Source organism: Oncorhynchus mykiss, chromosome 3 (genome assembly GCF_013265735.2).
Source record: "Oncorhynchus mykiss isolate Arlee chromosome 3, USDA_OmykA_1.1, whole genome shotgun sequence".
Lineage (NCBI taxonomy): Eukaryota > Metazoa > Chordata > Actinopteri > Salmoniformes > Salmonidae > Oncorhynchus > Oncorhynchus mykiss.
In genome coordinates, this window is record NC_048567.1 from 24,391,933 (window position 1) to 24,536,111 (window position 144,179).

At 42.6% G+C, this 144,179-nt stretch overlaps 2 protein-coding genes across 3 annotated transcripts; both read right to left on the bottom strand.

The window, feature by feature from the left end:
• Positions 1 to 8,771: 8,771 nt before the first annotated feature.
• Positions 8,772 to 107,053, bottom strand: LOC110515020. 2 transcript variants are annotated; one of them, XM_036972935.1, is made up of 3 exons: positions 107,020 to 107,053; positions 17,321 to 17,359; positions 8,772 to 10,500 (listed from the first exon to the last, which is right to left on the bottom strand). In XM_036972935.1, exon 3 carries the CDS (start codon positions 10,423 to 10,425, stop codon positions 9,259 to 9,261), a length of 1,167 nt encoding a protein of 388 aa, XP_036828830.1. In that variant the 5' UTR covers positions 10,426 to 10,500; positions 17,321 to 17,359; positions 107,020 to 107,053; the 3' UTR covers positions 8,772 to 9,258. The 2 variants fall into 2 exon arrangements, with proteins under 2 accessions (XP_036828830.1, XP_021449763.2); XM_021594088.2 differs by lacking the exon at positions 107,020 to 107,053 and adding an exon at positions 17,665 to 17,765.
• LOC118944659 lies at positions 91,304 to 92,488 on the bottom strand. The gene has a single exon (XM_036964700.1). The coding sequence runs from the start codon at positions 92,486 to 92,488 to the stop codon at positions 91,304 to 91,306; it is 1,185 nt and encodes a 394-aa protein (XP_036820595.1).
• Positions 107,054 to 144,179: the final 37,126 nt, after the last annotated feature.

Consider the following 144,179-nt stretch of genomic DNA (forward strand, 5'->3'; position numbering starts at 1 on the left):
GGACTGGTTTTGACCTTTTGCCTGTCCACGACCATTCTCTTTCCTACTTATTTTTGGATTATTTAACATCTTCAACTGCAACCATCTGCCTCCTGTGTCTGCATCTGGGTCTTGCCTGTCATATTAGTAATAGTTTCTACTGCTGATTGCCCCTTTACTGATTGACAGTCAGTGAAAAGAAAAACATTGCATTTCATAATTTAATCAATAAAGTGCAGTAGTCAGGCAGCAAGTATAATCACTGGCCTGGAATGTTACTATACCACTATTTACAGACACGTTTTAGAGATGCTTGTATACAAGAGCTACATTTTTATATCTGATATTGTCAAGGTCAAAGCTAAAAATCTGTATAATATTGAATGAGATGCAACATTTGCATGTAAAACAAATGTCAATCTAAAGCCAAATGGGGATAATACATTTATCATGACATAAAATGACTGAAATAGGCAGAGGTGAGAACAGCCCTTCACTGGGTCTGTTTATGCCTCATTTGGTTTCAGAACCGACCAAGCCCAAGCAATATACATAAAAAAACCTCCTTTCATCCCTTGTCTGCAAACTCTAATAGGCTAAATTATTACGTCCTTGATCAGTCCACAATCCGTAAAAGATGGACGATCATACAGACACTGTGCCACTTTCAAATACATGACGTCCAATTAACCAAGCCTTAATAAATAAACACCAATTAGATGTGTTTTATTTGAATATCTTGGATTATATTTTTACCAACAGTCTGTGTTGTATTTCCCAATGTTTAAAAAAAAAAAATGTATAGCAAATTTTGAAACTACATTTTACTTTTACATTTGTATTACTCCAACAGCAATTAATAACTATTGCAGTTGGGTAGGTCGAATAATATAATAATTCAGTGTTTTCATTCATGCCCATGTTTGATGGAGACGCACTGTATCCGTACATTTACCCATGCATTTAGCTAAGTCCCATGAGAAACATTGGACACATTTAGCTGTATTTACCCCTGTCTTGTTGTTAGAGAAACCCATTCGTCTTACAACAGCACATCGTTTCTTTACCTGGTAGTGGCTCGTCCTTTACGCCCGATCAGCCCCAACAGCTGCAGTTAAGATTTTTTTTTCTCACATTTTCTCAAATACTCCCAAGGCTCTTCGCTGTGTTGTTGAGGATAGATCCTAAAAGAGAGGAGGAATCACGGCCACTCATTTAACATCTGCAGTTTGGCATGTAGAGACAAAGAGAGAGAGGGGGAGAGAGAGAGCGAGAGAGAGAGAGATACAACCCATATTTATGTTCATTTATTTTCCTTTTTATACTTTAATTATTTGCACATCGTTACAACACTGTATATAGCCATAATATGACATCTGATATGACTATTTCTTTGGAATTTTTGTGAGTGTAATGTTTATTGTTCATTTTTTATTGTTTAGTATACAATTTGGGGATGTGCATGACTGTTACATATAAAAAAAAAAAACACTAAATCTCTTGACCTCATAATCAAAATAATATTGTGCCTCTAATATTGTATAGGCTTTTATGACAGTTAAATTACATTGATAATATTGGTCCATTTTTACAGTTTTGTTTTACAATGAATTGAAAAACCTACCTAGTGTCTAAAACAATTAATTGTATCAGTTTTAAAATCTCTGTCTCTATCTCTCTCTCCCCAAGTGCCAGCCATAGACTCATGAGCTACTCCCCATCCCCTTATGATCAGAAACCATTATTTATAAATCCTCATAATCTGATTATAGATCTGGAGAATGCACAATTACACATTGTTTATTCACTGAAATGTTATGAAATCGATTACACAACACAATAGGAGTTAACGGCATTTATTTGCAGTTTAATAAAACAAATATCCTATTTGTCTGTGTATTTGAAGCATGCAGCAGCCAGTCTCGAAGGATGACTTCTGACTGATGCATAAAGTTGTGGGAGCTGCACATGTAGTCCAACTGCACATGAAACAAGTGAATCCGACACGTCATGAAGTTATGCAGGTAAGACAATATCTTATGTCTCAAACAGTTGACCTACTTTTCTTAATAGATTTCAGTTTTGGTTCACCGACTCAGGGGAGGGGGTTGTGGGGGGAAACCTGGTTATCTGGCGGGCATGAGGACTACCACAGAGGTGAAGCCTATATCTGTGTGTGCTGTCTAGATGTCTCCTCTTTAACAGTGCAGTGGCCTAAAAACAAAAGCAGACATTTTAAGTAAGCCTACTCTCATAGTAACATATTTAACCAAATAATGTATTTTTCATTTAGGCCCACCATGAGGCTTATCAAAACAGCCCGTAGGCCTATACATTGATTTACTAATACAGTGAGGTAAACACCAGGCCCTCTGGTGGAAATATACACTCTTAGAAAAAAGGGTTCCAAAAGGGTTCTTCGGTTGTCCCCATAGAAGAACCCTTTTTGGTTCCATGTAGAACCCTCTGTAGAAACGGTTTTACCTGGAAACAATAAATGGTTCTTCAAATGGTTCTCCTACTGCATGGGGACAGCCGAAGAACCCTTTAAGATTATAGATAGCACCATTTTTCTTCAAAAAGTGCAGGCACAGCATCTTCACAGTATTACATTCACTTATATGACATCATGTGTGGGTGCCTACAGTTGCACAGTATTACCAAATGTTTACTTATCAGTATTCCACGTCTATTCTGACACCTAGAGGTATGAAATAATACTACAGCAGGGGTCTCCAACCCTGTTCCTGGAGAACTACCCTCCTGTAGGTTTTCGCTCCAACCCCAGTTGTAACTTATCAGCTTATCAACCTGCTAATTATTAGAATCAGGTGTGCTAGAGTTGGAGTGAAAACCTGCAGGAAGGTAGCTCTCCAGGAACAGAGATGGAGAGCCATGTACTACAGCCACTACCTGATTGGCTTTATTCAACACATGTTCCCAATCCCAAAAGGACCCCTAGACCCTACACCCTATGCACTTGTGGAGATCTGATCATATTAGACATCTGCAATCAAATATGGTAATAGCTCTACCTTATCCTCTGATAGGCTATGTGGATGTTCCACCATATTGCTTATCAGCCTTATACGAATCAAATCATCTCAGATCTCAGCAAGTGCATAGGGGTCCATTTTGGAAAAATGAAAGGAGCAAAGCCCAGGTAAAAAGTTAGATGAAAACCCGCCTCAGTCTTCTGAAAACCTAACCCTGGGATAGAGTTCTATTTTTCTGCGAGACAATTACACACATTTTAATGCCAAAGGCACGCCAGAATGGCTTCCAAGAGGTGTTTCTGAGTGGTCTAGTCTGTCTCAGAACTTGAGCAATTTTGACAAAAACACTGGATATATGTTGTGCAAAGTTGGTGTTTCCTCCAAGTATTAACTAAGGGGGTGGAGACTTACCCTGTCACGACTTCTGCCGAAGTCGTTGCCTCTCCTTGTTCGGGCGGTGCTCGGCGTTCGATGTCCGATGTTCGATTTTCCATTGGTTTTGTCTTGTCTTCCCACACACCTGTTTTCAATCCCATTCATTACCTGTTGTGTATTTAACCCTCTGTTTCCCCTCATGTCTTTGTCAGAGATTGTTTATTGTCAGTGTAGTGTTTTTGTTGTATAGGTGCGCGACGGGTCTTCGTACCCATATTTGTTTATGTTCTTTTCCTGTTTAGTGTTATGGAGCATGTTTTTATGAAATTTTTAAGACTCCATTTTACACTCCGTTTGACTCTCCTGCGCCTTACTTCCCTGCCATCTATACACATATGCCTGACACCCAGTTATGATATTTCTGTTTATTTTGTATTTGTTTTGAAACATTTCTATAACTTTTTTCACTTTGAAAATGTGGAGTAGGTTGTGTAGATGTGTAGGGGGAATAATCAGATGTGCAGAATACTGGAAATCTGAATAGTGGGGTTAATAGCACAGAAGAGATCAAATCAAGCTGCAGTGCTTTAGAGAACAAGAACAAATGAAGTAGAGAACGTAACTTTGTGAACCGTTTCTTAGGCAAGAAACGGTTTCACGTCATAGTCTCCAAAAACACCAGAAAAAGTCGCTAGATTTGTCTCTAGTCGATTTTTTGAAAATGTGTCACCAGAGGGGTCTGAATACTCGCTAAATATAGCGACAAATTCGCTAAGTTGGAAACACTGCCCCCCCAACACTGCCCCCTGTCCGGTTAAGTTTAGGGTTCATTTTAAAATCACATTTTAAGACTATAAATGTTTTTAATGCTGTGTTAACATTTTTCTCTGTCAAAATAAAAAGTGTAATTTAGACAGAGAAATGTAGAAAATGTGTAACTAATTGTCAAATTGATGGAAATTCAGGTCAATTGATGGTTAAAGTAATTCATCCATCTTAAAATGCATTGTTAAATGATTTAACAATTTAAAGTATTTGTTGATGTGTATTGTGAGGATTCTGTGTTATGCACTATAGCCCGTTACCATATATGTGATTTAATATTATCTGCTGTTGGCTTGTGTGGATGTATGTGTTATGCAACATAGCTGACTTGAGACATTGTTAACAGTTTCAGGGCCATGGGCCTTTCTCATGATGGAAAAAATACAGAATAACATGAAGGCAGGAACTGTGCAATGAGTTGTGGGGGCACATTCAGAACGTAGTGTTGCGAGAACAAACACCCTTTCTGTGTTTGTTCATAAAAGTGGAGGTGTGTCTGGCCTCTGGCTGATGATGCGTTCTCTGGGAGAGGGTGGGGCTTTACAGGAGTGCTGGTCATCCTGAGCTGTCTGATTGTGGGAGCCATATTCCTGATACACCATGGGCCACCCGAGAAGGCTAAAGAGGGTAACCTGACCCATAGTTTAGACGATGAGGATTTTATATTAACCAAGCATGTGGGATCACTTAATCTGGATAAACAGGAAAGAAATTGAGATATTTGTGTTTGGTTTTAACACCTGTGTATAGGAGGGTGTCAGTGTACCTGTGTAATGGGGGAGGGCTACTGAAACTGGGTATGACGGTAGGGAAAATATGTGGTTGGCATACATGCGATATACTGCCAAGACATTATAAAGGAAGGACTGTGTTATTTGTGGCCATACTAGGCCTGTATTGGCTACTCATCCATTTGCCTTGGGAAAGGGGGAAGGATGGAGGTGTATACTGGAACGTTTTTACCATGTTAAACCCAACTCCAACCTTTGTAAGACTTTGTAAGTTCCCGGAAGTCCCTCCTCAAAAGGCTCCATGGGGTGTTACGGCGTACGGAGGTAACTACAGTTGCATCACTGGTACAGGTAGGGGTTTTGACTATGGGCGGTTGCCTGCAGCAGATTGTAATAGTAACATAACCATTAATGCCACCTGGCCAGTGAAAGGCTTGAATCAAACTAAGGGTGTTGCTGATGTATGGTGGATATGTGGCCCAAAGAGGCATTTAACACCTGTCCTTAGAGGTGACTGGCAGGGTACGTGTGCTTTAGCCAGTCTGATAATACCACTAACCATTATTGAAGTTACAGCTAATCAGCTCCTGGGATCTACTAGAAAAGCACCTAATGATGTTCACCCATACTCCAGATATAAGCGTGAGACACCTTGGTCTGAGGAAACAGATAATATACATTTCAACCTACTAGGTGTGCCAGTAGGTGTTCCTCAAGAATTCCAGGCCCTAAACAGGAATGATGGTTTATGGTATCTACTACCAATTCTTGGCCCCGCTATTGTGGATGCCAAACAGACCTCATGGATAAATTATATATACTATAATCAACAACATTTTGTTAACTATACCTGCTCTGCCCTCACTGGTATGGCCGAGCAATTGACAGGCAGAATAGATTGACTTTAGATATGATCCTGGCCAGTCAGGGAGGAGTTTGCAAAATGTTTGGTGAACAATGATGTACATTTATATCTAATAATACCAGTGCTGATGGGAGTATATCAAAAGCATTGGTTGGGTTGGACGAGCTTTCGGCAGAAATGAAGGGCGTGGCTGGGGTGGAGGAGTCTGGCTGGATGTCTTGGATGGGGGTGTGGCTTGGTGAGTATACATCGCTGGTGGTTACTGGATTTCTGACCCTAATTCTTGTATTTTTATTTTTGATGTGTTGTGCTGCTTGCATCATACTTTGTTTGAAGAAGTATGTTACAGATGTGGTACAGGCTTCAGGTATGATGCTCTTGCTTGATGCTCCTGAAGGAGATGCAGATACGGAATCTAACTTCCGGAGACAGATGGGGCTGACTGAGGATGACCCCTGGTTTGCTGTGGGTGAGGTCGTTGAATGATAACTTCTTAAATACAAAACGTGTACAATATAACTTGTCCTCTCTTATGTGAAGGTTTAGAGTCCCTGGGTGGCAAGGAGCCCACCTGGTACAGGATAGGAGTAGCTGAGAGGACCAGATGGTTTATAACAATGCTTTGCTTTGCTTTACTCTGTTTTCCATGACCAAAAGTTTTATCCCATATCTAACATGTCAATAAACAATGAAGTTTTATCCTATTTTTGGTAAGAGACACCCTTGGGGGTGTCAAAAGGGGGAGTCGAAAAGCATATATAATTTGTTGATTTTTTCTGTTTTTCTGTACAAAAATAAAAAAAATAAAGTAAAAACCTTTTTATTATTTTCATGAAATGCTATTAACATATTACTATGTTGGGACAGCTGAAATAAAGAATAATGAGTGACAAGGATAGTGGGTGTCAAAAGGGGGAATCAAAAACTTTTAAAAAGTTTATATATATGTTAATCAACAAAGGGACGTGCATCACTTCATGTATTCACAAAAGAAAGATTTAAAGTTCCTGGGTTCATCAGCAACCTAGTATATCGGATGGTGTGGTTACACCCCTCGGGGGTGTAAAAAGGGGGATTGTGAGGATTCTGTGTTATGCACTATAGCCCGTTACCATATATGTGATTGAATATTATCTGCTGTTGGCTTATGTGGATGTATATGTTATGCAACATAGCTGACTTGAGACATTGTTAACAGTTTCAGAGCCATGGTTCTTTCCCATGATGGAAAAATACAGAATAACATGAAGACAGGAACTGTGCAATTAGTTGTGGGAGCACATTCAGAACGTAGTGTTGCGAGAACAAACGGTCTTTTGTTAGATAACAGGAGCCAGGTGCGTGATAACTGTATCGAGCATGGGTGCATAGATATTCTACACAACTACAACGACTGACCGCTGAAGCGTCTAGGGGGCTGGGACCAGCTCGGGCGCCAACAATCAACGATAGGCTGAGTGAGTTTAAACCACGCCCAGTCTCTACTCTGACAGGCCGGCTCGGAAGCAGGAACTACTTCTGTCAGAGTATGTTATAATAATTTTGTCAGGAACAAGGCAGTTCTCTGTTTGCCCTGCGAGGTGTGACAGAGAGCCCGTATATATACGAAAATTGCATTTCCCACTTATTGCTTAGCTAATAAAAAATACATAGCATACAATCGGTGACTCAGAGTCATACTTATCCTGATACCAGATTCGAGTGACGCAACCCTAACAGTACCTGTTTTTGCCAGTAGCCCTGGGCATCAGAGTCCAGAGCCTTTTATTGCAGAGTTGTGCCAATGAGGTTGTCAGCTTTTAATTGGCTAACACTTATCACCTGGTTTGTGCAGGTTGAGTTGGAATGCTATTGGAAACTTTAAACATTTGTAACAAGCTAGGTAACAAGCACAGACCCGTGTAATTACAAACTATAATTACCACCGGTATTACATGTTGTTTTTACAGTGTAACTATTAATTATTACAATGAATTACAATACTTGTTCCATGCAGTATGTAATTACACTGTAATAGGGGCCCCTTAGAATGAAGTGTTACTAAAACATATATTTAATTAATAACTATTTTGGATGCATTCCAAATAACTGAAAAAAGTATAATACTATTATAATATTTGCTGAAGATAAAAACTGTTTCATATTGCATGAGCTGATGATTTTTTAGGGAGGAATGTGTTACATCTGCGCCTGCCATGCCCTCTACTGCTCATCCTGTGTCTCCCTAACCTGCCGCCACTCTCCCAGTGCTCTCTCCCTCTTTCTCTCTGTGTGAGTGTGTGACTGTGTGGGCGGAGACAGGTGTGCGGCAGGCAGAGCAGATCCCCACCAGCTGCAACCTGTTCCATAATCAAGACCTCTACAAATACTTAGCCCTGCCACTTCCATCCTGACAGATTGTAACCTCTGCTCAGTCAGACTGCGGTTTTAGCCGTTTGTTCCTGCATAGATCCTGTTTTCGTGTTGTGCCTGTCTTCCCTTGCCTGACGCTGTTTTCCTCTCTGCTACAATTCTGTCCTCTCTGACTCTGGTCCCTGTCTCCAGTCCCATGTCTCGTCAGTCCTGCTACCCTGTCCTGGACCCCCCACTCTACCGCTTTCTTGGATTCCTCTTCGGACCTGCTTATCCAGCCCCAACTCCCCTCGCTCTAGCCTCAGCCTCAGCACCTGGCTCCCTGCAACCCGTCCAAGCTTCCCTTCCTAACCCATCTTCCCTGTGTTTTGTAATACATACCTAGGTTACCTTATTCCAGTCTCCTCGTCTGAGTCTGCTCTTGGTATAACCTGCTCCGCTCCGCATAACAGAATGTAAGCAATAAACTGTCACATAGTATCAGTATTAATGTTGATGACTGCATGTACCAGCTGCGTAGTAATAGAACACAAAAGTCCTATTTTACAACAGTGTAATAATGTCCTTTATATTGTGATTTATGAATGAAGACAATAAAAATGACAAATGATAGCTGTAAAAAGGAATGTATGACTATAGACAGAGATGTAATGTTTTAAGGCTCTTTTAATAGTCTTTGCTTTAGATCTGCACAGTGTGGTGGATCTATAAACTGCAATTTCAAAATAAGCTTGATTAGGTCCTCAGTACACATTATTACACTGGTTGGTGTGCTAATTTATAGTATGGTCATAATGAAATACTGGAATGCAGGTAAAATAAGGTATTTTACTATTCTCTTTGGTAGAAGGAAGTATCACATTCTCATACTTTGTCACTGTTCAGTAGATACCCACAGCCTGACATAAAATGACTCATATCCATTCTTATACAGATACAAATCCTGATAGTTTAAACTATCACAAACTACACAAACCTACAAAACAAATAAACAAGAGAGTACATTTCCCACAATCACCAGCTAAACCATCAGCTATGTTTTAGATATCAATACAAACACCTAAACTTAATGATTTTATTTGTAGTTTTAATCATTATAACTACTCTCATTATAACTGCCCTGTGAAACAAAAGCCTAAACAGCATGAATGTATAGGTGCACGTTTTGGTGTTTTCCATAGTAGAAACAATCCTTTTGGAAGTTGTTGGACTCCACCACTTCCTTATAGTAGCTGACAGCATGCACCTGGTAGTTGGGGAGACTTCTGCTGAGGACCTGAGCCACATCCATCATGTTCCTTTTCAGCTTCTGCCCCTCAATCTCTTGCTGGATCTGAACCTCGTTGATAGGCTTAGGCTGAACACTAAAAGAGATCATCACTTTGATGTTGTTCTTGGTCATCACTTCAAAGTAATTAGCTCCTCCCTCACTGCCATGGTACTTCTTTCCAACTAGCCAGTTGAAACAGAAAAGGCGCTCCTTGTCATTGAAGACCCTGACAGACCAGCTCACCCAGTAATATTTCTCTTTAAGGGTTTTCAATATCGATTTAGTGAAGTCAAGTTCAACACTGCCAGGTTTCTCCTTAAGCTGGTCGTCCATATCCTTTTTGGCTCTTTTGTGTAAATTTACAGTGTAATCATCCAACACTGCTTTCACGCGGTTCTCAACATCTTCCCAACGCTCCAGCCATTTCTTCACTATCTCATCCACCATAAACCCTTTCTTGAGGCTGGCGTAACCAATGACAGCAATGATGCCCGCCACAAAGAGCTTCTTAAGCCTGGCACAGAACGTTTCTACTGCCTTTCTACTCCATTGTTCTGTGGAAACCAGCATGGGCTTACCTGAGATATTGTCCCCAGTAAGATCATTGTAGAGGGCGTCCAGGTTCAAGTCTGCGTCCGTGTTCTCATAATGGCTGAGGAACTTCTCCATCTTCTTCTCTTTTGACTCTGGTTTGGCGTTGACAATGTCCTGGTACTTCTCATGCTGGCTGAGAATTTTAGCCTCACGGTCAAAGTTCTGCTTATTCATGGTGATATTCTCTAGCTCCACAGCGATTTGGTTGTTCTCAGCCTGGATGCCTTCCAGTTTCTGGTTGACCATGCTGAACTGTTTAGTCAGATAGCGGGCGTCCTCTCCTTCTGGGTTGCTGAAGATCACATTGGATACTAAGAATACAGCCTCCAGGATGGGATGGAGCTGGCCCACAGTGGCTGCCAGGATCGCAGAGGCCTGTCCCATGATCTCCACCGCCTTCTCAATCTTGTCCTTGTTCTGCATGAGCAATTCTGCCATACTGGTAATTTTGAGGGCTCTGTCACAGACTAACGTCCAACTAGGTCTTCAAAGAATCTTGAAATATGTTAATGTCTGAAAGAGAAAGAAGAACAAACTTTAAAACCAAACACCTGTAGACACCTGGCCCTCCATGGAATGAGTTTGACACCCCTGGTGTAGAAAATTGTACTGTCTAAACCGCTGTGAAATATATTTTCCATAACCCAAAATATTATATATTCAGCTGTTTGAAGCAGGTGTTCAAAACTGGAAGTAAAAGATGCAAAAAAGAAACTTCAGAACGTGAAGCATAGAAATAGCACACAAATAACAGATATACCGCTTCTTAGACTTGCTTTCAATGGGAAAGATCTTTAACTCACATTTCAATGTGAATTTGGTCACCTTAAAAAGTTACATATTGTAGCTTTAAGAATACATTAAATCATTGGAATTTGTAGAAGTGTTTTGTAAATTTTATAAAAATGTAGATTTTATTTGTAGATATTATTTATTTGATTTTTTAGACAGCTTAACATTTCACAGGACTAGACATAACGTTGGCTGCGACTTAATGCCCAATCTTCAACAATTTCAACAAACATGAATGACATCATACTTTCTCATACCTACAGTGCTTTCAGAAAGTATTCATCGCCCTGAACTCAAAATGGATTAAGTATTTTATTTTCTCACCCATCTCCACACAATACCCCATAATGACAAAGTTAATGACAGCTGAGCCTTTCTGGGTAAGTCTAAGAGCTTTGCCCATGTGGATTGTACATGTGGATTGCAACTCCAGTGTATATTTGGCCTTACGTTTTAGGTTATTGACCTGCTAAAAGGTGAACTTGTATCCCAGTGTCTGTTGGAAAGCAGACTGAACTGGGTTTTCCTCTAGGATTTAGCATGTGTACTTATCTGTAACCCATTTCTTTTAACCCTAGTCCTTGCCGATGACAACCATACCTATAAAGTGATAGAGCCACCACCATGCTTAAAAATATGAGTGGTACTTCATGATGTATTGTGTTGGATCTGCCCCAAATATGACACTTTGTATTCAGGATCAAAAAGTTAATTGCTTTGTCAATTATTTTTCAGTATTACAAAATGCATGTTTTGGAATAGTTATATTCTGTACAGGTTTCCTTCTTTTCACTCTGTCAACTAGGTTAGTGTTGTGGAGTAACTACAATGTTGTTGATCCATCCTCAGTTTCTCTTATCACAGCCATTAAACTCTGTAACTGTTGTAAAGTCACCATTGGCCTCATGGTGAAATCCCTGAGTGGTTTGCTTTCATCTCTGGCATCTGAGTAAGGAAGAACGCCTGTATCTTTGTAGTGACTGGGTGTATTGATACACCATCCATAGTGTAATTAATAACCTCATCATGCTAAAAGGGATATTCATTGTTATAGTTTTTCGACACCACACAACACTCCACAAAGCAAGCCCTGCAGGGTCAAATCGGTCTTATGTTGCAAAATGTGATATTGTTTTTTTTACATTGGATAAAAGTACAGACTCAGAACTACAAAATGGTACTTCATACACTACAGTTGAGAAACAATGGGAAAGTCATTTTGCTTTGAAAGATGAAACTTGTAAACTCACTTTTGAGAAAATGGCCTTTGAAGTTTTGGTACTACTAATGGTGAGCCCATCTTTGTCTACACCCATTCAGCAACGTTCACACCCTCTTAAGCTTTAGCCCCACCCATCTCTTTAAGGGTTGATCCGAATGTACTAACAACAGCAGTCAAGCACCCAGGCTAACTTGCTATCTACTTCCAGACATCTAAGTGAGAGAGAACAGCTCACTAAACATTACTCTCCCTAGCGGAGCTGGTTAGGTTGTTATGTTATCCAGAGCGTTGATGACTGCAAATGTGCTTTCAGATTGTCCAGTCATAAATTCAGAGCGTTTCGCTTTCAGAGCGCACAGCGGACACTCGGACCGATGGGTTTACTGGTTTGCTGACACCAGCTATATTCAACTTGTGTTGACCTTTTGTAAATTCATCAGTTATTCTGCGCTCTCTGGCACACTCAGATGAGAGTGCTCTGAAATCGGAGTAGATGGCCAGACTGAATTCACGACCGCACCCGAAATGGTTACTTGCATAATGGAGTCCTTTGTTAAGACATGTAGCTAGCTAAGAAAATAGCTCTGAGGTACAAATAATAAGGTCATACACGTAACGTTAGCTAGCGAGCCAGCCAGCTAACATTAATTAGCTAGATAGGTAAACAATGAACCATAATCACAACTCATGACGTTACTAACCTGCATGAATCTGTAGATAGCTAACCAACCAGGTTCAATGTTAGCTAGCTAACATTAGGCTATAGCTAGCCAAGTAAATGGCTATTTCTGTCAAAATTAGAAACATGTAATATCGGATAATGTAGCTAGCCAGACTATCTTACCCGTAACTTATACATCATTCATGGTTGGACGCATCTCCTATCGGATGCCATGGTTGCCCTTAGTTTGAAGATGTAATCCGGAAGCTATCATACTCAAATTCCACTGATTTCAAAAGTCAGTCCTCCAGAAAGTGGAGAGCAACACTTATGCAGTTTTAATACATGGTACAATTTAAATAAAAATATATACTGTCCAGCTCAAATAGACAGAAACCTGCTATATGACAGACCAATCCAAACTCATCTCTCGGCATGTCCAGCCCACTCATTATCTCAGCCAAACATGGCTAGCAGGAAGGTTGCCTGCTTTTGCTTTGGCTAAACCAACTAGGCTCGTAATTTAACAATTTTATTTGTATTTACAGATGGCATACAAGTTTGTTATTATGGCACATTAAAGTTCATATGTCCAAAAAACACATTTTGATTATTTAATTTTTTACATAACTGTTCTCCTGCGAAGTAGTGAACCACGACATACGCCTAATTTCCTGAAACTGGTCACTTTAATAAAGGACCTAGTTAAGCTGCACCTGGCCCAGAACAGAGTGGAACGTTTTCCTCTTCATTGTAATCAGAGGGCTAATATCAATACTATGCATGCCAGTCTCTCTTGGCTAAGAGTTGAGGGAAGACTGACTGCATCACTTCTTGTTTTTATAAGAAACAATGTATTGAAAATTCCAAATAGTTTGCATAGTCAACATACACTGTCACGCCCTGACCATAGAGAGCCCTTGTTTCTCTATGGTGTAGTAGGTCAGGGCGTGACTGGGGGTATTCTAGTTTATTATTCTATGTGGTGTTCCAGTTTATTTTTCTATGTTAGTGATTTGTATGATTCCCAATTAGAGGCAGCTGATAACCGTTGTCTCTCATTGGGGATCATATTTAGGTAGCATTTTTCCCACCTGTGTTTGTGGGATATTATTTTGTGTTTTGTGTATGTGCACCACGTAGTAAAGTTTCGTTGTTAATTTAATAATTTATTGTTTTTGTTTTTGCTAAGTTTCACTTTATAATAATTATGTGGAACTCAACATCCGCTGCGCCTTGGTCGGTCTCTCCTCACGAACGTGACAGAATATCCCACCAACAAAGGACCAAGCAGCATGAAAAGGAGGTAAGGAAGTTTTGTACTTGGGAGGACATGAGAGGACACGAGTCCCTTCCTTGGTGGGAGTCGCCAAGGAGCATGGTGGGACAGCGACGACGCCACAGAAACCCCCAAATTTTGGGGGGGAGGGGGCACATGGAGCTGGCGGCTGAGCAGAGGGAAGAGTCAGAGACCACCTGGGAGGAGATAGAGAGGTGGTCGGTCGACCCAAGGAGAGTAACAGAGCCCGCCTGGGATTCGATGGAACAGAGTGAGTAGGGATATCGGAGAATGGAGCTGGCTAGGAGTATGCGGCAACGCAGGCGTTTGGAGGAGTGTGTCATCTGTCCGGTGAAACCTGGGCCGGCTCCACGTATCTGGCCTCCAGTGCGCCTCCTCAGTCCGGTATGTCCTGTGTCTCCTCCTCGCACTCTCCCTGAAGTGCGTGTCTCCAGTCCGGTACGTTCTGTGCCTGCTTCCTGCTCTCGCCCTGAAGTGCCAGAGACTGTCTGTGAGGCATTGGGGAGGTGAGGAGAGAGAGAAATGAGAGAGATGTTGTGCAAGTGTGTTCTGCTCAACATCCGACCAGGGGATCCGGTTAGCAGTCTGGTGCAACTTGGGCTGGCTCCACCCTTCTGGTCTCCAGTGCGCCTTCCCAGTCCGGTACGTCCTGTGTCTCCTCCTCGCACTTGCCCTGAAGTGTGTGTTACCAGTCCGGTACCACCTGTGCCGGCTCCACGCACTAAGCCTCCAGTGCGCCCACCCAGTCCGGTACATCCTGTGTCTCCTCCTCGCACTTGCCCTGAAGTGTGTTTTACCAGTCTGGTACCACCTGTGTCGGCTCCACGCACCAGGCCTCCAGTGGGCTTTCCCAGTCCGCTACGTCCTGTGCCTGCTCCTCGCACTCGCCCCAAAGTGCGTGTCACCAGTCCTGTGCCACCTGTACTGGCTCCACGCACTAGGCCACCAGTGCGCCTGTCCAGTCCGGTATGTCCTTTGCCTGCACCTCGCACTCGCCCTCAAGTGCATGTCACCAGTCCAGTGCCACCTGTGCCGGCTCCACGCGCCAGGCTTCCGGCGACGGTCCCCAGTCCAGAGCTTCCGGCAACGGTCCCCAGTCCAGAGCTTTTGGCGAGGGTCCCCAGTCCAGAGCTTCCGGCGACAGTCCCCAGTTCAGAGCTTCCGGCTATGGTCCCCAGTCCAGAGCTTCCGGCGACGGTTCACAGTCCAGAGCTTCCGGCGAAGGTTCACAGTCCGAAACCTCCTGCGACGGTCCACAGCCCGGAAACTCCTGCGACGGTCCAAAGTCCGGAACCTTAGAAAACCCTTTTTCAATTATGTTATCACAGCTGAAACGGTTGTGCTGATTGCTACTCCATTCACAGAATAGCGCAAACTGGCTCTAACCAGAGTAGAAAGAGGAGTGGGAGGCCCTGGTGTAAAACTGAGCAAGAGGACAAGTACATTAGATTGTCTAGTTTGAGAAACCGATGCCTCACAAGTCCTCAACTGGCATCTTCATTAAAATAGTACCCTCAAAATACCTGTCTTAACGTCAACAGGGAAGAGGCGACTCCGGGATGCTGGCCTTCTAGGCAGAGTTGCAAAGAAAAAGCCACCTTAGACTGGCCAATAAAAATACAATATTAAGTTGGGCAAAAGAACACAGACACTGGACAGAGGAACTCTGCCTAGAAGGCCAGCATCCCAGAGTTGCCTCTTCACTGTTGACGTTGAGACTGGTGTTTTGTGGGTACTATTTAAGGAAGCTGCCAGTTGAGGACTTGTGAGGCGTCTTTTAAGACTAGCTTTCGCTATTGTCGTTGGCTAATGGGGATCTTAATAAAATAAAATACCAATAGGTGCCCTTCTTTGCGAGGCATTGGAAAACTTGCCTGGTCTTTGTAGTTGAATCTGTGGTTGAAATTCCCTGCTAGATTGAAGGACCTTACTGATAATTGTATGTTTGGTGTATAGAGGTAGTCATTAAAAAATCATGTTAAATCACTATTATTGCAGGCTGTGTCGCAGCCGGCCGCAACCGGAAAACCCATGAGGCGGCGCACAATTGGCCCAGCGTTGTCCGGGTTAGGGGAGGGTTTGGCCGGACGGGTTGTCCTTGTCCCACACTCTAGTGACTCCTGTGGTGGGCCGGGCGCAATGCACGCTGACATGGTCGCCAGGTGTACGGTGTTTCCTCCGACACATTGCTGAGGCTGGGTTAAGCGAGCATTGTGTCAAAAAGCAGTGCGGCACGGCTTTCGACCTTCACCTCTACCGAGTCCATACGGGAGTTGCAGCAATGGGACAAGACTAACTACCAAATGGATATCACAACATTGGGGAGAAGGGGTGAAAAAATATAATAATGATAAATTAATACAAATAAATATTATTGCACACAGTGAGACCATGTAATGTATTATGGGACCTTTTCAAGCAGAGTTTTACTCTTTAACTTCTTTAGGCTTGCCACAACAAAATAATTTAATACTTATTGACTCCATTTTTTAGTAATGTTCAGAGACAGCCTTGAAAATGTTTAGGCGGGGGGGGGGGGGGGGGGGGGGGGGCGCGACATGACCCCCTCCTTCCTTAGTGCTATCTGGCAAAACGCCCAGAATATGTTCTATAAGGTAAAATTGGAGACAGTGCCAGACACATGCCGGAACCAACCCTATGCACTATGACTATGTAATGTGTCTGTAACCAGTATAAAAGAGATCTAACGGGACTGCCCCAAAAGGAGCTCAATTCAGACTGGTACTTTAGGCATCTAAGTTTGACTTTGACCACCACTGCAGCATGCTGTTCATAAACAATGATTCATTGAAGATTGACTTCGAGTGTCCCTATGTAGACTATCAGGAGTTCATCAGCAAATGAGCTTAGTTTATATTCATGTTTACCAAACCTGTTATGTTTAGGTCCTGTGTAATTATTTCTGCAAGTGGTTAAATTGCCAGTGCCAACAGGAGTATGGAGAGAGGACATCCCTGTCTTCTGCCCCTTTATAAAGCAAATTCATCAGATACTGTATTTCTATTCTTAGTGATTATTTTTTTGTCTGCTGATAGTTGTTTCAGTGTTGTTGAGTCTAAGGCTTTAGGATCTGTCCAATTGTTGTTTAATTCTGATTTATATAGATTTTTATAGAAGCTTTTCAAATTGTCATTAATAGTGTTGTTGTTTCTAATGAAAGCATTTGTATCCTTATCTTTTAAAATGATAACTGGTTTGGTGTGTATTCGTTTTGTGAGAGCTGTGAGGTGTTTACCAGGTTTATATGCCATGAAATAATATGCTTTATTTAGTAGAATTCACTTGTTAGTCATCACAACATTTAACTGAATAATAAAACTTCTTTTTTTTAACTTACTGAGAAATTGTCCTGGTTTGGGATATGTGAAGTCTTCACCTGTAAAACAAAAACAGTTGACTCTGAGAATCATAATCAAAGGGTACAATTAAGAGAAGGAAAAAGGCTAGCCAAAAATTATTTTTGTAACCTACAAGAGGTGTTTTGTCTTATTGGATCTTTCAATATCAGTTCCTCATGTTTTCATATAGGTCTCAGATGTACCCTATACTTCTCAAACAAGATCAGTTCATCAAAGAATAGAAAATCTGGGTAAATAAAAGTTGACACCCTTGATGCAAATTCAAACTGCCCAGATAGTTAAACAAAATGGAGCACGATAAAGAAAAGAGGAAGAAACTCACCTCTGATAGTCCAATAAAGCATCCAGGGGGGTGCAGTCCAGTTATCCAACAGTCCAACTGTGCCTCTGAGCACCAGCCTCCTAGTGTTGGGATGTATATGTAGTCTGAGGTGCAGGCACTGAGACAGATAACATCCTATAAACACCGCCCATGCAAGGACACCACACTGCCATTCCCACAGGGTCTGGAGGGTTGTGTGTGTGTGTGTGTGTGTGTGTGTGTGTGTGTGTGTGTGTGTGTGTGTGTGTGTGTGTGTGTGTGTGTGTGTGTGTGTGTGTGTGTGTGTGTGTGTGTGTGTGTGTGTGTGTGTGTGTGTGTGAGTGTGTGTGTTGTGTGTGTGTGTGTGTGTGTGTGTGTGTGTGTTGTGTGTGTGTGTGTGTCTGTGTGCGTGCGTGCGTGTGCATGCCTGCAAGAGAGCAAAAACAGGGAAAGTCAAGCAGCCCTTTACCACAAACAGTACATTTGGAAAGTATAAAGACCCCTTGACTTTTTCCACATTTTGTTACGTTACAGCCTTATTCTAAAATGGATTACATAGTTTTTCCCCCTCATCAATCTACGCACAATACCCCATAATGACAAAGCAAACACTTTTTAAATGTTTGCATATTTGTAATATATATTTTTTAAATATCACATTTACATAAGAATTCAGACCCTTTACTCAGTACTTCTTTGAAGCACCTTTGGCAGTGATTACAGATTCGAGTCTTCTTGGGTATGACGCTACAAGCTTGGCACAACTGTATTTGGGGAGTTTCTCCCATTCTTCTCTGCAGATCCTCTCAAGCTTGGATGGAGAGCTTTGTTGCACAGCCATTTTCAGGTCTCTCCAGTGATGTTAGATCGGGTTCAAGTCCGGGCTCCAGCTGTGCCACTCAACAACATTCAGAGACTTGTCCCAAAGCCACTTCTGTGTTGTCTTGGCTGTGTGCCTAGGGTCATTGTCCTGTTGGACCCTCACCCCAGTCTGAGGTCCTGAGCCCTCTGGAGCAGGTTTTCATCAAGGATCTCTCTGTACTTTGCTCCGTTAACCTTTCCCTCGATCCTGACAGGTCTCCCAGTCCCTGCCGCTGAAAAACATCCCCACAGCATGATGCTTCCACCGCCATGCTTCACCGTAGGGATGGTGCCAGGTTTTCTCCAGATGTGACGATTGGCATTCAGGCCAAAGAGTACAATCTTGGTTTCATCTGGCCAGAAAATCTTGTTTCTCATGGTCTGAGAGTCTTAAGGTCCATTTTGGGAAACTCCAAGTGGACTGTCATGTGACTTTTACTGAGTAGTGTCTTTCGTCTGGCCACTCTACCATGAAGTCCTTATTTGTGGAGTTCTGCAGAGATGGTTGTCCTTCTGGAAGGTTCTCTCATCTCCACTGAGGAACTCTGGAGCTCTTTCAGAGTGACCATTGGGTTCTTGGTCACCTCCCTGACCAAGGCCCTTCTCCCCCAATTTCTCAGTTTGGCCTGGCGGCCAGCTCTAGTAAGAGTCTTGGTGGTTCCAATCTTCTTCCATTTAAGAATGATGGAGGCAACTGTGTTCTTGGGGACCTTCAATGCTGCATAATTTTTTTGGTACCCGTTCCCAGATATGTGCCTCGACACAATCCTGTCTCTGGGCTCTAAAGACAATTCCTTCGACCTCTTCATTTGGCTTTTGCTCTAACATGCACTGTAAACTGTGGGACCTTATATAGGCAGGTGTGTGCCTTTCCAAATTATGTCAAATCAATTGAATTTACCACAGGTGGACTCCAATCAAGTTGTAGAAACATCTCAAGGATGATCAATGGGAAAAAAGATACACCTGAGCTCAATTTCTCATAGTAAAGGGTCTGAATACTTATGTAAATAAGGTAATTATTTTATATTTTTTATAAATTTGCAAAAAAATCTTAACCTGTTTTCGCTTTGTCATTATGGGTTATTGTGTGTAGATTGATGAGGAACATTTTTTTACTTAATCCATTTTAGAATAAGGCTGTAACGTAACAAAATGTGAAAAAGTCAAGGGTCTGAATACTTTCCGAATGCACTGTACAAGGGACATCAGAGATAAAGACTATGTGACACTTCTAATAACAACTGGGCGCGTGCGTGTGTGCCACCGTGAGCCATCGTGCGCAAATTGATTTTGTCCCCCACACCAAACACGATCACGACACACAGGTTAAAATATCAAAACAAACTCTGAACCAATTATATTAATTTGGGGACAGGTCGAAAAGCCTTAAACATTTATGGCAATTTAGCTAGCTAGCTTGCACTTGCTAGCTATTTTTTCCTATTTAGCTAGCTTGCTGTTGCTAGCTAATTTGTCCAGGAATATAAACATTGAGTTGTTATTTTACCTGAAATGCACAAGGTCCTCTACTCCGACAATTAATCCACACATAACGCGGTCAAGCGAATCGTTTCTAGTCATCTCTCCTTCCAAGCTTTTTCTTGTTTGAATTTATATGGTAATTGGTATCTAAACTTTCATAGTATTACCACGACGACCGACAACACAGTTCGTCTTTCATTCACTCACGTGGGTATAACCAATGAGGAGATGCCATGTGGGTATCTGCTTCTATTAACCAATGAGGAGATGGGAGAGGCAGGACTTGCAGCGCAATCATTGTCACAAATAGAACTGACTTCTATTTTAGCCCTTGGCAACGCAGACACTCGTTGACCCGCCGCGAGCAGCGTGGGTGCAATAATTGAATAATATAGATTTCAAAATGTATTTTGTAATGCTCGTGCACGCGACGTGAGCGGTTGTTACGACTTCTACCGAAGTCGTTGCCTCTCCTTGTTCGGGCGGTGCTCGGCGGTCGACGTCACCGGTCTTCTAGCCATCATTGATGCATTTTTCATTTTCCATTGGTTTTGTCTTGTCTTCCCACACAACTGGTTTCAATCCCATTCATTACCTGTTGTGTATTTAACCCTCTGTTTCCCCTCATGTCTTTGTCAGAGAGTGTTTTATGTCAATGTTGTTTTATTGTTGTATAGGTGCGCGACGGGTCCTTGTACCCATGTTTATTTATGCATGTACATATTAGTGTTTGGAGCATGTTAAGTGGGCACTTATTAAAAGACTCCCTTCACACTCCATTTGACTCCTGCGCCTGACTTCCCTGCCACCTATACACACGACTCTGACAGAATCTCTGACCAAAAATATGAAGTCAGCAGGACAAGACACTTCGCTCATGGAGGTGGAGGAACGCGTCATGGAACAAGCGGAGGAGATTGACAGTCTGAACCGCTGGGAGAGACAGGGAGTTTCTCCAGCACCTCCACCCTTGAACGCTTTTTCTCCTCCTGAACCTAACAAGATCCATTTATCCCTACCCACGGGATACAAAGGAGATACTGCCGGCTGCCAGGGTTTTCTCCTTAAACTGAACTTGTATCTGGCCACGGTCTCCCCAGTACCATCGGACCGTGAGAAGAGTTGCGCCCTCATCTCATGCCTCACCGGGAAAGCCCTGGAGTGGGCCAGTGCTTTGTGTAGAGAGGAGGATGCGGCGTTGGACCATTTTGAGGAGTTCACCCGCGGGTGAGCGCCTCTATCATCTGAGGCAGGAGTTTGCAGGAGATCTTCAGGGACCTGCACGGGCAGAGTGTAGTGGTGTATATCGATGATATCCTGATATACTCCCCTACACGCGCCAAGCATGTGTCCCTGGTGCGCAGGGTGCTTGGTCGCCTGTTGGAGCATGATCTATATGTCAAGGCTGAGAAATGCTTGTTCTTCCAACAATACATCTCCTTCCTAGGGCATCGGATTTCCACATGAGGAGTGGAAATGGAGAGAGACCGTATTGCAGCCTTGCGTAATTGGCCGACTCCAACCACAGTAAAGGAGGTGTAGCGTTTTTTAGGGTTTGCCAATTACTACCGGAGGTTTATCCAGGGTTTTGGTCAGGTTGCTGCTCCCATTACCTCACTGCTGAGGCGAACAGGGCTTTTGGGCACCTGAAGACCTGTTTACCTCGGTACCTGTGTTGGCTCATCCAGATCCCTCTTTGCCTTTCAGAGTGGAGGTGGACGCATCCGAAGCTGGGATAGGAGCAGTGCTCTCTCAGCGTTCGGGTGCGCCACTGGAGCATCGCCCCTGTGCTTTCTTTTCGAAGAAGCTCAGCCCGGTGGAGCGAAACTATGATGTGGGGGACCGGGAGCTGTTAGCTGTCGTAAAAGCCTTGAAGGCGTGGAGGCATTGGCTTGAGGGGGCTAAACACCATTTTCTCATCTGGACTGACCACCGCAATCTGGAGTACATCCGGGAGACGAAAAGACTGAATCCTCGCCAGGCAAGGTGGGCCATGTTTTTCACTCGTTTAGTGTTTACTCTTTCTTACAGACCAGGCTCCCAGAACGTTAAGGAAGACGCATTGTCTCGGCTGTATGACACAGAGAAGCGGTCCATGGATCCCATTCCCATACTCCCAGCTTCGTGTTTGGTGGCGCCAGTAGTGTGGGAACTGGACACGGACATTGAGCGGGCGTCACGTGCAGAGCCCTCTCCCCCTGAGTGTCCAGCTGGTCGTCTGTACATTCCGTCTGCTGTCCGCGACCGATTGATCTATTGGGCTCACACGTCACCCTCCTCTGGTCATCCTGGGATAGGTCAGACGATGCGTTGTCTTAATGGGAGGTACTGGTGGCCCACTTTAGCTAAAGACGTGAGGATGTATGTTTCCTCCTGCTCAGTGTGCGCCCAGTGCAAGGCTCCTAGACACCTGCCCAGAGGTAAGCTACAACCTTTACCCGTTCCACAACGGCCGTGGTCTTACCTGTCGGTGGATTTTTTTGACTGATCTTCCACCTTCACAGGGTTACACCACGATCCTGGTCGTTGTGGATCGGTTTTTGAAGTCCTGTCGTCTCCTCCCTTTGCCCGGTCTCCCTACGGCCTTACAAACTGCAGAGGCCCTGTTTACACACGTTTTCCGGCACTATGTTGTGCCTGAGGATATAGTGTCTGATCGGGGTCCCCAGTTCACATCAAGGGTCTGGAAGGTGTTCATGGAACGTCGGGGGTCTCGGTTAGTCTTACCTCAGGTTTTCACACCGAGAGTAATGGGCAGGTGGAGAGAGTTAACCAGGATGTGGGTAGGTTTCTGCAGTCTTATTGCCAGGACCGTCCAGAGGAGTGGAAGAAGTTCGAGATGGCCCAGAACTCGCTACATCACTCCTCCACTAACCTTACTCCCTTTCAATGTGTATTGGGGTATCAGCCGGTTCTGGCTCCTTGGCATCAGAGTCAGACCGAGGCTCCTGCGGTGGACAATTGGTTTCGGCGTGCTGAGGAAACCTGGGAGGCAGCCCACGTCCACCTTCAGCATGCCATAAGGCGCCAGAAAATTGGCGCAGACCGTCGCCGCAGTGAGGCCCCAGTGTTCGCACCAGGGGACAGGGTCTGGCTCTCAACCCGAAACCTGCCCCTCCGCCTGCTCTGCCGGAAGCTGGGTCCGCGGTTTGTGGGGCCGTTTAAAGTCCTGAGGAGAGTGAACGAGGTATGTTATAGGTTACAACTGCCCGCTAATTACCATATTAACCACTCGTTCCATGTGTCTCTCCTCAGGCCGGTGGTGGCTGGCCCGCTCCAGGATTCGGGCCATTTTCCATTGGTTTTGTCTTGTCTTCCCACACAACTGGTTTCAATCCCATTCATTACCTGTTGTGTATTTAACCCTCTGTTTCCCCTCATGTCTTTGTCAGAGATTGTTTTATGTCAGTGTTGTTTTATGGTTGTATAGGTGCGTGACGGGTCCTCGTACCCATGTTTATTTATGTATGTACATATTAGTGTTTGGAGCATGTTAAGTGGGCATTTATTAAAAGACTCCATTTACACTCTGTTTGACTCTCCTGCGCCTGACTTCCCTGCCACCTATACACACGACTCTGACAGCAGTCTAGTCAGGGTGTAACTCTTTTAACATTTGAAATGCATTATCGTGGAAGGCAAGCTTTCTAACATTTAGATTAAGGTGTATTAATGGGGGTGAAATACACCCTGGAGCTGCAGTGACCAGTGCAGTGAAAAGACCTCTGTGTATCTGCATCCACACCATGGGAGGCAGAGCTCACCCACTTGTCTTTGTGCTTCATCTCTGACCATGACACACACTGTCTGATATTACCAATCAGTCCAGTTAACACTGAAGAGAAGAAAGAGGAGGAGATAGAGTATGATATACACTCTTTGAAAAAAAATATGTTATCTAGAACCTAAAAGGGTTCTTCGGCGGTTTCCATAATACCTTTTTGGGTTCTTGGGTAAAACCACAGAGGGTTTTACATCAAACCCAACATTTCTCTACATGGAACTAAAAACGGTTCTACCTGGAACCAAAAAGGTTTCTCCTATAGGGACAGCCCCAAAAAACTTTTGGAACACTTTTTTAAGAGTGTAGAGGAAGAGGATGAGGGGATATCCATAGTGAATTGGAATTGGCGAGCCTGCCTGGTACCCCAAAGTTTTTGGGGGTCTCCCTGTATCATCCCGCTGTCACATGTCGCACTATGCTAACTACTTACTACTTACTGAAAACACTCCCACTTGCTGGCCAACAGATTTTCATTAAACAGGATTTTTATTAAACAGTGATTTTAGAACATTAATCTTAAGCCATCCCATACAGTGTATCTTTAATCATGATTTTTTTGACAGACTAACAGACTCAGAAAATTGGAATCAATGAAAGAAAGATGAAATATATTCATATTAATCTCAGTTTCAATATTAGTTTAAATTCAACACAACACAAAACTGGTTTAGATGCTTTTATGCTTCGAATATATTGATGAATCAAAAATACAGTGGTTTGATTCATTCTGAAAATTGCCATATTCAGTTATTTAACCCACGGTAATGTTGGAAGATTAGTGTACATAGAATTATAATAGGGAGAATAGTGTACAATAGTAGGCTATATCCTCCTCTATTTCCTGCAATAACCATGGAACTCTGTGATGACACATCCAAATATGACGCCATGCGTTGAGTTCAAACTGCTATGGCTTGATCTGCGCTCTGCTCCATAACGATTTAATTAGCCTAAATGTCTTTTTCTGAATATTATCAACTGTTACTAATGATTCACAGCAACAACCACATGGCTGTGACAGCCTTTACAAGGGAAGCAAATGAAGGTGAACAAAACAATGGAATGATAATGTAGGCTATACCAACTAAAGGGAACTAACAGTAAGTTAACAGTTGAATATGTGTTGTTATTAGGCCTTATGACGGTCGATACCGATAATGGCTAATGTTTAATATGATAAAAATAGGAAACATAGAAAGTTGCGGTAGCCTATAATTAATACCTTTGAGAATGCCCATCCCTGCAAGTTAAAAGGCTGTACAATTGAACTTCTGCATAATGGCACAGCAATTTATAAACTTTACTTTGGGGAAAGTTGATATGTTGACATGCCTCCATTTGCTGCCATATGCAGTAGCGGTGCGTGGGTAAAATCACTGGGGAAGACAATACAGTCATACAGTACTCACTTAAAATTTTTGTTGTCCTCGGATACCTGGCTAAAATGCTTGCGCGCTAGCCTAACTTCCATTCTTGGGCAACGTTAGCTAGTTAACATTAGCCTTCTACATCTCGCTACATATTGAATTTCCATCCTCTCAGGCCAGGGGCACAACAATGTATGAATTAATGGTTGGATCAGAATCACCATTACAATCATTGGCTAGTACGGAGAATTAAGTAAAACCAGAAGTCCAAATCCATATCTCCAACCATGGCTAATTTAGGAAAGGCCCAATTTTAGCTAGGTAGCTAGCTAGCCATCAGAGGACAACAACACATCAACATGCAACAATTCAAGTTTTTCAGTCAATGACGTATGCTTTCAATGGGATTTAATGGGAGGGGATGCAAAAATCCAAGCTGGCCTCCTTTGTCACTTTTTTTGGGGGCGCCAGGACCATTCACAGTTGAGCTCGCCCAGTTTTGCCCCATGATGATTGGCACATTTTTTATACTTTTTTTTATTATGGGAGGCCAAATGCTCGCTGGCTTCCCCCTACGGACGGAAACATTGTCATACTCATTTGGACCAGACAGCATCAGATAGATTGCCTACAAGTAAAGAGAGAGAGGGGTGCTATTTCGCTTTCTTGGATGTTTTCTCCTGTGAGAGACATTCAGCCTCTTGTAAATTGAAGGTAAGTTATTAAACACAAAGAGACAAAAGAGAACAATTCTTATGATATATTTTTATATTACTTAGTACATTTTTTGGGGAAGCCTTGGCATCCATGAATACATGCCACTGGCCATATTACTGGTTTCATAATTTCTCTCTTGTCACACCTGGATCTGTTTCACCTGTCTTTGTGCTTGTTTTCACCCCCTCCAGGCGTCACCCATCTTCCTCATTATCCACAGTGTATTTATACCTGTGTTCTCTGTTTGTCTGTTACCATGCTTTCTCAAGTTTCCAAGTTTCCCCAGTTCTGACCATTCTGCCTGCCTTGACCCCGAGACTGCCTGCTGTTTGTACCTGCTTGACTGACCTGATTATGAAGCTCTGCCTGTCCTGACCCTGAGCCTGCCTGCTGTTCTGTACCTTATTGACTCTGCCCTGGTTTACGGACCTCTGCCTGCCTTTGACCTGTCTTGGTCAATAAACATCTGTGACTCTAGCTGTCTGCATCTGGGTCTTATCCTGAGTTTTGACAGTACGAACTGGCCATGACTGACCCAGCACAGACAGCAGCTCTATAATGCTGTCTCCCTGCAAGGAGCCACCAATGGAAGACACAAGGAGTTACTGCAATGTCTTATGGAGGGACTCCATACCCTGGCAGAACGCAATGACCTGGCATTCGATACATTGCTGGAGCAATGTCTTCTTTTTGATGATCCTTGTACACCGGTTTAGTCAATATAATTAAACACTCAACAGAATTAGAGCACGATCGATAAATTGGTTGACCGACATCAACAACCGATATTAGCCTTCCACAGAAATATTGTATTGGTCTTTATTCCAACAATAAAGCACCGCTATTATATGTATATACCACCAATAAAGCAAAATGGAACAATTTCAAAGATTCATTAGGCCCTAATCTATAGGTTTCACATGACTGGGAATACAGATATGCATCTCTTGGTCACAGCTACCTTAAAAAGAGGGGTGTGGATCAGAAATTGTGGTCTGTGAAACTTTGTTCCACTCCTCTTCAATGGCTGTGCAATGTTGCAGGAACAATAATGGCAGGAACTGGAAAACACTTTCATACACGTAGATCAAGAGCATCTCAAACATGCTCAATGGGTGACAGGTTTGGTGGGTATGCAGGCCAAGGAAGAACTAGAACATTTTCAGCTTCAAAGAATTGAGTACAGATCCTTGCGACATGAGGCCGTGCACTATCATGTTAAAACATGAGGTGATGGTGTCGGATGAATGGCACGACCAAAATGCAATTATATTTATTGTCCAATGCTTATGTCTGCCCAATACATAACCCCACCGCCACCATGGGGCACTCTGATCACAGTGTGGACATAAACAAACCGCTCGCCCACACGACACCATATATGTGGTCTTCGGTTGTGAGGCCTGCTGGACGTACTGCCAAATTCTCAAAAATGACATTGGAGGTGACTCATGGTAGAGAAATTAACATTCAATTATCTTGCAACCCATCTGGTGTATATTCATGCAGTCGGCATGCAAATTGCACACTCCCTCAAAACTTTTGTGACAAAACTGCACATTTTAGAGTGGTCTTTCAATGTCCCCAGCACAAGGTGCACCTGTGTAATGATCATGTTGTTTATTCAGCTTATTGATGTGCCACACCTATCAGGTGGATGGATTATCTTGGCAAAAGAGAATACTCACTAACCAGATGTAAACAAATGTGTGCAACAAATTTGAGAGAAATAAACCAATTTCTGGGATTATTTTTTTCAACTCATGAAACAAGTGACCAACACTTTACATATTGCGTTAAAATATTTGTTCAGCATTGTTAGACTCTATATTGTCAGCAAGGTAGTTAGCCTAGCAGCTAGCTAGCAAGCAATCTGTGCTACATTTTTCAGGACCCTGTCTTTCAAAGATAATTCGTAAAAATCCAAATAACTTCACATATCTTCATTGTAAAGGGTTTAAACACTGTTTCCCATGCTTATTCAATGAACCATAAGAAATTAATGAACATGCACCTGTGGAACGGTCGTTAAGACACTAACAGCTTACAAACGGTAGGCAATTAAGGTCACAGTTATGAAAACTTTGGACACTAAAGAGGCCTTTCTACTGACTCCGTAAAACACCAAACGAAAGATGCCCAGGGTCCCTGCTCATCTGCATGAAAATGCCTTAGGCATGCTTCAAGGACACATGAGGACTGCAGATGTAGCCAGGGCTGTACTGTGAGACGCCTAACACTGAACCCAAACCGGCTGCGTGCGTGCGCCATCGTGCACTATCGTGCATACATTTATTTTGCCCACCCACACCAAACAAACTCTGAACCAATGACATTCATTTGGGGACAGGTCGAAAAGCATTAAACATGTATGGCAATTTAGCTAGTTAGCTTGCACCTGCTAGCTAACGTTCATTTGTCCTATTTAGCTAGCTTGCTGTTGCTGTTAACAATGAGGAGATGGGAGAGGCAGGACTTACAGCGCGATCTGCGTCAGAAATAGGAATGAGTTTTATTTTAGCCCTTGGCGTCGCAGACGCTCGTTGGCGCGCGAGCAGTGTGGGTGTAATAATTGAATAACATAGATTTCTAAATTTATTTTGTGACGCTTGCGCACGCGACGTGTCCGGTCTGGTCAGCATGTAAGACAGCGCTACAGGGAGACAGGACAGACAGCTGATCGTCCTCGCAGTGGCAGATCACGCTTAACAACACCTGCACAGGATCGGTACATCCGAACATCACACCTGCGGGACAGGTACAGGATGTCAACAACAGCTCCCGAGATACACCAGGAATGCACAATCCCTCCATCAGTGCTCAGACTGTCCGCAATAGGCTGAGAGAGGCTGGACTGAGGGTTTGTAGGCCTGTTGTAAGGCAGGTCCTCACCAGACATCACCGGCAACAACGTCGCCTATGGGCACAAACCCACCGTCGCTGGACCAGACAGGACTGTCAAAATGTGCTCTTCACTGACGAGTCATGATTTTGTCTCACCCGGGGTGATGGTCGGATTTGCATTTATCGTCGAAGGAATGAGCGTTACACCTGTTGGGGTTCGTTCATTGGCTCGTCTGTGAAATTAGCATTATGACAATATCTTTAACTAAATCATTCAAAAACCTTGATTAATGCAATTGCAGACAGAAGTTGACAACAGGAACATAATACATGTTTCCGAGTAAGTTCTGCATCAAAGAAAAGGTTCCATGTTATTTTATTAAACCTGATGTCCAGCCCTAGTGAAGTCACTGCCTATGTCATTATCTTTTACTTATGAGACCTAAACCATGCTTACTCTACACTAAACCTCTTGTTTATATAGCTATCTAAAAGCTTAGCAGTAAATATTCACGTTGATTTATAGTGGAATGTCTGACTAAGCTCTTACACTCCCCTACAGAGTTCTATCTTCACAGTCACACATTTCTCAGAGGGGTCTCTTTATGAGAGAAAAGAGACCAGAAAACAACTGTGGAACAATACTAAACCTCTATAATGAATACATATTGTTAATCTGTAGTCTAGGACCCTATACATGTAAGGAGGGCGGGGTCTTATAACCCCCCCCCCCCTTCTATTAATACAACATAAGCATAATAAATTATTATAATACATCAAACATTTGGTACAGCCCCTATCATGACCCCTAGATGAACCTCTAACACACCGAGGCCTGTACTCTGGAGCGGGAACGATTTGGAGGTGGAGGGTCCATCATGGTCTGGGGCGGTGTGTCACAGCATCATCGGGCTGAGCTTGTTGTCATTGCAGGCAATCTCAATGCTTCTTGCTGGCTCATCCTGACATGACCCTCCAGCATGACAATGCCATCAGCCATACTGCTCAATCCGTGTGTGATTTCCTGCAAGACAGGAATGTCAGTGTTCTGCCATGGCCAGCGAAGAGCCCGGATCTCAATCCCATTGAGCGCGTCTGGGACCTGTTGGATTGGAGGTTGAGGGCTAGGGCCATTGCCCCCAAGAAATTTCTGGGAACTTGCACGTGCCTTGGTGGAAGAGGGGGTAACATCTCACAGCAAGAACTGGCAAATCTGGTGCAGTCCATGAGGAGGAGATGCACTGCAGTACTTAATGCAGCTGGTGGCCACACCAGAGACTGACTGTTACTTTTGATTTTGACCCCCACTTTGTTCAGGGACACATTATTCCATTTCTGTTAGTCACATGTCTGTGGAACTTGTTCAGTTTATGTCTCAGGTGCTGAATCGGGTTATGTTCATACAACTATTTACACATGTTAAGTTTGCTGAATATAAACGCAGTTGACAGCAAGAGGACGTTTTTTGTTGTTGCTGAGTTTATGTGCAAACACTGGACTGGTGCTGAAGTCAACACTGGACTCATCCTTCATAGAATAATAACACTGTTACTGTCTGGACCTATTTTGTTAGTGTGCTTATTTAGTTACTTGGTGAAAAACTATCATTTCGACCATATGCTTCATTAATGATGTGATAAGATTGTTAGCTAGCTAGCTAAATTAGAATGTCTTTTTTTTTCCTGCTTTAATGTTTTTAGTCATCAGCACCTGCCATTTGCAGTTGAAATATATAGCCAATATATTTAGCACTGAAAAACAGTGTAATTTACCTTACGATTTCAGTAATAAAACATTTTTGTAAAAAAACAGCTAGTTTGTGCTTGTCATAACAACAGTACATTATGTGACAACAAGCCAGAGATAGAGAAAAGAGGAGATAGGAATCCCATTTGGGCAATGAATGGAGGAACGTATGTGCACGCAACTTAGAAAGATAATACAATAATTTACTAAAGGACAAAGACCAAAAAAAGGGCATTTGACAAAGAAATTAAAATGTAGTTACAGGTCAAAACTGTTTGCTGTTAATATCAAATCAAACCATCCTTTATTCCACATGACCACAGGGTATTGTCGTGTTACTTGGAATGAGGGATGGTTATACAAACAAAAAGTTATTTTTATGAGGACTTTGCACCCGTCATCCCGGATGTGAGCAATTCCCATTGTAAAACAGATGTTGGTTAGAACGACAGTTGTCTAGCAATAAGGTTGAACCAAATAAATAAAACTGCTTCTTAGGTATTGTGGTCTACATGAGATGTGAGATACAGCTGGAGGCTCCTGGGTTGGGTCACAGCCAGATACTGTAGGTGCATCAACAACATATGTGAGTGCTAATATGAGCATAAACTGTGATACCACAATATAATATCACTTCATGGCATTGTATACTGAGAGCTGCATCGTTTTTAGGTCACTTCTGCCACAAGAAAAATAATATATATTCTTTGCATATCCCACACCCCTGAGACACCCTCAGAGTATATTTGCATGCATGTATATTTCCTTCAGTAAAAGGGTGTCTTAACATTTTAAAGGTCAGAAATATTAAATCTGGTCAATAGCATTGAGGAAGTCTTGGTCTTGGTCTCTAGCTACAGTGCTTTCAGAAAGTATTCACCCCTTAACCTTTCCACATTTTGATGTGTCACAGCCTGAATTGAAATGGACTCAACTTAGATTGTGTCACTGATCTATACACAATACCTCCTTAGATTTGTTTTATTAATACACATTTTACAGCTAAAATGATATTGAGTCAATACGCATTCATTCCCATTGTTATGGCATGCCTAAATAAGTTGAGGAGTAACATATCACATGGACTCATTCTCAATCGAGGAGTGAATTTCAAATGCAGATTCAACCACAAAGACCATAGGCGGCAGGTAGTCTAGCGGTTAGAGTGTTGGGCCAGTAACCGCAAAGGTTGCTGGATCGAATCCCAGAGCTGACAAGGTATCTCAGAAATCTCAGATGACGTTGGGATCTAGAATCTTGTCCACCAGAACCAAACTGCTCCTCATACCCCTCCCAGTCGGGAGTCCAGGAGGTATCTGACAGCAAAGGCAGGGTTTCCCTCAATCTCCAGGGGATGTGGAGGGGTGTCGTGGGGGACGACATCAGCCAGGGGACCAGGAACCACCGGCCTGAGGAGTGAAACGTGAAAAGAGGGTGAGATCCGGTAGTTAGTGGGAAGCTGTAATCAGTATGTTACATCATTGACCCTCCAGATGACTGGAATGGCACCACATGAATGGCACCACAAACTGGGGGCTCAGTTTCCGGCAGGGCAGGCGGAGCGGGAGGTTACTGGTGGAGAGCCACACTTTTCATCCAGACGTCAAAATATTGCCCCTAATCCAAAGAGGTTAACAGGAGTGCCTTGTTAACAGTAAATTTGTGGAATTTCTTTCCTTCTTAATGTGTTTGAGCCAATCAGTTGTGGTGTGACAAGGTAGGGGTGCTATACAGAAGATAGCCCTATTTGGTAAAAGACCAAGTCCATATTATGGCAAGAACAGCTCAAATAAGCAAAGAGAAACGACAGTCCATCATTACTTTAAGACATGAATGTCAGTCAATAAGGTAAATTTCAATAACTTTTAAAGTTTCTTCAAGTGCAGTCGCAAAAACCATCAAACGCTATGATGAAACTGGCTCTCATAAGGACTGCCACAGGAAAGGAAGACCCAGAGTTACCACTGCTGCAGAGGATAAAAGTTAATTAGAGTTACCAGCCACAGAAATTGCAGCCCAAATAAATACTTCAGAGTTCAAGTAACAGACACATCTCAACATCAACTTCAGACAGCGTGAATCAGGCCTTCGTGGTCGAATCGCTGCAAAGGAACAACTACTAATGGACACCAATAATAAGAGGAGACGTGCTTGGGCCAAGAAACACGAGTAATGGACATTAGACTGGTGGAAATCTGTCCTTTTGTCTGATGAATCCAAATTTGAGATTTTTGGTTCCAACCGCCGTGTCTTTGTGAGATGCAGAGTAGGTGAACGGATTATCTCCCACACGAAGCATGGAGGAGTGATGGTGTGGGGGTGCTTGGCTGGGATTTATTATTTAGAATTCATGGCACACTTAACCAGCATGGCTACCACAGCATTCTGCAGCAATACGCCATCCCATCTGGTTTGCGCTTAGTGGGACTATCATTTGTTTTTCAACAGGACAATAACCCAAAACACACCTCCAGGCTGTGTAAGGGCTACTTGAACAAGGAGAGTGGAGTGCTGCATCAGATGACCTGGCCTCCACAATCACCTGACATCAACCCAATTGAGATAGTTTGGGATGAGTTGGACCACAGAGTGAACGAAAAGCAACAAGTGCTTAGTATATGTGGGAACTCCTTCAAGACGGTTGGAAAAGCATTAGTCATGAAATTGGTTGAGAGAATGCCAAGAGTGTACGAAGCTATCTTCAAGGCAAAGGGTGGCTACATTGAAGAATCTCATATGTAAACTATGTTTTGATTTAACACTTTTTAGATTCATGCGTATTGTTAGATATTACTGCACTGTTGGAGCAAGGAAAACAAGCGTTTCGCTACACCCGCAACAACATCTGCTAAATATGTCTATGCGACCAATACAATTTCATTTGATTGTGATTTGAGATCTCGACTTGCATTTTGAGTCAGAAAGTGACCTTGGTTGGTGAAAACTGGTCTAGAGAGTCTGCTAAAAGACGACAGAATATATTAGAATCCCAAAGCTCACAGCAACCGTCCTGTAGAGTCTTCTCCCTGAACCCTTAGGTCCTGAGGAGATAGATACACAGTGATGTGAGAACACACATGCATACACGCACACGTGTACAAGAGGGTGGGGGTGTGACATAATCAGCTACAAGAGGATTGTTTCTCACAGCGGTTTTAGTGGGAATTAATGTATCGATATGACATGTGAAAAGCACATCATTATATTAAAGGGGAAATCTGCTATTGCGACATATTTTTTAAAACGTTTTAATATACAGCACCCATCGATTCGTGAAGCTTGAGCTTATGAGCTTAGTTCAACTGTCGTATCAGAACCCAAAATATGCAAATGTTTTACTCTATTGTTCGTAAACAGTGTAATTGTAAACAAAAGCTTTATAGCCTCAAAACATGGGGCTCTATTCCCATGTCATCGCGGAAGTTCAGCATTACAGCGTGATTGAAATTTAAAGGCAATGTTTTCATATTAGCGGAGACGGTTAACTCTGCATATGTCGGCTCAATCGGAAAATATCTTACAATTCTTACCGTGCAATCTGTAACGCTTCAGCAATACAGATTGAATAGAGCCCATGTTTTAAAATGTAATTTTAATCTTATGAATGGTCAGTCTTTGCACCCAGAGTCCAGCCCCATTCCTCAGCTTTTAACCAAATCAGTGTTGGGGTGTCTGCTTTCTTTGTTTGAATAGCAGATTACCCCTTTAATATCTCTGAATACAGTTAAAACATACATTTATTTGCACATGAAAATGTAGGGTAAAATCTTTTATTATGATATTTATTTTACTGGGACTTGCTATGAATTCGTATTGTTCTGTGTTTTTGTGTCATGCGTTTGTGTAAGTACTTGTCAGTGTCTTTGTCAGTGTGTGTGTGATAGTTCTTAACTGACCGATGGCGTCTCAGTCTTCACTCTCCTTGTTGGTCTGTTCTCGTTTTCTTCAACAACATTTTTAAATTCAAGAACCTGTTGGGTGACATAGTCATCCATCTTAACTAACTGTATGATTACCTTTCTAACTGACTTGTAATGGTAATATCTACTGTATGATTCTTCACTGACAAGTCGTTGGTCTGATGTGCGTCTCCAAGTGACACCTCTTTGTTCTCTGTCTGTGGTTTTAAGCCAATCACCTTCAAGCGGGAAGTTGGTAGATCTGACAGAAAAATCTAAATAGAGCGATATAACATAATAGCTGGATGACAACAAATAGTGAGGAGTGAAGCCTTTCACTTTGCCTGGCCTGTTTGTGGCTTCCTCAGCCTCCAAACAGAGATCACGTTATGGCTTGCACTCTATACAGATGGACATACAGGGGCCTTTAAAAAAAATCTATGCTGTGTGTGACATCAGTGTAAGGAATTATTCGGAGTTGCGTGTAGGAAATCTATGTCTACATCTTTCTCAGAGGTTTAATAGTGGTAATTTACATGCGTGTGGGTGCGTGCGTATCTTAAGTCATTTCCTGTATGTCTGTATGTCAGTACACTATTGAGCCAACCCTACGAGATAGAAGTGGGGTTGCTGCAATGTTGAAATACTTTTGGGGGGTCAAAACGTATCAGAGAATATGGCTACACCACTTGTTTATTCAAGATGGTGTCCAATACTTTATTCAGTCTATCAATTATACAATAATGAATTTGTTCAGATGTTTTGTACACAGAAAAGTCTCACAATATCTGTGTATCAGATCAACTAAAAACCACTGTTTAAATATTTCATCAAATAATTACAAATGTAAGGCAGCAATAGAGGAGATGGAGTATGGCAGTATGGAGGAATGGAGAACTGTGGAGGAGGAACCTCAAAGACGAAAAATAACAAATGCAAAGAGGACAGACAGACAGACAGTAGGGGACAGGTTGTATGATGAGTTCATATATCTAAAAAATAACAGAATATGTAACAAGATTGATGAGGACTTTAATGGTTGCCTAAGATCGTTGGAGTGGCAAAGAGGTTTAGGAGCTTGTGGTCAGAGCTCCAATGTTCAGTTCATTTCATAGACAAATAAGATGGCGTAGCAGTGCAGACGTGGTTTGTTGTCCTCTCGTTTACTTTTTGTATTTTTCATATTTTTTGTATATATTCCAATTTATTTTTCAATCTCTTTTTCCATTTTTAAATTAAATATACATTCCGGTAACCCGCCTCACTCAATGTGACACAGATCCGCTATATTTTTTAAACCTTATAGCCAAAACTTTCATCAGAAGCTAGCCAGCTAATTAGCTACTAGCTATTTAGTCATTGTTAGTCACTGCTAGCGGCCTTTACCCTCTGCTCAGGCACCAGCTGTTTTTTTAGCCTGGATAATACCTGTTTCTGTATGATATGTTGGATAAAGGAATAAAGACGGACACCAATGTCAAGTTCAATAGCCTTGTTCAAGCATTGTACAAATCCCTACACGTGGAGTCCGGGGAACAGTCCGGCTAGTCGAATACCTATCAACTAGACTCATCTAACATCATCCTTTTCAATAGAAAGTGCAATCATAAAGGCATAACATGATGTGAATTGAAAAAGCATGACATTTTCTTTTTACTTCAGTTGTCATCTTCCTTTTAATTTAATTTAAAAAAAATGTTTTTTAAATTAACAGAGGACAAGTTAACAGAATCCCCTCCTCTCGAACGGGACAAAGGGAACTTTAAAAGTTCATTCTGACCCCCCTAGCACATACACAGGACACACAACACAACTGAATTAACTTTTGCCCCCTCAACATTATCGATCACCACTTAGCTGACAGTTCTAATTAACAGAAAACTTAGGAATGCACTCACTGCCTTATCTAAAACACCCCAGAGCTAAGTTTCGTCGGTTCAACCATAGGTTAACTACCTTATCTGTTTACTTAATCCACAAACCATTCCTTTCTTCCTAATTGGAATGGTGTTCATTAACTTTAATTACTCCTTGTCCGTGTCACACAATCCCTTCTTATGAACTCATATTGTTAATCAGATATAATAATACAGAGTATAAGTTTACTTAATTACAGTTCCATTTAAAATGAGGATATTGTTTATTAATTTATTCATAACATTTCTAAAAGAAAACCAGTCAACATCCTCTCCTCTCAGGCTCTACATGCGAATGCCTGGGACTGATGCAGTTCACTGTACCAAATGACCTGAACATTGTGGATCATGTACAGTATGAACCCCGGTCCAAAGAACAACTACTCAACAGATATGACGATGTATTCAACATGCCCTTTGAATCAGTGCCTGGGGAGGTACACTTTGAAGTGGACGAGAGCATCACTCCAGTCCAGTGTGCTCCTCGCAATGTTCCCATTGCAATGAAAGTGGCTGTGAAGGCCCAGCTGGACAAGTATGAGGCCGAAGGCCACGTGACATCTGTGACTGAACCAACTGACTGGATCAGCAATATGGACATAGTGAAAAAAACAGAGAAGCTGAGGGTCTGCATCGACCCAAAGCATCTGAAAGAAGCACTGAAACGATCCTACTACGTCATGCCGAGGATGTCCTCTATAAGCTTCCCAAGGCCAGGATTTTCACCTTGGTGGATGCCCGAGATGCATTCCTTCAATGCAAGCTGGATGAAGAAAGCAGCTTCATGAATACCTTCTGGACCCCCTGGAGTCGGAAACGCTGGCTCAAGCTCCCGTTTGGTGTCTCAGTGGCGCCTGAGGTATATCAACGCAAGCAGCACGAGTTACTGGCTGTGCTCAAGGGCATTGAACCCATCGGCGATGATGTCCTGATCGTAGCCTGTGGTGACACAGACGAAGAAGCAGAACGCGACCACGATGTGAAGCTCCTGGCACTGATGGAGCGCTGCCGATCAGTTAAGCTTCGCCTTGGCCTGAAGAAGCTGCAGTTCAAGGTGAAAGACGTCCACTTTCATGGCCACATTCTCTCGGCAAAAGGCCTGAAGCCGGACCCAGACGAGGTCTGAGCGATCCTCGACATGCCAAACCCATCTGATGCAAAAGGAGTACAGCATCTCATCGGTTTTGCAAACTATCTTGCAAAGTTCATGCCACACCTATCAGCAGTCTGTGAGCCTCTGCGCCGGTTGTTGGACAAAGACACACCATGGCACTGGCTACCCAAGCACGAGGCCGCAGTGCAGGAGATGAAATCTCTGGCTTCATCCATGCCAGTGTTGCGCTACTACGACGTCACGAAGCCTGTCACAATCCAGAGCGAGTCCAGCCAAAAGGGACTTGGATGCTGCCTTATGCAGGAAGGCCAGCCTGTTGCGTTTGCCTCGAGAGTGCTCACCCCCACCGAACAAAACTATGCACATATTGAGAAAGAGTGCCTCAGCATCATCTTCTCCTGCATGCACCTATATGGTCGAGAGCTAGTCACCGCTGAAACCGACCACAAACAACTCATTGCCATATTCAGTAAACCTCTCCTCAACGCGCACAAGAGGCTTCAAAGCATGCTCCTGACTCTGCAAAACTACAGCCTGAAGGTCATTTACAAGCCAGGACCAGAGATGTACATCAGCGACACACTGAGCAGGGCAACAGCACAATGTACAGGCAGAGGCACTGTCTATCAGCGGCAGGCCATCTGTTCGCTACAGCAGGAACAACAAGATGTTCAACAGATTAATCAGGCAGACTACTTAAACATCACAGATCACCGCCTAGCCCAGATCAGGCAACACACTGACAAGGACGTACACCTACAGTCAATGAAGTCCATGGCTCTCGCAGGTTGGCCATACCTGAAAGAGGAGACACCTTTCACAGTGAGAGAATACTGGACCTTTCGAGATGATATCAGCGTGCAAAATGGCGTCTTGTTCAGAGGTCAGAAGGTCATTATTTCCAAATCACTAGGTCCAGAGATGCTTACCCGCATACACTCCAGTCACGTTGGAGGTGACGCATGCTACCGCCAGGCTCGTGAAACATTATACTGGCCAAACATGCAAGCAGAAATTAAAGACTTTGTCAGCAACTGTACCACATGCAACGAGTACACTCATGAACAGCAAATGGAAACCATGATGTCACACGAACTGCCCACAAGGGCCTGGCAAATTGTCAGCATTGACTTGTTCAGCCACAGACAAAGGACAATCTTCTCATCGTTGATCACTACTCTGACTTTTGGGAAATTGAAATGCTCCCTGACTTGTCTGCAGAGACGGTCATAAAGCCATGCAAGGCGCAGTCTGCAAGGCAAGGTCAGCCTGACAAGGTAATCATGGACTATGGCCCACAATTCACTGCACAGTTCAAGCGTTTCGCCTCAGAATGGGAGTTTGACCACGTGACCTCCTCTCCAAGACACCCAAAAGCAAATGGCAAGGCAGAATCAGCTGTCAAGATTGCAAAAAACCTGTTAAGCAGGGCCTTACACGACAGCAACGACCCATGGAAAGCGATCTTACAGTGGAGGAACATACCCACCGAAAACATGGACAGCAGCCCAGCACAACCTTCTGTCCAGACGTCTGAAGACTACCATCCAGTCGTCTGAAGCTACTTGAGCCCTGCATCATGGTTGGCGTCACGGACAAACTGCGTCACAGAAAGCAACTCACTAAGTGCTTCTACGACCGGACTGCTCGAGACCTACCAGAGCTGGAGGTGGGTGAAACGATAAGGATGAAACCGCTGCCGGGAGACCACACAGGACTTTGGAGGCTGGGCACATTGCTGCAGAGAGTTGCACCACGTTCTTACCTGGTGGATGTTGGTGGCTCCCTCTATCATCGCAATCGGGTGGATCTGCGCGAAGCAGAGCAGACCAACCAGAACACGCCATACACTCACCTAGATGAGCTGGATCACAGTCCAGGCCTAAGGGCAAGGGGCGCAGAATTTAAACATGAGCCAACTGAAGGTGAGGCTTCTACCTCACCAAGCTCTCCAGCTCATGGCCCTAATCCTACCCCTGTCAGAGCCAATAATTACTCACGCGTGGGTCGGCTGTGCAAGCCACCGGACAGGCTTACTCTGTAAGCAAGAGACTGTTAATATACTGGATTGGAACCATGTTGTCCCTGTCCATGGTTTGTTTATCACTGTAGGTTGGTGCTTAGTTCAGCTCTTACTGCAGAAACCATACAGCATAAACCCATGGAACCTCTTGTATTCCATGGAGCTCTACTCCAGCATGAAGAGCTTTCCCTGTGATAGCATGTCAATTCCAACTGCCAATATGGAACAACCAAAGCTTCTGTTTGCCAGCCTGATCTCTTGAGGGAATCTGCGTTGTGGGAAAGGAGCCAAGGTTACTTTATTCATCTGGTTAAAAGTATTATCTGGATTTCTCCATAATGAATGAGAAAGGTTGTATGGTGACATGGAGCCAGTGCTACTCTGAAGACAGATGGCTCTATCAACAAACAGGTCAACAGGCTTCTCAATGGTTTTCCCCAAGACTCCCTCAGAACGATAGATTTTGCATTCTCCACAATATACAGCTGTCTCAAAGTAGTTAGGGATTAACATGTGAGGCTATTTACCATATATTGTGCATGACCATGTTAGATTTTCATACAAGATTATTTGCAATATGTGGTAAAATGTTAAACCTTACCAAACTAGAAAATAATTCAGATTTTTTTCCCCAAACTGCTTGATTTTTACTTTCACTTTCATAAAGGATTCAAAGATTCACATAATTCAACAGGACCACATGTAGCTGATGTAAGCCGTGGCAATATTGAATGTCAGAGTATTGATCCCTGTCTTGCATCTCCAAATCGCATGTTATTTTCCTACCAGCCACATTTACCTGTCTTCAGGAAGAGATCGCAGCCAATATAAATATTTCATGAACAAATGAGTGATTTGATGGAGGGCAGCGTCAGAGTGGCCCTGGAGGGTCTGGATCAATGGCAGAATGGCACTGCCTGGCTGTCTCTGCCAATCCCAGCCCAGGATAATGTTATTACCCATCAGTCCGAGTGGACCATCGACCAGCCCGCTGCGGCCTAAGGCACTGCATCTCAGTGCAAGAGGTGTCACTATAGTACCGGGTTCGAATCCAGGCTGTATCACTTCCGGCTGTGATTGGGAGTCTCATAGGGCAGTGCACAAATGGCCCAGTGTCGCTGGAGTAGGCAGGCATTGTAAATAAGAATTTGTTCTTAACTGACTTGCCTATAGTTAATAAATAGTATTGTGAGTGTTCTACTATACTAGGAGTAGTTGTATAATATGGGACACTATGAAATAGTGTGTGGAATGTCAGTAGAACACATCTTTATGGTGTTACGCCATAGAGAAAGTGTGTCCAGTGAATGCAAAACATGTGTTTTTGCCATCTGTACTTCCTCAAACAGTTCCCTCATGTTGGGTAACACTTCCAGTCTCCCCTCATGCCCTCAGTTCTCTAACCTCAAGGCCCCATGAAGTTTGTGTTAGCAGTATAGACTAGACTTCCCCCAGACAAATTCCTCTCCTCATAGGGGTTCATCAAATCAAATCAGATTTTATTGGTCGCATTACATGGTTAGCGGTTGTTACTGTGAGTGTAGCTAAATGCTTGTGCTTCTCGTTCCAACAGTAGAGCAATATCTAACATGTAATCTAACAACAACTACCTAATACACACAAATCTAAGTAAAGGAATGGAATAAGAATATATACATATTAATATATGGATGAGCAATAACAGAGCGGCATAGGTAAGATGCAATATATGGTATAAAATACAGTATATACAGTACATATGAGATGAGTAATGCAAAATATGTAAACATTATTAAAGTGACTAGTGATCCATTTATTAAAATGGCAAATTATTTCAAGTCTGTATGTAGTTAGCAGCCTCTCTGTGTTAGTGATGGCTGTTGAACAGTCTGATGGCATTGAGATAGAAGCTGTTTTTCAGACTCTCAGTCCCAGCTTTGATGCACCTGTACTGACCTCGCCTTCTGGATGGTTGCAGGGTGAACAGGCAATGGCTTTGGTGGTTGTTGTCCATGATGATCTTTTTGGCCTTCCTGTGACATCAGGTGCTGTAGGTTTCCTGCAGGGCAGGTAGTTTGCCCTCAGTGATGCGTTGTGCAGATCTCACCACCCTCTGGATAACCTTGCTGCTGTGGGAGCAAGGTTATGTGCATCTGCTGTGTGGGAGCTGCTGTGGGAGCAAGGTTATGTGCATTTGTTAAAGTTTGTGAGGGTTTTAGGTGACAAGTCAAATTTCTTCAGCCTCCTGAGGTTGAAGAGGCGCTGTTGTGCCTTCTTCACCACATGTCTGTGTGGGTGGACCATTTCAGTTTGTCCATGATGTGTACACCAAGGAACTTAAAACTTGACATCTTCTCAACTGCTGTCCCGTCGATGTGGATGGGGGTGTGCCCTCTGCTGTTTCCTGAAGTCTCCTTTGTTTTGTTGTTGTTGAGTGAGAGGGTGTTTTGCTGACACCACACTCTGAGTGCCCTCATTTCCTCCCTGTAGGGAGATTTCTCACTCACTCTCACTCACTCACTCAATCAAATAACATTTTATTGGTCACATGCACATATATATCAGATGTTATTGCGTGCGGGTGTAGCGAAATACTTGTGTTCCTAGCTCCAACAGTGCAGTAATATCTAACAATTCACAACAATAAACACAATCTAACAAGTTTCTCTCTAGGAGATAAGAGCCAGCAGTTCTTGTTTGCTCTCCTCCCCCACAATGACCCAGTCTTTATGACCACAGAGAACAGCGACTACTAAGAGAGATGTCTAAGAAAATCTAAGAACTCTAGAACAGTCTGAACAACGCCACCATAAAAGATTTTCACTCTGTATTTGTATTTTTTTATGGATCCTCATTAACTGCTGCCAAGGCAAAAATGAAGGCAGTTATACAATTTGAAAAACCTCATAATACATCCACAAAATATTGCACATAACATAAAGTGTGTGCCCACAGGCCACTACTCTACAACCACATATAGTTGAAGTCGAAAGTTTACATACACCTTAGCCAAATACATTTAAACTCAGTTTTTCACAATCCCTGATATTTAACCCGAGTAAAGATTCCCTATCTTAGGACAGTTAGGATCACCACTTTATTTTAAGAATGTGAAATGTCAGAATAATAGTAGAGAGAATGATTTAGTTCAGCTTTTATTTCTTTCATCACATTCCCAGTGGGTCAGGAGTGTACATACACTCAATTAGTATTTGGTAGCATTGCCTCTAAATTGTTTCACTTGGGTCAAATGTTTTGGGTAGCTTTCCACAAGCTTCCCATAATAAGTTGGGTGTATTTTGACCCATTCCTCCTGACAGAGCTTGTGTAACTGAGTCAGGTTTGTAGGCCTCTTTGCTCGCACTCGCTTTTTCAGTTCTGCCCAGACATGTTCTATAGGATTGAGGTCAGGGCTTTGTGATGGCCACTCCAATACCTTGACGTTGATATCCTTAAGCCATTTTGTCACAACTTTGGGAGTATGCTTGGGGTCATTGTCCATTTGGAAGATCCATTTGTGACCAAGCTTTAACTTCCTGACTGATGTCTTGAGATGTTGCTTCAATATATCCACTTATTTTTCCACACCATCCACTTATCTATTTTGTGAAGTGCACCAGTCCCTTCTGCAGCAAAGCACCCCCACAACATGATGCTGCCACCCCCGTGCTTCACTGTTGGGATGGTGTTCTTCGGTTTGCAAGGCTCCCCCTTTATCCTCCAAACATAACGATGATCATTATGGCCAAACAGTTCCATTTTTGTTTCATCAGACCAGAGGACATATCTCTAAAAAGTCCGATCTTTGTCCGCTTGTGCAGTTGCAAACTGTAGTCTGGCTTTTTTTATGGCGGTTTTGGAGCAGTGGCTTCTTCCTTGCTGAGCGGACTTTCAGGTTATGTCGATTTTGGACTCGTTTCACTGTGGATATAGATGCTCTAGGAAACAGGTACAAAGTATCTTCACAAGGTCCTTTGCTGTTGTTCTGGGATTGATTTGCACTTTTTGCATTTTTATTTTATTTCACCAGGTAGGCTAGTTGAGAATAAGTTCTCATTTGCAACTGCGACCTGGCCAAGATAAAGCATAGCAGTGTGAACAGACAACACAGAGTTACACATGGAGTAAACAATTAACAAGTCAATAACACAGCAGAAAAAAAAGAGAGTCTATATACAATGTGTGCAAAAGGCATGAGGAGGTAGGCAAATAATTACAATTTTGCAGATTAACACTGGAGTGATAAATGATCAGATGGTCATGTACAGGTAGAGATATTGGTGTGCAAAAGAGCATAAAAGTAAATAAATAAAAACAGTATGGGGATGAGGTAGGTAAAAATGGGTGGGCTATTTACCAATAGACTATGTACAGCTGCAGCGATCAGTTAGCTGCTCAGATAGCAGATGTTTGAAGTTGGTGAGGGAGATAAAAGTCTCCAACTTCAGCGATTTTTGCAATTCGTTCCAGTCACAGGCAGCAGAGAACTGGAACGAAAGGCGGCCAAATGAGGTGTTGGCTTTAGGGATGATCAGTGAGATACACCTGCTGGAGCGCGTGCTACGGGTGGGTGTTGCCATCGTGACCAGTGAACTGAGATAAGGCGGAGCAACACCTAGCATGGACTTGTAGATGACCTGGAGCCAGTGGGTCTGGCGACGAATATGTAGCGAGGACCAGCCGACTAGAGCATACAGTTCGCAGTGGTGGGTGGTATAAGGTGCTTTAGTGACAAAACGGATGGCACTGTGATAAACTGCATCCAGTTTGCTGAGTAGAGTGTTGGAAGCAATTTTGTAGATGACATCACCGAAGTCGAGGATTGGTAGGATAGTCAGTTTTACTAGGGTAAGTTTGGCGGCGTGAGTGAAGGAGGCTTTGTTGCGGAATAGAAAGCCGACTCTAGATTTGATTTTCGATTGAAGATGTTTGATATGAGTCTGGAAGGAGAGTTTACAGTCTAGCCAGACACCTAGGTACTTATAGATGTCCACATATTCAAGGTCGGAACCATCCAGGGTGGTGATGCTAGTCAGGCGTGCGGGTGCAGACAGCGAACGGTTGAAAAGTATGCATTTGGTTTTACTAGCGTTTAGGAGCAGTTGGAGACCACGGAAGGAGTGTTGTATGGCATTGGCATCAAAGCACGTTCATCTCTAGGTGACAGAACGTGTCTACATTCTGAGCGGTATGATGGCTGTGTGGTCCCATTGTGTTTGGAAATTGCTCCCAAGGATGAACCAGACTTGTGGAGGTCTACAATTTTTTTCTGAAGTCTTGGCTGATTTCTTTTGATTTTCCCACGATGTCAAGCAAAGATGCGCTGAGTTTGAAGGTTGGCCTTGAAATAAATCGACAGGTACACCTCCAATTGACTCAAATTATGTCAATTAGCCTATCAGAAACTTATAAAACCATGACATAATTTTCTGGAATTTTCCAAGCTGTTTAAAGGCACAGTCTACTTTGTGTATGTAAACTTCTGACCCACTGGAATCGTGATACAGGGAATTATAACTCTAGCGATAGAGTGACCATCGGGCTATTGGTCACCTCTGACCAAGGCCCTTCTCCCCTGAATGCACAGTTTTAGCCAGGCGGCCAGCTCTAGGAAGAGTCTTGGTGGATCCAAACTTCTTCCATTTAAGAATGATGGAGGCCACTATGTTCTTGGGAACCTTCAATGCTGCAGACATTTTTTGTTACCCTTCCCAGATTTCACACAATCCTGTCTCGGAGCTCTATGGACAATTCCTTCAACCTCATGGCTTGGTTTTTACTCTGACATGCACTGTCAACTGTGGGACCTTACATAGACAGGTGTGTTTCTTTCCAAATCATGTCCAATCAATTGGATTTACCACAAGTGGACTCCAATCAAGTTGTAGAAACATGTCAAGAATGGTCAATCGAAACAGGATGCAGGAGCTCGATTTCGAGTCTTGTAGCAAAGGGTCTGAATACTTATGTAAATAAGGTATTTATGTTTTTTTTTTTTATACATTTGCTAAAAATTCTAAAAACATATTTTTGCTTTGTCATTATGTGTCGATTGATGAGGATATTCATTTATTGAATCCATTTTAGAACAAGGCTGTAACGTAACAAAATGTGGAAAAAGTCAAGGGGTCTGAATATTTTCTGAATGCGCTGTCTCATCAATATTTAGGCCTATATAGCATTTGCGATGTATTGTTTCAATTCAACCACGGGTTCAACAAAAAATGTCAATAAGCTACATTCTGTATATTATCCAAATGTCCACTTTGAAATTATTTGGTGTGCCGAGTGGGACCTGTACACATTTTTTTAATGAGAATGTTTCAATTATAGGTTGAAGTTGAAATTGTTGAAGTGTACTACTCTGTCTTCAGCTGCAAGGATAGCTTCTCTGTCCTGTAGATGTTTCTAGGTCACAGAGAAAACATGTAATATGATGACAGATGACTTAAATGCAGGCGATTCAACACCACTCAGCTGATTTGAGGCAGTCGAGGGAGATGGAACAGAATGAATTGACGTCCTCTGCTGGATGAGGGAGGTCACACAGGAAATGAAATGACGTCCTCTGCTGGATGAGGGAGGTCACACAGGAAATGAAATGACGTCCTCTGCTGGATGAGGGAGGTCACACAGGAAATTAAAAGACGTCCTCTGCTGGATGAGGGAGGTCCCACAGGAAATTAAAAGACGTCCTCTGCTGGATGAGGGAGGTCACACAGGAAATGAAATGACGTCCTCTGCTGGATGAGGGAGGTCACACAGGAAATGAAATGACGTCCTCTGCTGGATGAGGGAGGTCACACAGGAAATTAAAAGACGTCCTCTGCTGGATGAGGGAGGTCACACAGGAAATTAAATGACGTCCTCTGCTGGATGAGGGAGGCCCCACAGGAAATGAAAGGACGTCCTCTGCTGGATGAACACATCAACCAGGCTGAGCACGTCAATGTTACTGACCAGCGCCTTGTACAAATCAGAAAGCACACAGACAGGGACGAGCACCTCCAGGTCTGTGATTCTAACTGGAAGAAACAGGAAGAAACAGCTCTAGTCACCATAGAATGTTTGCCAGTCAAAGAGGAGCCCGGTATTCCAAATGGAGCAATATTCAAGGGTCAGAGAGTTGTTATTCCCCGGTCCCTGCTCCCTGAGATGTTGGCACGTATCCACTCAAGTCACATTGGAGGTGAGGCCTGTTACAGACAAGCAAGCGACACAACGTATTGGCCAGGAATGCAGAGTGAAATAAAATACTATGTAAATAAATGCACAATCTGCAATGAATATGCCATTGAGCAACAAAGAGAGATGATGATGTCCCACGAGCTACCAATGCGCCCCTGACAGATAGAAAGTCTAGATCTCTTCTAGCACAGTGGCAAAGACCTTCTTCTGTTAGTCGATCATTACTCAGACTTCTGGGAGACTGACCTCCTCCCCGACCTCTCACAGAGACAACAATCAAACGCAGCAAGGCTCAGTTTGCCTGCTATGTCCAGCCAGATAGGGTAATTCTGCATTGAGTTCAGGAAATTTGCTGCAGAATGGGAATTTAAGCACTTCACTGCATTGCCACAACACCAGAAAAGCAGCCAACAGTCTCATGGAGCCCTGTGTGGTGACAGATGTACTGGAGAAGCTTTGTCACAGAAAACAGGTGTCCAAGTTCATCTATGACAAATCAGCAAAGGATTTACCTGAGCTCAGGGTAGGTGAAGCGGTGTGGATGAAGCCACAACCAGCGGACCGGATGGGCCTCTAGAGACTTGGATCTTGTGTGCAGAAAGTTGCACCACTCTCTTACTTGGTCGAATTGAATGTATTACTGTACCGGACGGAACCCCAGCAAGTCACGTGGGGCCTGAGACACTGGGTGAAGAGCCAGGGTATCACAGGACGCCTGCTCCCTTGTCCATCAATAGTCCCCAGACAGTCAGGTGACACGCCAGTGCGTGATCCCACAGTCCTCACAGAAAAGCCTCCTTGTCTTTTCACGCTGCAGGCAGCTGTCCCAGCCACCTAAAAGTCTTAATCTGTAGGTTTCCTATTTTGCATTGCTGACAGAGGTTTTTAAAAATAAAGTGAAGAGACTAAAATGTGTTGTTTATTTTTTCTATCTGAAAAAAACCTCAACTGTTCATGTTGGATATTATTGCTAGGTTTGTTTTGTTGGTGAATTGACATCTCCTGTCCTATTTTATAAAAGGGAAGATGTTATGGGTGTAAGATGGCACGTTAATGCCATCTGTTGGTAATTGTTCATTGCTGCAACACTAGTGTTTTTTACCAGTGTGCTTGATATACCCAGATGTATTACAATGTGCTGAACAAGACTGGTTGCTCGCATCAATGACTCCTCATTTAACATCCAAACAAATGCTGGCAATGAACTATTTGATAATGATTAACGTCACTAACAAATACACATTTTCACTCTCCCTTTCCCTCTTTGTCATGTGTTATGTACAGCTGACAAACCATCCATAAATGCTGTGCTCTAACTGAACTTTGACCCATCTGAGTCATAACCCACTGGGCACACACTGGTTGAATCCACGTTGTTTCCACGTCATTTCAACAAAATTATGTTGAACTAATGTGGAATAGACGTTAAATTGACATCAGTGTCCAGTGGGAAGCCACTGATCTGTATGCACACAGCCGCCCTGGTGGTGAGGGATGCTTGTCTGTGTCCCCGTCACAGAGACAGGCCCAAACCATCAGTCACTCCCATGGATCCATACAAACTCAGACTAGATCAGAGGAAACAGATAAAGGTTCAGAGGCTGGGATAGGTCAGCTTACTGATTGCAGACAAATTCACCCCAGAGGTCATCCTTGCCTCTACAAACCAAGTGAAACTTTATGCAAATTAAAAACGTAATTACTCTGACTGTCGTGAATCTTGTTCAAGCATATGTTTTTACTCCCTAATTTCAGGATTGCCTTTTACTGTAAGTTTCAGCAGAGCCGCTCATACATTAAAATGTCTCTGATGCAAGTGTAGCAGTGTGATGTTGTTCCCCTAGATTATGCACCGAGTTGCACACAAGGACCAATTCAAATAGGCCAGGTCAAGAGGGGATGTTAATAATTTGATCATAATAAGAATTCAGTGTATTTTTTAAAATATATATAATTACAGCTGCATAGCTAATGTTTTTCTTTGGTGTATGTTACGAATCCCTTTTGGCCCGACAGTCTAGGGGGATGGTAATGAGACCCGTAACATAACTCATGCAAATTATAATAGTGACAAAGTAAAAAAGTGTGAACGAAATAACCAGGACAACTGAAATCTACCGTCAAACTCGGGGTTTATTGGAAAACACACGGTAATAGGGGGGAGCAGGAAAAGGGGCTGAGCTGGACCCAAGGAAAGAAACAATAAGTATTCAAAAACACCCCTAAGCTAGACTAGCCTACTTTAACAACAGCTAACTAACTAACCAAAAATACAGTGGGTGGTCCGCCCACTGAAAAAAAAACAATACTCACAGGGGATGACAAAGTGCTATGGAGGTGCTCAAACAAAAGATAGGTTAATACACAAAGAGAGAGTGAAACACAGAGACCTACAGACATGGCATTTACAGAGCGATTGAGCTCTAGCGCAAACAACTGATGGGGTTTTTAAACCAAGGGAAAGGAACTGTGATAGGGTAGGAAACAGGAGGAGGTGTGTCTTCTGATTGATGATTGGATTGGTGACTGATTGGGGAGTGATGATTTTCACCTGTGAGGGGAGAAGGAGAGAAAACACAGGACACACACACACACACAGGATACACACAGGATAATGGTATCCGTAACAGTGTACAAACACTTTTCAATATCAATATTGTACATACATGTGATTGTAAAAGTTTTGTATATTTTGGTTTGGTTCATCGCGGGTTATCTGTATTTCCGTACCCCCTTATTGTTCTCTTTTGCCTGACCTCCGGCTAGCAAGGTGCCTGAGAGCTAGGACTGCGCCAAGGGTTAACATAATGTGTGTTGTCTCTTCGTGTGCAGGGCAATTAAAAATAATTCAACTAGCAGACCTTCAGTTGTGGCAGCGTCCTAATTAAAAGTACACAACGCAGAACGAACCATGAAAAAACATGCAGGTAGGAGCAATGTTAGAAAATGTGGACAACAGCTACATTCCAATAATCTGTTTAATTGTAACCAGATTATACTGTCAATTGTGTCTCAAATTATATTCTGAGGTCTATTTGATTGATGAGTTGCTCACAACCCAGTGAGGCTGTGTAGCTCTCTTTAGAAGCTGGCCTCATCAGTATTTGAGTGGGGTAGGTGGTCAGCTAGACAGTCACATGATTCTTTCACATGCCTCATTGCTCCAGTATCATTGGTTACAGCCCCCTGTTGTGGACCCCAGTCTACCACACACAGGCCCACGATTTTCCAGCCAACAACTAATACCATTCACAGGAAGAGAGGAGTGCCACATATGGTAACCATGAGTGTCCACCAAAGTATGCTAATTAGTTAGATACAGTAATACCTGTACAGTGGCTTGCGAAAGTATTCACCCCCTTGGTATTTTTCCTATTTTGTTGCCTTACAACCTGGAATTAAAATAGATTTTTGGGGAGGGTTTGCATCATTTGATTTGCACAACGCCTACCACTTTGAAGATGCAGAATATGTTTTATAGTGAAACAAATAAGAAATAAGACAAAAAAACAGAACTTGAGCGTGCATAATTATTAACCCTCCCAAGTCAATACTTTGTAGAGTCACCTTTTGCAACATTTACCACTGCAAGTCTCTTGGGGTATGTCTCTGTAAGCTTGGCACATGTAGCCCCTGGGATGTTTGCCCATTCTTCAAGGCAAACTGCTCCAGCTCCTTCAAGTTGGATGGGTTCCGCTGGTGTACAGCAATCTTTAAGTCATACTACAGATTCTCAATTGGATTGAGGTCTGGGCTTTGACTAGGCCATTCCAAGACATTTAAATGTTTCCCCTTAAACCACTTGAGTGTTGTTTTAGCAGTATGCTTAGTGTCATTGTCCTGCTGGAAGGTGAACCTCCGTCCCAGTCTGAAATCTGTGGAAGACTGAAACAGGTTTCCCTCAAGAATTTCCCTGTATTTAGCGCCATCCATCATTCCTTCAATTCTGACCAGTTTACCAGTCCCTGCCGATGAAAAACATCCCCCCCAGCATGATGCTGCCACCACCGTGCTTCAATGTGGGGATGGTATTCTCGGGGTGATGAGAGGTGTTGGGTTTGCGCCACACATAGCGTTTTCCCTGATGGCCAAAAAGCTAAATTTTTGTCTCATTTGACCAGAGTACCTTCTCATATGTTTGGGGAGTCTCCCACAAGCTTGTTGGTGAACACCAAACATGTTTGCGTATGTTCTTCTTAAGCAATGTATTTTTTCTGGCCACTCTTCTGCAAAGCCCAGCTCTGTGGAGTGTACGGGTTACAGTGCTTTGCAGCTTTGTAGCTTCTTCAGGGTTATCTTTGGTCTCTTTGTTGACTCTCTGATTAATGCCCTCCTTGCCTGGTCCGGATTTGGATTTAATGGTGCTCCGAGGGATAGTTTGGGATATTTTTTTATAACCCAACCCTGATCTGTACTTCTCCACAACTTTGTCCCTGACCTGTTTGGAGAGGTCCTTGGTCATCATAGTGCCGCTTACTTGGTGGTGGCCCTTGCTTAGTGGTGTGCAGACTCTGGGACCTTTCAGAACAGGTGTATATATATATTGAGATCATGTGACTGATCATGTGACACTTAAATAAAGTCCACCTGTGTGCAATCTAACTAATTGTGTGACTTCTGAAGGTAATTGGTTGCACAATATCTTATTTAGGGGCAACATAGCAAAGAGGGTGAATGCATATGCAGGCACCACTTTTCCTTTTTTTTTTCTTTTTTTTTTTCTTGAAACAAGTCATTTTTTTTTTCATTTTACTTCACCAATTTGGACTATTTTGTGTATGTCTATTACACGATATCCAAATAAAAATCCCTTTAAATTACAGGTTGTAATGCAACAAAATAGGAAAAACGCCAGGGGGGATGAATACTTTTGCAAGACACTGTACCAGTGTTGTTATCCAGAATGTTGATTTGTCTTACAGACAGACAATTTTACACCATTCAATTTGCACACATGGAACTTCCTATGGTGTAAGTCTCAAAGGACAAGGTATTTTATCAATGCTGAAGTTCTGGAGTGACAGGTTGTACATACAGTATGCTGTATGTGTATGTAAGAGAGTGAGGAGAGAGAGCAAGAGTACAGAGAGAGCACATGTTTTACAGAGCGCACTGGGTTGTTCAGATCAATATAGAGATTACAACTTAAATTCGCTAATGGTTTGTGGACAGACAAATAACAGCAAGCCTGGGGGACTATTTACTGTCTAATGAAGAACCCACACAGCCAGTTATGATGTGGATTGTTTAGATGGGAATTCTATGTAGAGTTCAAACTATTACTCCTGTGAATTGATGATCATAGATTGCTGCTGTGTGGTTTCCTGATATCCCTTCCTCCATATCCTCTTTCCCATGCCCCCCCCCCCCCCCCCCCCCCACACACACACACACACTCTGTAGCCCCTAACACCAACTCATACAAGGCTACAGTAGATGAGTCATCTAACTGAATTGGTTGATGTGCTGGACAGTATAAAAGAGGAACTACTCTGTGTGTAGTTTGGGTGTGGGGGAGGAGAGCAAACAATAACTCCTGGCTCTTATCTCCTAGAGAGAGAATTGTTAGATTGTGTTTATTGTTGTGAATTGTTAGACATTACTGCACTGTTGGAGCTAGGAACACAAGTATTTCGCTACACCCGCAACATTGCATTACATAACATTGCTATATACAGTGGGGCAAAAAAGTATTTAGTCAGCCACCAATTCTGCAAGTTCCCCCACTTAAAAAGATGAGAGAGGCCTGTAATTTTCATCATAGGTACACTTCAACTATGACAGTCAAAATGAAAAAAAAAATAATCCAGAAAATCACATTGTAGGATTTTTTATGAATTTATTTACAAATTATGGTGGAAAATAAGTATTTGGTCACCTACAAACAAGCAAGATTTCTGGCTCTCACAGACCTGTAACTTCTTCTTTAAGAGGCTCCTCTGTCCTCCACTCGTTACCTGTATTAATGGCACCTGTTTGAACTTGTTATTAGTATAAAAAACACCTGTCCACAACCTCAAACAGTCACACTCCAAACTCCACTATGGCCAAGACCAAAGAGCTGTCAAAGGACACCAGAAACAAAAGTGTAGACCTGCACCAGGCTGGGAAGATTGAATCTGCAATAGGTAAGCAGCTTGGTTTGAAGAAATCAACTGTGGGAGCAAGTATTAGGAAATGGAAGACATACAAGACCACTGATAATCTCCCTCGACCTGGGGCTCCACGCAAGATCTCACCTCGTGGGGTCAAAATGATCACAAGAACGGTGAGCAAAAATCCCAGAACCACACGGGGGGACCTAGTGAATGACCTGCAGAGAGCTGGGACCAAAGTAACAAAGCCTACCATCAGTAACACACTACGCCGCCAGGGACTCAAATCCTGCAGTGCCAGACGTGTCCCCCTGCTTAAGCCAGTACATGTCCAGGCCCATCTGAAGTTTGCTAGAGAGCATTTGGATGATCCAGAAGAAGATTGGGAGAATGTCATATGGTCAGATGAAACCAAAATATAACTTTTTGGTAAAACTCAACTCGTCGTGTTTGGAGGACAAAGAATGCTGAGTTGCATCCAAAGAACACCATACCTACTTTGAAGCATGGGGGTGGAAACATCATGCTTTGGGGCTGTTTTTCTGCAAAGGGACCGGGACAACTGATCCATGTAAAGGAAAGAATGAATGGGGCCATGTATCGTGAGATTTTGAGTGAAAACCTCCTTCCATCAGCAAGGGCATTGAAGATGAAACGTTGCATGGTCTTTCAGCATGACAATGATCCCAAACACACCGCCCGGGCAACGAAGGAGTGGCTTCGTAAGAAGCATTTCAAGGTCCTGGAGTGGCCTAGCCAGTCTCCAGATCTCAACCCCATAGAAAATCTTTGGAGGGAGTTGAAAGTCCGTGTTGCCAAGGCAACAGCCCCAAAACATCACTGCTCTAGAGGAGATCTGCATGGAGGAATGGGCCAAAATACCAGCAACAGTGTGTGAAAACCTTGTGAAGACTTACAGAAAACATTTGACCTCTGTCATTGCCAAAAAAGGGTATATAACAAAGTATTGAGATAAACTTTTGTTATTGACCAAATACTTTTTTTCCACCATAATTTGCAAATAAATTCATTAAAAATCCTACAATGTGATTTTCTTCCTTATTTTGTCTGTCATAGTTGAAGTGTACCTATGATGAAAATTACAGGCCTCTCTCGTCTTTTTAAGTGGGAGAACTTGCAGAATTGGTGGCTGACTAAATACTTTTTTGCCCCACTGTATATGCATGTGACCAATAAAATTTGATTTGATTGAGTGAGTGAGAGCGAGAAATCTCCTTCAGGGAGGAGGTGAGGGCACTCAATGTGGTGTCAGCAAAACACCCTCTCACTCAACAACTACAAAACAAAGGAGATGATCGTGGACTTCAGGAAACAGCAGAGGGCGCACCCCCATCCACATCGACTGGACAGTAGTTGAGAAGATGTCAAGTTTTAAGTTCCTTGGTGTATACATCATGAACAAAATGAAATGGTCCACCCACACAGACAGTGTGGTAAAGAAGGCACAACAGCGCCTCTTCAACCTCAGGAGGCTGAAGAAATTTGGCTTGTCACCTAAAACCCTCACAAACTTTTACAGATGCAGAATTGAGAGCATGCTGTCGGGCTGCATCACCGCCTGGTATGGCAACTGCACCTCACACAACCACAGGCTCTCCAGAGGGTGGTGAGATCTGCACAACGCATCACCTGGGGCAAACTACCTGCCCTCCAGGACACCTACAGCACCCGATGTCACAGGAAGGCCAAAAAGATAATCGAGGACAACAACCACCCAAGCCACTGCCTGTTCACCCTGCAACCATCCAGAAGGCGAGGTCAGTACAAGTGCATCAAAGCTGGGACCGAGAGACTGAAAAACAGCATCTATATCAAAGCCATTAGACTGTTCAACAGCCATCACTAACACAGAGAGGCTGCTAACTACATACAGACTTGAAATAATTTGCCATTTTAATAAATGGATCACTAGTCACTTTAATTAATAATGTTTACATATCTTGCATTACTCATCTCATATGCATATACTGTATTTTATACCATCTATTGCATCTTACCTATGCCGCTCTGTTATTGCTCATCCATATATTAATATGTATATATTCTTATTCAATTCCTTTACTTAGATTTGTGTGTATTAGGTAGTTGTTGTGGAATTGTTAGATTACATGTTAGATATTTCTCTACTGTTGGAACTAGAAGCACAAGCATTTAGCTACACTCACAGTAACAACTGCTAACCATGTATATGCGACCAATAAAATCTGATTTGATTTGATGAACCACTATGAGCAGAGGAATTTGTCAGGGGATGTCTAGTCTATACTGCTAACACAAACTTCATGGGGCCTTGAGGTTAGAGCACTGAGGGCATGAGGGGAGACTGGAAGTGTTACCCAACATGAGGGAACTGTTTGAGGAAGTGCAGATGGCAAAACACATGTTTTGTATTCACTGGACACACTTTCTCTATGGCGTTTCACCATAAAGATGTGTTCGACTGACATTCCACACACTATTTCATAGTATCCCATATTATACAACTACTCCTAGTATGGTAGAACACTCACAATACTATTTATTAACTATAGGCAAGTCAGTTAAGAACAAATTCTTATTTACAAGGACCGCCTACTCCAGCGACACTGGGCCATTTGTGCGCTGCCCTATGGGACTCTCAATCACAGCCCGATGTGACAGCCTGGATTCGAACCAGGTACTATAGTGACACCTCTTGCACTGAGTGCCTTAGGCCGCTGCTCCACTTAAAGAGCAGCGGGCTGGTCGATGGTTCACTCGAACCGATGGGTAATAACATTATCCTGTGCTGGGATTTGCAGAGACAGCCAGGCCGTGCCATTCTGCCATTGATTAAGACCTTACAGGTCCACTCTGATGCTGCCCTCCATCAAATCACTCATTTGTTCATGAAATATTGATATTGGCTGCAATCTCTTCCTGAAGACAGGGAAATGTGTCTGGTAGGAAAATAACATGTCTTTAAACAGGCCTTTGGCTCTACTAGATAGGGTTTATTAGATTGTCTACAGTAAGCAGGTTCAAATATTAAGTCCAACAAACCTGTTGCTGATTGTTCATTAAAGGGACATTCAGCACCTGCTTTTAAAATGTTTACACATCGAGCCTTTGCAAGGCATTGAAACCTCACTAGTCTTCGTGGTTGAATCTGCACTTGAAATTCACAACTCAAATGAGGGACTTTGAGTTAATTGTATGTGTTTGGTACAGAGATGGGGTAGTCATTAACAAATCATGTTAACCACTATGAACTCCACTATGAATTCCATGCAACTTAATATGCGATTTGTTAAGCTCATTTTTACTCCTGAACTTATTTAGGCTTGCCAAAACAACTATAATGAATACTTATTGACTCAAGACATTTTAGCATGAACATTTTCATTAATTCAAAGATATATACCAAAAGTACTGTGTGTAGATCAGTGACACAAAATCTAAATTCAGTCCTTTTTAGAAATCAGGCGGCAACACAACAAAATGTGAAAAAATTAAAGGGATATGAATACGTTCTGTAGGTATTGTAAATAGAGGCCAAAGTCAGACATCAAGTGTGTTCAATAGCTTTCAGACTTCCTCAATGCCATTTACCACATTTAATCTTTCTGACCTTTCAAATGTTGAAACATTGACTACATTTAGATTCTGTGTCACTGATCTACACACTGTATTGTTTGTATGTATTTCTTTTTAACTCATGAAAATCTAAAAAAATTGATAACCTTAAAGAAATATACAGTCAGGTCCATACATATTTGGACAATGACCAAGTTTATTATTATTTTAGCTGTCTACCACAGTATTTTGGAGTTCAAATATAAATATTTACATACAAATTAGGTGAACGGTGTAGTAATTACAGCTCTTTTTTGTGGTTTACCCCTTTTTAAGGGACCAAAAGTAATTGGACAATTTGCTGCTCAGCTGTTCCATGGTCAGGTGTGTGTTATTCCCTCATTAGTTAATTTACAAGTAAGCAGATAAAAGGTGTAGAGTTGCTTTCAAGTGTGGCATTTGCATTCTGTTGCTGTTAACCCTCAGTATGAAGTCCAAAGATCTGTCACTGTCATTGAAGCAAGCCATCATTAGCCTGAAAGATCTAAACAAATTCATCAGAGATAGCAAAAACATTAGATGTGGCCAAATCAACTATTTGCTACATTCTTAAAAACAAAGAACACTTGTGAGCTCAGGAACACAAAAAGGCCCAGAAGACCACAGAAAACAACTGGTGAAGAAAAACACCAGATCAAAAACACCCTCCAGGAGGTAGGCATATCTGTGTCAAAGTCAACATTCAAGAGAAGACTTCACCAGAGTACAGTGCCTTGCAAAAGTATTCGGCCCCCTTGAACTTTGCGACCTTTTGCCACATTTCAGGCTTCAAACATAAAGATATAAAACTGTATTTTTTTGTGAAGAATCAACAACAAGTGGGACACAATCATGAAGTGGAATGACATTTATTGGATATTTCAAACTTTTTTAACAAATCAAAAACTGAAAAATTGGGCGTGCAAAATTATTCAGCCCCTTTACTTTCAGTGCAGCAAACTCTCTCCAGAAGTTCAGTGAGGATCTCTGAATGATCCAATGTTGACCTAAATGACTAATGATGATAAATACAATCCACCTGTGTGTAATCAAGTCTCCGTATAAATGCACCTGCACTATGATAGTCTCAGAGGTCCGTTAAAAGCGCAGAGAGCATCATGAAGAACAAGGAACACACCAGGCAGGTCCGAGAGACTGTTGTGAAGAAGTTTAAAGCCATATTTGGATACAAAAAGATTTCCCAAGCTTTAAACATCCCAAGGAGCACTGTGCAAGCGATAATATTGAAATGGAAGGAGTATCAGACCACTGCAAATCTACCAAGACCTGGCCGTCCCTCTAAACTTTCAGCTCATACAAGGAGAAGACTGATCAGAGATGCAGCCAAGAGGCCCATGATCACTCTGGATGAACTGCAGAGATCTACAGCTGAGGTGGGAGACTCTGTCCATAGGACAACAATCAGTCGTATATTGCACAAATCTGGCCTTTATGGAAGAGTGGCAAGAAGAAAGCCATTTCTTAAAGATATCCATAAAAAGTGTCGTTTAAAGTTTGCCACAAGCCACCTGGGAGACACACCAAACATGTGGAAGAAGGTGCTCTGGTCAGATGAAACCAAAATTGAACTTTTTGGCAACAATGCAAAACGTTATGTTTGGCGTAAAAGCAACACAGCTGAACACACCATCCCCACTGTCAAACATGGTGGTGGCAGCATCATGGTTTGGGCCTGCTTTTCTTCAGCAGGGACAGGGAAGATGGTTAAAATTGATGGGAAGATGGATGGAGCCAAATACAGGACCATTCTGGAAGAAAACCTGATGGAGTCTGCAAAAGACCTGAGACTGGGACGGAGATTTGTCTTCCAACAAGACAATGATCCAAAACATAAAGCAAAATCTACAATGGAATGGTTCAAAAATAAACATATCCAGGTGTTAGAATGGCTAAGTCAAAGTCCAGACCTGAATCCAATCGAGAATCTGTGGAAAGAACTGAAAACTGCTGTTCACAAATGCTCTCCATCCAACCTCACTGAGCTCGAGCTGTTTTGCAAGGAGGAATGGGAAACAATTTCAGTCTCTTGATGTGCAAAACTGATAGAGACATACCCCAAGCGACTTACAGCTGTAATCGCAGCAAAAGGTGGCGCTACAAATTATTAACTTAAGGGGGCTGAATAATTTTGCACGCCCAATTTTTCAGTTTTTGATTTGTTAAAAAAGTTTGAAAAATCCAATAAATGTCGTTCCACTTCATGATTGTGTCCCACTTGTTGTTGATTCTTCACAAAAAAATACAGTTTTATATCTTTATGTTTGAAGCCTGAAATGTGGCAAAAGGTCGCAAAGTTCAAGGGGACCGGATACTTTCGCAAGGCACTGTAAATACAGATGGTTTACCACAAGATGTAAACCATTGATAAGCCTCAAAAACAGGAAGACAGACTAGAGTTTGCCAAACATCATCAAACAAATATCTGTACAGTTCTGGAACAACATCCTATGGACAAGATCAACTTGTACCAGAATGATGGGAAGAGAAGAGTATGGCGCAAGGAAGGAACTGCTCATGATCTGAAGCATACCACCTCATCTGTGAAGCATGGTGGAGGTAGTGTTATGGCATGGGCATGCATGGCTGCCAATGGAACTGGTTCCCTTATATTTATTGATGTAACCGCTGACAAAAGCAGCAGATGAATTGTGAAGTGGTTAGGGCTATATATTATCTGCTCAGATTCAGCCAAATGCTTCAAAACTCATTGGACGGTGCATCACAGTGCAGATAGACAAAGACCCGAAGCATAGTCTGAAAGAAACCCAATTTAAGGCAAAGAAGTGGAATGTTCTGCAATGGCCGAGTCAATCACCTGACTTGAAACCAATTGAGCATGGATTTCACTTACTGAAGGCAAAACTGAAGGCAAAACACCCCAAGAACAAGCAGGAACTGAAGACAGCTGCAGTAAAGGCCTGGCAGAGCATCAGCAGGGAAGAAACCCAGCATCTAGTTATGTCTATGGGTTCCAGACTTCAGGCAGCCATTGACCGCAAAGTGAAACCAAGTATTAAAACTCAAGTATTAACCAAGTATTAAAACTCACAATTTAATGTATGATTATGTTAGTTTGTTCAATTCATTTTGAGCTCCTAAAATTGAGGGGGACCACATATGAAAAGTGCACTTTCAGTCATTCATTGTGGTGTCGCACAGAGCCAAAAATAATAATAACTTGGCCAATGTCCAAATATTTATGTACCTGACTGTGCATGCCATATCTCCGAGGGTGTCTCAGGGGAGTGGAATATGCAAAACAATATATACTTTCGTGTGGCATAAGTGACCTAATAATGAAGCAGCTCTCAGTATACCATGCCATGAAGTAATATTAAATTGTTATATCACAGTATATGCTCATATTAGAACTAATATGATGTTGATGCACCTACAGTATCTGGCTGTGACCCAACCTAGAAGCCTCCTGCTGTATCTCAAGTCTCATATAACCCACAATGCATAAGAAGCACTTATCTTTCTGTGACTCAACCCTATTTCTAGAGAACTGTCATTCCAACCCACATATGTTTTCCAATGGGAGTTGCTCAAGTCCAGGATGAAGTGCTCTTAACAGTAACAACTTTTTGTTTGCATAACCATCCCTCATTCCAAGTAACTCAACAATACACTATGGTCATGTGGATTAAAGGATGGTTTGATTTTTTTTATATATATATAAACAGCAAACAGTTATTATCTATAACTATATTTTCATGTGTTTGTCAATTGGCAGTTTTTTTGTTGGTTTTAGTGTTTTAGTATATTACTGTATAATATTTCTAAATTGTGTGCATATACATTCCTCCATCCATTTCCCAATGGCATTCATATCTCCTCTTCTCTATTTCTGGCATAATGTACTGTCTGTTGTTATGACAAGAACACGCTAGCTGCTCATTATGAAAATGTTTTATGACTGAAACTATAAGGTAAATTACACTGTTATTCAATGCTAAATGTATTGGCTATATATTTCAACTGCAAAAGGCAAGCGCTGATTACTTAAAATGTTAAAGCAGGAACATGCTTTCCTCTCTGGGTTTAGTCACGCATTCAAATCTAATTAACAATCTTATCTCATCATGAATGAAGCACATGGCCTAAATTATTGATCTGCACCAACTAACTAAATAAGCACACTAGCATAATATGTCCAAGTCTGTTACAGTGTTGACTTTGGTGCCAGTCCAGTGTTCGCAGATATGTAGCACAGATTGCTTGCAACTATCTTGCTGGCTAGATAAAGTCTATGCTGAACAATGTATGATTATGTTAGATTATACTCTTCTCTCTGCTACCGCACAGCAAGCGGTACCGGAGCGCCAAGTCTAGGTCCAAGAGGTTTCTAAACAGCTTCTACCCGCAAGCCATAAGACTCCTGAACATGTAGTCAAATGGCTACCCAGACTATTTGCATTGCACCCCCCCCCCCCCCCCCCCCCCCCCCCCCCACTCTCTGTTGTCATCTATGCATAGTCACTCTACCTACATGTACATTTTACCTCAACTAACCGGCACATTGTCTCTGTATCGGCACGCCCCTGTATATATTGTCATTTTTTACTGCTGCTCTTTAATTACTTGTTACTTTCATCTCTTATTCTTATCCATATTCTTTTTTTTAAACTGCACTGTTGGTTAGAGGCTTGTAAGTAAGCATTTCCTTATAAGTTCTCTGTTGTATTCGGCGCATGTGACTAGTAACATTTAATTTTTTTGATTGGACTATTTGAGTGGCGCTGAAGATAGATAACTAATGTAAAATATACTTGTCTGTAAAATATATCAAGGTTCAGAACTTTTGTGAAACAGTACAGTTAAAAATATTTTGCAAATAAGAAATCAAAATGAATGGTCTTCAGAAATAGATTGGAGTGGTTGAGGGTAGTTTATTTTCCCCCAACAATAGACACCCCCTAACTTCGGACACTCTCTAGCGGTTCGAGGACACAAAATCACCTGGAGCTAAATGCACTCTAAATGCACTCTTCTAGCTAGCTGACCACTGATTTTCATTGCATTTTCAAAAAAGTAAAATTGTAAAATTCGACTTCACGGCCGTCGTAGGGAGGAGACCAAGGCGCAGCGTGATAAGCGTACATACTTATTTATTTAAAGAATGAACACTGAACAAAACGAACAAAATAACAAAACGAACCGTGACGCTAATATGGCTAGTGCAGTCAGGCAACTTAAGAATAAGAACCCACAAATGCCCAAGGGAAAATGGCAACCAAAATGTGATCCCCAATCAGAGACAACGATAAACAGCTGCCTCTGATAGGGAACCAATTCAGGCCACCATAGCCCTACATATGCCTAGACTTACAAACACCCCTAGACATACAAAACCCTTGACAATACGAAACAAGCATAGCCACCCTCGTCACACCCTGACCTAACCAAAATAATAAAGAAAACATAGATAACTAAGGTCAGGGCGTGGCAGCAACAGACCACACATCCTTTAATATCCAACTTTTTACCTCTTAAATATAGCTTGGCTACGGATTGGCTAATGATGCTAGCTTAGATGCTAAATGTTGAAATAACTGCTAAGTAACCAAAAAGTAAAGAAATTGTACGTGTTGGATAATACATATCACGAAAACAGCTGAATGTTGTCAAGCTTTATCTGCAAACATCTATTTTAAACTTTGAACCATTGTCTTTTTGACTCCTATAACTGTAGGCTATATTTAATCTTACAACAGCTACATCGAGGCAGTTTTTAGTCAAATGTTAAAATGTATGCATCAATATTAACCTAATTGTTACACCAATTTTCATTACAGACAAACAAAAAATGTGGGTACACTTTCAGTTATTGTGAAAACTTTAATCATCACCTTTCAATGCCTTCGCTTTGAATTGTAAATGTTTTAACATATTCAGATGGAGTTATCTTTCAAAAAATGTGTACAGTACATGGATTTCCCACCACAGCATGGAGAAAGTGCAAAAGAAGCAGTGGAGTGAGGTGGACATGTTCCATCCCATGGAGGACTGAGGGCAGGGATGGCCACCAGGCTGCGAAGGTTAGGTGTGAGGATCGACGCTGGATACGAGAAGCAAGTACAGGGAGTGAACATTTACTGGAAATCAGACATCAAACCAAACCAAGAACAGCGTCTGGACACGGGGAACAAAATTACATATTGACAATAATGCTGACAGGGGAACCAACTGAAGAATAGACAGGTGAGTCCAATATTGCAGGGCAGCCTGGTGCCCTCGAGCTCCAGAGAGGGGGAGGGGCAGCGGGAGCAGGCGTGACAATTAGGTAACTTTTGTTTTTAGGAGATTACCACGTGCATGTGAATTTTATCTGCTAATAACATTTTCCCTTATCTTATTGAACAAGGTGCATGGTGTACCTCGGCAGACCTCTGGCGGACAGGCTGAACAGCCGGGTGACCCATAATTGTCGCTATGGACAACTCACATTGCTTGCACCAGAGGATGAAAATTATATGGTGCAGTACTGTATCTACTGCGCCAGCCATGGTTTCCCCTTCACCAGACAGAGGCTGATGAAATATGGCGAACAAATATGCAGGGATTTCGTGTTCTATGTGTTTATGAACAGTAGAAGTCGTAGATTTACATACACCTTAGCCAAAAACGTACAATTAGACTCAGTTTTTCACAATTCCTGGCATTTAATCTGAATAAAAAATAATTGTCTTAGGTCAGTTAGGATCACCACTTTATTTTAAGAATGTGAAATGTCAGAATAATAGCAGAGTGATTTATTTCAGCTTTTATTTCTTTCATGACATTCCCAGTGGGTCAGAAGTTTACATACACTCACTTATTATTAAGTAGCATTGCCTTTAAATTGTTTAACTTGGGTCAAACGTTTCGGGTAGCCTTCCACAAGCTTCCCACAATAAGAGCTGGTGTAAATGAGTCTCCTTGCTCGCACATGCTTTTCCAGTTCTGCACACACATTTTCTATAGGATTGAGGTCAGGGCTTTATGTTGGCCACTCCAATACCTTGACTTTGTTGTCCTTAAGCCATTTTGCCACAACTTTGGAAGTATGTTTGGGGTCATTGTCCATTTGGAAGACCCATTTGCGACCAAGCTTTAACTTCCTGACTGATGTCTTGAGATGTTGCTTCAATATATCCTCATAATTTTCCTCCCTCGTGATACCATCTATTTTGTGAAGTGCACCAGTCCCTCCTGCAGCAAAGCACCCCCACAACATGATGCTGCCACCCCCGTGCTTCACGGTTGGGAAGGTGTTCTTCGGCTTGCAAGCATCCTCCTGCCCTTATGACCAAACTGTTCTATATTTGTTTTACCAGAAAAGTATGATCTTCGTCCCCCTTGTGCAGTTGCAAACCGTAGTCTGGCTTTTTTTGGAGGTTTTGGAGCAGTTGCTTCTTCCTTGCTGAGCGACCTTTCAGGTTATGTTGACTCGTTTTACTGTGGATATCGATACTTTTGTGCCTGTTTCCTCCAGCATCTTCATAAGGTCCTTTGCTGCTGTTCTGGGATTGATTTGCACTTTTCACACCAAAGTAGGTTCTTCTCTAGGAGACAGAATCTGTCTCCTTCCTGAGCGGTATGACAACTGCAGGGTCCCATGGTGTTTATACTTGCGTACTATTGTTTGTACAGAACGTGGTAGCTCCAGGCATTTGGAAATTGCTCCCAAGGATGAACCAGACTTGTGGATGTCTACAATTCTTTTCTGAGGTCTTGGCTGATTTATTTTGATTTTCCCATGATGTCAAGCAAAGAGGCACTGAGTTTGAAGGTAGACCTTGAAATACATCCACAGGTACACCTCCAATTGACTCAAATGATGTCAATTAGCCTATCAGAAGCTTCTAAAGCCATGCCATTATTTTCTGGAATTTTCCAAGCTGTTTAAAGGCACAGTCAACTTAGTGTATGTAAACTTCTGACCCACTGGAAATGTGATTCAGTGAATTATAAGTGAAATAATCTGTCTGTAAACATGTTGGAAAGATGACCTGTTTCATGCACAAAGTAGATGTCCTAACCGACAAGGGAAAACTATAGTTTGTTAACAAGAAGTTTGTGGAGTGGTTGAAACACTTAGGTTGGAGTCATTAAAACTAGTTTATCTAAACTTCCGACTTCAACTGTAATTAGTCATGCTATCCCATTACTATCTACAGAAAGGCACATGTATGGAAACATGCAGAAGGGACCATATTATTGTGTTTGTTGTTGTGAATACAGTTAGACGGTTGAGCCCTCGGGCTATCTTAAGCCTGCACAGACAACTAATGACCTTTTACACAATGTCTGCTGACTGCCACATATACATAAAGGAGTTTTATTTTCTCTATAAAAGCAGAGACCCCACTATGTTTGTTAAGCTTTCAACTCTGAGCCATTCTTGGTGTTGGCTGATTTGCTTAATTTTTGCAAATCTCATAAAATTGTTGTTTGAAATAATCTGCAGTCTCTCTTCCTCCCCTTTGAATAGAATTACCATGACAATTTGCTGACAGCGGTGGGATGCTAACTCCTCTTGCTGATTGCTCCCAGGAGACCAAGGTTAAACTGCACGCACGGGTCCTGTTATACCTGTCTCAGGGTTCCCCACACTGAGCAGACAGGGACCCGCATCGGACCTGTTCCAGGATAAAATCCTGAAGAAATATTCTTGCAGGCTAGAAAAAAGAAAACATAGATATACAAAATTAAATAAACATTGTAAAATAAAATGTATTATAATCAGTGTACTGGTAAAACAGTTGGTTATGATTGGGAAACAAACTATACATATAAACCCTACACGGAAATGTGCATAGGGGGAACTACCATATGGGTACAACATTTAAAATGAGTAATTAAAAAATATTTTGATGGAATAGAAATGACTATTTATAAATTTTAAGAAAGACATTCCTAACCAAATATTGTTGTGTTGTGTGTTTATGTCTGAGTGTGTGTATAGTGGATTTTCACAATGGGAGTCAAAAGCAGTAAGGGAGAACCTTGCCTGCCCGATCTGTTGATTGGACCAGTGAAGGTAATGACAGATGAATGGGGCAGGGACATTCCGGAACAGGTACCACTCTGGCACAAAGTAACAGATTTTCCATTAAAAGGCACAATGAGTGAAATTTTATTAGCAGAACGTAGAAATAAATTAGAGAAGTTTGAGGAAACCAAGAACACCAGAGCATGTCGAAACGTAACTACCGAACAGAGGACAACGGGGGAGCTTGGAAAACCAGTCCTCCAGTGAAAACAACCCTTTTACAACCCATGTATGGACTGATGTGAGGTAGAGACAGTGATGCCATTTTCTTTCAAACCCTCGTGAGGAGCCAATGGTTTGTCTCTTCGTCAATGGCGAGTGAATATGTTTTCTAGTGGATACTGGTGCTGCAATGTCTGTCATAAATTCACATCCATGTCCAAACCTCCCATGTCAACTGAATAGGTCAGCAATGTGGAGTGACTATGACAGAGTTGCTCACGATGCCCCTACCTGTTAAAATTGATAACACATGCATAAGACATCAATTCATTTTCTACATGTTGTCTTGTATTTGGCAGGAAGATTGGATATTACATGTGATTGGTACAGTGGTTTCTCAATTAAAAGTTACGAGCTGCGACTGTTTGTGGTATATGGTGGCATTCTGTCATTGCACCACACTATCACAAGGGGGAGTTAGAACGCTGATCTATCAATAGTCTAAACTGTGGCAATTAATGGAGGCGGTTTCAGTCAGAGTCTCTCCTCTGGCACTAGAGTCCTTCATCAGGCAACAACAACAAAAAGTGTCAGTGGTCCTGGAGTTAAGAGAGAACTTGGGTAAATTCAATGGGGGAATTTCACCTGACTTGTGGGCTGACAATTTTCCCCAAAATCGGCACGGTTGGCTTTTGGTTTCTCTTCCTCTAAAAACAGAAATAAATCATTCTAAATAACAAACTGGCTTTATCTACAAAATAGTAAGAATGTCTCAACCCATGTTCAAGAATAGCCTTTTTTTTCTTGATTCAGATTACTTTCGGTCATTTGAAACGAAATAATCTCCAAAATATCAATATTTTTTAAACAAAGTCATTATTATTATTACTATTATTAACCCTGCATTATATTCTCACAAATCCCATTTGCACTAACAAAAAGTGCCCCTTAGATACAGTTGAAGTCAGAAGTTGCTTGTTTTTCAACCACTCAACAAATTTCTTGTTAACAAACTTTAGTTTTGCCAAGTCGGTTAGGACATCTACTTTGTGCATGACACAAGTCATTTTTCCAACAATTGTTTACAGACAGATTATTTCACTTATAATTCACTGAATCACAATTCCAGTGGGTCAGAAGTTTACATACACTAAGTTGACTGTGCCTTTAAACAGCTTGGAAAATTCCAGAAAATGATAGCATGGCTTTAGAAGCTTCTGATAGGCTAATTGACACAATTTGAGTCAATTGGAGGTGTACCTGTGGATGTATTTCAAAGCCTACCTTCAAACTCAGTGCCTCTTTGCTTGACATCATGGGAAAATCAAAAGAAATCAGCCAAGACCTCAGAAAAAATTGTAGACCTCCACAAGTCTGGTTCATTCTTGGGAGCAATTTCCAAACGCCTAGAGGTACCACGTTCTGTACAAAAAAAATAGTACGCAAGTATAAACACCATGGGACCCTGCAGTTGTCATACCGCTCAGGAAGGAGACACAGTCTCCTAGAGATGAATTTTTGCAAATGTATAGAACTCCCCCTGAAATATCACATTTACATAAGTATTCAGACCATTTACTCAGACCCTTTGCTTTGTTATAGAACCTTTGGGAGCGATTACAGCCTTGAGTCTTCTTTGGTTTGATGCTACAAGCCTGGCACACCTGCATTTGGGAAGTTTCTCCCATTCTTCTCTACAGATCCTCTCAAGCTCTGTCAGGTTGGATGGGGTGCGTCACTGCATAGCTCTTTTCAGGTCTCTCCAGAGATGTTTGATTGGGTTCAAGTCTTTGCTCTGGCTGGGCCACTTAAGCACATTCAGAGACTCGTTCCGAAGCCACTCCTGCGTTTTCTTGGATGTGTGCTTTGGGTCGTTGTCCTGTTGGTAGATGAACCTTCACCCCAGTGTAAGAACCTGCTCCAGAGCGCTCAGGACTTCATCAAGGATCTCTCCGTTCTTTGCTCTGTTCATCTTTCCCTCTATCCTAACTAGTCTCCCAGTCCCTGCTGCTGAAAAACATACCCACAGCGTGAATCTGCCATCACCATGCTTTACCTTAGGGATTGTGCCAGGTTTCCTCCAGACTTGACACTTGGCATTCAGGCCAAAGAGTTCAATCTTGGTTTCATCCATCCAGAGAATCTTGTTTCTCTTGGTCTGAGAGTCTTTGGCAAACTCCAAGCGGGCTGTCATGTGCCTTTTACAGAGGAGTGGTGTCACAACTTCCGCCTAAGTCGGTCCGTCGACGTCACCGGCCTTCTAGCCATCGCCGATCCACTTTTCATTTTCCATTTGTTTTGTCCTTGTCTTACACACCTGGTTTCAATCCCTAAATGACTTGTTCATTATTTAACCCTCTGTTCCCCCATGGTTGTTTGTGAGTGATTGTTTATTGTATTGCGGTCCGTTATTTGTGGCCTTGGATTTATTTGACGTGTATTGTGATTATTGTTGAGTAAAATTGCGTACATTACTCATATCTGCTGTCCGGCGCCTGACTCATCTTCACCAGCTACACACAGACGCATAACAAGTGGCTTCCGTCTGGCCACTCTACCATAAAGATCTGATTGGTAGAGTGCTGCAGTGATGGTTATCCTTCTGGAAGGTTCTCCCATATCCTTAGAGGAGCTCTGTCAGAGTGACCATTGGTCACCTCTTGGTCACCTCCCTGACCAATGCCCTTCTCCCCGATGTCTCAGTTTGACCGAGCAGAGAGCTTCAGGAAGAGTCTTGGTGGTTCCAAACTTCTTCCATTTAATCTATTCTTTGTAATGTGTTTTATGTATCCCCCTACTAAAATTGAGTAACTAAAATGTATTTTCTGCAGAAATGTTGTATTTTCAGATAAACCACACATAAAAACTGTCATAGTCATGATCTATGCCTTTGAGAATAGAATATTAATATTTTTGATACATATTCTGTGTTGACCAAATCATATACTTTTCATGAAGTGTGTAAATATAAATGCCTAATGTTTGTATAATCTGTAAAAAAAAAAAAAAAAAATCCCTCAACATTTTGCATAATAGCATTTTTCAAAAAAATGTATATACTGAACGAAAATATAAACACAACATGCAACAGTTTTACTGGAAATCTGTCTGGAATTGTCACGTTCTGGTCCTCACCTTCTTCCACCGACGACAGCCGTTACAGAACCACCCACCACAAAAGCCGGTGCGCTACATCCCAGCTCCCCGTATCGGCCGGGCTAGAGTTGGCATCGAGCCAGGTGCCATGAAGCCGGCTCTGCGCATCTGGTCTCCAGTGCATCTCCTCGGGCAGGGGTACATGGCACCAGCCTTAAGCATGGTGTCCCCGGTTCGCCAGCACAGCCCAGTGCGGGCTATTTCACCTCGCCGCACTGGCCTGGCTACGGGGAGCATTCAACCAGGTAAGGTTGGGCAGGCTCGGTGCTCAAGAGCTCCAGTGCGCCTTCAGGGTCCGATCTATACGGTGCCACCTCCACGCACCAGCCCTCCGGTGGCAGCCCCCCGCACCAGGCTGTCTCTCCGTCTCCTTCCTACAGGTACTCCCGTCTGTCCGGAGCTGCCAGAGTCTCCCGTCTGTCCGGAGCTGCCAGAGTCTCCCGTCTGTCCGGAGCTGCCAGAGTCTCCCGTCTGTCCGCCAGGAGCTGCCAGAGTCTCCCGTCTGTCCGCCAGGAGCTGCCAGAGTCTCCCGTCTGTCCGCCAGGAGCTGCCAGAGTCTCCCGTCTGTCCGCCAGGAGCTGCCAGAGTCTCCCGTCTGTCCGCCAGGAGCTGCCAGAGTCTCCCGTCTGTCCGCCAGGAGCTGCCAGAGTCTCCCGTCTGTCTGCCAGGAGCTGCCAGAGTCTCCCGTCTGTCACGCCGACGATGCCGGAATCGCCCTTCACTCCGGAGCTGCCAGAGTCTCCCGCATGTCCGGCGCTGCCGGAATCTCCCATTGCTAGGGTCCCCAGTTTGAGGTCGGCGGCGAGGGTCGCCGCTCGAAAGAGGCCACGGAGGCGGTTGTGGAGGCGGACAAAGACTATGGTGGAGTGGGGTCCACGTCCCGCGCCAGAGCCGCCACCGCGGACAGACACCCACCCACCCAGACCCTCCCCTATAGGTTCAGGTTTTGCGGCCGGATTCCGCACCTTTTGGGGGGGGGGGGTACTGTCACGTTCTGACCTTAGTTCCTTTGTTTTGTCTTGGCTTTAGTATGGTCAGGGCGTGAGTTGGGTGGGTTGTCTATGTTAGTTTTTCTATGATTTTCTATTTCTGTGTTTGGCCTGGTATGGTTCTCAATCAGAGGCAGCTGTCAATCGTTGTCCCTGATTGAGAACCATATTTAGGTAGCCTGTTTTCAATTGTGTTTTGTGGGTGGTTATTTTCAGTCTTATGTGTGTCTGCACCAGACAGAACTGTTTCGGTTGTTTCTTTGTTTTGTTACTCAGTGTTCAGTTTCCTTTATTAAAAATCATGAACACTTACCACGCTGCACCTTGGTCCTCACCTTCTTCCACCGACGAGAGCCGTTACAGGAATAAACTGGAATAAATTCTTCAGGATCTAATCTATGGATTTCACAGGGGCACAGCCGTGGGTGGGCCTGGGAGGGCATATGCTCACCCACTTGGGAACCAGGTCCAGCCAATCAGAATGAGATTTTCCCACAAAGGGCTTTATTACAGACAAAAAGACTCCTCAGTTTCATCGGTTGCCTGGGTGGCTGGTCCCAGACGACCCCGCGGGGAAGAACTCGGATGTGGAGGTCCTGGGCTGGCGGGGTTACAAGTGGTCTGCGGTTGAGAGGCCGGTTGGATGTACTGCTAATTTCTCTAAAACGACATCGGCTTATGGTAGAGAAATTACCATGACATTTTCTAGCAACAGCTCTGGTGGAGATTCCTGCAGTCAGCATGCCTATTGCGAGCTCCCTCAAAACTTGAGGAATCTGTGGCATGTTGTTGTGTGAAGAAACTGCACATTTTAGAGTTTTTTTTATTGTCCCCAGCACAAGGTGCACCTGTGTAATGATCATGCTGTTTAATCAGCTTTTTGATATGTCACACCTGTCAGGTGGATGGATTATCTTGGCAAATGATAAATGCTCACTAACAGGGATGTACACAAATGTATGCACAGCATTTTAGAGAAATAAGCTCTTTGTGTGTATGTAACATTTCTGGGATCTTTTATTTCAGTTCATGAAACATGGGACCAAGACTTTACATGTTTCTTTGTTCAGTATATAAACAAGCACCTAAGAACGAACTATCACTTTTCAGCTGCTGCAATTACACTTTTCATACTGTATGATGACAACTCAATTGACACTGTGCATTCGTGTCTCTCATATTTTGGCACACACTGATTTACTGAACCTGCTCCCATTCCTTGTGATTTGATCAACCCACAACACGGGCATGCTATGACATTTTATTGCTGTGGAGGAAGAGGTGCTTGTTTACTCATTGCCTAGCATAGATATGCTCATCACATCTTTACTTATTGTGTTGTGCAACAGAAATGGTGGTATCACAGGTCATCTTGACTCAGTCTAGAAAAGTCCAGAGTTCCACAATGCCACAACCCTATGAAGTCTGCTTACATTTAGTATCATAATGTTTAACCCATTCCACTTTCCTTGCATTCATCTTTATTTTCTGAGGAATTTTACTAGTTGTATGTATTTTCTTCTTCAAAACATGATCTGAAGTGGGTGCTTCACATTGGTGTAGGATGAGACTATCACTATGAAAGTCTGATTGACTTTTATGTTTTGTTGATACAAATTATGTTTACAGCCTAATTCTAAAATTGATTCAATTGTTTTTCCCCCTCATTAATCTACACAACACCCCATAATGGCAAGGCAAAACCAGGTTTAGAAATTCTTATATAAACTGAAATATTGCATTTAATAAGTATTCAGAATCTTTACTCAGTACTTTGTTGAAGCAGATTTGGCAGTGATTGCTGCCTTGAGTCTTCTTGGGTATGACGCTACAAGCTTGGCACACCAGTATTTGGGGAGTTTCTCCCATTCTTCTATGCAGATCCTCTCAAGCTCAATCAGGCTGGATGGGGAGTGTCGCTGCACAGCTATTTTCAGGTTTCTCCAGAGATGTTCGATCGGGTCAAGTCTGAGCTTTGGCTGGGCCACTAAAGGACATTCAGAGACTTGTTATGAAGCCACTCCTGTATGGTCTTGGCTGGGTGTGTGCTTAAGGTCGATATCCTGTTGGAAGTGAACCTTCACCCCAGTCTGAGGTCCTGAGCACTCCGAAGCAGGTTTTTTATCAAGGATCTCTCGGTACTTTGCTCCATTCATCTTTCCTTCGATCCTGACTAGTCTCCAAGTTCCTGCAGCTGAAAAACATCCCATCAGCATGATGCTGCACCACCATGCTTCACCGAAGGGATGGTGCCAGGTTTCCTCCAGATGTGTCGCTTGGCGTTCAGGCCAAAGAGTTCAATCTTGTTTCTCATGGTCTGAGAGTCTTTAGGTGCCTTTTGGCAAACTCCAAGCGTGCTGTAACATGCCTTATACTGAGGAGTGGTTTCCCTTTGGTCACTCTACCAGAAAGGCCTGATTGGTGGAGTGTTGCAGAGATGGTTTTCTTTCTGGAAGGCTCTCCCATCACCACAGAGGAACTCTGGAGCTCTGTCAATGTGACCCTCAGGTTCTTGGTCACCTCCCTGACCAAGGGCCTTCTCCACCAATTGCTCAGTTTGACCGGGCGGCTAGCTCTAAGAGTCTTGGTGGTTTCTAACTTCTTCCATGTAAGGATGATGGAGGCCACTGTGCAATGACAGAAGTCAATTTTTTTCTGTAAGTCTTCACAAGGTTTTCACACACTGTTGCTGGTATTTTGGCCCATTCCTCCATGCAGATCTCCTCTAGAGCAGTGATGTTTTGGGGCTGTTTCTGGGAAACACGGACTTTCAACTCCCTCCAAAGATTTTCTATGGGGTTGAGATCTGGAGACTGGCTAGGCCACTCCAGGACCTTGAAATGCTTCTTACGAAGCCACTCCTTCGTTGCCCGGGCGGTGTGTTTGGGATCATTGTCATACTGAAAGACCCAGCCACGTTTCATCTTCAATGCCCTTGCTGATGGAAGGAGGTTTTCACTCAAAATCTCACGATACATGGCCCCATTCATTCTTTCCTTTACACGAATCAGTCGTCCTGGTCCCTTTGCAGAAAAACAGCCCCAAAGCATGATGTTTCCACCCCCATGCTTTACAGTAGGTATGGTGTTCTTTGGATGCAACTCAGCATTCTTTGTCCTCCAAACACGACGAGTTGAGTTTTTACCAAAAAGTTATATTTTGGCTTTTATCTGACCATATGACATTCTCCCAATCTTCTTCTGGATCATCCAAATGCTCTCTAGAAAACTTCAGACGGGCCTGGACATGTACTGGCTTAAGCAGGAGGACACGTCTGGCACTGCAGGATTTGAGTCCCTGGCGGCGTAGGGTGTTACTGATGGTAGGCTTTGTTACTTTGGTCCCAGCTCTCTGCAGGTCATTCACTAGGTCCTCCCGTGTGGTTCTGGGATTTTTGCTCACCGTTCTTGTGATCATTTTCACCCCACGGGGCGAGATCTTGCGTGGAGCCCCAGATCGAGGGAGATTATCAGTGGTCTTGTATGTCTTCCATTTCCTAATAATTGCTCCCACAGTTGATTTCTTCAAACCAAGCTGCTTACCTATTGCAGATTCAGTCTTCCCAGCCTGGTGCAGGTCTACAATTTTGTTTCTGGTGTCCTTTGACAGCTCTTTGGTCTTGGCCATAGTGGAGTTTGGAGTGTGACTGTTTGAGGTTGTGGACAGGGGTCTTTTATACTGGTAACAAGTTCAAACAGGTGCCATTAATACAGGTAACGAGTGGAGGACAGAGGAGACTCTTAAAGAAGAAGTTACAGGTCTGTGAGAGCCAGAAATCATGCTTGTTTGTAGGTGACAAAATACTTATTTTCCACCATAATTTGCAAATAAATTCATTAAAAATCCTACAATGTGATTTTCTGGATTTTTTTTCTCTCATTTTGTCTCTCATAGTTGAAGTGTACCTATGATGAAAATTACAGGCCTCTCTCATCTTTTTAAGTGGCAGAACTTGCACAATTGGTGGCTGACTAAATACTTTTTAGCCTCACTGTATTTTGCTTCCGCTGGTTCTGGGGCCCTTGTTAAGGTCAACGGCATCATGAACTTTAAACACTACCAGGACATTTCAGCCCAAAACTTGGTTGCCTCTGTCAGGAGGCTGAGACATGGACGCAAGGGGATATTTCAGCAAGACAATAACCCCCAGTATACATAAAAATCCACAAAGAAATGGTTGTTTGACCACAACATCAACATTTTGCAATGGCCATCAGTCCCCTGATGGACTGAACAGTATAGTCCATATTCGCAGGCAAATAATATCAAGGTTCTGGAAAGATTCTGTTTGGGGGAATGGTCTAAGATCCCTCCCAATGCACTCTCCAGTCTCATAAATAATTGTATAAAAAGGCTCAGTGCCGTTATCCTCACAAGGTGTGATATTGAAAGGTTTTGAAATCAGGGGTGGCAATTATTTTGACCCCTATCTTTTTGAGAATTAAAAATATGATTTATTGTTAACTTCTTGGTGACAGGGGGGCAGTATTGAGTAGCTTGGATGAATAAGGTGCCCAGAGTAAACTACCTGCTACTCTGTCCCAGATGCTAATATATGCATAATATTATTATTATTGGATATAAAACACTCTGAAGTTTCTAAAACTGTTTGAATGATGTCTGTCAGTATAACAGAACTCATATGGCAGGTGAAAACCTGAGACAAATCCAACCAGGAAGTGGGAAATCTGAGGTTTGTAGTTTCATTTAAGTGATTGCTTATCCAATATGCTGTGTCTATGTTGCACTTCCCAAGGCTTCCAGCAGATGTCAACAGTCTTTAGAAAGTTGTGTGAGGCTTCTATTGTGGAAGGGTGTCGAATAAGAGCTGTTTCAACAAGTGGACTAGGCTGTGGCCAATCAGTTGTTTACTGCACGGTCACGTTCCTTCTTTTTCCTCTGTAATGAATACGCTATTGTCCGGAGGGAATATTATTGAGAATTTATTATAAAAATACCCTAATGTTTGATTGTAAACATTGTTTGACATGTTTCTACAAACTGTAATGGAACTCTTAACTTTTCATCTGGATTTTGCGCTCGCGCATTGTGCCTTTGGATTAGTGAACTAAACGCGCGAACAAAACGGAGGTATTTGAACGTAAATTTGGATGTAATCGAACAAAACGAAAATTTCTTGTGGAAGTGGGAGTCCTGGCAATGCATTCCGATCAGCAAAGGTAAGTGAAGATTTATAATGCTATTTATGACTTTTGTTGACTATTTGGCGGGTAACTGTATGGCTTGCTTTTGTGGCTGAACGCTGTTCTTAGATTATTGAATATTGTGCTTTTGCCGTAAAGCTTTTTTGAAATCTGACACAGTGGTTGCATTAAGAACAAGTTTATCTTTAATTATATGTAAAACATGTATCTTTCATCAAAGTTTATGATGAGTATTTCTGTTATTTGATGTGGCTCTCTGCAATTTCTCCGGATGTTTTGGAGGCATTTCTGAACATGGCGCCAATGTAAACTGAGGTTTTTGGATATAAATATGAACTCGATCGAACTAAACATACATGTATTGTGTAACATTGTGTCCTGGGAGTGTCATCTGATGAAGATCGTCAAAGGTTAGTGATTCATTTTATCTATATTTCTGCTTTTTGTGACACCTCTCTTTGGTTGGAAAATTGCTTTCTGTGACTAGTTGCTGACCTAACATAATGATATGTTCTGCTTTCGCCGAAAAGCCTTTTTGAAATCGGACACTGTGGTTTGATTAACGAGAAGTGTATCTTTAAAATGGTGTAAAATACTTGTATGGTTGAGGAATTTTAAGTATGAGATTTCTGTTGTTTTGAATTTGGCTCCCTGCAATTTCGCTGGCTGTTGGCGAGGTGGGACGCTAGCGTTCCGAACGATCCCAGAGAGGTTAAACAAAATCTCCTTGTATTAGTATAAATTCATTTAAATGTTCTTTTTTTTTTCTCTATACAATATAGCTCAGTATTTGTATTCTTCTGTAGAACATTAATGAAAGATTTCCATGAAAGTTGGCATCACTCAGAAAAAGTTTTGTTGCAGCTATGTTCTACTCTGCATCCATGGGATTGTAAAACAATCAAACGTGGATTGAAGATGAGTATTTTCCCCGTAACCCAATCCACATCATTTTTACACTTTGTCATTGTCACTCCTTATTCCAGTAAAACATTAAGGAAACATTTCCATAGAAGTTGGCATCACTCAGAATAAGTTTGTTTGCTGCTATGTTCTACACTGCAACCGTGGGATTGTAAGCCAATCAACATGTATGTAATAGTAGCCTTTTCCCGGTAACCCAATCAGCATCGTGTATGCATGAGTCACTTCCACACTGCCCTTAGATGGCACGGAGGACTGAACATGGTCTACAGATGGATATAAAGGCTGCTAGTTCAGAGACAACATAACCACAACTACAAATACTTTTACTACTACTACTACTACTACGGAACCACAAGGTACGATTGTATTACTTATAATTATTTTAAATTAACTCAATGGACATTGAATCTGTCTAAGAAAACATCTATTTTTTGCCACAATTTTAGACAGAATAATGCTAGCTGTAGATTGGACTGTAATCCCTTCCAATGATTGCACAAGAAACTGTAAATGCATCAATAGTCTTGGAAGAGTATATTTAATTAGCATCTCCATCTAATGTGTGGCATGTACGGTACTTTACACTCCAGTTTCAGGGCTGGACAGCAACCATCTGCCATTGCCTACGGCAATTTTTTTTTAACAATTTTCTTATTATTAAAAATAAGATGTATTATATTGTGTTCTAACATTGTTGCGAGTCAGCTGATGTTCAAAGAGCACAACGCATCCTGTAATCTGTCATTCAGCTTTATGACAACATATTATTATTCAGATAAATTCCAGATGCAGAATGTGAACAAACACTAAAAAGTTTGTCAAATATTAATAAGGATGCTTTGTGAATATTCTGAATACAAGTTCAAACAAATGATCTGCATGCTGTAATTCAAATTCATTAAAGTTGGCACTAACAGCAGACATGAGCGATGAGGTGTACTAAAAGACTGTCTCTTCACTCTCCAGGACTACAGTGAAGTTATACTGTAAGTGAAGCAGCAGCCATGGACAAGGAGACATTTGTCACAATCCTAAACGGCATGGAGAAAGTCTCCTCCTTCGCCGCCAACATCAACCCACTCTTCAACATAGTCACCGCAGTGGTGAAGGTGACAATGAACGTGGTCGCCAAAGACCTCACCCAAGACCAGGATGCAAACAACTTTGGCCAAATCCACGCCGAGCTGGAAAAGATCTCACAGAAAAACCAGAAGTTTCTGAAGCAGATTCACCTGGACGAGGTCAATGAGAAGTACGGCAAGTATGAAGAGTATATCAGGCACCAGTACACCGCCTTCAACACCATGGTGGAACAGATCCAAAAAGACCCTGAGGGAAGAGAGCACTACATGAAAGATTTCCAGGAAGTCTATGAGAGAGACAAGTGTGACCTTGCTCTGAACACCTACTACGACAGTGTCATCGAAGAGAATAAAGCTTTCGAACAAAGAGGTTTGCTGGAGGTGTACCTAGAGCACTACAAAGAAGACCAAAACGCCATGGAGATAAAGTGTTCCCAACTGGCTAATATCTTTCGCATGGGCCTGATGACACGAATGGCGTATAAGGTGGTCAAAGGGCATAATGTGGATGATTTCAGGGTGGAATGGGACCTCAAGGTGAAAAAGATTCAGGAAAAGATGGTCAAGGCATTGAAATTGTGTGAAGGGAACTGATCCTCATTCACTCCGAGTCAGGTGGGCATGAGGGATTTAAGGTTAAAGGTTTTTTGGTGGCTTCTACAGTAGTACTCTCACTTCATTTAAAAAATAATAGTCATTTATTTTTGGGTGGTGGGAAGTTATTTTGTCAATGAATTTAGATTTTATATCTTGCTATGACCAGTGTGTTCCACTTCAGCCCTCATGTTTTCTATTTTCCACTGCCAACTAACTCCGTCAAGTTTATTTTCAGAATGAGTCTGAATGCATGCTTTATAATAACCTTGTATAAGTAAATGCTTTTTTTGCACTTAATTAAACATGTTTTTATCACATGTCGTGTTGTTATTCATCCTTTATGTTCTTAGATGGAATGTAAACCAATGATGTAGTTCACTACAGAGCCATATATAGTATACTGTCCTGTGTTGTGGTGTCATTGCTTCATAGGTTTTGAAAGCTTTCAGAAATTAACAGCACAACATTGAAGTGTCAAGTATCACTTAGCAATGGCTATGGAGGAGAAAGTGACACACTCAGAACGTTCAGACAGCAACTTCATTGTCCCGACTCTCTATATCAGTGTTTCCCAACTCCAGTTATGAAGTACCACCAAGAGTACATATTTTTGTTGTGGCCCCCGACATGCACACCAGATTCTACTTGTCAACTAATTATCAAGCTCTTGACAAGTTGAATCAGGTGTTTCTGTCCGGGGCAACAAAAAAATGTGTGCAGTTGGCGGTACTCAAGGACCAGAGTTGGGAAAACTGCTCTCTATATATAACTCCCATCCAAAGCCATATATATAGAAAGTTTGAAATGTTGATAATGTAACAATACGAGAGTGGCTCTGACAACTCCTTATGAAAAGACCCGCTGTAAGGGAGTGATTGTTATTTATATTGAGGGATACCAGGAGGTAATCAGACGTCTTTGAAATTAAAATGGATGACCCTCCACCAAGCGGTTGAAATACGGGCCATGTTTCTGTGGGTTTCAGCGTTGTGTGAGCAGTGGCGGTTCTAGACCATTTCAACTGGGGGGGCCAAGCTGGGGCCAGTTGTACTGTTAGAGGAGCCAATTAAATTAGACGTTATTGTTGTCAAAAATACCATGTTCATAATCATAGTGTTCCGCGTTACCACTGTCTAATAACGGATGTAAAAAAAGAACGATGGCACAAAAATGTGTTATGTAAAAATTATTTCATACTCCACATTTAGGGGGGCCACAAGGGGGTCCAAAATTGTTGTCACAGGGACACTGGCCCCCCCTGACCCCCCCAGAACCGCCACTGGAGAAGAGGGGGATCTTTCAATCTGCAAGTAGCCTAATACATTGAGCATTTGCATCCATGATGGGGAAGGGATCATCTTCTGATTTCATTCCAGCTAATGTAATAATGCATCAGCTTCATAATAAGGTCACATACAGGTCTTTAAAACCTTTTGTGACTAGGGGGCAGTATTTTCATTTTTGGAAAAATAACGTTCTCGTAGTAAACGGGATATTTGTCAGGACAAGATGCTAGAATATGCATATAATTGACAGCTTAGGATAGAAAACACTAAAGTTTCCAAAACTGTACAAATATTGTCTGTGAGTATAACAGAACTGATGTTGCAGGCGAAAGCCTGAGAAAAATCCAATCCGGAAGTGCCTCATGTTTTGAAAGCCGGGACAATTCGTTTTTCAGTAGGACCGATTGGAATAATGGCTACCTCTGTATTTTACGTGAGAGTCACTCTGGGAGCCATCAGGTGACCACTTGCGCAATGTAGCCGCTTACGGGTATTCTTCAACATAAATGCGTAAAACTACTTCACAATGCTGTAGACACCTTGGGGAATACAGAGAAAAATAATCTGGTTGATAGCACATTCACTGCTCAATAGGGACGCATTGGAACGTTCCAATGCGTCCCTATTGAGCAGTGAATGTGCTATCAACCAGATTACTTCGTTCCAATGCGTCCCTATTGAGCAGTGAATGTGCTATCAACCAGATTACTTTTTCTCTGTATTCCCCAAGGTGTCTCCAGCATTGTGACGTAGTTTTACGCATTTATGTTGAAGAATACCCGTAAGCGGCTACATTGCGCAAGTGGTCACCTGATGGCTCCCAGAGTGACTCTCACGTAAAATACAGAGGTAGCCATTATTCCAATCGGTCCTACTGAAAAACGAATTGTCCCGGTGGATATATTATCGAATAGATATTTGAAAAACACCTTGAGGATTGATTATAAACAACGTTTGCCATGTTTCTGTCGATATTATGGAGCTAATTTGGAATATTTTTCAGCGTTTTCATGACTGCAATTTCCGGGCGTTTTCTCAGCCAAACTTGAAGAACAAACGGAGCTATTTCGCCTACAAAAATAATATTTTGGGAAAAAAGGAACATTTGCTAACTGGGAGTCTCGTGAGTGAAAACATCTGAAGTTCATCAAAGGTAAACAATTTAATTTTATTGCTTTTCTGATTTCCGTGACCAAGTTACCTGCTGCTAGCTGGACAAAATGCTATGCTAGGCTATCGATAAACTTACACGAAGGCTTGTTTAGCTTTGGCTATTAGACAAATGCTTGTCTAGCTCTAGCTATTTTGAAAATCTGAGATGGCAGGGTGATTAACAAAAGGCTAAGCTGTGTCTCAATATATTTCATTTGTGATTTTCATGAATAGGAATATTTTCTAGGAATATTTATGTCCGTTGCGTTATGCTAATTAGTGTCAGTCGATGATTACGCTCCCGCATGCGGGATGGGGAGTCACTAGAGGATTTATTAACAATCAAATCATCAAATATTTATTTTCATCACATTTTATTTGTCACATGCTTTGTGAACAACAGGTGTAGACTAACAGTGAAATTCTTACTTTCTTACTTTCCTGCCCCCCCCCAGAACCGCTCCTGTGTGTGAGTCAGTGCTGTGTGTAAGTTGGCTATGCAAACAATTTCAAATTTTCAACACTTCTAAAAACAGAAAGTGATGCAGTCAGTCTCTTCTTTACTTTAAGTCAAGAGACTAACCAGGCCGTGGCTGTATGGTACTCCATGTATATGCTGTCCGGTCCTCTGGCAGTCTCTATGGGGGTGCCACAGGGTTCAATTCTCGGGCCGACTCTTTTCTCTGTATATATCAATGATGTTGCTCTTGCTGCGGGCGATTCCCTGATCCACCTCTACGCAGACGACACCATTCTATATACTTCCGGCCCGTCCTTGGACACTGTGCTATCTAACCTCCAAACGAGCTTCAATGCCATACAACACTCCTTCCGTGGCCTCCAACTGCTCTTAAACGCTAGTAAAACCAAATGCATGCTTTTCAACCGTTTGCTGCCTGCACCCGCATGCCTGACTAGCATCACCACCCTGTATGATTCCGACCTTGAATATGTGGACATCTATAAGTACCTAGGTGTCTGGCTAGACTGTAAACTCTCCTTCCAGACTCATATCAAACATCTCCAATCGAAAATCAAATCTAGAGTCGGCTTTCTATTCCGCAACAAAGCCTCCTTCACTCACGCCGCCAAACTTACCCTAGTAAAACTGACTATCCTACCGATCCTCGACTTCGGCGATGTCACAAAATTGCTTCCAACACGCTACTCAGCAAACTGGATGCAGTTTATCACAGTGCCATCCGTTTTGTCACTAAAGCACCTTATACCACCCACCACTGCGACCTGTATGCTCTAGTCGACTGGCCCTCGCTACATATTCGTCGCCAGACCCACTGGCTCCAGGTCATCTACAAGTCCATGTTAGGTAAAGCTCCGCCTTATCTCAGTTCACTGGTCACGATGGCAACACCCACCCGTAACACGCGCTCCAGCAGGTGTATCTCACTGATCATCCCTAAAGCCAACACCTCATTTGGCCGCCTTTCGTTCCAGTTCTCTGCTGCCTGTGACTGGAACGAATTGCAAAAATCGATGAAGTTGGAGACTTTTATCTCCCTCGCCAACTTCAAACATCTGCTATCTGAGCAGCTAACCGATCGCTGCAGCTGTACATAGTCTATCGGTAAATAGCCCACCCATTTTTACCTACCTCATCCCCATACTGTTTTTATTTATTTTATTTTCTGCTCTTTTGCACACCAATATCTCTACCTGTACATGACCATCTGATCATTTATCACTCCAGTGTCAATCTGCAAAATTGTAATTATTCGCCTACCTCCTCATGCCTTTTGCACACAATGTACAGTGCCTTGCGAAAGTATTCGGCCCCCTTGAACTTTGCGACCTTTTGCCACATTTCAGGCTTCAAACATAAAGATATAAAACTGTATTTTTTTGTGAAGAATCAACAACAAGTGGGACACAATCATGAAGAGGAACGACATTTATTGGATATTTCAAACTTTTTTAACAAATCAAAAACTGAAAAATTGGGCGTGCAAAATTATTCAGCCCCTTTACTTTCAGTGCAGCAAACTCTCTCCAGAAGTTCAGTGAGGATCTCTGAATGATCCAATGTTGACCTAAATGACTAATGATGATAAATACAATCCACCTGTGTGTAATCAAGTCTGTGATAGTCTCAGAGGTCCGTAAAAAGTGCAGAGAGCATCATGAAGAACAAGGAACACACCAGGCAGGTCCGAGATACTGTTGTGAAGAAGTTTAAAGCCGGATTTGGATACAAAAAGATTTCCCAAGCTTTAAACATCCCAAGGAGCACTGTGCAAGCGATAATATTGAAATGGAAGGAGTATCAGACCACTGCAAATCTACCAAGACCTGGCCGTCCCTCTAAACTTTCAGCTCATACAAGGAGAAGACTGATCAGAGATGCAGCCAAGAGGCCCATGATCACTCTGGGTGAACTGCAGAGATCTACAGCTGAGGTGGGAGACTCTGTCCATAGGACAACAATCAGTCATATATTGCACAAATCTGGCCTTTATGGAAGAGTGGAAAGAAGAAAGCCATTTCTTAAAGATATCCATAAAAAGTGTCATTTAAAGTTTGCCACAAGCCACCTGGGAGACACACCAAACATGTGGAAGAAGGTGCTCTGGTCAGATGAAACCAAAATTGAACTTTTTGGCAACACTGCAAAATGTTATGTTTGGCGTAAAAGCAACACAGCTGAACACACCATCCCCACTGTCAAACATGGTGGTGGCAGCATCATGGTTTGGGCCTGCTTTTCTTCAGCAGGGACAGGGAAGATGGTTAAAATTGATGGGAAGATGGATGGAGCCAAATACAGGACCATTCTGGAAGAAAACCTGATGGAGTCTGCAAAAGACCTGAAACTGGGACGGAGATTTGTCTTCCAACAAGACAATGATCCAAAACATAAAGCAACATCTACAATGGAATGGTTCAAAAATAAACATATCCAGGTGTTAGAATGGCCAAGTCAAAGTCCAGACCTGAATCCAATCGAGAATCTGTGGAAAGAACTGAAAACTGCTGTTCACAAATGCTCTCCATCCAACCTCACTGAGCTCGAGCTGTTTTGCAAGGAGGAATGGGAAAAAATGTCAGTCTCTCGATGTGCAAAACTGATAGAGACATACCCCAAGCGACTTACAGCTGTAATCGCAGCAAAAGGTGGCGCTACAAAGTATTAACTTAAGGGGGCTGAATAATTTTGCACGCCCAATTTTTCAGTTTTTGATTTGTTAAAAAAGTTTGAAATATCCAATAAATGTCGTTCCACTTCATGATTGTGTCCCACTTGTTGTTGATTCTTCACAAAAATACAGTTTTATATCTTTATGTTTGAAGCCTGAAATGTGGCAAAAGGTCGCAAAGTTCAAGGGGGCCGAATACTTTCGCAAGGCACTGTATATCTACAGTTAATTCATGTCCTATACCGACATAACTTGAAAGGCCGCTCAGCAAGGAGGACGCCACTGCTCCAAAACCGCCATAAAAAGCCAGACTACGGTTTGGAACTGCACATGGGGACAAAGATCATACTTTTTGGAGAAATGTCCTCTGGAACTGTTTGGCCATAATGACCATTGTTATGTTTGGAGGAAAAAGGGGGAGGCTTGCAACCCGAAGAACTCTATCCCAACCGTGAAGCATGGAGGAGGCACCATTATGTTGTGGGGGTGCTTTCCTGCAGGAGGGACTGGTGCACTTCACAAAATAAATGGCATCATGAGACAGGAAAATTATGTGGATATATTGAAGCAACATCTCAAGACATCAGTCAGGAAGCTTGGTTGCAAATGGGGTCTTCCATGTTGGACAATGACCCCAAGCATACTTTCAAAGTTGTGGCAAAATGGCTTAAGGACAACAAAGTGAAGGTATTTGTCACCTCCTAACCATAGAGAGCCCTTGGTTCTCTATGGTGTAGTAGGTCAGGGTGTGACTAGGGGGTGTTCTAGTTTATATTTTCTATGTTGGTGTTTTGTATGGTTCCCAATTAGAGGCAGCTGGTAATCGTTGCCTCTAATTGGGGATCATATTTAGGTAGCCGTTTTTCCCACCTGTGTTTGTGGGATATTGTTTGTTTGTGTTAGTGTGTTTGGGCACTACAACGTCACGTTCTTTGTACATTTTGTTGTTTTGTTTTTTTAGTTTCACTTTGAATTAAAAAGATGTGGAACTCAACACACGTTGCGCCTTGGTCCGCTCCTTTTGAAGATCGTGACAGTATTGGAGTCATCACAAAGCCCTGACCTCAAACCCATAGAAAATGTGTGGGCAGAACTGAAAAAGCATGTGCGAGCAAGGGGGCCTACAAACCTGACTCAGTTACAACAGCTCAGGAATGAAGGAATGGGCCAAAATTCACCCAACTTATTGTGGGAAGCTTGTGGAAGGTTACCTGAAACGTTTGACCTAAATTAAACAATTTAAAGGCAATGCTACCAAATACTAATTGAGTGTATGTAAACTTCTGTCCCACTGGGAATGTGATGAAAGAACTAAAAGCTGAAATGAATCATTCTCTCTACTATTATTCTGACATTTCACATTCTTAAAATAAAGTGCTGATCCTAACTGACAGGGAATATTTACTAGGAATAAATATCAGGAATTGTGAAAAACTGAGTTTAAATGTATTTGGCTAAGGTGTATGTAAACTTCTGACTTCAACTCTACCTAGATCATGGTTAGAGTAGAAGAGATAGTGGTGGCATTACAGACACTATGGTAAACTTTCAGAACACCTGTGACTCAAGTTTTGTTAGGATGGATATTATTCCACCTCATACATTTTTCTCCAATTTCTAACAGCCGGTGAACATTTGACAGATGACATGCAGGAGGTATTGTCATCGCAGGCGCTGTAGGGATAGTAACCGAAGGAGCAGTATTAGTAGCGCAGGATACTATATTGATATCATGGAATTGGACTACGGTGCAAATTAGGGGTATTGTGAGACTATAGTCATGGGCCATGTTGGAAGTAGCAATGGTTACTTTAGTAGCTGTCGTGTCTTTACTATCATTAAATGAAGATTTTAGTTTTTATCAAAGATTCTCTGTAATTAGTATTACGCGATCAACTGATTAATCATGTATCTGTAATTAACTAGGAAGTCGGGGCACCAAGGAAAATTATTCAGATTACAAAGTTATCATTTCCTAAAATAACTTTTCAGATATTTTATCTGATCAATTAGTCTTTGAATTAATGAATTATTCACTTTGCCTCACGTTAGTCTCATTCCAAACGTCGTAAATTGTTGGTTATCTGCACGAACCCAGTCTTCACTATGAGTCATCCATACATCAATTGTCTTAAAAATGTATTTATTACTAACTAAGTAATTCACAGAAATGCATAAACAAACAAACAAACAAGGTAAATGTGGTTACAAGCAATGATAGGGGAATGTGCCCTAGTGTGCTAAACCGGCATCGCGGCTTGTTAGACAAAAGGGGAAGTGGGGGTCAACTGAGATGAGACACTACAAAGTTGATAATTATAATGTTAGGAATTTTATGAATAATGACTAAACAATATCTACATTTAAATATAACTATAATGTATTGAACTCTACCCTGTTTTACAATGTCTGATTAATAATGTTAATTCATATGGAAGGGTTTGTGTAGCATGAAACAGAGGGTAATTAAACATAATAAATACCATTCCAGCTGGGTTGGGGAGGAATGGATTGTGGGTTTTTAAGTAAGTAAAAAGGATCGTTAACCTATGGTTGAACCGACTCAACTTAGCTCTGGGATGTTTAGATAAGGCAGCGAGTGTCTCCCTAGGTTTTCCATTATCTGGAACTGTCTGCTGAATAGTGAAAGATGAAGGTGAGATTTCAGAAGTTAATCTTGATATGGTTTGTGTCTGGAGTGAGTGAGCTAGGGGGTTGGAATAAACTTTTGAAACTGCTTTGTCCTGGTCGATAGGTGGAAGGACATTTTATAACCTATGATGTCATATTTTGTATATAAACTGTTGTTTGTGGTTCCATGGCAGTGAGCTCCGAGAATAAATACTATTATCTAATTTTGATAAGACTGGTCTCTGTCTATTTAATGCAAAATAAGAATCTTACAAATTCTTATAAAATAGACTGAGTGTATTTAATTAATGAACACATATAGGAATTATGAAATTCCAATGACATATAACAATTGAAATGCTAATCCTTTACACATGAACGCTCACTCATTCGGGAACAATTGCAATCAATATATATATTTACGTTCAGTGTGTCGTCGGGATCTTTGCTGAAAAGTTTGTTTCTGTTGGAGAGTTTTGCCCGTCTCTCTCTCTCTGTCTTGGTTAGAGGGGATAATTCAGAGTGACATTCATTCATGTTGTTGTAGAATGGATGTTTCGGCAGTTGTCGTTCTTCGCGTTCAATGATACCGAATTCCTAGCTGCAGACTAGGAATTAATATCAAAGACTTGTTCTTATTCTGTCGGTATCAATACTCTAAGAGTTTAACCACGTGTTATGGTTAAAAGATTCAGCAATGGTCTACAACCTTTGTCCTCTCCTAATGGAGAAAAACATGGTCTGGTGATATTTTCTCAAAGTTGGGTTTTATTCGGAATTGCAGAAAAGGGGCTGTCCCAGGATTCCTGACCCTACCTGGGCTCAGTGGCGGTCCTCTGATTTAGTTCAAATCAAAAGGGAATTGTATTTTCCTTCATTAAACAGTTCAAATCATATTACACAATTTTACAAACAGTATCATACTCACTTATTCATCTTATACAACAATTAGATGTAAACCTCATATCTGAGACTATTATATAAACAGCGTTATGGTAATGTGGCCTCACCGTCTCCCATGAGCTTCCCCAAGTTGTAACAAACGGACCAGTTCTTAGCTGGATTCTTCACCAATCTTTTATACTTTCTCCGGAACATTACATTTTTCGCACCTCAAAGAGGTGGAAGAAATTCCTTTGTGCTCTACGAAAATGTACTCTCTCTATACTGTGTTTCCATGAAGAGATCCTCAGGAATTTTCGACGTGTCCATGACCACAGCAGCCTAGTTGAAGGAGGAAAGGGGGAGGCAGGGAGAGGGGGAAGGGGCTTGCTATACCTAAAGAGGGCAACGTCATGACATAGCATTGTTGGAATATCAGTTATGACAACTCATGTCACATGGATTGGTAACTGGGGGACTGATGGGAGGACAGGGAATGTGGTTATTCAAATATTACACGTGTTCAGGAATTGACCCATGTGTTGCAGTGTGTATATCCTCAGGTGAAAGCAGAGTTATAACCAAGAGCACGGGCTGAATTCTGGAGATTGAGTGTACATCAAGAGACACCAGGCGGGGGTGTTGGGACAGCGTTGGTTTGGGACACATACTACTCCGTACAGTACCTGCAGCGGTAAAGATCGTCATGTCTCTCCTTGGGGGGTGCATAGTTCTCATGTGAAGTGAGGTACAGCTGCATAATGGGTGGGTGAAGACACCATGACAGAGGAAGCGGAGCGAGAGAGAAACTTGAGTTCACTGTAAGACATACCGATGTGTTGGGTCTGGGAGCTATTTTAAACATCATAGTTGGGTTGGGGTTAGCTACTTTATTGGTTAATGTACCACATGATAGAGGATAGAGGGGTAATTGTACTCTGAACAAAATGTTGAAGGCATTGATCTGAAAGCATATACAGTGTTGAGTTACTTCTAGAGGATGTAATGTTGATTAGGGATACACACTTGCATATCAGGTGATGTGCCTATCAGGTGAAATGGAGGAGATGGGGGACAAAGTGAAAATGACATGACTTGGGAACACCTCTCGGAACCTGGGGCCTAAAGGGGAAGACTGGGTGAAAGCAAGAGGAAGTTTTTTAGAGCTTTCATTTTTGTGGAACCCAACATGAAAGTATCCCGGTGGCATAGAGTCAGGTGAAGAGAGAGTGGGAATTGTCATGGTCTCAGACTTGGGTTTTCATGCATATATAATTATGCAGAGTTTATCACATTGTTAATACTGATATTTTTTGTGTGTCTTTTTGTTGCTTTCCAAGTCTTGTGCTCTTACTCTCTTAGGAAACATAAGGGGGAAGTGGAGAAACTAAAAGCTGCTCCATCTGATAGAACGAGACCGCAAATTCAGCTGGAATGGCATTTTGTTGTGTGATGATAGATGGAAATAAAAATGTGATCATTGTACAGAGGCCATAAGTCTCTGAATTTGTAAACCTCATGGTGAATGTTTGTTCATTGTTTGTTCCATTTGTTAGTTTGTTTAATTCATGTTTTATAATCATTTGTTAGTTTTTTTTATTCATGTTTTATGATCATTGTTTATCCATTTATTAGTAACTTCCAAGATTATATATATTGAACATTAGGATGCTATTGTTCAAGAGAAGGGTCTGTTGGAATCTACATTATGAACATTGAGATATTAAAGACATGATAGATCAGACGCATAGTATATTAAGGAGTGAGATCTGTAGAAAGACAGAGTGGCTGTGGAATGTGCTGCTCAAAGGGTTGCTATAGGGGAGACAGATGGACATCTTTGGACTAGAAGAAGGAGGGGTTGAGGTCCAGAGGTGAGGTCAGATCGCCTGAAGGGAGTAATAAAGGTTTACTACCCTTTTCCTTTGGAACCATATGATGTAAGGAATGGAGAAGGAGGAGTGTCTTAAGGAGGATATAGATATCTGTGATGGGAGAAATGTTGGGTTGTCAGAATTACAGCTATACAGACCCTTTGGGCAGAATTAAACTTGGTTAAAGCTTCTCTAGTTATTTACTCTGAAAAAGAAGAACCTATCAATAATTTTGTACTTTTAAACCAAATACTTTTAGACTTTTACTCAAGTAGTATCTTACTGGGTGACTTTTACTTGAGTCATTTTCTATTAAGTTATCTTTACTTTTACTCAAGTATGACAATTTTGTACTTTTTCCACCATTTCTCACAAATTGAAAGTGGATTTAACAATGATCGTAGCTTTCACCTGGATTCACCTGGTCAGTCTGTCATGGAAAGAGCTGGTGTTCATAATGCTTTTCTACACAGTGTGCAATCCTTTGACAAATAACTGACAAAGGTATAAGAAAATTCTAACATTTGCAGATTTAAAAAATTTTTTTGTTTGAGCTGATGTTTTTTTAGGGATGAAAGTAAGCAATAAACTGTCATTATCAGTATCAATGTTTATGACTGCATGTACTTCTGCTTAAACGTTTTACATATAGTACCCTCTAAAATTATGCTATCATGACAATTAGGCACATTTCCTCAACTGCAGAGAAAAGGAACATTCAAATCCAAATTTACAACTGCTTAATGATGACAATCACAATGTCCTTTATAGTGTGGTTTATTATGAAAGAATACAATACAAATTCAAAATTAAAGCTGTAAAAAGCATGTGGAATGTATGACTAGAGAAAGAGATGTAATGTTTTAAGGCCCTTTTAACAGTTTTAGTTAATTTCAAAAGAAGCTTGATTAGGTCCTCAGTACACCGAGGAGGATAAATAGTTTTCTGCAGTAGGCTTACATAAATCATTTTATTATGCTGGTTGATGTGCTAAATTATAGTATGGTCATAATGAAATACTGGATAAGGTATCTTACTATTCTCTTTGGTAGAAGGAAATATGACATTCTCGTACTTTATCACTGTTGTTGAGTAGATAGATATCCATGAAATGTCTCATATACAGTGGGGCAAAAAAGTATTTAGTCAGCCACCAATTTTGCAAGTTCTCCCACTTAAAAAGATGAGAGGCCTGTAATTTTCATCATAGGTACACTTCAACTATGACAGACAAAATGAGAAAAAAAATCCAGAAAATCACATTGTAGGATTTTTTATGAATTTATTTGCAAATTATGGTGGAAAATAAGTATTTGGTCAATAACAAAAGTTTATCTCAATACTTTGTTATATACCCTTTGTTGGCAATGACAGAAGTCAAACATTTTCTGTAAGTCTTCACAAGGTTTTCACACACTGTTGCCAGTATTTTGGCCCATTCCTCCATGCAGATCTCCTCTAGAGCAGTGATGTTTTGGGGCTGTTGCTGAGCAACACAGACTTTCAACTCCCTCCAAAGATTTTCTATGGGGTTGAGATCTGGAGACTGGCTAGGCCACTCCAGGACCTTGAAATGCTTCTTACGAAGCCACTCCTTTGTTGCCCGGGCGGTGTGTTTGGGATCATTGTCATGCTGAAAGACCCAGCCACGTTTCACCTTCAATGCCCTTGCTGATGGAAGGAGGTTTTCACTCAAAATCTCACAATTCATGGCCCCATTCATTCTTTCCTTTACACGGATCAGTCGTCCTGGTCCCTTTGCAGAAAAACAGCCCCAAAGCATGATGTTTCCACCCCCATGCTTTACAGTAGGTATGGTGTTCTTTGGATGCAACTCAGCAATCTTTGTCCTCCAAACACGACGAGTTGAGTTTTTACCAAAAGGTTCTATTTTGGTTTCATCTGACCATATGACATTCTCCCAATCTTCTTCTGGATCATCCAAATGCTCTCTAGCAAACTTCAGACGGGCCTGGACATGTACTGGCTTAAGCAGGATTTGAGTCCCTGGCGGCGTAGTGTGTTACTGATGGTAGCCTTTGTTACTTTGGTCCCAGCTCTCTGCAGGTCTTTCACTAGGTCCCCCCGTGTGGTTCTGGGATTTTTGCTCACCGTTCTTGTGATCATTTTCACCCCACGGGGTGAGATCTTGCGTGGAGCCCCAGATCGAGGGAGATTATCAGTGGTCTTGTATGTCTTCCATTTCCTAATAATAATGCTCCCACAGTTGATTTCTTCAAACCAAGCTGCTTACCTATTGCAGATTCAGTCTTCCCAGCCTGGTGCAGGTCTACAATTTTGTTTCTGGTGTCCTTTGACAGCTCTTTGGTCTTGGCCATAATAGAGTTTGGAGTGTGACTGTTTGAGGTTGTGGACAGGTGTCTTTTATACTGATAACAAGTTCAAACAGGTGCCATTAATACAGGTAACGAGTGGAGGACAGAGGAGCCTCTTAAAGAAGAAGTTACAGGTCTGTGAGAGCCAGAAATCTTGCTTGTTTGTAGGTGACCAAATACTTATTTTCCACCATAATACATTCATTAAAAATCCTACAATGTGATTTTCTGGATTTTTTTTTATCTCATTTTGTCTGTCATAGTTGAAGTGTACCTATGATGAAAATTACAGGCCTCTCTCATCTTTTTAAGTGGAAGAACTTGCACAATTTGTGGCTGACTAAATACTTTTTAGCCCCACTGTACATTCTTAAACACATAAAAATTAAGATAGTTTGAACTATCAAACTACACAAAAATCTACAAGGCCGATAAACAAATAAACAAGAGATTACATTTTACACAATCACCAGCTAAAGCATCAGCTATGTTTTACATATAAATAAAAACACCTCTAACTTATATATAAGCCATAATGCATTTTCTTCCTAGTTTTCCTCATAACTACTATATTTTCCATTCAGCTGTGAAACAAAAGGCTAATTAGGATGAACGCATATGTACACTTTTTGGTGTTTTCCATAGTAGTAACAACCCTCTTTGAAGTTGTTGCTCTCCACCACTTTCTTATAGGCGCTGACAGCATGCACCTGGCAGTTGGGGAGTCTTCTGCTGACGATCTGAGCCACATCCATCATGTTCCTCTTCAGCTTCTCCCCCTCAATCTGTTCTTTGATCAGATCCATGTTGATAAGCTTAGGTTGAACACTGAAAGAGATCACCACTTTGATGTTGTTTTTGGTCATCACCTCAAAGAAATTAGCTCCTCCTTCACTGCCATGGTACTTCTTTCCAGCTAGCCAGTTGAAAAAGAAAATGCGCTCCTTGTCATTGAAGACCCTGATAGACCAGCTCACCCAGTCATATTTATTCTTAAGGGTGTCCAATATGGATTTGGTGAAGCCAAGGTCAACAGAGCCAGGTATCTCCTCAAGCTGTTTTACCATGTCCTCTTTAGCTCTTGGGGCGAAGTTATCAATGATATCATCAATCACTTTTTTCATGCTCTCCTCAACTTGTTCCATCTGCTTAAGCCACTTCTTCAGCATCTGATACCCCACATCCTTTTTCTTGAGGCTGTTGTAACCCATGAAGGCAATGATGCCCTTCACAAAGAGCTTCTTAAGAATATCACAGAAATCTTCTACCACAATTCTATTAAATTGTTCTGTTTCAACCACTGTCTGCAGCATGGAGCCACCTGAGGCATTCCCAGTAAAAGCATTGTAGAGGGCATCCAGGTTCAAGTCTTCTTCCAAGACCTCATAAGTTAAGAGGAATTCGTCCATTTTTTCTTTTTTTAAGTTGGGTTTGGCATTGAAAAACTCCTCAAACTTCTTGTACTGGTTGAGAATTTGTGCCTCCCAGTCAAAGTGTTGCTTATTCAAGGAGCTCTTCTGCAGCTCCCGGGAGATTTGGTCTTCCTCAGCCTGGATGCGTCTCAAATTCTGGTTGACTTTGAAGAACTGCTCAGTCAGGTACTTGGCGTTCTGTCCTTCTGGGTTGCTGAAGATCTCATAGGATGCTTGGAATACAGCCTCCAGGATGGGATGGAACTGGCCCACAGTGACTGCCAGGATCGCAGACGCCTGTCCTATGATATCAATCCCCTTTTCTAAATTGTCCTTGTTCTGCAGGAGCCATTCTTCCACACATTCTGTCATTTTGAGGGCTCTGTAACAGACTAACGTCCAACTAGGTCTTCAAAGAATCTTCAAATATGTTAATGTCTGAAAGAGAAAGAGGAAGAAACATAAAAACCAAACACCTGTAGACACCTGGCCCTCCATGGAATGAGTTTGACACCCTTGGTGTAGATAATTATTGTATCATCTAAACCACAGTGAAATATATTTCCCATAACCCAAAATATTGTATATTCAGCTGTTTGAAGCAGGTGTACAAAACCGAACGTAAAATTTACAAAAAGGAAACTTTAGAATGGGAAACATGGAAATAACACACAAATAACCGATCTAACACTACTTAGACTTGCTTTCAATGGTAAAGACGTTGTTGGGGAATAATCAGAATTGGTTGGTAACATAGGTAAGATGTTTTATATTCATCATATGTTTGTAAGTTACTTCTCATCAGAATGTTATTTTTGTATAATACTGTGGCGGGGTTGCAGTATCTGTTCTATGTCAAGACTAAGTTGTTTGGGCCGGAGAGAGGGGAGAAGTCAAGCGTGTATCTCTTGCCTCCACAATGTCTGTGTGCCAGTCAGTGTGTCTCTGTGATCTTGTCAAAATAGGATGGTTTTGATATATGCCTGTTGATATGGAGGATTGGTTTATGGTTCTGAGTTTGAGAAAAGAACATGTTTTAGGAGACAAAGCTGAACGATGAATTATGCCGATGCTGTCTTATCCTGTGTGTCTTTGCTATAAAGGAACTAATTTGAAATGTGGAAGGGACTCTCAGAGAATTCATTGATAGACACTGATCTGAGAGTCACAGGGTTGTGATAGAGCTCATATAATAAAAAATGGACTTTGTGATAACTAACTCTGACGTGTGTGTGGTTTGCTCTCATGATTTGGTAAATAGAGGAAATTTCCATGACAACGTATAACTCACATTTCTATGTGAATTTGGTTGCCCAAAAAAGTTACAAATTGCAGCTTTAAGAATACATTAAATCATTGGAAATTGTAGAAGATTTGTGTAGTTAAATACAAAAAAAACGTTTTTAGACAGATAAGAAAAGATAATAAACAGGCCTTCTGAGTGGCGCAGTGGTCTTAGGTACTGTATCACAGTGCTAGCTGTGCCATTAGAGATCCTGGTTCGAGTCCAGGATCTGTTGCAGCCGGCCGCAAACGGGAAACCCATGGGGCGGCGCACAATTGACCCAGTGTGGTTAGGGGAGGTTTTGTCCATCAGGGATGTTCTTATCCCATTGTGCACTCACGACTCCTGTGGTGGGCTGGGCGCAATGCATGCTGACATGGTCGCCAGATGTATGGTGTTTCCTCCAACACATTGGTGCGGCTGGCTTCTGTTTTAAATGGGGATTGTGTCAAGAAGCAGTGTGGCTTGTCTGGGTTGTATTTAGGAGCATGCACGACTCTCCACCTTTGCCTCTCCCAAGTCTGTACGGGAGTGGGACAATACTTTAAACTACCAATTGGATACCATGAAATCGGGGAGAAAAAAGGGTAAAACAAATATAGATGTATAAAGACAATAGACAACTCAGCATTTTACAGGACAAGTTGGGATGTTGGCTGGGACTTAATTCCCAACCTTTGACATAAAGAAAGAAAAAGAGGAAATCAGACAATTTTAACAAACATTAATGAGATCATATTTGCTCAGACCTACAGAACCTTCAGAAAGTATTCATTATGGACAAAACAAAATAATTCTCACTCATCTACACACAATACCCCATAATGACAAAGTTATTGACAGCGGACTCTTTCTGGGTTCCGTCTCTAAGAGCTTTGCACACGTGGATTATACAATATTTGCACATTGTTCTTTAACTTCTTCAAGCTCTGTCAAGATGTTTCTTGATCATTGCTAGACAACCATTTTCAAGCCGATTTAAGTCAAGACTGTAAGCAGGCCACTCAGATACATTCAATGTCGTCTTGGTAAGCTTCTCCAGTGTATATTTGGCCTTATGTTTTAGGTTATTGACCTGCTAAAAGGTGAATTGGCATCCCATTGTTTGATGGAAAGCAGACTCAATTGGGGTTTCCTCTAGGATATGGCCTGTTTACTTATCTGTATTCCATTTCTTGTTAACTCCCAAAAAACTCCCTAGTCTTGCCGATGACAAGTTTTGGAATATTTATATTCTGTACAGGCTTACTATTTTTCACTTTGTCAATTAATTTAGTATTGTGGAGTAAATACAATGTTGATCCATCCTCAGATTTTTCACAGCCATTAAACTCTAACTGTTTTAAAGTCCCCATTGTTTGCATGGTGAAATCCCTGAGCAGTTTTCTTTCCTCTCCAGCAACTGAGTTAGGAAGGATGCCTGTGTTTTGTACTGACTGGGTGTGTTGATACACCATCCAAAGTGTAATTAATAACTTCACCATGCTCAAAGGGATATTCAGTGTTATAGTTTTTTGACACCACACTCCACAAGCAAGCCCTGCAGGCTCTAGTTTTAGTTTCTCTTGATGATTGTCCAGTCGTATTGTCAAGTGCTGCAATGAAGGACATACAGTAGTTAAGCTGCAGCTGGCCAGAACAGAGCGGCACGTTTTGCTCTTCATTGTAATCAGAGGGCTAATATCAATAGTATGCATGCCAGTCTGTATTGGCTAAGAGCTGAGGAAAGACTGACTGTTGGAAATTCCAACGTGTTTGCATAGTCAGCTTAGACAACTTACATTTTAGTCATATATCAGGTTCTCTTATCCAGAGCGACTTACAGTAGCAATTAGGGTTAAGTGCCTTGCTGAAGGGAGTGTCTACATATTTATTCACCGAGTCAGCTCAGAGAACCAGCGACCTTTCAATTACTGGCCCAACGCTCTTAACCACTAGGCTACCTGCTGCCCCCAACACACACACTTATCCCACCAGAAATGCAACCAGGAGATTTTTCACAATCCCCAGGTCCAAAACAAATTCATGGAAACGTACACTATTATAACATGATTGCATGGTACTCCATTCCATCTAATATACCGCAAGTGAACAGCAAATCTGGTTTAAAAAAAATGAATAATGCAGCACTTCACAGCACAACCTCTCCCCCTTGTTACCTACTTATTCTGTGTCTGTACTGACATGTATGTGTAAGTGATACATGCATACACACACTACATGGCTATGTTTTTTGTATATATGCAAATTGTAATAATACCAATTTTTTTTATCGAATGTTTGCTTTTTTATTTTTCGCCATCTACCAATAGCTGCCCTTCTTTGGGAGGCATTGGAAAACTTGCCTGGTCTTAAGGATCAACTGCTTTTTTCAATTTTCAACTAAAATGACATACCCAAATCTAACTGCCAGTAGCTCAGGACCTGAAGCACGGATATACATTTTCTTGGTACCATTTGAAAGGAAACACTTTGAAGTTTGTGGAAATGTGAAAGAAATGTAGGAGAATATAACACATTAGATCTGGTTTTGTTGCTAACCTTACTTTGCTACCTGACAACTTGATGGTTTTTACTTTTTAATTCCCGTTTATATTTTTTGTTTTTCCCTCGCTCTACTTTTTTTCATTAAACTTTTTCACTCTGGACGCTTTATCTGGACGTGGTTCGTCAGGACCTCCACCAGCCAAAGCTAAGTAGTAACATTAACATGATGCCTTCTAATTGCAGTCGCTGTACTCATAATATACAGGAGAAGGATTGCCTTATGGCGAGGATAGCTGTACTGCAAGCCCAGCTTCAGAGGCAATTGTTAGGCAAGGGTAATTTCAGTGTAGGAAAGGATGAAACAGCGTCTGTGCCAACAGTAAGTACAGATAGTAGTATAAATCCCCTCGCACGGTCCCTGCAGCCGGACAACTCTCTCATGGCTTCTGGAGGGAAATGCTGTAGGAATGCTCACCCGGTGACGCTCATTCAGCCGACTTTCAACCGGTTCTCCCCATCAAGCAGCGAGTCGGAGTCTGAGGCCGAGCCTTCTCTGGTATCTACTGCTCTCGTTACGGGGTCTGAGACACCGAAGCCTCCCACCATTAGCTCTGACAAATTGAAAACCCTAGTCATTGGCGACTCCATTAACCGTAGTATTAGACTTAAAACTAATCATCCAGCGATCATACACTGTTTACCAGGGGGCAGGGCTACCATCTGAAGATGGTGCTGGCTAAAACTAAAACTGCCGAGTTTAGAGAGTATAGGGATATTGTTATCCACGTCGGCACCAACGATGTTAGGATGAAACAGTCAGAGTGTCACGCCCTGACCTTGGAGATCCTCTTTATGTCTCTATTTTGGTTTGGTCAGGCCGTGAGTTGGAATGGGCATTTCTATGTGTTGTGTTTCTATGATTTTATATCTCTATGTTTTGGCCGGGTATGGTTCTCAATCAGGGACAGCTGAACCATACTTAGGTGCCTTTTTTTCCCACTTGTCTTGGTGGGAAGTTCACTTTCTTTATGGCACTTTGCCTTTGAGCTTCACGGTTTGTTTTTGTATTGTTTATTGTTTTGTCGGCGTCATTTTGATTATTAAAGGAAAAAGCTCACCACGCTGCACCTTGGTCCTCTCCTTCAAACAGCCATAACACAGAAGTCACCAAGCGCAACATAGCTTCAGCGTGTAAATCAGCTAGAAAGATGTGTCGGCATCGAGTAATTGTCTTTGGCCCCCTCCCAGTTAGGGGGAGTGATGAGCTCTACACCAGAATCTCACAACTCAATAGCTGGTTGAAAACTGTTTTCTGCCCCTCCCAAAATATAGAATTTGTAGATAATTGGCCCTCTTTCTGGGACTCATCCACAAACAGGACCAAACCTGGCCGTTGAGGAGTGACGGACTCGACCCTAGCTAGAGGGGTGCTCTCATCTTATCTACAAACATAGACAGGGCTCTAACTCCCCTAGCTCCACAATGAAATAGGGTGCAGGCCAGGCAGCAGGCTGTTAGCCAGCCTGCCAGCTTAGAGGAGTCTGCCACTAGCACAGTCAGTGTAGTCAGCTCAGCTATCCCCATTGAGACCGTGTCTGTGCCTCGACTTAGGTTGGGCAAAACTAAACATGGCGGTGTTCGGCCTTAGCAATCTCACTGGAATAAAAACCTCCTCCATTTCTGCCATTATTGAAAAAGATTGTGATACCTCACATCTCAAAATAGGGCTACTTAATGTTAGATCCCTCACTTCCAAGGCAGTTAATGAACTAGGCAGTCAATGAACTAATCACTGATCATAATCTTGATGTGATTGGCCTGACTGAAACGTGGCTTAAGCCTGATGAATTTACTGTGTTAAATTAACCTCTAGTAACTCCCCATCCCGCATGAGGGAGCGTAATCATCGACTGACTTAAATGAAGCCTCACCTCCTGGTTACACTAGTGACCATATCCCCCGCCCATCCCGCAAAGGCGGAGGTGTTGCTGACATTTATGATAGCAAATTTCAATTTACCAAAAAAAAAACTATGTTTTCGTCTTTTGAGCTTCTAGTCATGAAATCTATGCAGCCTACTTACTCACTTTTTATAGATACTGTTGTACAGGCCTCCTGGGCCATATACAGCGTTCCTCACGGAGTTCCCTGAATTCCTATCGGACCTTGTAGTCATGGCAGATAATATTGTAATTTTTGGTGACTTTAATATTCACATGGAAAAGTCCATAGACCCACTCCAAAAGGCTTTCGGAGCCATCATCGACTTAGTGGGTTTTGTACAACATGTCTCCCTGGTCGTACTCACTGCCGCAGTCAGGAATAAATGTTGTGGATCTTAATGTTTTTCCTCATAATCCTGGACTATCAGACCACCATTTTATTAGTTTGCAATCGCAACAAATAATATGCTCAGACCCAAACCAAGGATCATCAAAAGTCGTGCTATAAATTCCCAATTCCCAACTATAAATTCCCAACCCAAAGATTCCTAGATGCCCGTCCAGACCCCCTCTGCCTACCCAAGAACGTCAAAGTACAAAAGTCAGTTAACCACCTAACTGAGGAACTCAATTTAACCTTGCACAATACCCTAGATGCAGTCGCACCCCTAAAAAACAAAAAGCATTTGTCATAAGAAACCAGCTCCCTGGTATACAGAAAATACCTGAGCTCTGAAGCAAGCTTCCAGAAAATTGGAACAGAAATGGCGCCACACCAAACTGGAAGTCTTCCGACTAGCTTGGTACCGTGCAGTATCGAAGAGCCCTCACTGCTGCTCGATCATCCTATTTTTCCAACTTAATTGAGAAAAATAAGAACAATCCAAAATACATGTTTGATGCTGTCGCAAAACTAACTAAAAAGCAGCGTTCCCCAAGAGAGGATGGCTTTCACTTCAGCAGTGATAAATTCATGAACTTCTTTGAGGAAAAGATCATGATCATTACAAAGCAAATTACGGACTCGTCTTTAAATCTGCGTATTCCTCCAAAGCTCAGTTGTCCTGAGTCTGCACAACTCTGCCAGGACCTAAGATCAAGGGAGACACTCAAGTGTTTTAGTACTATATCTCTTGACACAATGATGAAAATAATCATGGCCTTCAAGCTGCATTCTGGACCCTATTCCAACTAAACTACTGAAAGAGCTGCTTCCTGTGCTTGGCCCTACTATGTTGAACATAATAAACGGCTCTCTATCTACCCGGATGTATACCAAACTCACTAAAAGTGGCAGTAATAAAGCCTCTCTTGAAAAAGCCAAACCTTGAACCAGAAAATATAAAGAACTATCGGCCTATATCGAATATCCCATTCCTCTCAATTTTTTTTGAAAAAGCTGTCACTAACCCTATTACAGGGGCTGAGTCACTGGCTTTACTGGTGCTCTTCCATGCTGTCCCTGGGAGTGATGCGTCACATGAGTGGGTTGAGCCCCCCCTCCCTTGGGTTGTGCCGTGGCAGAGATATTTGTGGGCTATACTCTGCCTTGTCTCAGGATGGTAAGTTGATGGTTGTAGATATCGCTCTAGTGGTGTGGGGGCTATGCTTTGGCAAAGTGGGTGGGGTTAAATCCTGCCTGTTTGGCCCTGTCTGGGGGTATCGTCGGATGGGGCCACAGTGTCTCAGCCTCCAGTATTTATGCTGCAGTAGTTTATGTGTCGGGGGGCTAGGGCCAGTCTGTTATATCTGGAGTATTTTTCCTGTCTCATCTGGTGTCCTGTGTGAAGTATGCTCTCTCTCTCTCTCTCTCTCTCTCTCTCTTTCGGTGCATGCTGGGAGTTTTTTGGAGTTTGAGTGTTTGGTGTGGAAAGCTCTATCCTAACTAACTTTCTTGATTCTTTTATTTACATGTTATTTTCTATGGTGGAGGGTTAATTAAATATTTGTTTTAGCGGTATCCAAAGTTTTTTTTTCAAAGTTAGGGTGGAAGAGGACAGAGTAACTTTCCTGGGGGTTGGAAGGTGTAGTGTGCGCAATGGCTTCTCAGCCTAGCGCGGAGGAGACGCTGTCGATACAGCATGGATTCAGGTGTGTTCCTGAGAACGGAGTTAAGGTGGAGGAGGTTCTGCTCGCGGTCGGTGAACAGGTAGGAGCTGAGTTTATACATTCTGCTTCTAGAATGAACAAAGCTGTGGTTGTGTTCATGAAAAGGGCTAATTTGGTCGGTAGGCTAATTGCTAGCGGAATATTTGTAAGGGATGTGTTGGTGTCAATTTCACCTCTCTCTACCCCTTCAACAAGAGTTGTAGTGGCAAATTTGCCTCCGTTTATTACGGATTATCAAATTAGGAAAGAGCTGAGTCGTTTTGGTAAGTTTGCTAGCGGTTTCCGTGTACTGTCAGCAGGTTTTCAGGCAGATGCCGTTAAGCACGTTGTTTCGTTCAGGAGGCAAGTGTTTATGTTTCTGAACAATAATGAGCAACAGCTAAATGTGCATTTTAAAGTGAGGCATGGGGAGGGGCTCTATGCCGGTTTTGCCAGCACAGATAGTCTACGGTGTTTTGAATGTGGGGATTTGGGGCACAAGAGTTTTGCGTGCCCACATAAAGGCCATAGACAAGGTGAGGGTACAACGGCAGGTGGGGGAAATCGAGGTCAAAATGCAGGGGGTAAGGAGATGCAGATAGCAGAGGCTGGGCCTAGTCAGTCTAGAGATGGTGGTGTAGATGAGGCTGGGCCTAGTCAGGCTAGAGATGGTAGGGTAGTGGAGGCTGGGTCTAGTCAGGCTAGAGATGGTGGAGAAGCAGAGGCTGGGTCTAGTCAGGCTAGAGATGGTAGGGTAGTGGAGGCTGGGTCTAGTCAGGCTAGAGATGGTGGAGAAGCAGAGGCTGGGTCTAGTCAGGCTAGAGATGGTGGGGTAGCTGAGGCTGGGCCTAGACATGCTATGGAGGGTGGTGCAGATGATGCTGGGCCGAGTCATGCTATGGAGGGTGGTGCAGATAATGCTGGGCCGAGTCATGCTATGGAGGGTGGTGTAGCTGAGGCTAGCCCTAGTCATGCTATGGAGGGTGGTGTAGCTGAGGCTGGCCCTAGTCATGCTATGGAGGGTGGTGCAGATGATACTGCGTCTAGTCAGGTAATTCTAGTGGATGAGGAGAGTATAGTGGGGAAGTGTAAGAGATTAGGGGGGGAGGAGGAGGGTGTCAAGAGGAAAAAGAAAAAGGGTGTGGACAAAGGCACCATGGAAATGTTGCCTGTTGCTGTGGGTGAGGCCCTAACCAGAGAGAAAGGGCAGGTGGTCAGGGTGGGAGATAGAGAAGAGGAGGAAAGTGAGTCTGAGGAAGAGGATGAGGAGTTATTTTTTTCAGACTCCTCTTCAATTGGCCCGGAGCTGACATCCAGTCAACCCGAGGGGTCTAAGTACACGTTGAGAGAACTGACAAGGTTCCTGAATGAGACTAAGGGGAAAAAAGTTAATCTTGAGGCTTTTTTTCCTGATCCTAGGAAGTTTGTAAGATCAGTACAACATGCTATGAGAAATGAGGGGCATGGTGTCCTCTCACCCAGGAAACGGTTTAGGTTGAGGAAGTGGGTCACAACAGTGCGTAAAGGTTTACCTTCAGACACTGTTTAGATGTTTAATTTCTTACTGACACTGGGGCTTTTTGAGCTTTGCTATTGGTCTATTTCTCTGCTGGCTTTTCTCCCACTTCTTATGGAGACTCTTCGGGTAGGCTCGCTCAATATAAATGGCGCCAGAGATGCGGGAAAGAGGAGTGTGTTGGGTGAATATGTAAAACAAAAAAAAGTACAGGTGTTGTTTCTGCAGGAGACGCATAGTGATGTGGTGAATGAAGTTGATTGGGGGCTCTGGTGGAAAGGGGCAAGTGTGTTGAGCCATGGGACAAATCTTAGTGCAGGGGTGGCAGTCCTTTTTGCACCTGGTCTGGCTGTAAAAATTTGCTCCTCAAAGGAGGTGTGTAGGGGTAGGTTGCTTGTTGTTAAAGCAGAAATTAACAACATGTGTTTTGTCTTTATAAATGTGTATGCGCCTAACACAGGGAGAGAAAGAGGGGTTCTATTTGGGAGTCTTAGACAGGAACTCTCACAAGTAGCGCCTGAGGAGACGCTGGTGATCGGAGGTGACTGGAACTGTACAATGGATTTTACAAAAGACAGAAATGGGGAAGAGCCTCATTCAGTGTCAGTGGGAGTGTTAAGGGATATCTTTAATCAGTTTGACCTAGTGGATGTTTGGAGAACTAAACATCCAAACACAAGACAGTATACGTGGGTGAAGGTTTTTGGGGCTAGGGTGAGTGCAGCTCGACTTGATCGCTTTTACATGTCCAGGAATCAGAGCAATAGGCTGCTGGGTGCTACCATTCTCCCAGTGGGGTTTTCGGATCACCACATAACCATGGCTCGGCTGTCTATTTCACCAGGGCCCCGGCAGGCATCTTATTGGAAGTTCAATGTAAAGCTCTTACAAGATGCCACTTTTTGCTCAGGTTTCCAGACTTTTTGGGAAAGATGGGGGCAGCGAAGAGAGGAGTATGAGTCTCTGAGTCAATGGTGGGATGTGGGGAAAGTGCAAATTCGGCTTTTCTGTCAACAGTATACTGCTCTCTCATCCTCAGAGGCTAGGAGAGTATTGGGGGAACTAGAGCGGTGTATTAGTGAGATGGAGGTAGAGATGGTGGGGCAAGGCAATGTAGGCCTCCAGGCTAACTTAGCCGAATTACGTAGGGACCTGGGCAGTTTTTTCCAGGTTAAAGCAAAGGGAGCACTTGTAAGAGCTAGGTTCTCCATGCTCAAGGAGATGGATGCTCCCAGCTCCTTCTTCTTTGGTTTGGAAAGACAGAGCAGTGAATCCAAGGGTATGCATTGTCTACGGCTGTCTGATGGGCGGGTGACCTCTGTGGTGGGGGAGATGCGGGAGCGGACTGTGGAGTTTTATACTGAATTGTATAGGGCAGAAATGTGTGATCCTATGTGTGCTCAGGTCTTGTTCGCAGGACTCCCTAAGCTCTCTCGGGCACAGAGGGATGAAATGGACATTCCTCTGTTGTCACATGAACTGGCAGAGGCAGTAACCCAGATGTCCCCCGGTCGTGCACCTGGGGTCGATGGACTTCCAGTGGAATTTTACAAAAAATTCTGGGGAACAATTGGACAGGATTTATTTTGCGTGTTGCGTGAATGCGTCAGGGTAGGAGAGTTGCCGATGAGCTGCCGTCGGGCGGCTCTGACTCTCCTGCCCAAAAAAGGGGACTTGTGTGAACTTAAGAACTGGAGGCCTGTGGCATTACTCTGTGCGGACTACAAGATTTTTGCCAAGGTCCTCTCTAACAGACTGAAGTCCCATCTGGACTCTATAATACACAAGGACCAGACATATTGTGTACCGGGACGCTCAATCACGGACAACTTGTTCTTGATTAGGGACATGTTGGATTTGTCGAGAGGTTCTAATGTGAACTTTGGACTGGTCTCTTTAGATCAAGAGAAGGCTTTTGATAGAGTGGATCATGAGTATCTGTTTAATGTGATGTCTGTGTTTGGGTTTGGGAAGAGTTTTGTGACCTGTGTGAAGCTGTTGTATGCTGGGGCGTCATGTATGGTTAAGGTGGGAGGGGGGCTCAGTAGGCCAGTCTGGGTGAGACGGGGTATTAGACAAGGATGCCCTCTATCTGGGCAGCTGTACACACTAGCCATTGAGCCTTTTTTAGGACTGCTACGCAGGAGACTGCGGGGAGTGTGCTGGATAGGCATGGATGTGGTGACAGGAATAGCAGTCTCAGCATATGCAGATGATGTTTCTGTGATGGTCAGGGATGGGCAAGATATGCAGGAACTAGAGACCAGTCTGAAGGTGTACGAGGGAGCTTCATCAGCTAAGGTAAACTGGGGCAAGAGCAAAGCTCTGTTATGTGGGGCATGGGGGGATAGGGCTCCTCCTCTGCTTCCAGGGGGTTTGCAGTGGGGTTGTGAAGGGCTTAAAGTGTTGGGGGTGTACCTGGGCTCGGAGAGGTGGGTCAGCAAGAACTGGGAGGGGCTGTCACAGGCAGTGGTGTCAAGACTGGCCAGGTGGAGGTGGCTCCTGTCCCAAGTGTCATATAGAGGGAGGGTGCTGATAATCAACAACCTGGTGGCATCTTCCTTGTGGCATAAACTGGCTGTCCTCAACCCCCCCGCCGGTCTGCTTGCAGACCTGCAACGCAAGCTGGTGGACTTCTTTTGGTCGGGACATCACTGGCTGAAGGCAGCAGTTTTGTACATGACCGTCCACGAAGGAGGACAGGGCTTGGTGGAACTGGAGAGCAGGATGGCTGCTTTCCGACTAAAGGCGGTGCAGAGACTGCTGTACCACACTGATGTTGGCTGGAGGGAACCAGCATGCGCGCTGCTGAGGAGAGCTGGCGGATTAGGGTTGGACCGGCAGCTGTTCCTCATGAAGCTGGAGAGGCTGAGTACAGCAGGTCTCTCAGAGTTTTACTCTGCGGTGCTGAGGGCCTGGCAGCTGCTAAGGCCCACACGAGAAGGGGGTGTGGAGCCTGGGCAGTGGGTGTGGGAGGAGCCTATCTTCCACAACCCAGCCATCCCTTTGAGATCGGTTCAGTCGGCCACCCTGCAGAGGCAACTGATGGCAGGAGGTTTACAAAGGCTGGGTGACCTGAGACTGCTGGGAGAGGAGGGGTGGAAAACCCCGGAGGTCTTGGCGCAACAAACAGGAATAACGTCTCTTAGGCTGCTGGAAAGATTCCTGGAGGAGGTCCAGGAGGCACTGTCTGAGCCGGTAAGGGGGGTGTTTGAGAGGCCAAAGGGAGAGGGGCCACCAATGTTCCCGCCACTGCAGGTGACGGCAGAGACTGGAGACTGGCCAGGGGGTCTGGAGGACTTGTTAGATTTTAACACTCCGAGCCTGGGGGAGTTTGAGGGGGTGGGAGGTAAAGCCCTCTACAACCTCTGCGTTAAGGTTAGGAGCATTAGAAGCCTAACAGGAGTGAAGGCACATCAGTGGCAGGGGGTATGTGGGGCGGAGAGTATGGTGGGTTTTCGATGGAGGGCGCTCTACAAACCCCCAGTACCAAAGAGGTCAGGGGACCTCCAGTGGAGGGTTCTTCATGGAGCCCTGGCCACTAACAGCTGGTTGGCACGGGTTGATCCGGGAATTGGGCAGGGGTGTCCTTTCTGTCAAATGAAAGAAACTGTAATTCATGTGTTTTCTGTGTGCACCAGGTTAATGCCATTAATGTCTCTGTTGGAATGTCTGTGTGACAGGTTGGGGGTGGTTTTTGCTGTTGGGATGTTTATAATGGGATACAGGTATTCGAGTAAGGAGAAAGAAAAATGTGTTTTGTTGAATTTTCTGTTTGCTCAGGCAAAGATAGCTATTTGGCTAACAAGGAGGAACAGGGTTAAAGGTGGGGGTATAACAGACCCTTTACTACTGTTTAATGGGATGGTCTCTGCGCGCCTTAGGGTTGAGTTTGAGTTCTATAAAATGATCAAATGTGTGGAGATGTTTGAGGAGATATGGTGTGTTGGGGGGGCTGTCTGTATTGCTGGGGAAGATGTTTTGGATATACGGTTGTAGGAGAGGGTTTTTGTGTATGGTGATTTGTATCATGTGGTAGAGGATATATTTGTATTTTTTATTTTAGGGGAGGGGGGGGGGGTGAGTTTTAAATGAATTGAGAATGTTTCAATAAAGAAAGACCAAAAGTCAAAAGTCTCTCTCTCTCTCTCTCTCTCTCTCTCTCTCTCTCTCTCTCTCTGTCTCTCTGTCTCTCTGTCTCTCTGTCTCTCTGTCTCTCTGTCTCTCTGTCTCTCTGTCTCTCTGTCTCTCTGTCTCTGAGGACCTGAGCCCTAGGACCATGCCTCAGGACTACCTGGCATGATGACTCCTTGCTGTCCCCAGTCCACCTGGCCGTGCTGCAGCTCCAGTTTCAACTGTTCTGCCTGCGGCTATGGAATCCTGACCTGTTCACCGGACGTGCAACCTGTCCCAGACCTGCTGTTTTCAACTCTCTAGACACAGCAGGAACGGTAGAGATACTCTGAATGATCGGCTATGAAAAGCCAACTTACTCCTGAGGTGCTGACTTGTTGCACCCTCGACATCCACTGTGATTATTATTATTTGACCCTGCTGGTCACCTATTAACATTTTAACATCTTGGCCATGTTCTGTTATAATCTCCACCCAGCACAGCCAGAAGAGGACTGGCCTCCCCTCATACCCTGGTTCCTCTCTAGGTTTCTTCCTAGGTTTTGGCCTTTCTATGGAGTTTTTCCTAGCCACCGTGCTTCTACACCTGCATTGCTTGCTGTTTGGGGTTTTAGGCTGGGTTTCTGTACAGCACTTTGAGATATCAGCGGATGTAAGAAGGGCTTTATAAATACATTTGATTTGATTTGATTTGAAAAGATAGTACAAAGAAGAAAATAAAAAAAGTTTTTTTTTTGTAACATCATTTTTTAAATGCAAGAGAAAGGCCATAATGTATTATTCCAGCCCGGGTGCAATTTAAATATTGGCCACAAGATGACAACAACGTATGTGCAAAGTTTTAGTCTGATCCAATGAACCATTGCAATTCAGTTACAAATTTTGATTCAAGACTGCCCAATTGTGCCTAATTTGTTTATTAATAACTATTCATGTTTTTCAAAACTGTGCACTCTCCTCAAACAATAGCATGGTATTATTTAACTGTAATAGCTACTGTAAATTGGACAGTGCCATTAGATTAACAAGAATTTGAGCTTTCTGCCAATATCAGATATGTCTATGTCCTGGCAAATGTTCTTGTTACTTGCAACCTCATGCTAATCGCATTACATTAGCTCAACCATCCCGCAGGGGACCCACCAATCATGAAGAAGTTACGAAAAATACATACTGGGAAATTTTCCTGGTTTAGAATTTGTCCGATCTTCACAAAATATTTGAATGAGGAAGAATTGATTTTATTTTATGTATTATATTTTTAGATCTTTCAAAACCAATTCCTCACTTTTTCATATAGGTCTCAGAGGTATCCTATACTTCCCATATAAGATCAGTTCGTAAAAGAACAGAAAATCTGGATAAACAAAACTTGACAAACTTGATGGTAAAAACTTCCCAGAGAGATAGACAAAATAGAGCACGATAAAGAAAAGAGGAAGAAACTCACCTCTGATAGTCCAATAAAGTATACAGGGTGGTGCCGTCCAGTTGTCCAACTGTGCCTCTGAACACCAGTCTCCTAGTGTTGGGATGTATATGTAGTCTCTCTCTCTCTCTCTCTCTCTCTCTCTTCTCTCTCTCTCTTTCTCTCTCTCTCTCTCACTCACTCACTCTCGGAGGGATGAGGGGAAGGACCTGATATACAGTACCAGTCAAAAGTTAGGGGACACCTACTCGTTCTAGGGTTTTTCTTTATTTTCACTAACTTCTACATTGTAGAATAATAGTGAAGACATCAAAACTTCAAAATAACACATATGGAATCATGTAGTAACCAAAAAAGGGTTAAACAAATAAAAATCTATTTTAGATTTGAGATTCTTCAAGGTCACCCTTTGCCTTGATGACAGCTTTGCACACTCTTGTCATTCTCTCAACCAGCTTCATGAGGAATGCCCCATGTATCGTTCTGCTGTCAGATGTCGCACTATGCTAACTAATTTCCACCAAAAAGGGACTCAACGGTGTGTGGTGTGATGGGTGGTAATGACTGATGCTGGAAAACACACTGACCAGTAGGTGTCAGTGTGATGAATGAAAACTCAGCTGTAAAATCCTCCCACTGGGTATAGACGTCAATTCAACGTCTATTCCACATTAGAAACAATGTTTATTCAAGAAGTGTGTTTCCAGTGGGCTACTTCCTGAATCCTATTTCCAAAATATTCCAAAATACATCATTTGAGATCTCCCCTATCCTGTCAAACATTATACAGTAGTTCACTATCCAGTGTGGGAAAATCCTAAATCATTCATCCATTACCCATTTACCAGCAGGGTTTGTTGTTCATTTTCAAAGCAAAGAGAACTGAAAACTTCAGATGGGTAACTTAAAGTCTCTCTCTCACGTAAAATGGTATCAATTGAAAATAAGGCCTCATGAGCTGTGTTCGAATGCTCATACTTACCGCACTAACCATATTATTTGTGACGTTAATTGAGTATGCAGTACGCTTATTGATCATAGTATGGATATTGTTAGTATGCCAAAAGTTCCCGGACTAAATTCGCCAAAATACGAAGCATACACGCAGTGGACCCTATTTCCATGCTTTTAGGGTGTGCAGAAGGTGAGTTTAATAATAATAAACATGAAGATAATACATAACAGGAGAAGCGTACTGAACGTAACCAAAACTAATACTGCCCGAAGACTGAGGCTTTTGAGGGCTTTAAAAAGGGAGGGTAATCAGGGTGGTGATGAAGTACAGGTGTGTGTTACAATGGGGAGCAGGTGTGCTTAATGATTGCCAGGTGTGTGCAAAGCGGGTTACCAGGACCGGTGGTTAGTAGACCGGCGACGTCGAGCGCCTGAGTGGGAGAGCGGGAGTAGGCATGACAGTATCCCCTTCCTGACCCGCGGCTCCGGCTGCAGGACGACCCCGAGGGCGAGGAATGTGGGTGGAAATCATGGACGATGTTGAGATCCAGGATGTCATCCTCCGGGATCCAACAGCACTCCTCTGGACCTTACCCCTTCTGTTCCGAGCCCCACGACGTCGGCAGTCCAGGTGGAGCTCCAATCGATGTCCAGGTCGAGGTGGAAAGGTGTCGCGGGGACTGCACCAGCCAAGGGACCAGCAACCACTGGCCTGAGGAGGGAAACATGAAAATAGGGTGAGATTCTGTAGTTAGTGGGGAGTTGTAATCTGTAGATTACCTCGTTGGCCCTCCGGAGGACATTGAAGGGACCCACAAGCTGGCAGTCTTCTGACGGCAGATGGCGTACTGGAGTCTCACGTGGGCATCATTCAAAACCTCCTCTGCGAGCCTGAACCACTCGTCCACCGCAGGAACTTCGGTCTGTCTCGGGGTCCACGGAGCCAGGGGTGTCTGACAGGGGGTCAGCCCGGTGGAGGAGTGATACAATGAATTCTGGGTGTACTCCTCCCAGGGAAGGAACCAGGCCCATTCCCCCTGCCGGGCCTGGCAGTGACTCCAAAGTAACCTCCCCAGCTCTTGGTTCAAATTAAATAAAATTGTATTGGTCTCATACACATATTCAGCAGATGTTATTGCGGGTGTAGTGAAATGCTTGTGTTCCTAGCTCCAACAGTGCGGTGGTATCTAACAATTCACAACAATACACACACACATCTAAAAGTAAAAGAATGGAATTAAGAAATATATAAATATTACATTGAGCAATGTCGGAGTGGCATTGACTGACTAAAATACAGTAGAATATAATACAGTATGTAAACATTGTTTAAGCATTATTAAAGTGACTAGTGTTCACGTATTAAAGTGGTCAGTGATTCCAAGTCTATCTACACTACCGTTTAAAAGTTTGGGGTCACTTAGAAAGTCCTTGTTTTTGAAAGAAAAGCACATTTTTGGTCCATTAAAATAACATCAAATTGATCAGAAATACCGTGTAGACATTGTTAATGTTGTAAATGACTATTGTAGCTGGAAACGGATGATTTTTTTACGGAATATCTACATAGGCGTACAAAGACCCATTATCAACAACCATCACTCCTGTTTTCCAATAGGACGTTGTGTTAGCTAACCCAAGTTAATCATTTTAAAAAGCTAATTGATCATTAGAAAACCCTTTTTCAATTATGTTAGCACAGCTGAAAACTGTTCTGATTTAAAGAAGCAATAAACCTGGCCTTCTTTAGACTAGTTGAGTATCTGGAGCATGATTTAAAAACACCAATCGGTACAACTTCTTCCACTTGAAAAGTAATTTCTAAGGCGTTCCAAGCCGATGGCGCGGGGTACATAAAAGCCCTTTTACCAAATTCAGTTCCGACATTTGGAACATTTAGCAGGATAAAGTCCTGCGAACAAAGAAAGTACCCACCACATTTATGAACAATAAAAATGCCTAAATCAAAGTATACCAGTGACTGAGCCTACGATTGACAGGAGAAGGCCAGCCAACCCTGTTTAATAAAGTGCAGAGTGTTGCAGTTTAAAATAAATCTCAATGCTCCATGGTAAAGGGTGTCAACTGATCTCAAACACTGAGCTGAAGCATTCATATATAAAACATAACCATAGTCTAGTATAGGCATAAATGTAGCTGATACTAGCCTCCTTATGGCTTCAAAAGAAAAACAGGCCTTATTCCTAAAATAAAATACAATTTGTCTATATTATTTATATAAATAGTGAATAAGAGAGCCCTGGGTACAGAGCCCTGGGGCACACCATTACAGACAGACAATTTAGCAGACATGAGCCCATCAAATTGAGTGTTCTACCAGACAGATAGTTAGCAAACCATGCAACTGCATGCTCCGAAAGACCTACGCTCGACAATCTCTGCCTCAGTATAGCACAATTTCAAAAGCCTTTAGAGAGATCAATAAAAAGTCAGACACAGTGTTGTTTTGTCAAGAGCTTCAGTGATATCATATAAAACCTTCATGGCTGCTGTAGTGCTATAATTCTTCCATGGTACATTGATAAAATAGAGTTACTATATAAAAACTATTTTAGCTGTTCACTAACAAGGGTTTCAAGTATTTTTGCCAGGGGTGACAGCTTTGAGAATGGTCTATACTTATGTAAAAGAGTTGGATCACCCCCTTTTAAAAGTGGCAGGACAAATGCTGATTTCCAGATCTTTCGAATTTAATTACATTCCAGGGTTAAATTGATCAGATATATGATTTCAGGGATTTACATACCTCCTGCACTGAGAATGGCTAAAAGTTTGGCCAGCTCTCACTGGTTCATCCACACAGGGTTGTACAGAGACAGAGGCTACTGAATCAAACAGCCTACCAGATGATACAAAGTGCTCATTTTTAAACAATTCAGCATTTCACTTTTGTCATGTACAGCAACAGTGTCCTACAATTCACATGACGGTAATTCACTAACATTACTGTTACCAGACATAGACTTAATAGCCTTCCAAAATTTCTCGGGTCATTCAGGTTATCAGTGGTAACAGACTTCGCTTTCCTGAGAAGAAAATAACACTTGTTTCGTAGCTGCCTAAAAAGGATCCAATCAGGATGCTCTCAATTGTGCATCTGTAAAAGTTTGTGGGTTTTAGGGGCCAAGCCAAATTTCTTCAGCTTTCAGATCGTCAGTGATGTCGTGACTTTACTTTCATAAATGTGATGACTGTTGTTTTTTTAATCAACAAACTATGTTTTTTGTTACCCGATTAAATGAATCAATTAGCAATTAACTCATTAGGATTTTGGGCACCATAGTAGAAGTTGTTTAGTTACCATCTCCTGAATTAAACTTTATAAGGTCTTTACCTATAACATCCATAAAACAGTCAACATATTAATCATAACATCTCAGACATTCAGAGAGGGGGCATATTATTGTGGCCCTGGTGGCACAAAATCAAGGGTCTGACTGCACAGAGATGCTTAGAAAAATGGTCAATACGGGGGACCATGTTGTGGGTGTTTCAGGGGAAGTGGGTATATCTGACCTCCATCATCTAGGACGTGACAACGTTTAATCAAATCTCCCCATTTCTGCCCATTTAAAAAAAAAATGTTGCACAGTTTTGCAGGCCTTCTCATACAGCTGCAACTGTAAATGCATTCGTAAATCAAGACCTTTATTGGCGTTGGGCTCTGGGATGCCTGCAACTATTGAGAATCTGAGTCTATGGTCGTTGTGGGGGGAAGGGGTTGAGTATGTATAAGTGTGTGGGTGTGTATCCCACAACTGTTGCGAGGGAGTAAAAGATGTTTGGTACAATATAGGATGGTTCACAATAATGGTTTGCTAATATAATAATTGCTTGCCATAATGTCATTTTGGTAATGGCGAGACTGGTGAGAGGTAAAATCTTTAGCATAAATTGCCTACATTACTACAAATATTTATAGCTAATTATGGAAAATAAGAAACAGGATTTTTTTAAATATATCTATTTTTTTAATGGCTATACACATCGAGGTGAGGGCGATGGAAATTCATTTGGTGGTTGATCTGCTTCTGTTCTGTGGGTGGCACTGTGTGCTCTTTTCGAAGGATGGGTCCTGGTCTCTCCAGGGCTATGGAATCTGGGGGGTCGGGGGTGGTCTGCAGGGCATTGTGATGACAACCCAACTCGGGATGAGGAGGGCTTTTAGGGGGTGGAATAGTGGGGACCAATTGGAGGTTTACTTAGTAGCAATGCAAATATCATGGTACAGCTGTATTGACACTCAATCATCATGTTACTTTTTAATGGTACATTTACAAACATATATTTTGATAAATAGAATTGAAAATTCTATCTCATTATGGCAAGTGGTGAAATAAGTATAGCCAGTTATAATTTTAAGGGCTTAGCAGATGAGAAAATACAATCAGTATTGACCTGACTAAAAGAGAAGGAATATAATATCTATTGTTTACAGGAAACTCATTCAACAATTTTAGATGAAGTTTTGTGGAAAAAAGACTCGGGGGGGCAAAGTATATTTATCCCATGGGCAAAGAAATTCAAAAGGGGTGATGATATTAAATGTATTTGGCTAAGGTAAACGTCCGACTTCACCTGTATATCTGCTCTTGCTCACTTCATCTAACCTGACCTCTACCCCAAAGTGCTCACTCCTCCCCAACTCAAGGCTGTCATGGTTATTGATACCAGACTGTGTCAAGTTTCAAGTTTATAAATGACAATGACCAAAGAAGTGCTACACTTGGACTGCTGTAAAGAATGACAGTTTCCATCCCCCTTCTGATGTTCAAAGAAAAGGCAGATTTCTGGACTCTTTCTTTTACCTGGCGGTGGCATGTCGTGACAGACAAGGCCAATACTCACTACTCACTCACACCATGAATAAAATGACAACGAAAATGTGGGAAACATGGATGATAATGCACGTAGCTAGTAACCTCATCCCCAGGCGATGTACGTTAAATGAATGCATCGATTACATTAAACCACCACATATACTGTATATACTAAGTATGCGGATACCCCTTCAAATTAGTGGATTCGGCTATTTCAGCCACACCTGTTGCTGACAGGTGTATTAAATCGAGCACACAGCCATGCAATCTCAATAGACAAACATTGTCAGTAGAATGGCCTTATTGAAGAGTTCAGTGACTTTCAATGTGGCACTGTCATAGGATCCCACCTTTCCAACAAGTCAGTTTGTCAAATGTCTGCCCTGTTAGAGCTGACCCTGTCAACTGTAAGCGCTGTTATTGTAAAGTGGAAATGACTAGGAGCAAGAACGGCTCAGCTGCGAAGTGAGAGACCACACAAGCTCACAGAATGGGACTGCTGAGTTCTGAAGCGGTAGCAACACTCACTACCGAGTTCCAAACTGCCTCTGGAAGCAACGTCGGCACAAGAACTGCTCGTCGGGAGCTTCATTAAATGGGATTCCATGGCTGAAGAGCTGCACACAAGCCTAAGATCAACCATACGCAATGCCAAACGTTGTCTGGTGATGTAAAGCTCGCCGCCATGGAGTCTGGAGCAGTGGAAACACATTCTCTGGAGTGATGAATTACGCTTAACCATTTGGCAGTCTGACGGATGAATCTGGGTTTGGCTGATGCCAGGAGAACGCTACCTGCCCCAATGCATAGGGCCAACTGTAAAGTTTGGTGGAGGAGGAATAATGGTCTGGGGTTGTTTTTTATGGTTCTGGCTAGGCCCCTTAGTTCCAGTGAAGGGAAATCTTAACGCTACAGAATACAATGACATTCTAGACGATTCTGTGCTTTCAACTTTGTGATAACAGTTTGGGGAAGGCCCTTTCCTGTTTCAGCATGACAATGCCCTCCAATGCCTCCATACAGAAATGGTTTGTCGAGATCGGCAAACCATTTCTTGAATGGCCTGCATAGAGCCCTCTTCCGTTTTGCTGGGTGGTCAGCTCAAGGAAGAGTCTTGGTGGTTACAAACTTCTTCCATTTAAGAATGATGGAGGCCATTGTGTTCTTGGGAATCTTCAATGCTGTTGACATTTTTTGATACCCTTCCCCAGATCTGTGCCTTGACACATTCCTGTCTCGTAGCTCTACGGACAATTCCTTCGACCTCATGGCTTGGTTTCTGCCCTGACATGCACTTACAACCTTATATAGACAAGTGTGTGCCTTTCCAAATCATGTCCAATCAATTGAATTTACCACAGGTGGACTCCAATCAGGTTGTAGAAAATTCTCAATGATGATCAATGGCAACAGGATGCACCTGAGCTCAATTTTGAGTCTCATAGAAAAGGGTCTGAATACTTATGTAAATTAGGTATATTTTTATTTTTATAAATGTGTGAATGTTTCTATCATGTTTTAGGCATGACCCATATGCTGACAGTGTCTAAGAAACGTTTGTTTCAAAATCAGGTGGAGGCAAACGACAGGTCAAAGGCAGGCAGGGGTCAATAATCCAGAGAGGGTGCAAAAAGTCCAGAACGGCAGGCAGTCTCAGGGTCAGGGCAGGCAGGGGTCAATAATCCAGTACAGTGGGGTAAGGTACAGAATGGCAGACAGTCTCAGGGTCAGGGCAGGCAGAACGGTCAAAACCGGGAAGGACAAGAAAACAAGAAGAATACAAGAAACAGGCAGGAGCAGGGGAACAAACGCTGATAGGTTTCACGAACAGAACAAACTGGCAACAGAAAAATAGAGAACACAGGTATAAATACACAGGGGATAATGGGGTGGGTGACACCTGGAGGGGGGTGGAGACAAGCACAAAGACAGGTGAAACAGATCAGGGTGTGACAGTTTCTAAAAAAAGTTTTTTGCTTTGTCATTGTGGGGTATTGTGTATGGATTGATAGGGGTAAAAATGTATTGAATCTAATTTGGAATAAGGCTGTAACATAACAAAATATGGAAAAAGTTAAGTGGTCTGAATACTTTCCAAATTCACTGTACTTTCCACGTAGGAACAGGGATCATTCCCTACTTCCAACCTCTCCACTCTTTCTCCATCTCCTCATTTAATGAATGCCTGAATAAAGTGTCAAATCACCTAAAAAAGTATTAGCATTGTTAGGTTCTAAATCTCAGAGTAAATGACTCAACGGACACCTATGAAAGCTTAACCAAGTTTATTCTGCCCAGAGGGCCAATACAGCTGCATTCAGACAACACGTTTCCACCACCACAAGTATATATACTCCAATTTAGGCAGTCCTCCTTCTCTCCAATCCAGTCTATTATGGTTCGACTTTACGACGAAAGCATACCATGCGATTATGTTAGGTCAGCACCAAGTCACAGAAAAACACCAGCCATTTTTTCCAGGCAAAGAGAGGAGTCACAAAAAGCAGAAATAGAGATAGAATGAATCACTAACCTTTGATGATCTTCCTCAGATGACACTCATAGGACTTCATGTTACTCAATACATGTATGTTTTGTTCGATAAAGTTCATATTTATATCCAAAAATCTCAGTTTACATTGGCGCGTTATGTTCAGTAATGTTTTGCTTCCAAAACATCCCGTGATTTTTCAGAGAGCCTTCGAGAAGATGAGGATATCATCCAGGTAAACGAACACAAAAATACCAATCATATCTCTCAGAACGTCATTCACCATACTTTGGAACACAGCAGGAGCGTTGGTCAGTCCAAACGGCATCACCTGGTACTCAAAATGTCCCATCGGAGTATTGAACCCAGTCAACCACTCGTCCCCCTCTTTGATCCGAACCAAATGATAAGCATTACGTAAATCAAGCTTCGTAAAAACCGTAGCACCCTGTAAAGAATCGAAAGCCGAGCTCATCAAGGGCAGGGGATACTTGTTCTTGACCGTAATATCATTCAAACCCCGATAATCAATACACGGTCGAAGAGTGCCATCCTTCTTGCTCACAAAAAAAAATCCTGCTCCCAGAGGTGATGACGAGGGCCGAATGAGACTTGCAGCTAGAGACTCCTTGATGTAGGTCTCCAAGGCCTCACGTTCAGGTCGAGAGATACTGTATAACCGTCCTTTGGGAAAGGCGGCTCCAGGAAACAGATTAATCGCACAGTCATAAGGTCGGTGGGGAGGAAGGGACTGAGCCTTCTGTTTACTGAATACTTCACCCAACTCGTGATATGTTTCTGGAACCAGGGACAAATCAGGAGGAGCAGAGTCACTGACCTGACTGGAAATGGCAGGAGAACAGGCAGTCCTAAGACAGTTAGCATGACAATCAATGCTCCAACTAGTTACCTTACCCGTCACCCAATCAAACGAGGGATTGTGTTCCTTCAGCCAGGGGTAACCAAGAACCAGAGGGACATGGGGCGAGGACAGAATGAAGAAGGAGATAAACTCTGAATGATTACCCGACAACAACATCTTAACCGGTTCAGTCCTCATAGTGATCCGTGCCAGACTACTGCCGTTCAGGGTGGTTGCTTCAATGGCTTCCGGCAATTGCTCCTTGGAAAGCCCCAGCTGTTCCACCAAGTCAGCATCAATAAAGCTGCCAGCGGCACCTGAATCGATAAAAGCGTTCATCTCTAAGCTCTGATCCTTATTCATAAGGGTCGCAGGAAAACGGGGTCTGACAGGATTCTTGAGAGGTTGAATCTGGCTCGCTAAAATTCCTCCCAAAACTAGCGAGCCGGGCAGTTTAACGAGCGCTGTGGACAAGCGGAGATGTAATGTCCTGAGCTACCACAGTAGAGACAGCTGTTGGTCTCACGTCTACGTTGGCGCTCCTCCTTAGTTAGCCCGTGTCGCCCCACTTGCATTGATTCAGGCTCTGGTGGCAAGACCCCTCCACTAATCCCATGTGGGGAATAACGATCAATACGTTCTGGTTCACTTCCTGAACCGAATGGTAACCGAGTTGCTGATTGATTGGATGGGCCCCACTGCTTCTCCCTCCTCTCTCGGACTCTATTATCTACCCGAATCGATAAAGTGACCAAGCTGTCTAGGTCACTAGGCTCTGGATAGGATATCAGCTCGTCCTCGAGTTGCTCCGACAACCCCTGGTAAAAAGCCGCTTGTAGTGACTCCTCATTCCAACCACTCTCCACAGACAATGTCCTGAACTCGATCATAAAGTCTGCCACACTGCGAGCTCCTTGGCGAAGAGTGAACAAACGTTTAGCTGCGTCCTTACCTCGGACTGGATGGTCAAAAAGCCTTCTCATCTCTCCCGTGAATTCCTGGTATGAAGCCATGCAGGTCCCCTGTCGTTCCCAAACGGCTGAAGCCCAATCCAGAGCTCTTCCACGCAGCAGTTCAATAACAAAGGCTATCCTAGCCTTGTCAGTGGCGTAAGAATGGGGCTGCAGATCAAACACTAACCCACACTGCATAAGAAACGAACGGCATCTTCCCAAATCCCCTTCATATTTATCAGGCGTCGGTACCTTGGGTTCACGGAAGGAAACCGCATCAGGCACGGCAGGTGAGATGGGTGAAACAGGTGGTGAATGAATCACCAGCAAACTGAGCTGATCCTGGATCTGTGTCAAACTAGCAGATCATTTCTGGATTGGAACCGCTATCTCCTGTAGCGCCGTCTTGTGTTGTCCCACTGTCTTCCCCTGCTGGGTAATGGCATGGCAAACGGAATCCAGGTCCGCTGGGTTCATTCTTGGCCGGATCGTTCTGTCACGATTCTTCAAAATCGAACCCAGAAGCAGACCAGGACAAGGAGAGTAGGAAGAAGGTGAGTATTTATTTACAAGTGAATGTGAATGGGTAGATATATCCAGGTGGTGTAGCGGGTAGCGGTGGTGAGTTGATGGGAGTAAATAGGTGGATCCAATGGGGAAGCGGAATCCTCTGACGACCAGGCGGGAATGGGGTAAATGATCCGGGTGAGTAACTGAAGACAGAACAAACAGAGGTAAGTTCAAGGCAAGCAATACGTAACAAACAACAAAACAAATTCTATCCAACTTGAGGCTGATACTCTGGCACAACATACTGTTCATGGCTAACGATCCGGCAGGGAATGGATGTCAGGTCAGAGCTTTTGAAGGGGAGAGGTGTGCAGATTACTGATGGGATACAGGTGCGGGTGAACATCGATCTCCCAACAAGCTAATTCGCCCGGCAACCAGACAGGGTGCGTTCCAGGACACCGGAAACACACTCAAGGACAGAAACACAGGCAAACACAGACTCAGGAAGCGGGATTCGTGACACCATTTGCACCCACAGGTTTGAATACTTTTGTAAATTAATATGTGTGTATTTCATTTTTAATAAGATAGCAAACATTTCTAAAAAAACATATTTCCACGTTGTCATTGTGGGAAAGTATGTAGATGGGTGAGGTTATTTTTTAAATCCATTTTGAAATCAGTCTGTAACACAACAAAATGTGAAATAAGTAAAGCAGTATGAATACTTTCTGAAGACACTGTCTTGTAATACTGATAGCTTAATATAATGTGCCACGTGAGTATCTAAGGTAATTTAAGGTATTTCTTGTGTTATTTTTGCATAGTTTGATATTGCCTATAGGGCTCAAAATTGCTGGGACCATGGCAGGCAAGTTGCGTCACATACGCCTAAAATAACATTGCAGGACGAGCGGTTGGGTTCGGGATTAGATCTTGCAGTAATGGTTGGGTCAAAGTCATTGGCTGCGGGCGGTTGCGGTATTAAAAGCTGTGCACAGACCTGAGTGTGTGTATGTTTGTGTGGTATCGTGGTTTTGTTCACATTCAGTCCTTAACATTGTGTCGGTACTCTAATCCAAACTGCTTTTCAGTATTTTTGTTTAGCATGAATAACTACGTGACTATGTTCAGCATTTAGTTTGGTTTATTACTTTACTCGGTTCATTTAGAACCTAACACTACTGTAGCTGCAACCAAACCTATTCTGAGTGATGCAAACTTCTATGGATATGTTTCATTAATGTTCTACTGGAATGGGGTGTGGTGATGCCAACTTCCATGGAAATATTTCATTAATGCTCTACTGGAATCTGGTGTGGTGATGCCAACTTCCGTGGAAATATTTCATGAATGTTCTACTGCAATGGGGTGACAATGACAAAGTGCAAAAATCAAGTTGATTAGGTTACGGGGCAAGGCTAATCTTCAATCATTTGATGGGCTCACAATCCCACAGCTGCAATGTAAAAAATACAGTAGCTGCAACCAAACGTATTCTGAGTAATGCCAACTTCCAATGAAATCTTTCATTGTGGGTGTGTGAGGGGGAAATCAGTCCTGCACAGACCTGAGTGAGTGTGTGTGTGTGTGTGTGTTTGTGTGTATCGTGGTTTTGTTCACATTCAGTCCTTAACATTGTGTCGGTACTCTAATCCAAACTGCTTTTCAGTATTTTTGTTTAGCATGAATAACTACGTGACTATGTTCAGCATTTAGTTTGGTTTATTACTGTGTGCAGGGCTCCATTCACATAGGGTAATTAATAGAGGTCGACCGATTATGATTTTTCAACACCGATACCGATTATTGGAGGAACAAAAAAAGCCTGATACCGATTAATCGGACGATTTTTATATATATTTGTAATAATGACAATTACAACAATAATGAATGAACACTTATTTTAACTTAATATAATACATCAATAAAATCAATTTAGTATCAAATACATAATGAAACATGTTCAATTTGGTATAAATAATGCAAAAACAATGTGTTGGAGAAGAAAGTAAAAGTGCAATATTTGCCATGTAAAAAAGCTAACGTTTAAGTTCCTTGCTCAGAACATGAGAACAGATGAAAGCTGGTGGTTCCTTTTAACATGAGTCTTCAGCATTCCCAGGTAAGAAGTTTTAAGTTGTAGTTATTATAGGAATTGTAGGACTATTTCTCTCTATACCATTTGTATTTCATATACCTTTGACTATTGGATGTTCTTATAGGCACTATAGTATTGCCAGCCTAATCTCGGGAGTTGATAGGCTTGAAGTCATAAACAGCGCAATGCTTGAAGCACAGCGAAGAGCTGCTGGCAAATGCAGGAAAGTGCTGTTTTTTCGAATGCTTACGAACCTGCTGCTGCCTACCACCGCTCAGCCAGACTGCTCTATCAAATATCAAATTATAGACTTAATTATAATATAATAACACACAGAAATACGAGCCTTAGGTCATTAATATGGTCAAATCCGGAAACTATCATTTCGAAAACAAAACATTTATTCTTTCAGTGAAATACGGAACCGTTCCGTATTTTATCTAATGGGTGGCATCCCTAAGTCTAAATATTGCTGTTACATTGCACAACCTTCAATGTTATGTCATAATTATGTACAATTCTGGCAAATTAATTACGGTCTTTGTTAGGAAGAAATGGTCTTCATACAGTTCCCAACAAGCCAGGCAGCCCAAACTGCTGCATATACCCTGACTCTGCTTGCACAGAACGCAAGACACAATTTCCCAAGTTAAAAGAAATTCATGTTAGGAGGCAATATTAACTAAATATGCAGGTTTAAAAATATATACTTGTGTATAAATTTTAAGAAAGGCATTGATGTTTATGGTTAGGTACACATTGGTGCAACGACAGTGCTTTTTTTTATGAATGCGCTTGTTAAATCATCACCCGTTTGGTGAAGTAGGCTGTGATTCGATGAGAAATTAACAGGCACAGCATCGATTATATGCAACGCAGGACAAGCTAGATAACCTAGTAATATCATCAACCATGTGTAGTTAACTAGTGATTATGTTAAGATTGAATGTTTTTTTTTATAAGATAAGTTTAATGCTAGCTAGCAAATTACCTTTACTCCTTGCTGCACTTGCGTAACAGATAGTCAGCCTGCCACACAGTCTCCTCGTGGAGTGCAATGTAATCCGCCATAATCGGTGTCCAAAAATGATGATTACCGATTGTTAATGAAAACTTGAAATATGCCCTAATTAATCGTCCTTTCCGATTAATCGGTCGACCTATAGTAATTAACCTATTACAAACAGCCTATATATTTTGTAGGCTACTGATGGGTTCTCCTAAACTTAAAATAGTGAGTGCCATAGTCTGGTTTCTACACCAGAAGTGAATGGTTATCTCTAGGAGGAATGTATGTGGTGGATGCAATTAAGCTTGCAATGTATTGAGTAAAGGAAAGGCAATAACATGGTTGCATGTACTGATAAGGGTGGAAAGATGTGGTTTAGTGAAGAATGGAGGTCAGGCCCGGTCACATTAAGGTAGAAGGAACCGTTTATGGCCTGCATCACTTAAACTTCCTGCCTAAAAATAAAGATGTCATGTTTCGAGGGAAGGAGGAGGCTTCACCCAAATTGTGGTAAATGTACTACCACTGGTTAAAACATGTATTTGTATTATACAACTGTATGACCCAGGGGGCAAATAAACTTTGTTTGAGCTTTACTAATTGTCCGTGAGCTTTACTCGGTTCATTTAGAACCTAACACTACCGTAGCTGCAACCAAACTTATTCTGAGTGATGCAAACTTCCATGGAAATGTTTCATTAATGTTTTACTGGAATGGGGTGTGGTGATGCCAACTTCCATGGAAATGTTTCATTCAAGTTCTACTGGAATGGGTAGTGGCAATGGCAAAATGCAATAAATAAAGTTGATCGGGTTACGTGGAAAGGCTAATCTTCAATCTTTTGTTTGGCTCAGAATCACACGGCTGCAGTGTAGAACATAGCTGCAACCAAACATATTCTGAGTGATGCCAACTTCCATGGAAATCTTTCATTGTTTTTGTACTGATGAATACAAATACTAAGCTATATTGTATGAAAAAAAGGACAATTGTATTATTTTATACTAATACAATTGCTCAGAGAAATACTTTTTGTTTATCAAGTAATGAGATTTGTATTTCTCAAAAAGGTAAGGGTCAAAATAATTGGCACCTCTGATTTCAATACCTTTCAATACCTCATCTTGCAAAGATAACAGAACTGAGCCTTTTTATAAAATGTTTTATGATATTAAAGAGCACATTGGTAAGGATTTAACTGGGAGGTTATTGTCTTGCTGGACAATCTGCTTGCGGCCAAGTGTCAGCTTCCTGGAGAGGCAACCAGGTTTTGGGCTAAAATGTCCTGTTTTCATGTAGAACACATATTTGTATCAACAAAACATAAAAGTATATTCTAGACAGTTTATTCATAGTGAGAGTATTTCTGACCCTGCTCTTTATAGTTAGGGGATGTGAACGCTCTGTGCGTAAGATATTTCAGCCATATGGCCACAAAATTACAGAGCATGTTGGGTGTTTTCAAACTATAATTCCATAGCCACAGCTTCTGTCCCTCAGTTAGCTCTTCCCTTAGACTTTGATTGTGTTGCTATGATGTCATTGAGTATATATAACATAGTGAGTACAATTCATTTTTCCGATCTGTAACTCCTCACCTTACATGCAGATTTAGGCAATCTTCCAGTGCAGTTTCAGCCCTTTCCTCAAACATACTATACTGTGGTGACCAAAGACAGCAAACCAAATAAATCAAGATCATTTATTTTAACATTGTAATATCCATATTTGTTTTTATTTGATAAGGTAATTTGTGTGATAAGAGGAAGGCATATTGACAGAGATACTAGAACAAAATAATTATTCCTTTTAGATCAGAAAAAACATCTTGAACATTTTTTTTGTCCTCATTATCTAAAGAAAACCATACAAACATGCTACTCTATATGAAGAGATGATAGTGCCTTGTAGATGAATTATATTATAATTTGTGTTGTTTAAGGCTCATGTACTCATATGTTGACAAAGTAATATAGACATGGTTTAAAATGGTCAATATGGTGTTCTTATTACTCAGTTTAAGGGTGTGCAATGAATTGTGTTCTTTTCATCCCCTTTAAAAATGTTGAAGTTGTTGGCAATGTCTAGTTTGTAATATGCAGGCCATAGACATCAAACCACCACTGTCACAACTTCCGCCGAAGTCGGTCCCTCTCCTTTGTTGGGCGGCGTTCAGCGGTCGACGTCACCGGCCTTCTAGCCATCGCCGATCCACTTTTCATTTTCCATTTGTTTTGTCTTTGTTTTACACACCTGGTTTCAATCCCCCAATTACTTGTTCATTATTTAACCCTCTGTTCCCCCATGTTTGTTTGTGAGTGATTGTTTGTATGTTATACGGTCCGTTATGTGGACTTGCCTTATTGTATTTGCCTATTTTGAGAAAATTATGTTTATTTACTCATATCTGCTGTCCCGCGCCTGACTCCTCTACACAAGCTACACACAGACCTCTTAACAACCACTTCATAATCATTAATTGATTGCATTTATATAGTGCCTTTCCAGATGTTCAAAGCACTGTATGGGGGGGGGGGGGGGGGGGGCTCACCTCTACCACCACCAAGGTGAAGCACCACTTCAGATCAACATTTTTTGAAAAATAAAATATATAAAAGTAGTCAAATTCCTCAGAAAACAAAGGTGCAAAATAAATGGAATGCAAGGAAAATGGAATGGGTTAAACATTATGATACTAAATGTAAGCACACTTCATAAGGTTGTGGGAGTTGTGGAACTATGGACTTTTATAGACTGAATCAAGATGACCTGTGATACCACCATTTCTGTTGCACAATACAATAGGTAAAGATGTAATGAGCATTTCTATGCTAGGCATTCATGAGTAAACACATCGTCCTCCAACTTCCCAGCAATAATTTGTCTTAGCATGCCCGTGGTGTGGGTTGATTGATCAAATCACATGGAATGGGAGCTGTTTCAGTGAAGCAGTATGTGCCAAAATAACAGAGACAGGACTGGCAAAATACAATGCCAATTGAGTTGTCACCATATACAGTGCCTTGCGAAAGTTTTCGGCCCCCTTGAACTTTGCGACCTTTTGCCACATTTCAGGCTTCAAACATAAAGATATAAAACTGTCTTTTTTTGTGAAGAATCGACAATAAGTGGGACACAATCATGAAGTGGAACGACATTTATTGGATATTTCAAACTTTTTTAACAAATCAAAAACTGAAAAATTGGGCGTGCAAAATTATTCAGCCCCCTTAAGTTAATACTTTGTAGCGCCACCTTTTGCTGCGATTACAGCTGTAAGTCGCTTGGGGTATGTCTCTATTAGTTTTGCACATCGAGAGACTGAATTTTTTTCCCATTCCTCCTTGCAAAACATCTCGAGCTCAGTGAGATTGGATGGAGAGCATTTGTGAACAGCAGTTTTCAGTTCTTTCCACAGATTCTCGATTGGATTCAGGTCTGGACTTTGACTTGGCCATTCTAACACCTGGATATGTTTATTTTTGAACCATTCCATTGTAGATTTTGCTTTATGTTTTGGATCATTGTCTTGTTGGAAGACAAATCTCCGTCCCAGTCTCAGGTCTTTTGCAGACTCCATCAGGTTTTCTTCCAGAATGGTCCTGTATTTGTCTCCATCCATCTTCCCATCAATTTTAACCATCTTCCCTGTCCCTGCTGAAGAAAAGTAGGCCCAAACCATGATGCTGCCACCACCATGTTTGACAGTGGGGATGGTCAGATTAAAGGCCAGATTTGTGCAATATACGACTGATTGTTGTCCTATGGACAGAGTCTCCCACCTCAGCTGTAGATCTCTGCAGTTCACCCAGAGTGATCATGGGCCTCTTGGCTGCATCTCTGATCAGTCTTCTCCTTGTATGAGCTGAAAGTTTAGAGGGACAGCAGGTCTTGGTAGATTTGCAGTGGTCTGATACTCCTTCCATTTCAATATTATCGCTTGCACAGTGCTCCTTGGGATGTTTAAAGCTTGGGAAATCTTTTTGTATCCAAATCCGGCTTTAAACTTCTTCACAACAGTATCTCGGACCTGCCTGGTGTGTTCCTCGTTCTTCATGATGCTCTCTGCGCTTTTAACGGACCTCTGAGACTATCACAGTGCAGGTGCATTTATACGGAGACTTGATTACACACAGGTGGATTGTATTTATCATCATTAGTCATTTAGGTCAACATTGGATCATTCAGAGATCCTCACTGAACTTCTGGAGAGAGTTTGCTGCACTGAAAGTAAAGGGGCTGAATAATTTTGCACGCCCAATTTTTCAGTTTTTGATTTGTTAAAAAAGTTTGAAATATCCAATAAATGTCGTTCCACTTCATGATTGTGTCCCACTTGTTGTTGATTCTTCACAAAAAAATACAGTTTTATATCTTTATGTTTGAAGCCTGAAATGTGGCAAAAGGTCGCAAAGTTCAAGGGGGCCGAATACTTTCGCAAGGCACTGTAAATGCAAATTGCAGCAACTGAAATGTCAGTCTGCAAGTGAAAGTTCACTCTAAAGTGTTTGTTTATATACTGAACAAAAATAAAAATGCAACATGTAAAGTGTTGGTTCCATGTTTCATGAGCTGAAATAAAATATCCCAGAAATGTTCCATATGCACAAATAGCTTATTTCTCAAATGTTTGATGCATACATTTGTGAACCTCCATGTTTTTGAGCATCCATCCACCTGATAAGTGTGGCATATCAAGAAGCTGATTAAACAGCATGATCATTACACAGGTGCACCTTTTACTGGGGGCAATAAAAAAAAACACTGCAAAATGTGCAATTATGTCACCCTACACCATGCCACAGAATCCTCAAGTTTTGAGGGCGTGAGCAATAGGCATGCTGACTGCAGGAATCTCCACCAAAGCTGTTGCCAGAAAATTGAATGCTCAATGCTCTACCATAAGCCACCTCCAATATTGTTTTGAAGAAATTGGCAGTACGTTCAACCGGCCTCTCAACCGCAGATCACGTGTAACCATGCCAGATCAGGACCTCTACATCTGGCTTCTTCACCTGCGGTATCGTCTGAGACCAGCCACCCAGACAGCTGATGACTCAACACTATACTTGTCAGCTACTACAATGACTGAAATTACTGCAACACTTAACAAAGAGTTGCAGTTAGTTTCAGAGTGGGTGGCAAGGAATAAGTTAGTCCATTCACTGAACCCTAAACCTCAACTAAATCTTGTAAAATATCATGTGGAAATTGAGCAAGGTGAGGTGACTACACTGCTTGGAGTAACCCTGGATTGTAAACTGTCAAAACATATTGATACAACAGTAGCTAAAATGGGGAGAAGTATTCAAGGGTTTTTCTTATACATATTTTTCATATTATATTGACTATTTTCTACATTGTAAAATAGTACTGAAAACATCAAAACTATGAAATAACACATATGGAATCATGTGGTAACCAAAAAAGTGTTAGTATAGTAAAAATGAAGAAAAACCCTGGAATGAGTAGGTGTGATCACGCTGAGGGTGAGGTTGTTATCCTTGCACCACACAGTCAGGTCTCTGACATGCTCCCTATAGGCTGTCTCATCGATGTCGGTGATCAGGCCTACTACCTCTGTTGTGTAATTGGCAAACTTAATGATGGTGTTGGAGTCGTGCCTGGCCGTGCAGTCATGAGAGAACAGGGAATACAGGAGTGGACTGAGCACACAGCCCGCTCCTTGAAAGCGGCAGCTCTACCCTTTAGCTCAGTGCGAATGTTGCCTGTAATCCATGGCTTCTGGTTGGGGAAGGTACGTACAGTCACTGTGGGGACGACGTCATCGATGCACTTATTGATGAAGCCAGCGACTGATGTGGTCTACTCCTCAATGCCATCGGAAGAATCGCGGAACATATTCCAGTCTGTGATAGCAAAACAGTCCTGTAGTTTAGCATCTGCTTAATCTGGCCACTTTTTTATAGGCCGAGTCACTGGTGCTTCTGTTTGCTTATTGCGGTGTACAGCTCATTGAGTGTGGTTTTAGTGCTAGCATCGGTCTGTGGGTAGACCGAGTCTGTTGGTCTGTATGTAGACAGCTACAAAAAATACAGATATCTCTTTAGGTAGATAGTGTGGTCTACAGCTTATCATGAGATACTCTACATCAGGCGAGCAAAACCTCGAGACTTCCTTAGATATCGTTCACCAGCTGTTGTTTACAAATATGCATAGGCCCCTGCCCCGTGTGTCACATTGGTATGAATGATAAGGGAGACAGGCGCAGGAATGTGTAATAGGGGTTTTATTTATACCCAAATTACGGCGTGCACAGGGACGAAGACCAAACAAACACTGTACAAAACACAGGGTAGAAACCCAAACAAAAGAGGAGTACCTTGAATAAATAACACAAGTGCACAATGATTAACACACGGGACGAGACCCAATCATCTGTGCAATCCACAAGCGGCAACAAAGCCAAAACACACAGCACAGGTACTCACGACCAACGGACATAGTAACAATAATGGACAGCCTAATGGAAACCAAAGGGCACACTTTTACAAGTACTAATCAGTGAGAATAGGGGACAGGTGTGCGTAATGAAAGCTCCGGAGGGATCCGTGACACCATGTCTTACCAGAGGCTGCTGTTCTATCCTGCCGATAGAGTGTACGGTATAAGCTGCCAGCTGTATGTTATTCATGTCGTCGTTCAGCCACGACTCGGTGAAACACAAGATATTACAGTTTTTAATGTTCCGTTGGTAGGATATACATGCTTTCAGTTCGTCCCATTTATTTTCTAGCGATTGAATGTTAACTAGCGGTACTGTAGTGGTCTGGGTGTAGCTGGTGCAGAGGAGTCAGGCGCAGGACAGCAGAGATGAGTAACATAAGTAACTTTACTCAAATATTCCAATAACATGTCGTAATACCGAGCCCACAATAACGGAACGAACATACATAAAACAATCACGCACAAAAACCATGGGGAAAACAGAGGGTTAAAAACATTTTTTAGGGTAAATACATATTGATACCCCTGTTTTCAATACTCTAGCAACCTCCCCTTGTGACAAAAACTACACTGATGTAAGGGGCCCGTACTGGCGGCAGAGAAGTGAGACGCAGGAGAGCAAAAACTGTGTTTCCAACGGTGCAGTTTAATAATAAAAACCCACCGGAAAACAGAACAATCAATAAATAGGTACATAACCCGACGCACACCAGAATAAACGTGGCACAAGCACTTACAATAAACAATACAGGACAAGGACATGGGGGGAACAGAGGGTTAAATACACAACATGTAATTGGAGAATTGAAACTAGGTGTGTAAAACAAAGACAAAACAAATGGAAAATGAAAAGTGAAACGATGATGGCTAGAAGGCCGGAGACGTCGACCGCCCAACGTCGCCCGAACAAGGAGAGGGACCGACTTCGGTGGAAGTCGTGACAAGTATGGATGACAAAGGCAGATTAGCCTCTCGTCGCCTGATCCTCACAAGGCACCCCGATCTCTGTCTGCCAAATCTCTGTTTCTTCCTCCAGCGAATGACGGGGATGAGGGCCTATATGGGTGTCTGGAGTATATCCTTCCAGTCCGACTCATTAAAAAAGAATTCTTAGTCCAATTCCAGGTGAGTAATCGCTGTTCTGATGTCCAGAAGCTCTTTTAGGTCATAAGAGACGGTTGCAGCAACATTATGTACAAAATAAGTTACAAACAATGTGAAAAAACTAACAAAATAGCACGGTTGATTAAGAGCCAATAAAACGGCAGTCATCCCCTCTGGCACCATTAGACACCAGCATACACACACACATGATAATATATGCAGTATACACACACGTACACATGGATTTTGTACTGTACGTAGATATGTGGTAGTGGTGGAGTTGGGCACACAATGTGTTGTATTTATTGTAATGTTTTTAAAAATGCATAAACTGCCTTAATTTTGTTGGTCCCCAGGAAGAGTGGCATCAGCTAATGGGGATCCATAATAATTACAAATTCAAATGTGTGGTTTATCTGAAATGTATTTCTACAAACAAATAATTTTTGTTACATTATTTTAGTACATTTAATTTGACAAAGAATAGATTAATAGGTAAAACAGTTGTTGGTAAGTATCTTGCTTTATTATAAGTGTTATGCCTATGTTCCTCTTCATTAAGTATAGCTGGCGATCAGAACTCAACTGAGAAAGAGAGAAAGTACTTGTCAATGTCAGTCTTGGTGCAAAGATCAAATTGGACTGAATATAACCCTGGGAGCTATGGCTAATTATGAATTCATTTTTAAGTGAGAAAATGTAAATTGTAGTGAATGCAAACATAAAAGCTATTGTGCTCCTCCCAGTAGTGTAGCTCTTCGGCAAAGCTTCAGGCACAGGCCAGGTCTTTGCAAGTCTTGACTGTGTGGACTGCACATGGACCTGGCAACTGCTCAAACAGGAGCTCAGCTGTACCCACTACGGTGAGTTTCTTCTGACCCTGGATCAGCTACTGGATGTGGGCCTTGTTCAGAGGCTCGGGCGAGGGACTGTAGGACTTCATGACGTTCAGCTTCTCATCTGTCGCTGGCACCTGAAAGCAACTTTTCCTTGTGGGGCACTGGATGTCTTTTTTGTTGGAGAACAGGCCCGAAGGGGAGCTGAATATACGGACAGACCAGCACACCCAGTCATACTTTCTTTTCAGCTTCTCCAAAATGGCGTCTGCCAGCTGCTGGTTGCTCAGGTCAGAATGGTCCCTAACCAACCTCCGGGAATCCAGTTCAGACTGCTTGGGGAAGCTGGTGATGCAGTCCTCAATGACAGCATTCATTTTCACCTGTACATCCTTCATCTTTTCACCCCAGTCTTGAAGAAGCTTCTCTTCGTCATCGCAGTCCTTTAGAGCGGTGTAGCCCATCAGAGCGATGAGGCCTATGTAAAATATTGGATTCAATCACACATAAGTCTTATATTGCGCGTCGACTTTTCTCCTCATAGTTAAAATCAATCTCCAAAACTGACTCTCCAGAGAAGTTGTCTCACATCACGGCACTGCAGAGGTTAATTAGGTTTTTGTCACCACCTGTTTTGACAAAATGCTCCATGAAAAGCTTCTTCTTCACCTCTTCACGAAAAGCTTCTTCTTCATCTCACCAAACTTGGGTTTGGCATTGCGGATGTCCATGTACTTGCGGAACTGGTTGAAGATGTTCTCCTCTACAGAAAATTAGGCAGCGTCCACTCTGCTCTTCTCGATCTCCTCGTCAATCCGCTGCATCTCCTCTGAAACCACCTCCATGTCACGCCCTGGCCATAGAGAGGCTTTTATTCTCTATTCTGGGTAGGCTAGGGTGTGACTAGGGTGAGCATTCTAGTTTCTTTATTTCTATGTTTTCTGTTTCTATGTTTTGGCCGGGTATGGTTCTCAATCAGGGACAGCTGTTCTATTGTTGTCTCTGATTGGGAATCATACTTTTCCTTTGTATTTTGTGGGTAGTTATTTTTGTTAGTGGCACTATAGCCCTAGTAGGCTTCACGGTCGTTTCTTTGTTTCTTGTTTTGTTGGCGACATTTACATAAATAAAGGAAAATGTACGCTCACCGCGCTGCACCTTGGTCCGGTCATTTCCACGACAACGTCCGTGACACTCCAGGCGTTCACAAATCTTCTGGAACTGCTCATTCATGAACGCAGCTTCCTTGCTCTCCACATTGTTCAGGAGCAATTTCATTATGGGAGCAGCGATGGCGAAAACAAGGAAGATGTCACCTGCAATACTGGCCACCACCTCAGCTCCCTGTTCAAACACTTCCATTACAGACTCTATCACTGCTACGATCTTCTGTAGCTGACCGGCCATTTTTGCTGGTATTGTTATTATTCAGTGCATAACACATACCAGTATTACATCTGAGAAAAGACCATAAGGCCATGGTCAAGAGTATGGTTAATTTACATTGGACATGATAAAGTCTATGGTCTATAGAATTACTTTTGACTAAATGGACACCTTTCTACTGACACTTAACTAATGTATTATTGAAGATCCATTTAAAATATAGACAACCAATCATCCCCCAGTTCAAGCCCTTAGTTAAAATGGAGGAAATGTTCAACAGCAATACCAAAGTCTTAACAGTTAGGCCCATATAGTTGATATACCTACCACCCTACAGTATATTTGTATCTGAACTTACGTAGAGCTGTTGGTAATTGTCGGACTGTGGCCTGCTTCCTTACTCAAACTCTCAACTAGAGTGAATCCCTGCTGGCCTCACAGTGAGAACTGATAAAGAAAGAGAGAGAGAGGGAGCAGTGTAAATTTCAATACACAAGCAAAGCCTACTGGGATTACAGCTGGGTACACCCAGTGAGCAATAAGGCAACTATTGACAATTCACCAGTGAGGAAAGACCCGTATAGGTAGGTACTCTATGGAGTTTCAAATATGTAGTTCAACACAGTGTTTTAATGGTTTTATGTTATAGAAATGTTTTAAGTATTCAGTTTGTTGTCTGCATTATACACTCAATTCAAGTGTGTTATATATCACATCATCAAAGTGCCAAATGAGGAAAAAACAACCAACCAACCAATGAATATCTGAAATACAGTATGAAGTATAAACAGCAAGCAGGAAGCCAATTAGCAACTTCAAACACTATGATGTACTAGAGTAGACTGTGATTGAAGGGGTGGTGCTAAGTGCATTGCAACAGTGTTCATTTAAGGAAATCGCATAGAGTATCTAGCATTGGAATAACATACTACAAGCAGGGATTAAGACTAATTTCAGCCTGGAGGCCATTTTAGATGTAATACTATAATTATATGTCACAGAGGACATTACAGAACATTTACTACACAGTATATTATTTATTATACAGTAGAAATCATATACCTCTGCTGCAATAATTCATGGCAAATTGTATTGACCATTCATCAAGATCATTGAAATAATTTAAAAGTACCAATTTGACAACTGGCGTGAAATTACTTTCAGGTCAAAGTACAATGTTATGAGCTCAAACCTTAATAATAAAAACCTAATCCATTCTCCTTTGGCCCTTCAACTACCACCACCATCCCCACCACGGTCGCTTGTCAGCCAGTTGGTTCAATTCCAAGTAGGGTGTGGGAGTGATGAACTGTCTGTACGAGATTAAACTTGCTGAGCAGAAGTGCATTTTCCACAGAAACACCAGGAACAACAGCAACAAGTCGAAACAGTGGAAACTATCCTGTTAGCATCTTAGCCAGCCTTTCTCTGCTGCTGAGGTCTGCCCCAAATGGGTTTACACCACAGAAGATTAGGGAAGATGTTACCCTCATATCTCAACCTGATCTATCACCTACTGTCAAGAGAGGCATCGTCTTCAAGACCATAGAGAACAGTGACTACTGAGTGAGATGTTCTAAGAAAATCCAAGAACTCTAGAACAGTCTGAACAACGCCACCATAAAAGATTTTCACTCTGTATTTGTATTTTTTATGGATCCTCATTAACTGCTGCCAAGGCAAAAAGGAAGGCAGTTATACAATTTTAAAAACATCATAATACATTCACAAAATATTTCACAACACTTAAAGTGTGTGCCCACAGGCCACTACTCTACAACCACATATAGTTGAAGTCGAAAGTTTACATACACCTTAGCCAAATACATTTAAACTCAGTTTTTCACAATTCCTGACATTTAATCCTGGTACAAATTCCCGGTTTTAGGTCAGTTAGGATCACCACTTTATTTTAAGAATGTGAAATGTCAGAATAATAGTAGAGAGAATGATTTAGATCAGCTTTTATTCCTTTCATCACATTCCCAGTGGGTCAGAAGTGTAAATACACTCAATTAGTATTTGGTAGCATTGCCTTCAACCTCTCTGGGATAGGCGGTATGCTTGCGTCCCACTTGGCCAATAGCCAGGGAAAATACAGAGCGCCAAATTCAAATAAAATGATATAAAAATCAAACTTTCATTAAATCACACATGTAAGATACAAAATTAAAGCTACACTCGTTGTGAATCCAGCCAACATGTCAGATTCCAAAAAGGCTTTTCGGCGAAAGCATAAGATGCTATTATCTGAGGATAGCACAACAGTAAACTAAGAGAGAGTAGCATATTTCAACCCTGCAGGCGCGACACAAAACGCAGAAATAAAATATAAATCATGCCTTTACCTTTAACAAGCTTTTTTTGTTGGCACTCCAATATGTCCCATAAACATCACAAATGGTCCTTTTGTTCGATTAATTCCGTCGATATATATCCAAAATGTCCATTTATTTGGGGCGTTTGATCCAGAAAAGTACAGCTTCCAATTTGCGCAACATCACTACAATATATCTCAAAAGTTACCTGTAAACTTTGCCAAAACATTTCAAACTACTTTTGTAATACAACTTTAGGTATTTTTAAAATGTTAATAATCGATCAAATTGAAGACGGGACTATCTGTGTTCAATACAGGAAGACAACAAACTGACGCTACTTTTCGAGTCATGCGTCTCTCTGAAAAAGTACAATTCAAGTGACATTCATTCAAGATGGCCGTACTTCTTCATTCATTTCTAAAGACTGTTGACATCCAGTGGAAGCGGTAGGAACTGCAAACAAGTCCCTTAGAAATCTGGTTTCCCAATGAAACCTCATTGATTAGACAGTGACCTCAACAAAAAAAAAGAAATCTGAATGGTTTGTCCTCAGGGTTTTGCCTGTTATACTCACAGACATGATTCAAACCGTTTTAGAAACTTCAGAGTGTTTTCTATCTAAATCTACTAATAATATGCATATCTTATATTCTGGGGATGAGTAGCAGGAATTTGGGCACACTATTTATCCAAAAGTGAAAATGCTGCCCCCTATCCTGAAGAAGTTGTTTAACTTGGGTCAAACGTTTCGGGTAGCCTTCCACAAGCTTTCCACAATAAGTTGGGTGAATTTTGGCCCATTCCTCCTGACAGAGCTGGTGTAACTGAGTCAGGTTTATAGGCCTAATTGCTCGCACTAGCTTTTTCAGTTCTGCCCACACATTTTCTATAGGATTGAGGTCAGGGCTTTGTGACGGCCACTCCCATTCCTTGACTTTGAAGTCCTTAAGCCATTTTGCCACAACTTTGGAAGTATGCATGGGGTAATTGACCATTTGGAAGATCCATTTGCGATCAAGCTTTAACTTCCTGACTGATGTCTTGAGTTGTTGCGTCAATATATCCACTTATTTTTCCACACCAGCTACTTATCTATTTCATGAAGTGCACCAGTCCCTCTTGCAGCAAAGCACGCCCACAACATGATGCTGCCACCCCCATGCTTCAGGGTTGGGATGGTGTTCTTTGGCTTGCAAGCCTCCCCCTTTTTCCTCCAAACATAACGATGGTCATTACAGCCAAACAGTTCCATTTTTGTTTCATCAGACCAGAGGACATTTCTCTAAAAAGTACGGTCTTTGTCCCCTTCTGCAGTTGCAAACTGTAGTCTGGCTTTTTTATGGCGGTTTTGGAGCAGTGGCTTCTTCCTTGCTGAGCGGCCTTTCGGGTTATGTCGATATAGGACTCGTTTTACTGTGGATATAGATACTTTTGTACCTGTTTCCTCCAGCATCTTCGCAGGGACCTTTGCTGTTGTTCTGGGATTGATTTGCACTTTTTGCATCAAAGAACGTTCATCTCTAGGAGACAGAACGTGTCTCCTTCCTGAGTATGACGGCTGTGGTGTCCCATGTTGTTTATACTTGCGTACTATTGTTTGTGCAGATGAACGTGGTACCTTCAGGCGTTTGGAAACTGCTCCCAAGGATGAACCAGACTTGTGGAGGTCTATAATTTTTTTTGGGCTGATTTATTTTGATTTTCCCATGATGTCAAGCAAAGAGGCACTGAGTTTGAAGGTAGGCCTTGAAATACATTGACAGTTACACCTCCAATTGACTCAAATTATGTCAATTAGCCTATCAGAAGCTTATAAAACCATGACATCATTTTCTGGAATTTTCCAAGCTGTTTAAAGGCACAGTCAACTTGGTGTATATAAACGTCTGACCCACTGGAATTGTGATACAGTGAATTATAAGTGAAATAGCCAGTCTGTAAACAATTGTTGAAAAAATGACTTGTGTCATGCACAAAGTAGATGTCCTAACCGTCTTGCAAAAACTATAGTGTGTTAACAAGAAATTTGTGGACTGGTTGAAAAACGTGTTTTAATGACTCCAACCTCCAGACGTGACACTTGGCATTCGGGCCAAAGTGTTCAGTCTTGGCTTCATCAGACCAGTGAATCTTGTTTCTCATGGTTTGAGTCCATCAGGTGCCTTTTGGCAAACTCCACGCAGGATTTCATGTGCTATTCATTGAGGAGTACCTACCGTCTGGCTACTCTACCATAAAGGCCTGATTGGTGGAGTGCTGCAGAGATGGTTGTCCTTCTGGAACGTTCTCCCATCTCCACAGAGGAACTCTAGAGCTCTGTTAGTGACCATCGGGTTATTGGTCACCTCTGACCAAGGCCCTTCTCCCCTGATTGCTCAGTTTGGCCAGGCGGCCAGCTCTAGGAAGAGTCTTGCTGGTTAAAAGGGTCTGAATACTTATGTAAATAAGGTATTTTTGTTTTTTAGTTTTTTTTATACATTTGCTAAAAATTCTAAAAACATATTTTTGCTTTGTCATTATGTGTCGATTGATGAGGATATTTATTTATTGAATCCATTTTAGAACAAGGCTGTAACGTAACAAAATATGGAAAAAGTCAAGCGGTCTGAATACTTTCTGAATGCACTTAGGCCTATATAGCATTTGCGATGTCATCAACAGCTATTGTTTCAATTCAACCACGGGTTCAACAAAAAAAATGTCAATAAGCTACATAGCTACATACTGTATATTACCCAAATGTCCACTTTGAAATTATTTGGTGTGCCGAGTGGGACCTGTACACATTTTTTTTATTGAGAATGTTTTGAAATTGTTGAAGTTGAAGTGTACTGCTCTGTCTTCAGCTGCAAGGATAGCTTCTCTGTCCTGTAGATGTTTCTAGGTCACAGAGAAAACATGTAATATGATGACAGATGACTTAAATGCAGGCGATTCAACACCACTCGGCTGATTTGAGGCAGTCGAGGGAGATGGAACAGAATGAAATGACGTCCTCTGCTGGATGAGGGAGGTCACACAGGAAATGAAATGACGTCCTCTGCTGAATGAGGGAGGTCACACAGGAAATGAAATGACGTCCTCTGCTGGATGAGAGAGGTCACACAGGAAATGAAATTACGTCCTCTGCTGGATGAGGGAAGGTCACACAGGAAATGAAATGACGTTCTCTGCTGGATGAGGGAGGTCACACAGGAAATGAAATGACGTCCCCTGCTGGATGAGGGAGGTCCCACAGGAAATTAAATGATGTCCTCTGCTGGATGAGGGAGGTCCCACAGGAAATGAAATGACGTCCTCTGCTGGATGAGGGAGGTCCCACAGGAAATTAAATGACGTCCTCTGCTGGATGAGGGAGGTCACACAGGAAATGAAATGACGTCCTCTGCTGGATGAGGGAGGTCACACAGGAAATGAAATTAAAGTGACCAAAAACGTAGACCACTCCTTCTTGTTGATAATTCACTGCACTACACTTGATCAATTGTTGTTGAAGAAACTGTACTGTACGCCAGTGCGTGATCCCACAGTCCTCACAGAAAAGTCCCCTGTCTTTTCACGCTGCAGGCAGCTGTCCCAGCCACCTAAAAGTCTTAATCTGTAGGTTTCCTATTAGGCATTGCTGACAGATGTTTTTAAAAATAAAGAAAGTGAAGAGACTATCAAAATGTGTTGTTTATTTTTTCTATCTGAAAGAAACCTAAACTGTTCATGTTAGATATTATTACTAGGTTTGTTTTGTTGGTGAATTGTTGGTGAATCTCCTGTCCTATTTTATAAAAGGGAAGATGTTATGGGTGTAAGATGGCACGTTAATGCCATCTGTTGGTAAATGTTCATTGCTGCAACACCAGTGTTTTTACCAGTGTGCTTGATATACCCGGATGTATTACAATGTGCTGAACAAGACTGGTTACTCGCATCAATGACTCCTTCTCGTCACTTAACATCCAAACAAATGCTGGCAATGAACTATTTGATAATGATTAACGTCACTAACAAATACAAATGGAAAATGAAAGGTGGATCAGAGATGGCTAGAAGACCGGTGACGTCGACCACCGAACGTCACCCAAACAAGGCTGCCTCGATACCCAGAGGAACCAACCCAGCACCGACCGGCAGTGTGACCTCTGCGGCCACAGATGGTGCACAAGCTGGAACCCCCTCCGGTCTCCCTGCGCACCGCCCCTCCCAGCTCCATGGGTATCGTCAGAGAGGGGGTGCGGGAGGATGGATCCACCAGACCCCGATCTGAACGTCCGCGGGTAGCCAGCAGGTTATCCAGCCGGATGGACAGGTCCGCCAGCTGGTCGAACGTGAGGGTGGTGTCTCTGCAGGCCAACCTCACGCAGACGCGCTCCTCCACCCCTATACCTGGGGTACCTGCTCCTGCTGACTCCATACGTTTGGTCCGGTATTCTGTAAGGGGTGCGTACTGGCGGCGGAGAAGTCAGACGCAAGAGAGCAAAAACTGTGTTTCCAACGGCACTGTTTAATAATAAAAACCCACCGGAAAACAGAACAATCAATAAATGGGAACATAACCCAAGGCACACCAGAATAAACGTGCACAAGCACTTACAATAAACAATACAGAACAAGGACATGGGGGGAACAGAGGGCTAAATACACAACATGTAATTGATGGAATTGAAACAAGGTGTGTGGGAATACAAGACAAAACAAATGGAAAATGAAAGGTGGATCGGAGATGGCTGGAAGACCGGTGACGTCGACCACTGAACGTCACCCGAACAAGGAGAGGGACTGACTTCGGAGGAAGTCGTGACAACGGATCCTTTTTCAAATTATATTATTTATTGTATAGTATTTTTTTAAATCAAGGGTGCCAAAAATCATGGAACTGACAGCATGTATTGCCCCTCATCATCATTTTGAGATAAACCAAGTTAAAATGATAATACTATTGCCTCAATATATTTTTATGCAAAAAATCTAATACAAGTGATATTTTACATTCAATCTTTATTGATAATGCTGCATAGTACAACCATGCAACAAAGAACATAACAAAAAATAGGCTATGACATTTAGATGAGTGTATATTTTCAGAAAGCCCTAGAGGTAAATATATTCCCATCTAATTAATTTTAATAAAGCAGAATTATAACTATTTAACAGCCATACATCTCGGTTGTAACAATATGAGAGACAGGGACTGGTACCAAAGAATAGGCATTCCATTGAATATAGGGTTATGAATCACAGATATGGATCGGTGAGCATAGAAATGGCATCAGTAACACTGGAAATCTGAGTAGTGGGGTTAATAGCACAGAAGAGATCAAATCAAACTGCAGTGCTTTAGAGAACAAGAACAAATTAAGTAGAGAACGTAACTTTGTGAACCGTTTCTTAGGCAAAGACACAGTTAAGGGGACACGGAACATGAACCACAGCGTAAGAGGAGACATTGTTGGTCAGTTATGAGAGGATACTGATCAAAATCAAAACTGCTATGGCAAATTAAGATATATAAAATCCCCAAAACATCTAGAAAACATCCCCATAATGTCTTTTAGAGTGATTTTTGATATCTTACGCTACTTTGGTGTAAATGGCTTCAAAATATGAAAATAATACAATATAAGTGAAAAGAAAGAGGGTCACAGAGCAAAGACAATTCCCCAGAAATGTAATTATTTAGGGTGTGTTCGTGATTTGTGCACTCTGGACATTCGTATAATTTAGAGCGTTGTCAGATTCTCTGTTTGTATATTCAGAGCGTTTCGCTCTCGGAGCATTTGGACGCTCTGGCTGAGGAGTAGGGTTGATCTCACAAGTCATGCACCCAAACTAACTGGCTAAAGTTGACTAGCTTGCTAGCTACTTCAAGACACAAATAGGAGAAAACCTCACTCTGACCATTTTACTCGCCCTAGAATAGCTGGTTAGGCTGTTTTCATGTTGTTTATAGTGTTGGTGTGCTGCTGTGCTGCTGGCAACAATCTAATTATGTTTTTTTTGCAGACGTTTACTGACACAGGTCATATTCAACAGGTGTTGCGTGTTCGTAGATTAATCAGTTATTCTACACTCTGACACACTCAGACGAGAGTGCTCTGAAATCGGAGTAGACGGCCAGAGTGAATTTATGAACACACCCTTAGAAAAACAAAGATTTGTTCTAATACTTAATTTCTCTGAGATACAAGAGAACACATAAGAGACGAAGCACTTAAAGCTAATGTTTACTTTGACCTTTTGTATTGCTGTGTGGTTAGTTTAGTGTTGTCACTGCACTTGGTTGGTTTACAATCACAACCATCATAATGTAGTGTGTTCATGAAAACAAACTGATACACCTTACAATATGGTTGAAAAGGAAACAGTAGTGTTTTTGGACAGTATAGTAAACCAGTTTTGGTGTTACATTGAACAGGCTACAAGTGTTTAGTGTTACAGTATGACTTTCATCCCACCGACTTCATTATCTGGGTGTAAGCTTAGGCAAGTCAGTTAAAGAACAAATTCTTATTTTCAATGACAGCCTAGGAACAGGGGGTTAACTGCCTGTTCAGGGGAAGAATAACAGATTTGTACCTTGTCAGCTCAGGGATTTGAACTTGCAACCTTTCGGTTGTTAGTCCACCACCCTAACCACTAGGCTACCCTGCTGTTGAATAATTATGGAAGCAACATGATGCTAGTGTGTGTGTGTGGCATTAATTATTGGATTCCCTCCATAAATACATTCTTAGATAACTTTTGGATAGTTTAAGTTAGATTTTACAGTGCATTATTTATCAAAACGTTTTAATGCTATTTCCAATTGAATGCTAAATAATAGTTAATTTAGGTGCTGATAATAAGTAAAGTAATACTAATTAACCCACAGTAAAGTAAAAAAAAAAATATGTATTTAGATAATTGTCATGCTCTGTTAATAGTGTCCACAGTATAGATAATGTTTATTTATTTATTTGATACTGAAAGTGCTAGGTTGCATCAGTGGCACTATTAGATTTGCATGGAGTGTATGTCTGTTCAAATAGATACCCATTATGGTGAATCTTACATCCATGCAACAGAATGAGCCCATTCGAACTGTCTCCCTCTAAATCAGCAGCAAATATCTATGCAACACAACATATTTTTCAAAAGCGCTGAATATTGTCAGACATTAAAACCACTACATCATACTCTTTAGAAGATAGGAATGGCATAGTTAAATCTAATTAAGAGCCAGTCCAAATGTTGATATTCAGACTGCTGTGTATGCAGGTTTCCATATCAACATTCACATATATTATATAGGTCTGTTAATTGACTACTGCTGTGGATGGGGCAAATCCCTAACTGTTTTCATTCAATCTACTTACCACTAACTCATAGATACCAACAGTGAATAGCCATGTGATCATTGAAGAATAATTCATCCACATCACAGGATGCTACTGAGGGGAGACTGGCTCATAATAATGGCCGGAACAGAGCGCATGGAATTGCAAACATCATTCCACTAATTAGGCTCCAGTCATTATCACGAGCTTGTCCTCCCCAGTTAATTAAGGTGCCACCAACCTCCTATGATCCACATTGATAGACAATTAACGGATTGAATAAACAAAGAGGTGGTATACACAGCTGTCCTGGAGTAAGGAGAAAAGTGATGGGAAGGAAGGATATGGGATCCTAAGTCATAGAGGGAATATGGAGAGAGTCCTACATATTGAGGACAAGTAGCAACCTCTACACCTCCCTCTCCTCCTCTTCTTCACTTGCATTTCTGGAGGGCCTCCTGCATCCTCTCCTGCACGTGCTCCATCTTCTCGGCCGACTCGTCGCTGATGCCCTCCTCGTCGTCTCCGATGACAGCGGCGTAATCCATGATGGCGATCAGGCCGATGCAGAAGAGGTATGTGAGGCGCGTGCACAGGTTCTCCATGGTGCGGCGGTCGCCCTGCGAGTGCTTCAGGTACACCTCCAGGATGGGCCGGCTGAACAGCTTGGGCTTGCCCACCACACCCTCGTAGAGTGTGTGCAGGTTCTGGTCGCCTAGGTCGTTGGAGTAGCTCTCCTCGAAGTCATCCTTCTTGCGCTCACAGTGCTTGGCCCTGCCTCCACCATCTCCGTGAACTTGCGGAACTGGTTGCGCAGGTTTTCCTCCACACAGCACTACTGGCTGTCCAGCGTCTCCTTCTTGATCTGTAGCAGGGTTGCCGTGGCCCCTTGGCCCTGTCCTCCACAATCTCCATCTCCGACATGGCAAGCAGGGGGTCACAATACAGAAGTCAAAACCAGGTAGTGCTTGAAAGGGTTGGGGAGGATGGTAGATTCTGATTGAGAAACAGGAGCCTAAGAGAAAGAGAGTAGAGCAATCTATTGACAAGTTCTTTAAAATAGAAAAAGTTCATGTTTTAAACTCTAGTGTTACATTTAACACTAACAAAGTATCTATATCTGTTAGGTCGGATTCTTCTGTTAAGGTGAGTGAATGAGGACCCAAAAGCGAACTAACTTAAACAGAGCTTCTTTAATAACCAAACATAGGTAGGCTCAGATAGACCGGCAGATTCCGACAGGACAGGACAAGGTTACAGCAAACATGACGATAGTCTGGTTCAGGCATGAAACACAACAAACAAGAATCCGACAAGGACAGGAACAAAAACAGAGAGAGATATAGGGACCTAATCAGAGGGAAAAAGGGAACAGGTGGGAAACGGGGTGAATGGGTAGTTAGGAGGAGACAAGGCACAGCTGGGGGAAAGAGGGGGAGAAAAGGTAACCTAACAACGACCAGCAGAGGGAGACAGGGTGAAGGGAAAGGACAGAAACACACAACATGACAATACATGACAGTACCCCCCCACTCACCGAGCGCCTCCTGGCGCACTCGAGGAGGAAACCTGGCGGCAACGGAGGAAATCCTCGATCAGCGCACGGTCCAGCACGTCCCGAGAGGGAACCCAACTCCTCTCCTCAGGACCGTACCCCTCCCAATCAACGAGGTACTGGTGACCACGGCCCCGAGGACGCATGTCCAAAATCCTGCGGACCCTGTAGATGGGTGCGCCCTCGACAAGGATGGGGGGGGGGGGGGAAGACGAGCGGGGGCGCGAAGAACGGGCTTAATACAGGAGACATGGAAGACCGGGTGGACGCGACGAAGGTATCGCGGAAGAAGAAGTCGAACTGCGACAGGATTAATGACCCGAGAAATACGGAACGGACCAATGAACCGCGGGGTCAACTTGCGAGAAGCCGTCTTAAGGGGAAGGTTCTGAGTGGAGAGCCAAACTCTCTGACCGCGACAATATCTAGGACTCTTAGTTCTACGCTTATTAGCAGCCCTCACAGTCTGCGTCCTATAACGGCAAAGTGCAGACCTGACCCTCTTCCAGGTGCGCTCGCAACGTTGGACAAAAGCCTGAGCGGAGGGGACGCTGGACTCGGCGAACTGAGATGAGAACAGCGGAGGCTGGTACCCGAGGCTACTCTGAAAAGGAGATAGCCCGGTCGCAGACGAAGGAAGCGAGTTGTGGGCGTATTCTGCCCAGGGGAGCTGTTCTGACCAAGACGCAGGGTTGCGAAAAGAAAGACTGCGTAAGATGCGACCAATAGTCTGATTGGCCCGTTCTGCTTGACCGTTAGACTGGGGGTGAAAGCCGGAAGAGAGACTGACGGAAGCCCCAATCAAACGGCAAAACTCCCTCCAAAATTGAGACGTGAATTGCGGACCTCTGTCCGAAACGACGTCTGACGGAAGGCCATGAATTCTGAAAACATTCTCGATGATGATTTGTGCCGTCTCTTTAGCAGAAGGAAGCTTAGCAAGGGGAATGAAATGAGCCGCCTTAGAGAACCTATCGACAACCGTAAGAATAACAGTCTTCCCCGCTGACGAAGGCAGTCCGGTGACAAAATCTAAGGCGATGTGAGACCACGGTCGAGAGGGAATGGGAAGCGGCCTGAGACGGCCGGCAGGAGGGGAGTTACCGGACTTAGTCTGCGCGCAGACCGAACAAGCAGCCACGAAACGACGCGTGTCATGCTCCCGGGTGGGCCACCAAAAACGCTGGCGAATGGAAGCAAGCGTACCCCGAACGCCAGGGTGGCCGGCAAACTTGGCAGAGTGAGCCCACTGAAGAACGGCCAGACGAGTAGGAACGGGAACGAAAAGAAGGTTCCTAGGACAAGCGCGCGGCGACGGAGTGTGAGTGAGCGCTTGCTTTACCTGCCTCTCAATTCCCCAGACAGTCAACCCGACAACACGCCCCTCAGGGAGAATCCCCTCGGGGTCAGTGGAGGCTACTGAAGAACTGAAGAGACGAGATAAAGCATCAGGCTTGGTGTTCTTAGAGCCCGGACGATAAGAAATCACAAACTCGAAACGAGCGAAAAACAGCGCCCAACGCGCCTGACGCGCATTAAGTCGTTTGGCAGAACGGATGTACTCAAGGTTCCTATGGTCAGTCCAAACGACAAAAGGAACGGTCGCCCCCTCCAACCACTGTCGCCATTCGCCTAGGGCTAACCGGATGGCGAGCAGTTCGCGGTTTCCCACATCATAGTTACGTTCCGACGGCGACAGGCGATGAGAAAAATACGCGCATGGGTGGACCTTGTCGTCAGAGAGGGAGCGCTGAGAAAGAATGGCTCCCACGCCCACCTCTGACGCGTCAACCTCGACAACGAACTGTCTAGAGACGTCAGGTGTAACAAGGATAAGAGCGGATGTAAAACGATTCTTGAGGAGATCAAAAGCTCCCTGGGCGGAAACGGACCACTTAAAGCACGTCTTGACAGAAGTAAGGGCTGTGAGAGGAGCTGCCACCTGACCAAAATTACGGATGAAACGACGATAGAAGTTCGCGAAGCCGAGAAAGCGCTGCAGCTCGACGCGTGACTTAGGGGCGGGCCAATCAATGACAGCTTGGACCTTAGCGGGATCCATCTTAATGCCTTCAGCGGAAATAACAGAACCGAGAAATGTGACGGAGGAGGCATGAAAAGTGCACTTCTCAGCCTTCACAAAAAGACAATTCTCTAAAAGGCGCTGGAGGACACGTCGAACGTGCTGAAGATGAATCTGGAGTGACGGTGAAAAAATCAGGATATCGTCAAGGTAAACGAAAACAAAGATGTTCAGCATGTCTCTCAGGACATCATTGACTAATGCCTGAAAGACAGCTGGAGCGTTAGCGAGGCCGAAAGGAAGAACCCGGTATTCAAAGTGCCCTAACGGAGTGTTAAACGCCGTCTTCCACTCGTCCCCCTCCCTGATGCGCACGAGATGGTAAGCGTTACGAAGGTCCAACTTAGTGAAAAACCTGGCTCCCTGCAGGATCTCGAAGGCTGAAGACATAAGAGG

Bases quoted from the DNA above. Each gene is read 5' to 3' on its own strand.
- LOC118944659 (XM_036964700.1), bottom strand. From the start codon at position 92,488: ATGACAGAATGTGTGGAAGAATGGCTCCTGCAGAACAAGGACAATTTA.
- LOC110515020 (XM_036972935.1), bottom strand. From the start codon at position 10,425: ATGGCAGAATTGCTCATGCAGAACAAGGACAAGATTGAGAAGGCGGTG.